We start from the raw sequence: 126,497 nt of genomic DNA, 5'->3' as shown, positions 1-126,497 counted from the left end.
TTTGAAAGTTGTCCTAACGACTCGAAATCAAAGTCATCCTTCTTTCTCTTTTTACTGAGAACGAATTAGGCCCAGAATAGCCAAAGAAAAAAGTAGACCAGGTACCTATAAAGAACTTACCAGAAAATAGAAAAAATAGGAAATTAAAATTTATTTAGGAACAAGTTTATTGTTCAAGTACAATAAAGATTATAGGTTACAATAAAATTTATTTATTATAAAATTTAAAGATTATAGGTTACAATAAAGATTATAGACCCCAATTTTAAAAGATAGTTAAATTGATGACGCATATTCCTAAATCAAGAATCTTACGGACAAAAGGGGGTCAAAGACATGAATTATTATTTAGTGCGAAATATGATAAGCAACTCAGAAAATTTTCAAGATGAAACAAGAGGATCATGTTCAAGAAGTGAACGATTCTAAAGCGACAATAGTCGACATCTATGAGCATTATCAGACTCTTAGTCTCGTGCCTGCCTTTGTTCTTAAGATACCCGGGTTAGATAAGAAAAGTTTTCCAAGTCAAAGACAATAGGTATAAGTTTCTTACTGTGTGGCCGAACTTCGGAAAAAAAGCTTTCAAAGGGTTATAATAGATATAGCATAGACAGCAGATATTCAATTTACTTCTAAGAGAGGGATCTTCACATTTGAGGTAATAGTTTGATCTCTGTTTTCAGGGAGTGACAAAACGGTTTTAAAATGAGATGGTTGTGTAATAGTTACACTAAATACCAATATGCATCTAATAAGAGAAATCTTCGTAATATTTACAGATCTTCAAGATAATGCTAATAAACATCTAACATCGTAGTCGATTAACTATTTTCAAACTACAAAACTCCCTTTCATGCTATATTAATATTATCTCATAGGATTTCCAAATCATTCTGCCATTGTTTGGGGCTTTGTTAACTTTTTCACGCATACGTATCAGTTTCAAGCAATCCTTTGATTACGACAAAAAGTTCAAGTATAAATTGATACTGTTAAACACAAGTGTATTTACCAGTGAAGTTATATCCAAGGAGATTTGTACTACGGAAGGCCCAAAATCGAAAAAAGCAAATTAAATGAAATACTGGAAAATCCCAGTAAATCGTGTGGATTAGAGCCTAGTTTGAAGGCCTCATCCGCTCCCTACTTACATAACTGTTGTTACCAGTTTCCTAAACAAAATCCATGTAATAGTTAGCATTTAGAATAATCCAAGAATAAGTAATTCTCTCAAGATTTATATCCCCCCAGAGAAGTATTTTCATTTCTTATTTTCGCATTTTTTCTAAGGCAACCGATTACTAGCAAGTTGCTCTCTAGCCTTTTGTCTCTCCTTGATAGCCCCATTTCGAGAGAGAAACAAATTTGTGTGGTAAGCTTTGATTCATAATCACTAATTTCTGGAAAAATTCTATTCATTCCATAAAGACTATTAGGACCTGAAATTGAAAATGTCATGTAGGCCCAATAGTCATATCATGAGCCTATTAGCGTTCTGTTCCATGGTCACGAAGAAGCGATTAGTAGTGTGATGTTTTTCTATTTCCCCTAGTTGGTAAACAAGAGCAGAAATCGGTATATGATATTATTATTACGCCTGCTGTGTCCTTTTCTCTAAAAAGATTACTTGTCCCAGTGAGATAAATTAGGACTATCCTCGGCTTCTTCTTAATAGGGAACTAAATACAAAACAGACATTAATTAATCCGCGAAAAATGGATTATATTGCCTTCCTGAAGAAGACGGTCAGTTAGACATTTTGGATCAGACCTAATTTTGTATGTCGTCGATTGCTCGAAGTTTCATTTGGCTAGCTCTATGAAATCTTGTCGTTTTGCTAAGACAGGAGAAAAACTTAAGCTTTTGATCAAGTGACCAGTGGTGAAATTGGGGGGAGGGGAAGGTTTCGGAGATGTTATCCCCGTATATTTTTGATATTTCCATTGAAAAATATCTTTATGGTATTTTCAATCAAAAAAATTCAACTGCAACAAAATTGCCTTAGATTTCGAAAAAAAAACACATTTCTCTCCCTACCTTTCGTGAGTTTTTTCACCATACCGTGGCATGTGTATAAAAATGTGACTTTTTTGGTGATCCATGCATCTAAAATTCGTCGAGTCGAAAATTAGCCCATCAAAGGCTATTAATATTATAAAGACAGAAAGAAATACCTACAAAAATGGGTGAGGGTAATCTTTATGAGCCCTTCGGCAAAAATGCACAATTTTGTGGTTTTCTTGAGAAAGGGGGTTATGAATAGGTGTTTATTAGGTTTTTTTCTTATTTCTTTTTTTTTGTCAAGGTTAACCGTATCAAACCATGATCATATAATATCTAGAACAAGCTTATTTAAGAGTATATTTCAATATTTAGTGTTCTTCTTAAGTAAAAATGAGATCCTTCCGTAGCAAAGTGTCTATTTCTGCTATTTTCTGAGGCAAAACATAAATTTTGAAGGTTAAAATGAAAACAGAAATTCACAAATTCTCGCAAAATCCGGCCCTAGTTAAGTGTTGCAACGATGCTAAGTTTTGGTTTAGAATCTGGCAAGATTGTGATAGGCCCAATTCCGGTCCTGTTAACTGTCCGTTTATGGACTAAACAAAAATTTGACAAGCAACTGAAAGCTCATCGTACTAAATTAAAAGAAGAGTACTCCTCCAGAATCGTAAGTGACCCAAAATTAATCTGGAAAGCCTGGTTGAGCGAACCGGTCGCCGGAAAACCCCATGATTCGATTAGCGAAAAAGATTGGGAATCGTACTTTTCCAACGAATTCAGTGCCCCCGGCCCAAATACGTGTAATCGCTTTGCAAACCGGCTAGAATTGGTATTATCCAGCCACTGTGTCCCTGATTTCGTCGTTACATACGGAAACGTACATGAAGCTATTTTAAAGCTGAAGAAGAAACATTCCCTTGGTGTAGACGAACTGTGCGCGCTAAATCTGCTACACGGTACTACTATGCTTATTGAATATCTGACGCTGCTATTCCAGATTATTTTCACCACTGGTATAGTGCCTGACTCTTTTTGTGTCGGTTTGCTGTCGCTCATCCTTAAAAAAGGGAAACCAACAGACCAATGCTCTTCGTACAAGCCAATCACTGTTGCTCCAGTGCTCTGTAAAGTTCTAGAGATCTTAGTCTCAAAAGAAATTCAATATTCGTGCCGAATGCCTGACCACCAGTTCGGTTTCAGACCGGGTCTGGGTTGTGCTCACGCTCTCTTCAGTCTTGCCGCTATTCTAGCAGATTCTCACGAATCTGGTGATCCTGTAGTGATTGGTGCTTTTGATGTGAGTAGAGCGTTTGATTCGTCGACTCACGCTCAGGCCCTTTTAGCCGCTTACCAGCAAGGTGTAAGCCTCCGTGTCACTAGCGTACTGTACGATATGTATTGCCGTTTAAAAGCGCGTATAAAAATAGGTAACCGCATTACATCAGTGGTTGTTCCAGTAAAGAAAGGTGTCCGCCAGGGTTCATTATTATCCCCAAGTTTGTACAATAACAGTTTTTTAAATGCCCAGGCATGTGTAAATGTTTCATGTATCTCCAAGAATATAAATGTGTCGCTATTTACATACGCGGACGATCTATTAAATCTAAGTCGGTCTATTAGGGGACTGCAATCAAATTTCCCGATCCCGCGTGATGAATACCGAAAAATCGGCCTGGCTTTCAATACTTCTAAATCTGCAGTTCTTTTTTTCAACGATAGTCCTTCTCAGTCTGAGCACCTCCTGCTGGGTAGCGAGTCAATTACCGTTTCATCTCACGTCGTGTATCTCGGTTTACCCATAGGCCGTAACCTTAATGAAACTCGTCTACTGCTCGTCAAACACGTCGAGAAAAAACTTCGGACTGCGTATGGGTCTATCGTCGCCAGCAGGCTCCTCTTATTCCGAAAGTATCTCGCGAATATGTATAACGCTGTCGCACTGCCGCATATTCTATACATCGCGCCATTTTGAAATTTATTAACTGACACCCAAAAACGTAAGCTCCGGTCCCTTTATTTTAGGTTCGCGAAGTTCCTGCTGCAATGCCCCTTGTGGACGAGAAATGCTTATATGATCGATAAACTTAGGATTGCAGGCCCCAGTATCGCGGTAAACCGGTTGATTTCTAATTTCCAGGCAAAATGGAACCACCCCTGGCTTAAACATTTCTACAGTTCTTGATTATGTATTTTCCATGTTGTGTTTTAAATTTCTCTCCGTTTTTCTTCTCTTTTTTTCCTTTATTTATTTTTTTTTCATTGTACTCCGTTTTGTTCCATGTGAAAAATACGGGTAATAAATATTTTACTTACTTACTCACATACATTCGTCCTTAAATACTCACATGATCATTACAAAATGAATTGTTGTTATGTACTGTGGATAGTTCATGCAGTGATACCAACGATCATATTGTTAATGCAGCTGCGCTGCAACTAATAAAAAGAAGGCCATTTGGTCTTTTGGAGGGTAGGTGAGGGCCGATACCTCAATAATGTTGAGGTGCTAGCCACAATCTTCCTTGCACTTGACGGCCCACATTCTCATATTTCGTATGAGAGATTCATGAAATCGACGCGATAGAGGGAATTCATCTTCTACTTTTTCTGCATTGAAATTAAATAAAAAAAATTTGTAACTGAAAGTAAGGATCAATATTAAAAATTGAAACGAACAGAAATAATTACGTATTTGAGGGGGGGGGTTGCTCTCTCCTCAACACCTCGCTCTTAACGCTAAGTTTTTGGCACTTCAAAAAAAGTTAGGAAAAAATTTAAACATTAGCGTAAAGAGCGAGGCGTTAAGGAGGGGGCAACCCCCCTCATATATGTAATAATTTCTCTTCGTTCTAATTTTTAATGTTACTCTTTACTTCCTCTTGAAAAAACTTGCGTTCTTTCTTAATTTAATTTCTGGTCGTTTAAAAAAAAGATATCTGGCTCCACTTCCACGGAAAAATCCTCCTCCCCACAGAAATATAATCTGGACAATTCAGTTCTACCAAAAATATATCATGGATGATTACCCTTAACATCTCCATACGCAAAATCGAATCGCTTAAGAGAAAGTATGACATATAAAGGCATTTCTTACAGGAATTCTGGCGTATTCTCCAACAAAATTTCAAAACAAAAGTTCTCCCCCTTGAAACTTCCCTGTCTAAGGAAAATTCCCCCTGTACAAAATCTCCCCAGTAGAAAGTTCGTCCTCCTCTCCCCACCCTAACTATGTATGCATACTTCCCATTAAGAAATACGTAAATAATGGGCAAATTATATGATTTAAAGACCTTTCCCCAGGGGCTTTGGGGAGTCTCATTGTCGCCGAAGACATATTTACTGGTCTTTCAACTATGTTGAACAAAGTAGCTATCTCAAAATTTTGATAGGACAATTTTGGGAAAAAAGCGGAGTGGAAGGCGGCTTAGCTGCCCTTCAATTTGTCTTTCACTTAGAAAGGACACTAGAACTTTTTATTTTCATTAGAATGAACCACTGGACCGATAAGATCACCCCCGGAAAAAAAAACAACAACAACAAAAAACACGCATCCGTGATCTTTCTTCTGGCAAAAATTACAAAATTCCACTTTTTTGCAGATAGGAGATTGAAACCTCTACAGTAGGGTTCTTTGATACACTGAATCTGATGGTGTGATTTTCATTGAGATTCTATGACTTTTATGCGGATCTTTCTCCCTCTTTTCAAAAATCAAACCAATTTTCTCATGCTCGTAGCTTTTGATGGGTAAGACTAAACTTAATGAACCTTATGTATTTGGAATCAGCATAATGAGTTAATTCTGATGATACGTTTATTGGTAGGAAAAATCCATTTTTTAAAAGTTTCTCGTACTATTGAGCCGGATTACTCCTTACTTACAGTTTCTTCCCACGAGCTGTTTGATGAATGGATTTGTAGCAAGCGTGTAATTTGTGTGCTGAATTGTGACAGGAGCGACTGCTCCTATTTGTGAAGACGATAGATTTTTGGTGAAAACAACAGCTTAGAAAGTATAACAATATAGTGACAAGACAAATGAACTATGGCAGTAAAAAGCCTGAGCTTTAGCATAGCGTAAGCTTTAATGCAACATTTAAGGAGAACAGGTCTAGTGAGACTGCACTTTTCTTGACAAAGGGGAGGATAGGAGGGGCACGAGGAGTGGATGAAAATACACTTAATTTTTATTTTCATTACAAAATTAAAAAAAATTGTCCTCAATATTTCTAAAAATAACGTTTTTGTAAATCTAAAAATTGAAATATTTACTTAAATTGGCACCCCTGCTAACGCCTGTGATAATTTGCGTCTGTTTCATATTTTGATTATATTTATTTGTTTTTTATTTAATTAAGAGATTTCATTTATTTTCATATTTAATTTAGCATTACTGAGGGATATTTTGTGTAATATTTTGTGAGTTTTCTTTTTACCAAGTTATTTGCTTTCCGCTAATTTTACTTTTATCTAAATTATGAACATCTGTCCACATTTTTGACGAAAATTGGGCAGTAGGCAAGCTAAGTCAATCGCTAAGCGGAGAATTCTTGCCCAATCTAATTGTCTTACATCCAGAATGGTCTTACATTTATTTAGTATTTCTTTTGCTTTGCTCGAGTTTACTTCAAAAGATTAGTTTTCTTCTTTTTTGAGCACTGAAGACGGGTTGGTGGAGGTCCTTGCCAAAATACTCCCTTTTGGCATTTTCGCTTCTTTTCTGTCCGCTGGCTAATATCACCCTCGTTTTTCTCGGCTATTTCATTATTCATTTATTATTTTTTCTTGTTTGTCATATATGTTACATTGCAATGAATATCTCGTATCTCATAAACGTATCTGACAGTTACAAGATTAAACCAGTTTTCAATTTTGTCATCTAACGAAGCAGTTGATGAAAGGAAAGCGTTTTCTTTTTGTTTCTGGCTTCAAAAACAAACCACAGAAAATATTTTTAATTATAAATGGGGAAAAAAATCTGTACTTGGCATGTTCACAGTTGTTTGATTTAAATATTCTTTCGGCCGCTGATTTCAGTTTCACAGTACTCGATTCATCACTTCCTTCTTGGAAAACAAAACGAGTTTTATTCTTTTGATTATCCGAACGTGAAATATCAAGGGAACTCAAAAATGAACGCAAGAGCTGTGTTTTTGACACGAGAGTTCATTAAAAGTTTGCACTTAGGGGCACATCAAGGTTTTACTTCTGTATTCTCCGGAAATTCATGTTTCAAGTTTGAGAACAATGTAATTGAATCCTGCCTGTTAGTTTGTTGTCAAGAAATCAATGAAAGGAGACGAAATGAGCCTGTTTAATCGGTATCAGTGAAAATAGCGGAAAATTGGAGGAAGAAAATGAAGAACTACTATTTACCGGCTCTTACTCATTTGGCCTTGCCACCGCTTGCCACCAAAGAAGTGATGACTATATTTTGATTAAGAAGAGAGATAAGGAGAGGTGGGGGAGGGGGATAGTTATAGACTGATCAATTCTTAATTACCAGCGTTTGAAAGGGGGTATGACAATTAAACAACCAAAATAAATTTACAAGTTTACCACTGATACATGATTTTTCTTATCAAGATTGCAAGCTTAAATAATTAGTTTTCCCAATGTAAAACGCGACACTCACCTTTTTTGTCATATCCCTTGATAAGTTTTTCTGGAATTATATTCACAATAAATACTAAAATGCAAAATGGGAGGAACTTTCTCCCCGGAAAATTTGGCCTCGGGAAAAATCTCCCCCCCCCAAGAAAAGTTCTCCATCGGAAAAATCTCCCAGAAACTCTCTCTCCTACCAGAAAATATTTTCGCATTGAAAATGCCCTCCCCACCCCATAAAATCAACCTTCCGTTGAACCCCCCCCACCACCCCAGTAAAATTTCCCCGTCTAGCAATACCTCCGCAGAATATTCTCTTCTGATAATTTCCCCCATGGAAAATTCCCCCATACGCTAAATTGAGCAGCTACAGAGAAAGTACAAAAAAAAAATGCATCAAAATACCGATGAGATGTCCTAAAGCAGAAAAAAAGCAACAGGTATCAAATACGGTTCTAGGTCAGAGGCTGGCTGGTAGAAGTAGGTCAGAGGCAGTCGTAGAAGTAGTAGCAAAAGGGGTATAATATCGGTAGCCCTAGAAGTTTCAGTTTAGAGCCCTAAGATGTTGCTGGGATAATGCCAATACACCCCTTCGATAAATCACATGTACATAATGCGTTTTGATTTGGTTCAACACCGCCCTCACCATTCCTTGAAAGTTTTACCAATACCCTTCGCAAATAGCAACAGTATTAATACAACACTTCGTGGTAACGAACTGTAGAAAGGAGCGACCCGGCTCAATAGTAAGCGAAACTCCAAAAAAAGGAATTTTAATACCAATAGTTACATAAAAAATCGCATTATTATGCTGATTTTAATATATAGTTTCCTTAAGTTTAGTCTTAACCATCAAAAGTTACGAGTCTGAGAAAATTTGTGTTATTTTAGGAAATAGGGGGAAATAGCCCCCAAAAGTTGCAGAATTTTAGCAAAATTCACACTATCAGATTCAGCGTATCAGAAAACAATACTGTAGAAGTTTCAAGCTCCTATCTAAAAAAAATGTGGAATTTTGTATTTTTTGCCAGAAGACAGATCATGGATGCGTTTTCATTTTATGTTTTTTTTCAGGGATGATCGCATCGATCCTATGGTCCTAGAATGTCATGAGAGGGCTCATTCTAATGGAAATTGAAAGTCCTAGTGCCCTTTTTAAGTCATCAAATAAATTGGACGGCAACTAGGCCAACTCCGATGCTCATTTTTCACCCAAAGTCATCAAATCAAAATTCTGAGATAGCCATTTTGTTCAGCATAGCCTAAAAACCCAAAACTGTGTCTTTGGGGACTACTTAATCTCCCACAGTCCCTGAGGGAGGGGTTGCAAGTTACAAACTTTGAGCATTGTTTACATATAGTAATAGTTATTGGGAAGTGTACATATGTTTTCAGGGGGAATTTTTCGCGGTGGGGGGAGGGGGTTCGGGGGAAGGGGGTTACACGGGAGGATCTTTACATGAAGGAATTTATGATAAGGGAAGAGAATTTCCACGAAAGGGCCGCAGGATCTTCTAGCATTATTTAAGCGAAATAAAAGGAGAAAAAAAAAAATTCAACTGCAAGTAAGGAGCAGCATTAAAACTTAAAACGAATAGAGATTATTACGTATATAAGGGTTTCGTCTACTCCTTAATATCTCGCTCTTTACGCTTAAGTATTTTTTAGTAATTTCATCTATTTATTCTACGGCCTCTGTGATTCAGAGGTCATTTTTACAGAGTTGGGACAAAATTCAAGCTTTACTGCAAAGAGCGAGGTATTGACGAGGGTGCGAACCCCCTCATATACGGAATAAAAATATACAAATATAGAAGTTTGTTTCGAAAGTTAATTCGTAAGCTACGTATATTCATTACTAATAAAAACGTTCGTAAAAAAATAAAAAGTTTTAGTTGCTTTTTTATTTAACCAAAAATTGGAGGGCAAATAGGCCTCCTCCTCCACCCCCTTTTTTAATCAAAATCGTCCGATCAAGATTATGAGAGAGCCATTTAGCCAAAAAAAAATTAATATGCAAGTTCCGTTTTAATTATTCATGTACGGTGAGCCAAAATCAAAACATGCATGAATTCAAAAACGTTTAGAAATTAAATAAAAAAAAAAAAACAAGTTTTTTCAACTCAAAGTAAGGAGCGACATTAAAACTTAAAACGTATAGAAATTATTCCGTGTATGAAAGGGGTTGTCCCCTCTTCGACGCCTCGCTCTTTACGCTAAAGTTTTTATTGTTTTATAAAGCAGAGTTGTGAGAAAGAGTCAAACTTTAGCGTAAAGAGCGAAACGTCGAGGAGGGGACAACCCCCTTCATATACGGAATAATTTTTGTACGTTTTAAGTTTTATTTTTTTTTTATTTAATCAGTCATAGGAGCAGAAGTAACAGTAGGAGAATTGAGAGTAGTATTAGTTATTTCATTAGTAGTATTAATAGTAGTAACAGCAATAGTATATTGGTCTACTTCAACATCCCCTTTTCATGCCATTAATAGTTTCAATTTAATATTTTAAGCCGTTTCTGAGATGTGGCTGATACACCCCTTTGTAAACCTGCATGTACATTGTGTCTTGATTTGGCCCAACGTCCCTCTCAACACTTCCTGGAAGTTCCATATTAATATTATTGGTCTTAGTAATAGTAGTACCAAGTTTACCAAGTCATGAACTAATGGAATGAAACGACCAATAAAACTATTTAAATTATTCACGGTTGTATAAACTAAATTTTCAAAAAACTTTCAACAGTAGAACCAATAATCAACTTAATGTAGGCATATTCCCTCGAGGTACCCACTTTAATTTTCAGTCTGCAGGCAAATTACGGACCTTTGAGATCTTCGTCAACAAAGTTAGCTTTTCAAGCTACTGCGATCTGTTTGCACAACTGATAACATTTGATCCACTTTTAGAAAGGATTTTAGCAGCCCGTCTAGGAAGAGAGGAATACAATAGAGATCCTATAATTGCATGCTATGTGTATTGACGAAAGTTCCATGCAACTTGGCAAAAATTGGAAAAGGAAATATTATTAAGGTTATTTTGAATAATCAGACTTTAATTTGGAAAATGAACCTTGCATAAAACTGAAAAAGTTGAGTAGCAACGCTGACTAACTCCAAGAAAAAAAAGATAGTTCCGACACTCGTCGGTGAATATCGACTTTCACCAATTTCGGACATTCACGGTAACAGATACAATGGAAATACAATCTGAGTTGAAGAAACAAAATTTATTTTCATTTTTGTATGGGATTATAATCTGACCTGCTTCCACTACTCCCATTTCTCATCAAACTAATGAAACTTTAGTGTACAAATTGGGGAGCTAGGGGATGGTAGAGTATCCCCCCATAGATGATAATTTATGTTTCATTCAATTGCTAAGGTCACCCTTTAATTTCATTTGAAAACTAGTTTTTAACTAGTCAAGTTTTTTCCCCAAATATTTTCTTCTAAATCTAAATAAAATAACGTAAGGTTTTCTTAAGAAATAGGAAAAACATGATTTTAGAAATTTATAATACATAAAAGAAATTTTGTTGTAAAAAGCATTGGCTGAAGACCAAAATACGAATTATCAACTCGAATATTACTTCTAAGCCCCCTCAAAAAAAAAAAAAAAAAATGTTCAACTAATAGTACGACTCACTCTTTGCTTACCGTTCATTCTCATACAACATTCGCAAGCAATCGGTTTGCTTCCGTGGATTTTTCATTTGCTTATGTTTTTATGGAACTAACACAAAATAAGGTTCCTGGTGCCCCACTTCTGCGTATAATAAGAGGTTAGGTTTGCTTGATTGTTACTAATTCAAAATAGCACGTACACAGAAGAGGGGGAGGGGTGTGTGCTGTACCGCCTTAAATTCAAGCTTAAAAAATATATACAGTGCATTTTATTTAAACTTAATATTCCCAGTAGTTATAGTGCTTTCAGAGCTGTCATTCCTACATTTCACCCACTCTGAAATAAATTCATGCGTTCGAGCCTGAATCCTTGACATTATTAAATAAAAAAAAAAACTAGTTTTTTTTAACTGAAAGTAAGGAGCGACATTAAAACTTAAAACGAACAGAAATTACTCCGTATATGAAATGGGTTGTCCCCTCCGCAATCCCTCGCTGTTTACGCTAAAGTTTTTAATTGTTTTAAAAAGTAGAATTGTGGAAAAGAGTTAAACCTTAGCGTAAAGAGCGAGGGATTTTAAACTTAAGCAATAAGTACTTATAATGTTTTCAGAGTTGTCATCCCTACATTCTGCCCACTCTGAAATAAATTCATGCGTTCGAGCCTGAATCCTCGACACTATAAGGCTCATTCCGGAAATAGATTTGTTATTCTACACATCCATGTCTTACAAATACACTTTACATTCCGGTTGCATTTATTCAAATAAAAAAACACAGCTCTATTTGTAAAGCAGTTCCTTCCCACGTGCCACCCACCCTTTTGAGAAAGGTCGACTTTCATAATGCCACGCGACTAAAACTTGAGAAGCCTCCTTTCAAGATCTTAGCTGAAATTTAAGAACGGAAGTCCTACTTTTAAATAGGAATCGAGCCTGGTGGTATACGCCCTCCAAAGTTAGAATCGGAGGTATGAATAAAGTAGCTTGTCATTGAATTTGTCAATGAATAGAAATCAACAGGCAGTAGTGAATGCAAGGCAGTCAATTCGTTCAATAACTTTGCTTGATGAAAGTATATTAAGAGGGGTACAGCGGAAGTAGGGGGTAAGAAGAGTTAACACCAGCTGCTCGGTCAATTATGCGTGTCTTAACTAGTTCCATTAGAAATTTTAGTAGAAAGAAAAGGAACTTAAAATTTTTGTTTCCTGAAAATTAATCAACAAAGTCCCAGAAATATTTAATGTCAGTTTAGAAGTCCGAAGTGTCTCATTCTCTCTTGAAGAATTTTGTCAGAGTAGCTTTGCCTTTCAAGTAGCTTTTCCAGGAATGGAGCTGAAAATCACATACACAAAAATTGCAAACAAAATCAGTTTTGAATAAATTGAGAATCAAAAACAATATTTAAAAATCTTGAGTCTTGTATCCAAAAAACCAAAGATTTCCACTTCATCAAAAGTATGTTTGGAACTTATTTCTATCACGTATAGATTTTTTGCTGCTTCTTAGAGTCCTACTCCTCTTTATCGTAGTGTCTGATCGTTTTAGTTTGACTTCTTTATTTATTGCAGTTTGTGTTCGTTTTGACTTTCACTTATTTATTGACACGGATTTATGGTCGTTTTACGATTGAAATGTTATTTGAATTTATTTCTGCTCATATTTAATGTGATTTAACTCTTTTGAAAACCTTTCTCTAGGTAAAAAATTTTTAACATTAATTTTTGTTCCTTCTTAAAGGACATGGTCTTTTTCAATGGTTAAACTATTAATATTTTAAATCTTTCCGGTTTTTCTCGACCCAGAGTTTGTCATACTGCTCTTTTGTTTGACTAAATTTGCAATAATTTTTCTCAGTAGCTGTACTTAAATACTTTGGATGGATGGCTACGAGAAATGATATTCAAATAAATGGGTCGAATATCTGCATAACTTTTTGGGTTCTATAGGGCTTACAGAATTTTAATCCCCTTTGCGTGTCGTTGTCACAAGCAGTTGCTGTCACATATAGTCAAAGTCACTGTATCGAGCCGTTGTAGTCAAAGTTCCAAAAGGATCAATGTTCATAGGTCACAAGCAGCAGAGTTGCAATTAATTGCAGTCCCAAGAATTCACTGTCACAAGTAGTCACATACATAAGCAGCAACAAGTAGTAACAGTCGTATGCTGTCGCAGTCGTTAATAGTTTCAGTTGCAGTCAGAAGTAGTTGTATTAGTAGTAGTAGTATTAGCAGTAGTAGTAGTAGCAGTATTAGTAGCAGTGGCAGTAGCAGTAGCAGTATTAGTAGTAGTTGTAGCATAAGTAGCTGCAGTAATAGTAGAAGAAATAGGAATTGTTAGCAGCCCTGAAAGTTTTGATTTAATACCCTCAGTCGTTTCCAAGATACTGCTGACTTACCCTTTTTGACAACGTGTATATATATGTACATATATATATATATATATATATATATATATATATATATATATATATATATATATATTATATATATATATATATATATATATATATATATATATATATATATATATATATATATATATATATATATATATACTTTTTTTCTTCTTTTGTATTAGTGTGAAATAATTCAGACGTCATATGCGGACAAACATGACGTCACCTGATCCACACACAGATCCACACATAGACAACTTATTTTTATATATATAGATATATATATATATATATATATATATATATTTATATATGTAAATATTTCATTTAGTTCACGATACATCCTAACAACCGCTGAATGTTTCACCTTTATGCTCTTAACCCTTCTGGATATATCATAGATGGGCCCCTCTCACAACCGCATTTAGTTAAATCCCCCCCACCCAATAAGCCCTGAAAGTTTCAACTTATTACTCTAAGGCGTTCCTGAGATGTTGCTGATTTACCCTTTTGACAGCCTGTGTGCGCATAGTGTCGTTTGATTTAGTTCAACATCTCTCAAATATCCCCTGAAAGTTTTATTTTAATACACTTAACCTCGCTAGTAGTATTTGTCGCAGTAGTAACAGTCGCAGTAGTATTCGCATACAAATAATGCCTTTTGGTTAGTTCGACATCCCCCTCATCATTCCCTGAAAGTTTGAACATAATGCTCTAGGCCATTCTTAAAATATTGCTGAAATAGATCTTCAATTCAAGATGTCTGAAAACCTTAGAACGAGGATTCATCCCCACTTTCTGCAAATGTGAGGGCTGATAAAAAAAATAGAATAGGGTTCACTCGAACAAAAATGTTCAGTTCTAGTCGGTAAATGCAAGGGTTATTCATTAATTACCTTTCAAAACATTTGAATTTTACTGCTAATAGTAAATAAAACAGCAAAATTAATCGTTAACTCCCGAAGAACTGTCATAAAAAGCTAGGTTTTTCTCTTATGTTAGGGCGTTCATCGTAAGGGACTGAGGTGAAAATAAAATTTCAGTTTAAGTTAGTGCGAAGTGAGAGAAGCCATTCTCTTACTTTGGATAAGCTCTGTCCTTTTAATTTTTTAATTCCTGCTTGTTTTAAATAACAAAACTTAATAAAATTGATAAAAAGGGGTAAAAATCAAAAAGAACACTGAGAAATTCTGGTCTTTAATACGGTTTTTTAGGCTTTAGGTGCCCTTTCCTACCACAAAGCGAACTCCTCTCCTCCTAAGAAGTTGGATAAAACATCAAACTAAACAATAATTCCGACCATCCTGGTCTCTTTCTGATTTCCTGGTCTCTGTCTGATGTCCTTTAATCCCCCCCCCCCTTTATGCATTTAAGCATGTAAATGTTCGCTCAGATATTTCCAGGTAAAAATCATTCAGCAATAGAATAGGACTGTTGCCCTCTCTACACTCTCTTTGGAAGCGGTGAATGAAGTGGTGTTTGGAGATAAATTGTCCCCAAACCCTTCTTTCAGAAGAACTATTTTCACAAAAAACTTACGGCTTATATTCCCTTTGCAATTTTTTGTTTTTTATTTTTCTGCTCTTCAGTGGTTTTGATATATCAAAGAATATATGAATATAATACATTACATATAATAAACATATATAAATAAATATATATTATACGAAAAACAACAGTTTTGCTATTATTCTATGTCTGAGATTCAGTTCTATCCAAATACCAAATTACAATTTTGATATTAAGTGCACACGGTTTTTTAGATTCAGATACACTGAATACTGGTTGAGAATATTTGAAGCAAGGATAATTTTCCTGTTTCTTAAGTAAGTTTAGATCCTCTAAGAAAATTCCAATGGATAGGTCTGAGACAAATGGTTTCGATGAGATCAGTATCTTGTCCTTCTGGTGCATGTTACCGCTGCGGGGAGATAAAAGCACTTCAAAATTTATATTAAAAATGGGGAATGGGCCTAAAAATATTTCATTATCGTCGCAATTGTACTTAAAAATGTTTGATTATCGTTACAATTGAACTTGTTTGCACTTTTAGCCCCTTTGGGACTCAAAATGAATTCAAAGCCAATTAGTGGGACCAATCAAAAGACCCTGGGTGTTGCCAGGATATCAATATGGCATTTAATATCTCGTGAATAGCTTAGGGGATTAAATTGAAAATTTCAGGAAGTATTGAGGGTAAGTGGATCTTTGGTTTTAATTTGGATCGGACCAAGAAGTGGAGAGGAGTCGCTTAACCTTGTTTATCTCTGTTCGGCCTAAACGCTTAGGCACCATAAATGCCTGTGGGAGTAGAATCAAATCCCAATGAAGTAGCGATGTAAACCAAAAGACACTGAGTACACACCGGTAAAAAAAAAAAAAAGAAAAAACACCTCCTCGATGTCCCATGAACAGCTTGAGGATCGAACTAAAACTTTTAGGGGATGTTGAGGGTCCAAGTCAATATCGACTCTTGACTTTGGGGGAAGGGTAGGGTATCTAAACACACGGTGCGTATCCAGGTCGTCAATATGGCATACCTGCAATATCCTGGGAACACTTTTGAGATGGCCTTGAAATTGCCAGGCACTTCTTTCTTTTGGGAAGGGGAGGGGATCCTAACATCCCTGATAATTCCTGAAATCCTCATAAAACTTAGATTCTTCAATGCTATAATGATAAAAGAGAAACTGTTTAACTTTTTCCAGTAAAGTTCAAATGGTGCTCTGCTATTTAAATGTTTAGGGATATGGCAGTTCCACCTTATTTTGTGGTAATCTCTGTTTTTCTTAAGCTTCAATTATTCATTCATAGTAGTGAATGCTATTTTTAATTTAGATATTGTTATTCATTATAATCTATGTTCGTTTTAGGCTTTATATATTTGTTCATAAAAATTTCTTTTGTTATCAGTTTATATGAGCTTATTCCTACTTGTTTCAAGTTTTAAATATGGATCTCTAATTTTTTTCGAAAGTATTTTTAAGAAAGTATTCTGAAGTAATTCCTTAAAAGGAAACTAAGCCAAACTTATATGCAGGGTATGTTTTAAGTGAACTTAATTAGCTTGATCGCAAATTAACGTGTTAAAAATGGAGTACAGAAACGTGCGGAACGTCTAACAAATTTTTGCCACCGTACGAGCTTAATTGATTAAATTACCAAAACTCTCTTTCGCAAGTAAAATAACTACATTATTTCTTTTTGAAAAACTTAAGCAGGGTTAAGAAGATACGTGTAAAGGAAATTATGACACTGTAAAACAAAAGTAAAAAAAAAAAAAAAAAAATACATTTCAACCATAATAACAAATTACCATTGTCAAGTTTAGTTTTTTTTTATGGCACTTGGTATTAACCAAGTGACATATAGCAATCGCAAATTCTGTCGGTGTGTCTGTCGGTCTGTCGGTCCCGGTTTTGCTACTTTAGGCACTTCCAGGTAAGCTAGGACGAAGAAATTTGGCAGGTGTATCAGGGACCGGACCAGATTAAATTAAAAATAGTCTTTTTACCAATTTGACCATCTGGGGGGGGAGTGGGGGCCGGTTAGTTCGGAAAAAATAGAAAAAATGAATTATTTTTAACTTACGAATGGTTGATCAGATCTTAATTTGATGTTTGGAAGGATATCGTGTCTCAGAGCTCTTATTTTAAATCCCAACCCGATCTGGTGACATTGGGGGGGAGTTGGGAGGGGGAAACCTAAAATCTTGGAAAACACTTAGAGTGGAAGGATCGGGATGAAACTTGGTAAGAAAAATAAGCACAAATCCTAGATACATGATTGACATAACCGGAACGGATCCACTCTCTTTGGGGTAGTTGGGGGGGGGGGGAGCTAATTCTGAAAAATTAGAAAAAATGAGGTATTTTGACTTAAGAACAGGTGACCGGATCTTAATGAAATTTGATATTTAGAAGGAATTCATGTCTCAGAGCTCTTTTTCAAATCTCGACCAGATCTGTTGACATTGGGGGGAGTTGGAGGGAACATCGGAAATCTTGGAAAACGCTGAAAGTGGAGGAATCGGGATGAAGCTTGGTGGATAGAATAAGCAAATGTCATAGACACGTGATTGACGTAACCGTACTAAATTCGCTCTCTTTGGGGGAGTTGGGGGGAGGGGTTCAGTGCTTTGGCGAGTTTGGTGCTTCTGGACGTGCTAGGACGATGAAAATGGTAGGCGCGTCAAGGAGCTGCACAAATTGACTAAATAAAGTCGTTTTCCCAGATTCGACCCCGTGGGGGGCTAAAGGGAAAGAAAAAATGAGAAAAAAATGAGGTATTTATAACTTACGAGTGGGTGATCGGATGTTAATGAATTTTGAAATTTAGAAGGACATCGTGACTCAGAGCTCTTGTTTTAAATCCCGACCGGCTTTAATCCTCTGATTTTCCTTTTAAATCATTCTATTGATTCTTGAATTTTGTTAGAGCTCATAGCATATGAGCTCTTGGCTCTTAGCTCTTCTGGCCTCGTCACAAGTGCCATATGAACTCTTAGCTCTTGCTTTAAAAAAAATTTGTCTTCGTAGAAATTACTGGTGCAAAAAAAGCTGAAGACAATTTATTGTCTACAAATCAGCCTTTGCCAACATCAAGTGCCCTATTAGTCATACAATTGTTGGAAGTATCTTCGTTATTTTTACAATAACAATATTTAACCGTTATAAGCCTCAAATCGAAACAGTACGTATAACAGAACTTTTCTTCCGAATTATCACTGAAACTTTCATTGAAAAAACAGCGTCAGAGAAATGAGATAAAACATTATTTCGAAAACCTCTCTAATAAACAGTTTGTACTAACCAACTTCAAGTAAGGAGTGGCTCGACCTAATAGTAACCGAAACTCTAAAATAAAATTTTGATAACAATTAAGGCATTAAATGAATTGGCTTTTAGTGCTGCTTCAAAATACATAAAATTCATTAAACTTAATGTTACCCATCAAAAGCTACAAACCTGTGGAAATATGTCAGATTTTGAAGAAAGGGGGAAACCTATTGAAAAAGTTAAGCGACTGTAATGAAAATCACCCCATTAAATCAAGTGTAACAGAGAACTCTACTGTAGAGATTGAAAGCTCATATCTACAAAAATGTGGAATTTTGTATTTTTGCCCACAGAAAGGTCACAGATGCGTGTTTGTTTATTTATTTCCTTTTTTCAGGGGTGCCCATGTCTAACCAAGGGTTCTAGAAAATTTTAATATGTATAATTCAAATGGAAATTAATAGCTCTCCTGCGGTATTTGAGGGACTAAAAGGTTGGATATCAGCTCCCCCCATAACATCCCATTTTCCTCAAAGGCACACGATAATAATTTTGAGATAGCCATTTGGCTCAGCATAGTTGATAGGCCCAATAGCTATGACTTAGTTGATGACATCACCCCCACTGCCCCTAGGGAAAGAGCTGAATGCTATGCAATTCGTCCATTTCTTACACGCAGTATTTGTTATTGAAAATACAGTGCAAATATTTTTTAGAGGGAATTTGCCGTAGGGGGGGGGGATTTTCCACGGGGTGAATCTTCTGTAAGGAGGAAATTTTCCACAGAGGGAAGAGGGGAATTTCCTGGTATGATTAGAAAAACGATTAGAAATTTAAAAAAAAGTTTTTTTTTTCAAATGAAAGTAAGGAACAACGTTAAAATTTAAAACGAAGAGAAATTGTTCCTTCTATGAGGGGGATTGAGAAATTGAGATATTGAGGAGAGGATGTCCTTTCTCAATCCCATAAAACTTACGCTTAAGTTTGATTTTTTGTCATAATTCTTTAAGAAATACTGCTCAAACACAAGGGTTGTTGAATTTGAGTGAGAAGTATTTTAAAGAGCTTTAATACTTCATCGTAAAGAACAAGGGAATGAGGAGGTGGTCTTTTGCATAGGAAAGGGGTCCTTACAGTCCCTCTCATGTACGGAATAATTCCGGTTCGTTTTAGGCTTTATTAATATTCCTTATTTTTATTTTATTTGTTTTTTGCTTAATAATAACAAAATTGAATGCCGCTTCAATGGGTATTGTAGACAGCTTGTTAAGAATTTTGTTACTAAAGGTAAGGTACTATTCAAAATACGTCTTCTGCGCTAAGTAGTCCCGAAATTAACAAATAGAAATCTAAATTGATGACTTTATTTATTTTAACTTCAAGTTTAGTATACACTGTTTTATTTAAGAATAACTATAATAACACCAAATAAAATTCCGAAACAAATAATGCAAACATCACTGGTATGACAAACGGTTATGAAAAGGAAGACCAGCTCAAAATCCTGAAGGCAAGAAAGGGTTTGGAAAAAATTTCCCTAATGGAGCACGGAGAAACGGTGTTTGTCCTAAAAATAATGGGTATGGTGGCAGCTGAAAATGACTAAGGTCAAATAAAGGACTAGCGTTTGGAAGAGATGAAGTTGGGGGTGACTTCTCTTTAGTTGGAGTAATTTGTGGTGCTTCAGTCTCTTCAATCTCCTTTTTTGGAAGCGTTTTTGTATTTACATATGCATCATGAAGCTTTCTCATATGCTTTTTCAAATCGAAGTTCCTGCAAAATCCTTTTCCACAAATAGAACAAGTAAATGGTTTCTTCTCATTGTGAGTATGCATATGGAATGTCAAGTTGTAAACTTGATGGAACGCTTTGTTGCAAACAGAACATTTGTATTGTTTTTCACCACTATGTGTCAGCTTATGATTTTTGTAATTTCCTTTTTGGTGGAACCCTTTGCCACAGAACTCACATACGAAGGGCTTATGGTTGGCATGGATACGAATATGAGTGTTCAAAGTGGAACTTCTGTTAAAAGCTTTGCCGCAAACATTACATCGATGAGGCTTGTCTGAAGTATGGATAATTTTATGACGGCATAATGTAGACGCCTGTCTAAATCCTTTCCCGCAAACCTGAAAAGAGATTTGTTAAAAGCTTAGTAGTAGTATTCATATGAAGTCCGCTAGGATCTTGCTTGCTCGCTTCTTTGTGTTCACTGAAAAACGAGCTAAATTAATCAAGGTAAGAAGCGCGAAAATTTATACAATTTTTTTTTGAACGAAAAAAGTAGTCAAAGTCTTTGGAAAACTATAAATATTAACTAAAAAAAAAACAAATTAAAACAATTCAAAACTAGAAATGTGACATCATGATAACAACCTTTCAAAGGGTGGACGGTCCTAGCTTGAAGGAGGAGGTAACAAAAAGCTTGCGAATCTGTCTTTTATGAGCTGATCAAAATCCTTCTTCGTAAACGGGAAAACAAATGGGTTAAAGATGGCTTACTTTTGATAGTACAAATACAAAATCGTGTGTTGTTGCGTTTTTCCACTTTTTCTTTGCGCTGTAAAATGAGCCAGACTAGTCAGGCTAGAAACGCAGCAGTCTATACATAATAATTTTGGAGCCATGAGAATGGATATGGTATATCAGGCCCGAAAGATAGTATGTAAAACAACAAATAAACCCAAAAGTGGACATAGTTGGTAAAGCTAATATGCTTGCAAGGAATATATATATATATATATATATATATATATATATATATATATATATATATATATATATTATATATATATATATATATATATATATATATATATATATATATATATATAAAAATATAAAAATATTCTTCCTTTACTTTACAATTATCCCGTAGATGAACAAAAATAAATATTTTAGAATCATCTCTACAAGTTAATTACTGGAACGTTGCTAACAAGCACTAATAATTCTGTTTTCCGCTTAAACCCTCAATGAAGTTCTGATTAACCGTAACATACTCCCCCATTTCCCAGTTTTATATTTTGCTTTATTACGAGGGAGTTTTATTTGAGGGAAACCACTATGGCTAAGAAGAGGGATAGACGCATCAAAGGATTAACAGAATGCACTCGTTACAAGCTAAGCCGCGTGAAATAGTGCTGTGTGTAAAAGAGATTTTCATCGCTTGGCTGAGCTTGCATTGCTCATTGCAATAAGCGGCTGTACATGGAGTGGGAGATGGACTACAATAGTTTCGTAAGACTGCGATGGCATAATACTTTCGATGTCTAATCGGCTAAGGAAAGGAAAATGAAGATGAATTCAAGCCTTTCCTTTGTGCCATATTTCAAAACGTGTTTTTAAATTTTTGCTTATTGTAGGCTGTAATTTGCTTTTTATTAGTTGCATCTACTGCTGCAATGGTGCTTCAAAATTTTTTTTTGAATAAGATTCTTCTTTCTAACATTTCTAATTTCTATATTTTCACTCAAGTTGCTGTGTAACTTTTCTATTAAGCTTAGCGAATTTCAGTTATTTGAAATATTTGCTTGTATTACATTTTTAGTACTCTGTTTCTTATTCTTAGAACTTCTATTTATTTCAAGGGTTTAAAAAAAAATTAACAACTCTGCCTAGTAAGTTTTTTTTTCTTTTGCAGGCATGTTTATCTTTAGTTTTTCACGAACGATGACTGTTAAAAAATTAAAGAAAATCTCGAAAATAAGAATTCAGAGTATATTCAGTTCATATGTACATAGTAATGTGTTTAGTCACTGTGAATTTAAGTAGCGAGCCTATTAGGCTTATGTCACTTGCAGGCACCTACGCGGGAATTCTTTTCGGGGGGGGGGGGGAGGGCCCAAAACCTTCGAAACGGCAGATATAAAGTAGCACTTTTTTTTATTTAGTAACTAAATAAATGCAAAAAGCACGTATATTGGAAAATACAGATTAACTTTGATCTGTAGTATTGTAGCGGATGAGAGGAAGAAAACTGAAGCCTTCTTAGGCTTCAGTCTTAACCTAAGTGATTAGTCTTACCCATAGCGATTTAGAACCAGTGATTAATCTATTATATCCCACTGAAAGGGAAATTTTAGGGTTAACAGTGCAATATGGGTGCTGGGGGGGTAGTTCTTCCATTGCGAAAACATCGATTTTAATAAAAAATGATTGTTTCCAAAATTGATCCATTAAAAGCTATACTTTATCCTGAAAAGGGGGGATAAACGCCTTAAAATCAAGGATGATTATATTTTGTTGTGGAAAGCAAACTCTCTTTACGAAAAAAAAAAACAAACAAAAAAACAGTACAATCGCTAATTACTTCAAAGAGGGTAAAAAGTTAGACAGAAAATGGGTTAATAATTGGGCAGTGACTTGACTGGATAATTGCATGCTGTATAATCCCAAAAAAGGCTTCACACGTGTATCTATATTCCTAATAAATGTCCCACTTTTGCCAGAAATCCCCAGAAACCATGGGGAAATTAAACATTTCATAACATTTCGGGGGGGGGGGGCGTGCCGGAAGGCCCCCCCTGTGTACGTGCCAGGTCACTTGTTCGCCTATGAATCTTTGAAAACCTTTTATTTGGGGTCTCCAATTTCTTTTAAATGGCACATAGCAATTCATAGACTATTTTAATTACCCTTATTCCATGACTATCTACCTTAGTTATGTCCTAGGATAGATGGATGATAGACTATTTATCAACAAGTGAATTGACATCATTTGTTATGCAATTCTGAAAAAAAGGCTTATGGCAGCTTTGCCCCTGAATCAGACTATCTGTATTGGCCTTTTGTCTACTTAACCGTGGCTCGATGGCAACTTGATTTGAATTCAAAGTCACGACTTTATAATAATATAGTAATGAAAAATTTATCAACAAGTGAAATGACATCATTTGTTATACAAGTCTGAAAAAGGCTTATGGCAGCTTTGCCTCTGAATCAGACTATCTGTATTGGCTTTTTCTCTAATTAGCCATGGCTTGATGGTAACTTGATTTGAATTCAAGGTCACGACAATATATTTATATAGTAATGAAAAATTTTGAGAAGCCTAATGTTAATAAATATGAAATGATCAGATGGCCGATGAAGATGGATTTTTACGGAATAAAGATCTTGATCAATGTTTGTATTGCGTCTTAAAAAATTATGTATCAATTATAATTGGGACTACTTAAAAATTGGGACTACATTTTGTAATGACAAAGGATTCCACAGCCAGTTTTTGGTAGTATTGGGTCTGAAATTCAAAAAAAAGAAACGGCATGAAAAATCAACAAAATTAAACTAAAAAAAAATGCTGCACCAACCACCTTAAAAATTATATAGTAATATATATTCAAATTCTTAAAACAAATTTGTAAGCTTTTCAGGCCTTTAAATCATTTTTAAATACAATTTTCTCGAAACCAGAAAACAACTTACCATCCTTACATGAACATCTTCAATAAATATGGCACGCAATATGTAAAATTAGGGAGCAGTAGGTGAAAGTGTCCTTCTGTAATTAAAGTAAATTTTGTTTTCTTCGTTGGGCTGATTTTTTACTTTATCTGTGCTACTGAAGGAGAATGAATAGAAAATGAAAGGATAGTTTCAATCTAACAATCCTCCCCTCAAATGTATTCACGATTCTTTACTTACATTGTCTATTTTATTCCCTATTAAACTCATTTCCCAGAAAGACTTGGACAGGATGGGTTCTTGCTGAAACCATCTTGAAATCTCCGGATTGTGAAGGTTGTCCCTCATTGTCCATTTAAATGTTCTTCAACTGCTTTATTGGTATTTCTAAGAATTGTCCTATCGCTGAAAAAAAATTTCAACACTGATAGCCTAAGGGTCTATGAATAAGAAGAACTTGAAATTTTGGGGAAAACTTCGGTCAGGAAGACGCCAGTTCAAAAAATTAAAATTACTAAATAAAATTAAATTAACAAAGTTTATAAGTTAGCAACAAGAAGTTATGATTGTCCAAAACAGCACTACTGAAGTCTCGCAGCATGAAATTCTTGGAGACAATAGTAAGCTTTAAACAAAAGTGAACTTATTTATCTACCTTGCAAATAAAAGGTCGTGCTCCCGTGTGAACTGGCATGTGTCGTGTAAGGTTATAGTGAGCGTTAAAAGTCTTTCCGCAATCTGGGCATGTGAAAACTTTTGCTTTCCCAGCATCATCTTTCGATGTCGGTGTCTTTTCATGATTGCTGCCATCGTTCAATGATTTCGCTGATTTTAAATTTTCCGTCTTTTGCTTCAGAAGAGATGATCCGCTACTCGTGGGAGAAAAAATGGATTGTCTCGAGTCTGCAAGGAATTACAACAAATTAAGCAGATATAGTGAACATCTAACAGAAAACCGGAAGTTTACCATTCCTCCTCTTTATTTACAATATTAAAAGCACCGTGAAGTTCTCTTAATACTGAATAAGAGCAAAATTACCTGTTCTGAAACGACCAGAGCTTTGTGTAGCATGGGAAACTTAAAATCTAGCAAGCAAATTAGACTAAGACAAGGATTTGTGGGCCAAGCTATAGAGCAGAGGAATTTTATATTATAAAGGAAATGCATACGAATCTATAGTTAAAAACGTTTTTTCTTGGTATCATCATTCAGTAATTGAAGTCAATTTAAATATTTAGAATACCAAGTATCGTTTTGAGGAAACTTAAAGGGGGGGGCTATGCTGAGCTTTGACTTGAAATTCGATATTTTTACTCATCAGACGACATATTGCTAAAGATTTTCAAACTATATTTTGGAAACCAGGGGGTGAACTAGCGCTACAACCATTGATACATCCGACATTGCCATTGATATGACCATGTTGTACAAAAAGAAAAAATATTTATTTTATTAGTTGTTTCATTTACATACAAACCTATGGGAAATACAATAAAACGTAGAAAAAATTAAAGTATATGGAAGTTAATGCTGTTTAAAATCAGTACTGATTTAATTTTAATTTTAATGCAAAATTTTAATATGCTGAAATTTTTTTCTAGAAATTTGATAGCCTTAATTTCGGGAGTCAAATCTTTAAAATTCCACACACAAGCCGCAATTTCAACATACACTGTTTATATAAAATAGCTCTGCTAGAGTCACGCATGGATGCTTGAAAGCAGGGGTGTAATTTGTTACGGAGCAGGGGGGCAACTCTCCCTCCCAGACCTCAGTTAGTCTCTAGATCCCAGTTTGCCAACCTAGCTGAAATTTAGTCTCCAAAAATCTTGTCGAAACTAAGATGGGCCTGCATAATTCAACCATCCACAGAAATGGGGCAGTTTCTTTTAGAATATCTTTACCACTATATATGGTAACTATATGGTAACTATATGCCACTATATGGTCCATTTTTCAGCTTTCACTATCATTTTCACTTGATTTGGAATAATTGGCTCCAACTTTGCCCCCCTCCCCAGGAGCTTGACGAAATCACGCCACGGTTGAAAATACGAAAATGTCAAAGTATATGAAACAAATTTGAAAAAGAGAACTGACTACTTCAAAGAGCTCAAGAACAAACACAAGAGCCAAAAATCCGTTAAACGCAATTTGTAGCAGAAACAGAATGAAGAAAGAAACTAACAATCAGTCAATGATGCGAACTTATTAGACTAGACAAATTTGTACAACGGAATTGTGCTGTTATTATGATACCTTCCGTCTTCTAAACTGATTGACACCTTCAAACCTAAGTTTTGACACATGCATACTTTTCCATTCACCCATGAGATTTGGATACTAATATGTGGTTATGATACCAGAAACTAATAAGCTTTTGTCTGTGGAAGTTCAAGAAGGAAAATGTTTAACCTCATTGGGTTGTCAAACATTCGATGCCGTATTCAGGGGAGGGATTAGGGGGTTTGAACTCCCCCCCCAAATATTTGGTTGACTCGTGAAAACACAATAAAAATATATAAAACCACAATTTTGATGCGTTATTTAACGTTTTTTACCCCCCCCCCCGAACAGAAATCATGGACATGGCCCTGCATATATTTAATAAGCTTTAAATAAATTTAACAAATGCCAAAAAATTATCCTCAATGAATCGTACAATTTGTTTTTGTGTTTGCTCTAAATTGTACTTCTGTTCTGCACCTGAAACAACTTTGGTTTTCAAATATCACCTTTCCCGTAATCTCGTGTCTTCGAACAAAAATCAGGCAAGAGAGTGCTCCCTAAATTGGAGTCTGCACACCTAGGGAAAATACTACTCCAAGGTTAGCGTTTGGATTTTAATTATAGGCAAATAGACTGCCAAACTTTTTCTAGAAAGGAGAGAAAAGATATTATTTACGACTTTTCTATAAAACATCTATACTTTTGTCAGGTTTCAACTTTTTTCTCTTTTGAGGAGCAGCTGTCATCAAACAGTTCGTGGTAACGAACTGTAGTAAGGAGCGACCCGGCTCAATCATAAACGGAATTTTGATGCCAATAGTTACAACAAAAGAATCGCATTTGAATGCTGATTTTAAATATATAAGTTTCATCAAGTTTAATCTTACCCATCAAAAGTCATGAGCCTGAGAAAATTTGCCTTATTTTAGAAAATATGGGGAAACACCCCTTAAAAGTCATAGATCACATTTTTTGTCAAAAGACATATCACGGATGCGTGTTTATTTGTTTTTTTTTTTTTTTTTCCCAGGGATGATCATATCGACCCAGTGGTCCTAGAATGTCGTGAGAGAGCTCATTCTAACGGAAATTAGAAGTTCTAGTGCCCTCTTTAAGTGACAAAATAAATTGGAGGGCACCTAGGCCCCCTCTCACGCTCAGTTGTTTTCCAAAGCCACCGGATTAATATTCTGAGATAACCATTTTATTCAGCATAGTCAAAATACCGATAAAATATGTCTTTGGGGACGACTTACTCCCCCATAGTCCCCGTGGGAGGGGCTGCAACAAACTTTAACCAGTGTTTACACATAGTAATGGTTATTGGTAAGTGTATAGACACTTTCAGGGCGATTTTTTTTGGTTGGAGGGGGAGGGGTTGAGGAGAGGCAGTTACGCGGGGGGACCTTTACATGGAGGAATTTGTCATGAGGGAAGAAAATTTCCATGAGAAGGAGGATTTTTTAGCATTTTTTGAAAGAACAATGAAAAAATAAATATGAAAAAGTTTCTTCAGCTGAAAGTAAGGAGCAGCATTAAAATAACAGAAATTATCACGCATGTGAGGGGTTCACCTCCTCCAAATACCTTGCTCTTTAAGCTAAAGTAATTTTATTAATTTCAACTATTTATTCTACGGCCTTTGTGATTCAGGGTTTATTCTTAAAGAATTGGGACAAAATCTAAGCTTTAGTGTAAAGAGCGAGGTATTGACGAGGGGGTGAACCCCCTCATATACATAATAAAAACATACGAATTTAGAAGTTTGTTACGTAAGTTACTTATATTTTTACTAATAAAAACGTTTGTAAGACTAAAAGTTCTAGTTGCCTTTTTAAGTAACCAAAAAATCGGAGGGTAACTAGGCCTTCTCCCCCACTCTTTTTTCTCAGAATCGTCAGATCAAAACTAGGAGAAAGCCATTTTGCCAAAAAAAATAAATAATATGCAAATTTCGTTTTAATTATTGATGTACGGAGAGCCAAAATCAAAACGTCCATTAATTAAAAAACGTTCAGAAATTAAATAAAAAACAACAAGTTTTTCTAACTGAAAGTAAGGAGCGACATTAAAACTTAAAACGAACAGAAATTACTTCGTATATGAAAGGAGCTGTTCCCTCCTCAAAGCAACGCTCTTTATGCTAATTTTTTTTTTACTGTTTTAAGAAGTAGAGTCGAGAAAAAGAGTCAAACTTTAGCGTAAAGAGTGGGGTGTTGAGGAGGGATCAGCTCCTTTCATATATGGATTAATTTCTGTTCGTTTTATGTTTTAATGTCGCTCTTACCTCCTTACTTTAAGTAAAAAAAACTTGTTTTTTACTTAATTTCTGAATATTTTTGAATTAATACAGGTTTTGATTTTGGCTCAATGTAGCCAACATGAATAATTAAAACGAAATTTGCATTTAATTTTTTTTTGCTAAATGGTTTTCTCAAAGTTTTGATCGGACGGTTTTGAGAAAAAAAGGGGCGAGGGGCCTAGTTGCCCTCCAATTTTTTGAGTCACTTAAAAAGGCCACTAAAACTTTTCATTTTATTTACGAACGTTTTTATTAGTAATAAATATAAGTGACTTTCAAAATAAACTTACATAACGAACTTCTATATTCGTATATTTTTATTACGTATTTGAAGGGGTTCGCCCTCTCGTAAATACCTCGCTCTCTACACTAAAGATTTTTTTTGTTCCAGTTCTTTAAGAGTGACCCATGAATCACAAAGGCTGTTTAATCAGAATAAATAGCTCTTTTGAAATTGTTAAAAATACTTTAGCGTAAAGAGCGAGGTATTGAGGAGGGGACGAAATCTTTACGTAAAATATCTATTCGGTCTAAGTTTTAATGTTGCTCCTTACTTTCAGTTGAAAAAAAAACTTGTTTTTTCTTTTCAATTTCTGAATGTTTTTAAATTAATGCAGGTTTTGATTTTGGCTCACCGTACATGAATGATTAAAACGAAATTTACATATTAATTTTACTGTTTTTTGGCTAAATGGCTTTCAAAGTTTTGATCGGACGATTTTGAGAAAGAAGGGGCGGGGAAGGGGACCTAGTAGCCCTCCAATTTTTTTGGTTGATTAAAAAGTCCACTAGAACTTTTAATTTTATTTTCAGAACATTTTTTATTAGTAATAAATATCCATAACTTTCAAATTAACTTAAGTAATATACTTCTATATTTTTATATTTTCATTACCCTCATGAGGGGTTTCACCCCCTCGTCAATACCTCGCTCTTTACACTAAAGTTTGAATTGTGTTCCAAATCTGTAAGAAAATCCCTGAACCACAATGGCCGTTTAATTAGAATATATGGCTCTTTTGAAAATACTAAAAATACTTTATCGTAAAGAGCGAGGTATTGAGGAGGAGACGAACCTCCCACATATAGGATAAATTCTCTTCGGTTTAAGTTTTAATGTTACTCCTTACTTTCAGTTGAACAAATTTGTTTTTCCTGTTTAATTTCTCATTGTTTTTTTAAATAATGCTGGAGAATCCAGCACCCCCTTCATGGAAATTCTCTTCCTCCATGGAAAGATCCTCTCATGTAACCCCCTCCCCACCACCAGAAAAACCCTGAAAACGTCTGTATGCTTCCTAATAACCAATACTATATGTAAACAATGGCAAAGTTCATAACTTGCAGCCCTTCCCCCGGAGATTGTGGAGATTAAGTCGTCCTCAAAGACATAGTTATTAGAGTTTTTGACCGTGCTGAACAAAATAGCTATCTTGAAATTTTGATTCAATGACTTTGGGAAAAAATGACCGTAAGACAGGGCCTAGTTGCCCTCCAATTTCTTGGTCCCTTAAAAAGGGCACAGGAACTTTTAATTTCCTTTCGATTGAACCCTCTCACGACATTCCAGAACCACTGCATCGAATAGATCACTCCTGGGGAAAAAACAACAGCAACAAAAAACAAAACAAAAAACAAACATGCATCGGTGATCTTTCTTTTGGAAAAAAAATACAAAATTTCAGATTTTTGCCGATAGGAGCTTGAAACTTCTACAGCGGGGTTATCTGATAAGCTGAATCTGATGGTGTAATTTCTATTAAGATTCTACGACTTTTAGAGGGTGTTTCCTCCTTTTTTGAAATCAAGCCACATTTTCTCAGGCAAGTAACTTTTGTAACTTGGGTAAGACTAAATTTGATGAAACTTATATATTAAAAATCAGTGTAAAATCTAATTTATAGCCTATGTTGGTATCAAAATTCCATTTTTAAAGTTTTGGTTACTATTGAGCCGGCTCACTCCTTACTACAATTTCGTTACCACGGACTGTTTGAAAAATAAAATAAAGAAGGAAACAAATAATTCCAAGAGATTGACTTAAACTTTGAGTATATGTCAGTCTATTAGCTATAGCCCACTTTTTCCGAATATTCTGTCTGCAAATTTTTTATACTAGGGGAGTGAGCAAAGTCCGGTCTCCGGGTATATAAAAGTATTATTGTAACTCTTCTGCCACAATGTTTAGCATTTCATTTGAAGCAATTAAGAATCCTAGATTCGCTTCATTGCTATAAAGGGGGGTAAATATTCCGTTGTTCCTATTATTGACCTACAGATAAATTGAACATACCAGTATATGCCATTTTTTATGTTCTTTCTGAATATAATAAACGTTTTTCTTGCAAATTCAATTTTAAGCCCTTTTACGACTACTACTACTACTAATAACTCACTGCAGCACCAAGCCGCCTGAGGCTAACACAGCTACGCACGCTCCTCCTCCAACCTAATCTATTTAAAGCCTCCCTCTTTACACCCTCCCAGGAAGTTCCCATTTCCTTTAAATCTTTATTTATGACATCCTCCCAACCCAGACAAGGACGACCTGCTTTCCGTGTAGCCCCAGACGGTTGGCCAAAAAGGACAATCTTTGGTAACCTGTCATCCTTCATCCGTAGAACGTGGCCTAGCCATCTCAACCTTTCTTTCATTATAGCCCCAGAAAGCGGGATTGAACCACACTTTTCGTACAACCTACTGTTTGAAATACGGTGAGTCAGCCGGGTACCCAGAACAATCCGTAGGCAATTTCTCTGGAAAACATCTAGTAAATTTTCATCTGCTTTTCGGAGTGCCCATGCTTCAGAGCATGCACTCGTACGGGATTCTGATTAAGCCCTTTTAGGACCCTTGAAAATAATAATGTCATTCAATATATTCTTTTATTTGAAAATGGTTTATAACATTTGTTTCAAACTTACTATTTCATTATAAATCTATTTTGTAAATGTTGTATAATCCATAAGCATTGATTTGTCAAGATTAAGTTGATTAAAAAAAATCAAAATAAATCTGCTATGTTTTCTTCTTGTTCTGTTAGGCCGTTTAAAAACTGTCGTTTCACCCATTTATCACAAAATATCAAAGCTGACAAAAGAAACATGGCGGATAGAAAAATAGAGGAATTGTTTTGAATTTTTTATTTAACTTAATCATGATAAATTAGTATAATCTTAGAAATTGGATTAATAATAAAATAGTAAGTTTGAGATCCATGGCTTAAGCCTTTTTATACCCAAAAACTAGAAATTTTTTTGTCATTTTCAAGGGTTCAAAAAGGGCTTAAATTTGAATTTGTGAGAGAAGCGATTATTATATTCGTAAAAAGCATAAAAAAGGCATCAAGTGGTATATTTGCTTTATTCATAACTCAACAATATGAACATCAGAATGTTTATCTTAAAGGGTAATGTCAACATTCAGGGTCTCTGATTTCAGTCAGCAGACGATTTATGAATAATGTTGATGGAACTAGGAGGGGAAACAAATTCTCCCGAAGTCGGAGACAATCTAAATCATTTTTTCGACACCTTAAAATGGTAGTATGCCAATAAAAAAAAAAATTTATGCGATTTTCAAGTCAAATTTACATATATATAATTAATGTTCGTAAAATAAGAATATGAATCGAACTCATTTTGGATGTGTTTTCTCACTTTTTCGAAATTATGCAACTTTTATCATATTAATAAACTTTGGATCTGTGAACGTCACATATTTGGAAATGACAATTGGCAGCAAATTACTTCATATTTACCTTCCGTTTATATAAGTTTCTGTTTCTGTTGAGAAAGGTCATTTTTTAAAGAATATTTATTGCCATGAATGATATGATGAGAAATTCTACTAGATGGCCCTTTTCTGAAGGGTTTTTGTGAGAAAGCTGTAGGCCTACCACATGATCAAAATTTTAATGGCCGCCATTGATAAGCCAAGTAAACTAAACGAAGGAAAAGTTTACCCTGAGGAGTCTTCAGCTATCAGAAATAAAATTTACATGGGAAATATTCTAAGTAAACCCAGAAAGATGAATGCATGCTATATAAAATTAGCTTACTCTTATTAAATTGAAAAAATAAAATCTTTATGGAAAAAAGTGTTGATTCATAAAAAAATAGTTTTTCGAAGGAAAATTTTACAAATTAGGCGAGAAGAAGGTCAGTTTATTCCCAAAATCCTATCCACAACACAAAACTAGTGTTTACCTGCAATTACAGATCCAGAAATATCACAGTCTATGGCAGGATCTGCAGGAGAAGAATTTCCTTTCTCCAATTCCTTATTAGGGATAGGGACGTTCGGAAAGCAAGACCTCAGATAAAAGTGTTGGTATTGTTCTATGATTTGCACAAAATTTGCGGGAAATCCTCCCAGTGTCTCTGCTATCCCATTAGGATTGACTGGAGTGTCACTAATCCTTAGGGGTTTCGGTCGATGAATAAGCTGCTCATTTTTTTCCATAAGACGAGCAATCGAAAATGAAAGGGATTTCTTTTTGTCTGGTTTGACTTCTTCTGTAGTTCTATGTTCAGATTCCAATTTTGAACTACTAGATTGGTTGAGATCCATCATCTTATGTGACAGACTATAACATAAGAAAATTATAGTGAAAGTTCATAGAAATTTGTTAGAAAACTTATAGGGATTTGTTAAACTTTGTAGAAATTTATAAAAAAATTATACGTAAGGAACATAATATAAAAAATATAAGAAGTTTGTAGAAAACTTTCTGTAAATATATAAAAATCTATATATAGGGAGGTTTACCCTTTTTCTAATCTTTCTTACTGAATAATTGGGCGTAAGTAGCTACTCTGGTCAAAAGGAATTGAAGTTCTAAGATATGGAACTTTGGTAGTAGTATACGTATAAAAGTGTTTTTTTTTTCATTCTAGTTCCAAGTTTACATCAATCATTAATCTCAAATGTACGCAGCAGAAGTTATTAGGCTACCATAAGAAAAATTTGTATAATTTTATAAGAGGGGGTTCATACCATCAAAAAGCAAGTAATTTTTATGATATCATGGAATTAAAATTCTTCCGCATTTTTTTTTAATTTTTATATTTATTTCTTTTTTTTACACTGGGGGTATCGTATCAAACCAGTGGTCATAAAATATAGAACAGTCTTCTTCGAATGCAAATTTTATTCTAGTACCAATTTTCAAGTCATAAAAGAGAACATTCAGGAAAGTGCTATTCTTACCTTTGGTTAACAACAATTTTGGGTAAAAAAGGCTAAAATGCTGTTGAGCGATAATTAAGTGGCCCATCCACTGATAAATATCTTTCCCATTACGGGGCTATACTGAAATGAAGCATAAGAGAAATGTGTGACACACGTGGCGCTCCAAGCATGGACACTAGATGGCGGAAAGTGGGCAGCTCATCGTAAGAAACACTAACAGTTTGCATAGTTCTGCTTCTGTACCAGCTATTATGGGTACCTCACTGGAAAATTTTTGTGTACAGGGGTGAAAGAGGGATATTTAAAGTCTAAAAAGTCCATTCTTACCCAAAATGTAAAAAAATTCCACGAGACATCCTTCAGATATCTATGGAAGAAGCTTAAATCCCTTACATTTTCTTTTTGCGGATTATATCTAGGCCAGGCACGTAATATTATTTTTTATACAGTTCTGGGAATGAGCTTATCTATTTCAATTTCCTCTAAACAGTAAAACTTTCAGGTCAAACGTTTAAAGAAGCAATCTGTAAATACAACACTTGCAGTTACTAACTGACTATAATTGTTGAACTCCAAAAACACTTTCAGGAAAGGGATGTTCAGACTTTTAATATAAAATGTAGGGGATCTAAGGACAGTATCCCCCAATTTTACAGGCTAATCTATATTCAATTTAACGTTTGAGTTTGCTCTATACTTACATTACAAAGAAAATCTGTTTTTATTTTATATATCAAAAGAAGTTTTGATGACTAAGTTCTTTTAATGTACCTTAAAAACAAGGTTTAAACTTTATACAAACTGCAATAAACTACTTTTTGAGGCTGCAAGCCCTCTTGCGGTAATTGCAACAATATATTTTGTCATTTCCACTGTCTACAGAATGTGAAGCTTAAATCCAGAACATATGCTGACATATGTTATCTATATTTTCAGCTTTAAAACCGTTCGTGGTAACGAACTGTAAGGAGCGATGCGGCTCAATAGTAACCGAAACTCTAAGAAGCAGAGTCTTGATATCAGTAGATACACATAAAGAATTGAATTTTGATGCTTATTCAAAATATTTAAAATTCATCCAATTTAATGGTATCCATCCAAAGTTACAAGTCTAAGAAGATTTGCCCAAATTTTGAAAAAGATGAAACATCCCCAAAGCATCAAAAGATCTTAACGAGAACCATTCCATCAGATTCAACATACCAGAATGCCTTACTATAAAGGTTTCAAGCTCCTATGCATAAAAATGTGGAAATTTACATTTTTTTTTTGCCAGAAGATATCGGAGGAGATTTCTTTTTTAAGGGTTTGTCTTATCGAACCAGTGTACGTAGAAGATTGGAGGTGGGCTCATTTGATTAGAAATTAAAAGTTCTAGTGGCCTTTTGAGTGACCAAAAACATTGGAGGGCATCTAGCCCCCCCGCTCATTTTCCCCAAAGTCACCGGATCAAAATTTTACGATATAAATTTTGTTCAGTATAGTCTAAAAATTTAATAGCTATGTCTTTGAGGATGACTTAACCCCCCCCACAGTCCCTGAGGGAAGGGCTGCAAGTTTTGAACTTTGCCCATGGCTTACATAAAGTATTGGATACTGGTAAGCATACAGACGTTTTCAGGGGGATTTTGCTGGTAGAGGAGGGTCAGAGGGGATATTTTAAAAATTCTACGGAGGATTTTGTCAGGGGGAAGGGAATTTTCCATGGAGGGGGAGTCAGATTTCCCAGCATTATTTTAAAAATAATCAGAAATTAAAATATTAAACAAGTTTTTTAACTGAAAGTAAGGAGCAACATTAAAACTTAAAACGAACAGAAATTATTATGTACCTGCTCCCCCCTCGTCAATACCACGCCGTTTACGCTAAAGTATTTTTTTTAGTACTTTTAAAAGAGCTATTTATTCTAATTGAACGCTCTTTGTGATTCAGGGATCATTCTTAAAGAATTGGGACAAAATTCAAACTTTAGCGTAAAGAGCGAGATATTGACGAGGTGATGACCCCTCATCCCCTGTTCAACGGATAGAATAATTTCTGTTCGTTTCAAGTTTCAATGTTGCTCCTTACTTTCAGTTAGAAATTTTGTTGTTTTTTTAAAATTCATTTGAGGGCAAATTATGGTGCATTTAAAGTAAAGGTTTGGGGGTTGTACTTATCCTTTATGCGAAAAAGTGAAACTATTCAATTAGATTTTGAACCTTGCATCTTATGGTTTCGGAAACAGTTCTCTTTCAAGCCAATCTAAGTTTCTAAACTTTGCTACAGCAATCAAGCTCATAAACAGACACTTATTGCGAGGAGAGGACAAATTTAGGGGGAAGAGTAGACTAATTCCTCATAAAGTCTGATCAAAGAGATCGTGGTAATGAACTGTAGTAAGGAGCGACCCGGCTCAATAGTAAACGAAACTCTAAAAAACGGAATTTCGATGCTAAAAGATATATCAAAAGAATCGGATTTTTATGCTGATTTTAAATATATAAAATTTAGTCTTTGTCATCAAAAGTTACGAGCCTGAGAAAATTTGCCTTATTTTGGAAAATAGGGGGAAACACCCCCTAAAAGTAATAGGATCTTAACGAAAATCACACCATCGTATTCAGCGTATCAGAGAATCCTTTAGAAAAAATTTCAATGTCCAATCTACAAAAATGGGGGATTTCGTATTTTTTGCCAGAAGACAAATCACGGGTGCGTGTTTATTTGTTTGTTTTTTGTTGTTGTTTTTTCCCAGGGGTCATCGTATCGACCAAATGGTCCTAGAGTGTTGCAAGAGGGCTCATTCTAATGGAAATGAAAAGTTCTAGTGCCCTTTTTAAGTGACCAGAAAAATTGGAGGGCATCTAGGCCCCCTCCCACGCTCATTTTTTCCCCAAAGTCAATAGATCAAAATTTTGAGATAGCCATTTTGTTCCGCATAGTCGAAAACCATGATAACTATGTCTTTGGGGATGATTTACCCCCCCCCCCATAGTCCCTGGGGGAGGGGCTGCAAGTTACACACTTTGAGCAATGTTTTACAATGTTTAAATGGTTATTGGGAAGTGTACCGACGCTTTCAGGGGGATTTTTTTGGTTTGGGTGTGGGGTTCAGGGGAGGGGGCTATATGGGAGGATCTTTTCTTGGAGGAATATTTCTTGGGGGAAGAGAAATTCAATGAAAAGGGCGCAGGATTTTCTAGCATTACTATTAAAAAAAAACAATGAAAATATAAACATGACAAAGTTTTTTCAATTGAAAGTAAGGAGAAGCATTAAAACTTAAAACGAACAGAGATTATTACGCATATGAGGGGTTCTAAAAATACTTTAGCATAAAGAGCGAGGTATTTAGGAGGAGATAAATACTTCGCTCTTTATACTAAATTATTTTTAGTAATTTCAACTATTTATTCTACGGCCTTTCTGATTCAGGGGTTATTCTTAAAGAATTGGGACAAAACTTAAGATTTAGTTTGAAGAGCGAGGTATTAACGAGGTGACAAACCCCCTCATATATATAATCAAAAATATAAAGATATAAAAGTTTGTTACCTAAGTTAATTCTTAAGTTACGTATATTTTTTACTTATAAAAACGTTCGTTAAAAATTCAAAGTTCTAGTTGCCTTTTTAAGTAACCGAAAAATTGAAGGGCAACTAGGCCTCCTTCCCCACGCCTTATTTCTCAAAATCGTATGATCAAAACTAAGAGAAAGCCGTTTAGCCAAAAAAAAAGAATTAATATGCAAATTTATTTTTAATAATAGATAGATAGATAGATAGATAGATAGATAGATAGATAGATAGGTGTATTTCAAAAACCCGTGGGCCATATACACACAAAAATATAAATAAATAACAAACAAGCAAGGAAATTAACAACAGTACGAACACGCACAAAAAAACAGAATTCAACGCAAAAAGTACCTAATCTAACTACAAAAGAAATTAATCATATAAAACTTTTTCTTCTTATTAAAGATTTATCTATATATACTCCCACTCGAAATATTGTAGTTGGGTTACTATTTTGTAGAATACCCGGAAGCATCAAATTAATCCCATGCAAATAAATTTCCCGTAAATCCAAGAGCATCGGGCATTTCCGGAGAAAATTATCCAAGTCTTCATCATCATCTTTACAAAGGGGACAAACATACCGCCTATCAGGACCAACTATCATTTTATTTTTGTCGAACGTTTTTTGCCTGTTCTGGATTGGAAGACAATTTGCCCTAAGCTGAATCCAACGACGTAGAATCATAGCCGGTAAATTAAATTTAAAATAAACTTCCTCCCCAAAACTAGGTTTTGCCTGATTATAATGTTGTAGGGTTGTAGAATCAAAAACCAGCCCTTACCAATGCTGAATTTCCTGACTCTCTAATATAAATCGTACCTGGCTTTCTAAATTTGTTGGTACATCACGAGAGCAAAGACCATTATTCCATAAATAAGGTATTCCTACTTTTTCTAGTAATGATTTAATTTGGGATGGCCACGAGGTTTTTAAACCACATTTCAAAATCTCTTCATATGCCACTCTTACTAGTCTATCTTCATTACTCTTAGTTAACTTCAACCAGAATCTAAGCATTAAAATATACCTACGTAGCTTTAAAGAAAACAGGCCCATATCACCTTTCAGAATCTGTGAATGAGTTGTCTGATGTAGACCAAACACTCTTTTATAATACTGGAGCTGAAGGGACTCCAGTTGCTGCACCGTTTCTTCACCCCATATCTCTGCTCCATATTCTATCACGGGTAAAATTTTTGTGTTAAATATTCTTTTATGCATTTTTAGGTTTTTGATCCCCATTATCGTCGGGTTTCTAAATATAGCTGACATGGCCACCCTACCTCTCTTAATTATTTCATCAACATGACTCCTTAGACTTCCATTTTCCGATAAGATAAAGCCTAAATATTTTATTCTTTTACTTATAAATAGTTCCTTATTATTAAATTTAAATGTATATTTTTCATCGTCCCCAACCTTCCTTTTTTAAAAAATAATAACTTCGCTCTTTTCATTTTTCAGCCTTAACTTTTTTATATGTAAATATTCTTCTATGAGATTCAAAAGTCTGTAGATCTTGCGGTTTATTAGCCACCAAATCAATATCATCTGCAAATAATAAGAGAGATAGTTTTTGAGTCCCTAGGCCAACTTTCGGAGCCCATCTATTCTCATGAAAATTAACAACATCGTTAATAAAAATATTAAACAACTTAGGTGAAAGGGTGCTGCCCTGTTTTACTCCCCGCTTAATATCAAAAAGGTTCGAAAACCTATTACCAACTTGAATGATTCCACTCACACAAGTATACATGCTCACTATCAATCTAACAAATGAATGGGGAAGGCCAATATTTAGCATGGCATCCTTCAATAAATCTCTGTCGACACTATCAAAAGCCTTATGGAGATCCAGAAATCCCACATAAAGACAAGTTTTACCCTTTCCATATTTATCTATTATCTAATATTTATATTTATATTTATCTATTTATCTAATATATGTACGGAGAGCCAAAATCAAACATGGATTAATTCAAAAACTTTCAGAAATTAAATAAAAAAAACAAGTTTTTTGAAATGAAAGTAAGGAGCGACATTATAACTTAAAACGAACAGAAATTACTCCGTATATGAAAGGGGCTTTTCCTCCTCGACACCCCGCTCCTTGTACTAAAGTTTGATTCTTTCTCGCAACTCTACTTTTTAAAACAATAAAAAACTTTAGCGTAAAGGGCGGGGTGTCGAGGAGGAAAAGCCCCTTTCATATACGGAGTAAATTCTGTTCGTTTTAAGTCTTAATGTCGCTCCTTACTTTCATTTCAAAAAACTTTTTCATTTTGATTTATTTCTTTCTTTTTTTTTTTTTTTTTTATTTTTTTTTTTATTATTTTGAAAAAAGACTCTGATCTGATTGAAGGAATTGATTTTCAACAATTTTTAGGTGTTTGAAAGAAATTCCAGTTTTAGGTCGTTGTTACCCCACGCGAGGGTACAGCGAATACATACCAAAATAGCGTATACGTATAAAATAGCATAAAGCATACACATAAAATAGTCACAATACTATTTGCCAAAGGCCAAATAGTTAAGGGTGATGTTGTTTTGGGACAGACGTTAATTGTTGGAAAAATATGTTCAAAGTACGGGTACAAAAAATATTGTAGAAAACCAGCTCAGTTTTAGAACCGTCTCGGGCTAAACAGAAAGCCGGCCGTCCAAGGTTGGGGTGGGAGGATGTCATAAAGAAAGGTTTAAGGGAAATGGGAACTTCTTGGGGGGTGTAAAGGAGAAAGCTTTAAATAGATTAGAATGGAGGAGGAGCGTGCGTAGCTGTGTTGGCCTTAGGCAGCTAGGTGATACGGCGTGAGTTTTTAGTGGTAGTAGTATTCTACCTTTACCGATTTTCTATATATGTTTATTGACCAGATGTTCAGCTTTGATTTGATAGATATATTGTATTCCCAAAGGCTCACATATGCTATTTTTTTTAGAAATAGCAGGCAGGAGTTGAGTACCGATGTTGGAATGGCTTATCTTGAATTTCAAAGTAATTCCAAATCAAGGACTAAGTGAAATTTACAAACATCTTTTTTTCATATTATTTGAGACAAATACTTCTCCATTAGACATGTTGAATCGAGTCAAATAAAGAAGAATGACCTTGATGTCTAAGGAAATAGCTATGCGGGTGCAGAAGATCGCGCTTCCTTAGCAATTATCTAAAGTGTGTTTGCTCTTCTTTTTCTATAATAACAAGAAAATGTCTGTCTATCATTTACATTACAACAATGATTTGCCTCTTTCTCAACTTGTGCCTTTTCCTAGTTTTATTTTGTTTAGCAACTTGAAAATGCTCTCTAAGGGTTAATCTCAAAGGAAGTCGGAAAATTTTCCTTTTCCGGATTCTTTGTAGCCAAGAATCTCAAGGCGCATATTTTGCCCTTATAAGTAAAATCAAAATAAATCAAGGCATGTGCAAAAGATTCAATTTTTAGTTGTAATTGAGTTTAGCTTATGAAATGATGTTAAGTTAAATCACTTCGCAAACTATCTTGCACTGTTTTTTGTTTTGATTATTTTTCAGGAAAACTCCCATAGCCATTTAAAGGTCTTTTTAATTCAACTTCACAAATCCGTAGTTTAAATACATGATCTTCATTTGAAGTTGACATACCCCAACACCGACAGCTAGTTCAGATTTCCCTCCTAAAATTACCTGTGCTAGGGAGTGGAAAGTACTTTCGAAAAACTAAAACATGTGGGTCTCTTAGCTCCTTTAAAAAGAGAGTTGAAAAGTTTCTAAAGGATTAGATTTCTTATATCTGTTTATTCTATTATTATGCTTAGAATATAATTAATATTATTGTTATTTATTATATTTTGTTTGATACTTCAAGGGGTACGAGTGGAGGACGGGTCATATTAAACTTATTGTTAATTGACGGCATTCTAGGATAAAAATTTGAGAAGAGGGGAGACCACGTTCAGTGTATGTATTGTTTAAGACCCAAACGTGTATCAATGCACAAAGAATTGTGTTAAGTGTATGTTTATATTTTTGTTTTTGAAATTAATTGTATAACCCTGAGCAGACTTTACAACGTTTATTTTTGCAACGAATGTCTTCTTCTTGGTCCCTCTTTGGAGTTTTTTCATAATAACTGAGCGGAAGAAAATTAGATCTTTATTCTTCCGTTTTTGCAAATATCTTCTGCAATTGCCGCTTAGGATTCGTAACCGGTATATTTTGAAAGATATGGTGTTTTCGATATTTCCTTCCACTTAATTGTTTAGCTTACTTGTGTTGCTTAAGTAGCTGAGATGTTGCTTGTTTCTTGTACATTTTTTCTTGTTTATTGTTTCCATTTTTTTTTTTATTTTTGTATTCCTCTAAGTGCATTTTATATATGTAAAGAGGATTTAAATAAATTATTATTATTATTGAACTTTAACTTAAAAAATCCAATGTTCGAGCTTATCTAACAGATTTTCCAGCCGCTAAATGTTTTTCCTGTATGGTAACAATTTAACATTATAAATTAAATGTTAGAACTTTCAAGATAAACAAAATTGCAATGCTTAAAGCAAAAGTAGAAAGAATTTTGGGTACTTGTGTATTTATCGACCCCGTTCAAGAAATGAAGTCAGGTTAATCCTAATGAACTATACCAAAGTATGATGAAAATATAATGTTTTAGAAACAGAATTAGGGAAACTACGACAAAGAATTATAAAAAGCAGGCCACCCAGAACGCATTGCATATAAATACCTAGCCTAACATAAATAACGTAGCCTAACCAAAATACCAACTCTGTATATTAAAAATTTAATTGAAATATACCCGTAACGTAGTTTTTCTACTGAGCCTAAGCTAATTGTCTCTGAATACAGACAGCTAAACCGGTTTTTCTGAGATCCGAAAGATCTAGTCAGATCAAGAACATGAGTGGGGTCGCTATAATACATACCTGCCGAATTTTAAATTGATACAACTCCTATGAGATAAAATACGAACAGAAACTTTAAGAAAAACTATACTATGGAAATAAAGAGCGATTGGAATTAAACTTAAAAGCCATAATAGTGTAAAACATACCGTAAGTAAAAAAAATTCAACTGTAACTAACAAAACCCACCTGATAATTTTATAGGCAAAACGACCCAGATTATTTTATAAACTTCTAGTTTAAATTAAAAATAATTTACGATGTTTAATAGGAGGATGCGAGCTCATGTTAATCAAACAAAGACAAAATATTAAAAGATGATTCGAAAAGGAAATATTTCTAAAAAATATGGTAAAACATATGTTACATGCAGTTTTACATCCCCTATATTAACTAGTTTTGTCTGAAAACAAGCCCCTTAAGAAAATCTAAATGATGTGTCTGGTCTCATACCATTCTAGAGAAGTTGGAATTCTATGGAAATACTGCTCTGATGAGGTTTTGGTTGTATTAGCTTTGCCTAATTATAAGCTTTTTCTAATTATTAGCTTTTATAATTATTACCAAAACCAGCAGTTAATATCGCCTTTAATTTTATCTCTTTTAAAATTCGTTCGCCATTCGAGTTTTCCCGAAGGTATGACTCGTATTAGAAGCTATTCAATATAGTTACGGGGCAACAGTCCTCATTATAGCTTGAATATTCATCTTATCTTGAAGTTGAAGCCGCACTGTCAAAAAAGTTGCTTATAAAAAATAGAAAGCATGCATGTACCTGGCCTCTAGTTGTTCCTTTTCCAGTTTCCGGGATCCTGTTTGACACTGATTATGATTTAACTTTGAATTCGAAACTGATAAAAGACATTTATCATGTCATGTTTATGCTTCCGCTTACATCCACCGAAAAAAAGAGACAGTCGCTGAAATTAACCAATGGCAGACCGTTTCTTGACATCTGCTGCAAAGGAGCACCAATGAGGTTTTGTGCTCTTTTTGATTGCCTGACTGCTGGCAAATATTACGTTGCGCTAGAAGGCTTTCCATTTTCCAGTGAGCTAAAATGAAAAGGCAATATATACAATAGGGTTTCCTGGTGCTTAGAGTACTTCAAAGAAAAGCGGTTTTTAGTGATGCTTTTTTATTGAAGTATAGACCCTTTCTGTAGAATTGGTGTGCTTTATCTCGATAAAAAGAAGTTTTAAAAGAACATTTTAAAACAATTCGTTATTGTTTTTCATTTCTATACTGGTTCTTTCCTAGAGTTTTGAAGCGTTCATTGAAAGGATAAAATGTGCACTTTTCCCCATAGTAGTTTTAAAAGTGGAACACAATGCTGTCACGGATTAAAATCGATTAAAAAAATTTACGCAACCTGAAATATTTTTTTCTTTAACTGAATTATTGTAAATCGTTATACAGAGTGACCAAATTATTCAAAAACTTGGCTTTCAAAAAATGCATACTCAAAGCAAGGGTCTCAAAAACAATCTTTTAAAAGTTTCAAAATAACATTTTGAATTAGAATAATTCAATTTTGCAGATCTGAAATGGGTATAATTTGATTTTTTCTTACAACCTATCACTGAACTTAGATGGTGCTAATGCTGATATTATTACCAAAAACCAAGGGCGTATCCAGGATTTCTTCGGTGAAGGGGGGGGGGTGTAAAAAAGTGGAAGACCGACCCAGAATTTGTTTGTATGTATTTTTGTTAAATTATTACGAGGCGGCCGAAAATTTTGCGTTGGAGGGTATTCAAACCCGGTACCCTTCTCCTCGCTAGATAGGCTTTCCCAACAAATCATTGCAGCTCAATGCTGCTTAAGACTAAGACAGCTGCAGAAACTCACTACCTCCCACATTATTCAATTCAAAGAATCAGTTTAGAGCAGTGGTTCCCAACCGACTTGGGGCCATGGCCCACCTAGGCATTTCTAAAATCCTGATGCCCCCTCGTAATATACAAATTTTGTTATTTGCATATATTCACCGGAAAGAAGTTTTAAAGGCCAGAAGTAACCAGAGACATCAGCATTTCGTGCTATTTTTAGAAATTTCCAAACATTGTTTTTGCGATTAACTTTGGTGTTAAAATATTCCAAAATCAATTTTGATGTTTCTTTTTTTATTTGGAAGATTTTTGTCAGGCCTTATTTTTAAGTTTTCACTTATTAAGGAGGCTTGAAAGGGGACTTTTAAGCCTCCAGTTGAGGATTTTGAACCATGGAGATAATAATAGTACTCATCTTATGCTTCCCAGACTTTTATCTCTAGAAATGGCACTAAAAATGCCATTTTGGTTCCATATAGCACTTTACTATGAAATTGTCAGCACAAATCTATAAGAAGCATTTTCATACGATCAAGAGCATTGAATTGATTCGTTAACCATTTCTCTATGATGTTGCAGTAGCCGGCTTGTTTTCCTAGTCAGAAGACAATCTATGAAACTTATTAAGGATTCTAGGGGGATTATACAAGAGGGGTGTATGTGTGTAAACCTCAGTTTTTAGCTTTTCAACCATTTCCATACTTCCACTCCATAAATGAGACCAAAAGGGTCATTTCCATCGCCATTTTGCACTTTATGATGGCACTATTAAGCCAAATTTATTAAAGGCACGTACATATAAAAATCCGCTTAAAATAACACCTTAAATAGCTCCCTGTAATGTACTGATGCCCCCCTAGTGGCGAAGAAACAAAAAAAACATTAAAAATGTAATGCAAGTTTGTTTTGTTTAAAACAAAACAATTTTTAATTTTTATAACACTTAAAAAGAATTTTGCTTGTTGTTTAATGTGGCGGACTGTAATGGCGCCAGGAATTGCTCTTTACTAGGTTACAGCTATCACTGCCACCATGGTGTAGTACCATCTTAGAAATTTAACTCGCTGACAGTTACAAAGGAGGATAAGTGTATGCCATCAAGCGTAACTTTGCAAAAAATGAAGTCGATAGTCATTACAACAGATAGGATTGACAACAAAACAACATTGTTTACCCATGCATTGAGAAAAACAAACTATTGAAGATCAGGGAAAAAAGTAATTCGGTAATTCTAAGAGCATTTTATGGAAATTCTTAGGCGAATACTTTTTTTTTCTTGGAGACAGTCTAAGGGAGGGAGAGGGGAGTAAAATAGATCGAGGGTTAGATCCGATATGCTACAACAGTCGATTTTAAATACAGTTTTCTATATTTTGTTGGTGTGCACCCTTCCCCAGGCTTTATCCTCGAAAAGCATCAGTTAAATTTATCGTTTGTTCTGAAAAATAAGAGGACAAATCCAGCCCAAATAACCTGCGTTACCTCCGGTTTTAAAACTATATTGAACTAGCTGTTGGGGCGGCACTTCGCGCCACCCCAACACCTGGTTGGTGGGGGTGCTTCGCGCCCCCCCAAGCCCCCCCGCGCGCGTAAGTCGTTACGCGCCATATTAGTTACGCGCCATTGTAGTTGTGTCCCTGTGTCCCACCTGTGAATATAGATAAAAGAGAAAAGATTTCTCTTTTCGTTATAGATATATATATGTTTTTAACTACGTAAAACTTGTGAATATACAACATTCTTCGATGTCCCATTGTCTGTGCATATAAATAGATTGTCAGGTTTACCGACTCTTGAACATGCAACAGAAAATTGTCCATGGGAAAAACAATCCGTATTCAGATCTATACCTCATTATTCTAATGATTGCCCTTGAGCTTTGTGGATGGTGATTGCTAATCGAACATTCCCTGTGTCCCGGTCGTCATTTATATTCCCAGTATCTCGGTCGTCATTTGTGTCCCAGTGTCCCAGTCTGTAATTTCTCTTTGAGCGTCCCGTTCGTCATTTATATTCCCTGTGTCCCGGTCGTGATTTGTGTCCCGGTGTCCCAGTCTGTAATTTCTCTTTGAGTGTCCGGGTCGTCATTTATATTCCCTGTGTCCCGGCTTTTAGTTTTCTTTTTCTCCTTTATTTTTCAGTTTTTTTCCCTTTTTTAGTTTTTTTTCTTTTTCAGTTTTTAGTTTTTTTTAGTTTTTTTATTAGTTTTTGCTTTTTTTTTCTTTTTAGTTTTTTTGTAGTTTTTACCTTTTTCTTAGTTTTTTTTAGTTTTTTTCTTTTTTAGTTTTTAGTTTTTTACCTTTTTTTTAGTTTTTTAGCTTTTTTAGTTTTTTTAGTATTTTCTTTTTAGTTTTTTTTTGTAGTTTTTACCTTTTTTAGTTTTTTTTCTTCTTTTGTATTAATGCTAAAGCCAAGGTTCAAACCTGGAGCCTCTCGGACCTAGAACCTGAAACATAACGCTTTACCAACTCAGCTACTTTGGCTTGAATACATTCGTTTTGAGCAGCTTCCTCGGGTGTTGCCATTGTAGGTTCTTCAGTCATTTTACAATTAGAAATTTCTCTTTCAACGATCTTCTTACAATTAAAAATTTGTCTTTGAAAGATATTCTTAAATACCTGTGTCCTGGTCGTCATTTATATTCCCTGTGTCCCGGTCGTCATTTGTGTCCCGGTATCCCAGTCTGTAATTTCTCTTTGAGTGTCCCGGTCGTCATTTATATTCCCTCTTGTCCCGGTCGTCATTTGTGTCCCGGTCTGTAATTTCTCTTTGAGTGTTTTTTCTTTTTAGTTTTTTTTAGTTTTTTACCTTTTTTCTTTTTTCAGTTTTCCTTTTCTTCTTTATTTTTCAGCGTCACTATGAAATACATATCGCCAAACCTTTGTTTTTTAACTAAAATCTGGTAGGCATTGATGACCTTATCCAAGTCAAAATCCCAAACCCAATCATCATCGCTATCATTTTCAGTTTTGATATGTTTTGACTCTCGCTGTCCAGGTGGATTTTCATCTAACTGCGCAGTTTTGCGTTCTTTAGCCGCAAGCCTGTTTTCTTGCTGTTCTTGTGATCCCTCGGCACGCTTTCTTTTCTTACTTTCTCTATCTGCCGCAAGTTTTTTGGCATAGACTCTTTGAGCAAATTCCTCGGCTGTTGCCATTGTAGGTTCTTCAGTCATTTTACAATTAAACATTTTTCCGTCCACGATCTTCTTACATTTAAAAATTTGTCTTTGAACGATCTTCTTAAATACTTTTAATGACGTCATCGTCATAACAAACATGACGATAACTAACTTCATGACGACATGATGCCATGACGTCACTCGACAGACCCACAGACAAACAACTTATTTTTATATGTATAGATATAAAAAAAAGTTTGTTTTCAGCTGAAAGTAAGAAGCAACATTAATACTTGAATCGAACAGAAATTATTCCGTATATGAAGACATTTATTGGGAGTGGTGAGAATAATTTTTTTATTATTATTGTTAGCCTTTTTTTATGTATATTCTGGTATTAAGGGGTAATTGAGTGAGAGTGTTTTTGTCCTTCTTTAATTTTTGTTTTTTTAATTAATTAGGTTGAGAATGAGAGGATTGCAGTCGTCCAACATCAGGCTGTTTGAGCCTTCCCCGGGCGGTTGTGTGTATTTATAGTTTTTGTAATTTAGTAGTTAATAAAGAGTTCATCCATTAAAAAAACATTTTCCTCAACCCTCGCTCCTTACGCTGAAGTCTTAAAGTTCTTTAAAAATACTTCTCATTCAAAGTCAACTGCTCTTGTGCTTGAGCTTTAGAGCAGTTGAACTTTGGGAGCAGGAAACTTTGGGACGTCTTTGGGGGAAAAGGGGTGTGTGGGGAGGGGGACTAGTGGACATTTGATATTTATGGTAACATGAATAGGACAGTAGAATGCTTAATTTACGTTCAAATGAGCCCTATTTTGATCTTTTAGGACTATTGGCTCGATACGAATACACCTGAGGAAAAAACGAAAAACCAAAAAATAAATAAATAAGCCCGCATCTGTGATCTTTCTTCCAAGAAAAACTACAAAATTCCAGATTTTTGTATATAGGAGCTTGAAACCTTTACAGCAGGGTTGTCTGATATGCTGAATCTGATGGTGTCATTTTTATTAAGATACCTTGACTTTTGGGGATGTTTTCCTTTTTTTCAAAATCAGGCAAATTCAGGCTCATAACTTTTGATGGAAAACATTAAACTTAATGACTTTTATATTTTGGAATCAGCGTAAAAAGACAATTTATATATATATATATATATATATATATATATATATATATATATATATATATATATATATATATATATATATATATATATATATATATATATATATATATATATATATATATATATATATATATATATATATATATATATATATATATATGTATATATATATATATATATATATAATTGTTATAAAAATTTCGTTTCTTAGAGTTTTAGTTACTATCAGCCCGAGTTGTTCAATTACAGTTCGTTAACAGGAACTGTTTAACATATAAATGTGCCTGAATTTGATGCCAAAAAGTAAAAAGGAAAAAAAATATTAATATGAAGCTGTGCCTGAATGTGATGTCAAAAAGTAAAAAGAAAAAAAACGTTAATGAGTAAAGCACAGAGGTTGACACTACAGAAAAAGGGCCACCTTTTCGGTGGAATTGGACTCTTCGGCTCTGTTTGACCTTTTATCACCTCTTGAAAAGCCTGAATCACGTCATTTGGTATCCTCACTCGCACACTTCTTATCCTTTCTAGTTCTTTTTTGCCACTTCAGTAATTGTGAATGTGGTAAACGGCTTTAAAATACAACCAAATCTGAATACTCCATTTTGAGAAAGAACAATAGTCGGATTTCCAACCGAAGCTGGCTTTTCAGCTTCGCTATGACTCCCATAGCGGCCTTATACCATTGGAACCAACAGGAGGGCGTTCCTAGATCTTTGAGCCTTTTTGATTCTACTGCAAAGTAATCATTAGGTCGCTCTAACGGGGACAATTGACAAATTTCAATTCAGCTCGTTTGGCGTTTGATAAACCTATTGATCTTCATGAGAGGAGTTTGATCAAGTCGAAAATTACTGGAGTCAACAATCAGGATAGAATCATAAGAGTGGATCTAAATATCATGGGAAAGAGGCGGTTATGTGAATGAAGTATGGGGAACAATGAGGAACAGTTAAATGCCGTATGGAGCAATTCGTTAAGAGCCCATTAAAATTTTTAGAAGATAGGTACTACTACTGGAGCAAAGGAACAGGAGTTGTGTTTGGTACTTGTATGATATAGCCCCTACCTAATTTCTTCTAATAGGGTTCTCTGACACTCAATAATAACGAAATATACCTAAGTATAACAAAAATATAATACTTTAGAAACAAATTTGGGCTATAGGCCTATATCTGCACATTAAGGGGGTGGGGTTAAAGTATAGCGCGTCTGCATGTGTAATGTGTTAGAAACAACTATTCTACACAGTATGAAGTAAGAATTGTTTTTTAACTTCGCATTGTTCAAATACTTTACCTCCCACACCTTAATGTGCAAATATATAGCCCAAATTATATATTTTCCAATTACTCTGTTACTTCTCTTTGTCTTGTCTCATTCAAAGCTGAATAAAATTAACAAAAAATGATCAAACAGTTCTATAATGCCTCAATGAATGAACAACTTGAGTGGTAGGGGCTATATCAGATGAGTACCGAATGTTTTACTAGAGCAGTTCATGCGTTATTTGGAAAAATAATTAGAAGTGCGTAGCAGAGAAAAACTAATTTTGCTGTTTTTGTGTGTAGTGCTCTTTGTTTCTCATTTAATCAACTTTTTTTGTGCATTTGTGAAAAAATAGCAACTATATTATTGTTGTGAATAATCAGCAAGCCCATTAACAGTAACTCCATTGAAATGGAATTATTATATACTATTTAGGAGCTTAGAACTGTCGCCACAGAACACCAGGCAGGAGATCAGGCGGGAATTGTGGCCGTTGATACCGTGCCCTTCTCAAAATATAAAGACTCTTTCAGTTTTCCTGTGATTTCTAAAATTTGCTATACGGATCACTAATTTTTTGCAGTCTTTTAAATTTGTTTTCTTATTTCAAGATGTCACTCCCAAACAACTGCTGGTTATTCAGAAATATCTGAGAGCCATATTTTAGTTTGTACCCCTAATCTGCCCCACGTTAGAATTTCTGTAATGGTTGTGATTTAACCAAATGGCAAATTTTATTCAAGCTTGCTTAGCTTAGGATTAAGGGTGATAGCAACCCCGCTCTGGTACATATTAAATAAAAAACAAGTTTTTTTCAACTGAAAGTAAGGAGCAACATTAAAACTTAAAATAAAAATAAATTATTACTTATATGAGGGATTTTCCCCTCCTCAACACCTTGCTCTTCGTGCTAACGGTTTTCGGCACTTTTAGAACGGCCCTTGTATTTCAGGAGTCGTTTTTAAAGAATTGGGACAAACTTTAAACTTTAGCGTAAAGAGCGAGATGTTGACGAGGGGGTGACCCCTAATATATGTAATAATTTCTGTCCGCTTTAAGTGTTAATGTTGCTCCTTACTTTCAGTTGAAAAAATTCTTTTTTTAATTTAATTTTTGATCATTTTTAAATAATGCCATGATATCTGGCTCTACCTTCACGGAAAAATCCCCTCTTCACCGAAATTTCCCCTAGACAATGTTCAATCTTGGTGAAGTTTACCCCGGACAATTACTCTTAACACCTCCTTGCGCAAAATTGAGTTGGTAAAGAGAAAACAAGACATGAGAAGAATTCCGTACAGGAATTCTGGCTAAGCCCCCAGCATATAATTTCCCCTGAAAAGTTCACCCCCTGGAAATTACATTCTCTACGGAAAATTCTCCCCGTACAAAATTCCTCCAGCATAAAATTCGTCCTTCCCTCCTCACCCGAAAAATGCCCGCATACTTCCCAATAGTATACGTGAACAATGGGCAAATTTTAAAGACCTTTCCCCAGGGGCTCTGGGAGTTCATGTTATCTCCAAAAACATAGTTATTAGGCATTTCAACTATGCTGAACAGAAAAGCCATCTCATAACTTTGATCGGACGGTTTTGGGGAAAAAGTGGTATGGAAGGGGGCCTAGTCACCCTCCACTTTTTGATCAACTAAAAAGGGCACTAGAAGTTTTAATTCCCGTTAGAATGGGTCCTCTCCCGATTTTCTTCGCCAACCGGGTTGATACGATCACCTCTGAAAAAAAAAACCAAATAAACAGGCATCTGTGATCTTTCTTCTGGCAGAAAAAACAAAATTCCACATCTTCAGAGATAGGAGCTTGAAACCCCTACAGGACATTTCAGTTGTTTTTTGTTTTAATTCTTCGTTAGTTACATATAAAAGCTTCATTTCTTTAAAAGTTTTATAATATAAAACAATTTACATTGTGGATGACTGGTTCAAACTTTTATCTTAACTTTTCTGAGAAAGCAGAAGCAATATTTTTCCATCGATTTAAAATAATCAGAAACTGAATTACGAAACAACAGACAACTTTGAAATGCAAGAAGAAGAATAAACTATTGGCTGTTGGAATCTGGAATCAAACTATTGGAATCTGGATAATAATATAAACAATTCTGGAAGAACTTAAACCGATCAATCCTACTATGGTTCTACATGATACATTAATTTTGAAGCCCATATACATTGTGATTTGACCTCTAATAATAATTTTCTTCGAGTACTAATACCTTAAACAGATCAACCCTTGTTGGATTGAATTATGAATTCGCATTAAAAAAAAACAGAAGTTTATTGTCTTGAGCAAAACTAATTATTCTATACATTTATCTAAAAGGAACATGAATATTGATAGTTTCAGTTTGTCACTTACTTCATGAGAGTGTAGGATTTATTCCATCCTCATTGAAAGCTCCTCCCCCCCCCCGTAAAATTTCTTGTAAACAATTCAGCGTGAAAAATTATCTTTAGAATACTTTCATTTGAAAAAAACTTGAATTTCGAATCGTTCACTCGTTCGCTCCGGAAATTCCCCCTTCCGAGTAAATTTTTTCCCAGAAATCCAAACACGCTGAAAATAGCCCCTGGATAATTTCCTGGGACATCTCTATATGTAAAATTAAGTTGGCAAAGAGAAAATAAGATAATTTAAAAAAATCATATATGAATTCTGTCAAATCCCCCCCCGAGTAAAATTTACCCCTGGAAATTTTCCTCCCCAAGGAAAATTCTTTCTATGGAAATCCACCCGAAGTATAAAATCCCCCACCCAAAAAATGTCTGTCTTTATACTTCCCAATAACAAATATTATACGTAAACAAAATACAAATATCATGGGCAACTTACAGACCTCGCCCCGCGGATTGTGTGTGGTCATTACACCCCTAAAAACATAGTTATTGGATCTTTCAACTACACTGAACAAAATGGTTATCTTAAAATTTTGATCAGATAACTTAGGGAAGAAAAGAGCGTGGGAGGGCTGCTAGTTGCCCTTCGTTTTTTTTTTGGTCACTTAAAAAGGGTACTAGAACTTTGTACAATGCACTCTCTTTCGATCTTATAGGGCCATTATTTCGATACAATAACCCTTAGGGGAAAAAAATGAACATCCGCCCGTAATCTTTTTTTTGGCGAAAAATGCAAAATTCTACATTTTCAAACAGTTCATGGTAACGAAATGTAGTAAGGAGCAACCCGGCTCAATAGTAACCGAAACTCTAAAAAATGGAATTTCGATATCAATAGTTAAATCAAAAGAATCGCATTTTAATGCTGATTTTAAATATATAAGTTTCATAAATATCAGTTATACCCATCAAAAGTTAAGAGCCTGAGAAAATTTCCCTCATTTTAGAAAATAGGGAGAAACACCCCTTAAAATTCATGCAATCTTAACGAAAGTCACACCATCAGATTCAGCGTATCAGAACAACCATATTTAAGAAGTTTCAAGCTCCTACCTACAAAAATGTGGAATTTCGCATTTTTTGCCATAAGACAGATCACGGATGCGTGTTTATTTATTTGTTTTTTTGTTTGTTTTTGTTTTTTTCCCAGGAGTGATCGTATCGACTGAGTGGTCCTAGAATGTCACGAGAGGGCTCATTCTAATGGAAACTAAAAGTTCTAGTGCCCTTTTTAAGTGACCAAAAAATTGGAGGGCACCTAGGCCCCCTCCCACGCTCATTTTCTCCCAAAAGTCACGGGATCAAAATTCTGAGATAGCCATTTTATTCACCATAGTCGAAAACCTTATAACTATGTCCTTAGGGACGACTTACTCCCCCGCAGTCCCCGTGGGAGGGGCTGCAAGTTACAAACTTTAACCTGTGTTTACATATAGTAGTGGTTACTGGGAAGTGTACGAATGTTTTCAGGAGAATTTTTTTAGTTTAGGGGAGAGTTGAGGGGGGGTTACTTGGGAGGATATTTCCATGGAGAGAATTCTCATGGGGGAAGAGAATTTCAATGAAGGAGGCGCAGGATTTTCTAGCATTATTTGAAAAAACAATGAAGAAATAAATATGAAAAGTTTTTTCTACTGAAAGTAAGGAGCAGCATTAAAACTTAAAACGAACAAAAATTATTACGCATATGAGGGGTTTACTTCATCGTTATACCTCACTCTATACGTTAAAGTATTTTTAGTAATTTCAACTATTTATTCTACGGCCTTTGTGATTCAGAGGTCATTCTTAAGGAATTGGGACAAAATCCAAGCTTCAATGTAAAGAGCGAGGTATCGACGAGGGTTAAACCCCCTCATATACGCAATAAAAACATACGAATATAGAAGTTCGTTACGTAAGTTAATTCGTAAGCTACGTATACTTTTTACAAGTGAAAACGTTTGTAAGCAATTAAAAGTTCTAGTTGCTTTTTTAAGTAACCAAAAATTGGTAGGGCAACTAGGCTTCCTCCCTCGCTCCTTTTTTCTCAAAATCTTCCGATTAATTAATATGCAAATTTCGTCTTAATTATTTATGTGCGGAGAGCCAAGATCAAAACATGCATTAATTCAAAAACGACCAGAAATTAAATAAAAAAAAAGTTTTTTTAAATGAAAGTAAGGAGCAACATTAAAACTTAAAAACGAACAGAACTTACTCTGTATATGAAAGGGGCTTTTCCTCCTCAACGCCCCACTCTTTACGCTAACTAGTTTCTTACTGTTTCAAAAATAGAGTTAAGAGAAAGACTCAAACTTTAGCGTAAAGAGCAGGGCGTTGAGGAGGAAAAGCCCCTTTCATATACAGAGTAAGTTCTGTTCGTTTTAAGTTTTAATGTTGCTCCTTACTTTCATTAAAAAAAAACTAGTTTTTTTTATTTAATTGTACCAAGGAGCTTGAAACTTCTACAGTAGGGCTCTCTGATATGTTGAATCTAATGGTGTGATTTTTGTTATGATTCCTTGACTTTTATGGGGTGTTTCCTCCCCTATCTGAAAAATAAGGCAATTTCTCAGGCTCGTAAATTTAATGGGTAGTACTAAACTGATGAATCTTATATATTTGGAATCAGCATAATAATTTGATATTTTGATGTAGCTATCGATATAAAAATTCCGTTTTTTAGAGTTTCAATTACTATAAAGCCGAGTCATTCCTTAATCGCAGTTCGTTACCACTAACTGTTTGATTGTTTGTTTGTTTTTCCAGGCATGATCGCATCGGACCAGTTACCACGAATGCTTCAGAGGGAGATTGTTTGATTGGAAATAGGAAGAGTCAAAAGGGAGTAGAGGGTAACCAGTTGCCCTCGTACACCAACATTTACACCTACAATCACCATTTTACCTACAATCAACTACAATACAATACCTACAATCAACTTTTTGAAACGGCGATTTTTTTAAATGGTTGAAAGGTTTAATAGCTTTACCTCTGGGGATAATATGCCCCCCAGAGTAGTTGAGTTGAAGAGAGTAAGCTACGCAAGTTACCCATTGCTTACATATAGGTTTTGTTATTCGCACTTTACTGAAAAAAACACATTTTAAATGTTTTCGCGTTTTTAATTTCATCAAATCAAGAAATACTATGACTTTAAGGAATAAATATCAGCATATGTATCTTTATACTAACAATTACACCTCAATTTATATTTATTTCGCTAACAAATTGTGAAATATTTTCTGGTCTGGGGAAGGCATAGGGGTTGTCAGCCCCCACTCATGCTAGTTTTGCTTGCTTTGAATTTGACTTGGTCATTTATTGTAATTAATTTAAAAACTTCTTCCACAAGACAAGTTTTTCAAAAGAAATTAAAGAGCTCCATTAAGCCAAGAGTGGGCAAAAATAAAGTCAAATAATCTTCCATGCATAAAACTACCAAAAATCTACCGAATGAACTGTTCTTGAATTTCTTTGACAACAAATTCGTTGTCAAATACGAAATGGAAAAATACGAGATGTGGGGGGATATCCACCCTCTGATCACTTCGAATCTTAAAAAGGGGACTAGAACTTCTGATTGTCAATCCAATGAGCCCCCTCCGAAGTTTGCACGATTAATCTTTCTACATATACCTTATATGCCCCCAGGGAATAACTTACAACCCTAGCCCTGAGGGCTCAGGGGGGGGGGGGTTATCATCATCAAAGACATAATTTCAGGACCTTTCAATACGTTGAACGAAATTGCTATCTCAAAATTTTGATTGATGTATTTGGTAAAATGGTGGGTGTGGGAGGGGGATTAGTTGCCCTCCAATCACTTTTGAAAATTAAAAAGAGCACTAGCCCTTTCAATTTCCAATCGAATGAGTTCTTTTTTCGAAGTTTCTGAGACAACAACTGGCCATCTTAAAATTTCTATCAGATGCATTTCAGGAAGATATGAGATAGAGGGCGGGTTATCCATCCTCCAATCACTCTGAATCTTAAAAATGCACCAGGACTTCTGGTTGCCAATCCAATGAGACCCCTCCGAATTTTATAAAATCAACCTTTCTATATATACCTTATATTTCCGAAGGGCATAACTTACAACCCCCTGGCCTGAGGGTTCTAGGCGGTTTGTCATTCTCAAAGCTATAATTTCCGGACTTTTCAATTACATTGAACAAAATAGCTATCTCAAATTTTGATCGGATGTGTTTTTGGGAATGGGGGGGGGCGTAAGAGCAAGGTTGGTTGCCCTCCAATCACTTTTGACTTTTAAAAAGGACGCTAGCCCTTTCAATTTCCAATCGAATGAGACCGTTTAGAAGTTTCTACGGCAACACCTTCGATATGAAGTTCCCTGATCTCAAAAATAGTAATAATAATAATAATAATAATACATTATGGCCACATCGCTCTTTACTTAAACAGCAATAATGCGCTGCCCATGATCTCTGTCCGTTTTGGTTTTCATTTTTTTATTGATGGTGAGTTGTAGTAGTTTTATGCTTGGTAAAAATACTTTGGAAAACATATTTTGCGGAATTTTTTTTTTAAATTAATATCCAGGCAAAACTGTTCTGGAAAACATGTTTAGAAACCAATATTTTCTCGATAAACAAAATGCTACGCTTAACATTTTCATAGTTTACTCTTTAAGGACGTGTGTGAAACTTTCAGACCAGTTTTGATTTTTAGATGTTGTACCTGTTTCTACCCTGTTTTGTAAAATTTAGTAATAAACTACCGTCTAAATTTTGTTGTGTATTTTCCCCAATTACAATGGGTATATCTTATTCTACTCTTTTCTCCATTTAGAGTTTTATTTTTTCTGAAAGAAATATCCACTGAATTCGAAGTGCAATGAATTCAATCCGATTTCAATCGGATTAAAAAAGCGTTCTCAAATTTTAAATGTTCTAATCTGATCATTAAAAATTATTTTTTGTAGTCTTGGAATGTTGAAATTTCAAAAATTACAACACATTTTAGATTTCTGTACAAAAAGAAATAAATTAGAAAATAAGTTGTAATCAGTAAATCTTTCAAAAAAAATTCAGATGTCTCACGTTACCCCGGGGGAAATTTACATAAAAGGAATTTGAAGGGGTTCAATGTTTTCTCGCGCTAACAATAGTGGCTTCTTGTCAAGGGCGCTCTTGAAGAGCTGAGTTTTTCTGTCTGTAACTAGAAAGCTGTCATCCACTTGAACTGGAACTTACACTGCTCCTTTGATATAACACAGGATAATTGGTACTATTTGATAAACGTGACGAAATGGTCTACTTCCTAAGCAATGCTAGGAATAAAAGAATAAATTGCTTTTGGAAATTAAAAAATGTATTTCTTTGTTTAGTTTTCATAAAGAACAATGGATTAAAGTGTCTTAGATGGTTTCCAAAGTTGAAGCACGTTCTCTTTTGGGCTAATTTAAGGTCCTGTTCGTGAATTTTTTTTGATTGTTTTTAAAGATTTCTAGATTTATTTAAAAGTCTATTAGGTTTTGTGAAATAAATTTAATCTTTTTTTAGCTTGATTTTATTGGCTCTTTGTATTGTAAGTAGAGCTTTTCCAAGGTTCTAGGCATTTACTCCCCCCATGGCAATTATCCCCCGGAAAATATCCCTCACCCCGTGGACCCCCCGGGAAATACCCCCAGCGGAAAGTGCCCCTCGCAGAAAATACCCCCCCAGGAAAATACCCCCTCCCCGTGTTAAATACCTCCCCCTTCCACCGGAAAATACCCCCCAAAGAAAATACCCCCTTTTGGAGAATGAAGCTCTCTAAATTTGAGAATTTTAATTGAGTCTTTTGTTTCTGTAGGGGAAGGAATTTCGGTACTTGTGTATTATGCGCAACTCACTCAAGTTTACGCTTTACAGAACTCTAGAACAAACCGGTTTGCTCATTAGTTTCTTTCAGCTTAGCGCGAGACAAGACAAAGACAAGGGACAGAATATATGGGAAATATATGATTTGGGCTATATATTTGTACACATGGGGGGGGGGGGAGGAGTACAGTACTTGGACAGTTTGAAGGCAGAAAACAATTTTTACTTGATAATATGGAGAATAATTGTACCTAACACAATTTGCATGCAGACCCGCTATACTTTACCCCCCCCCCCCTAAAGTGCACAGCTATAGCCGAAATTGTTTCTAAAGTAAGGAAGAAACTAACGAAAAAAAAACTTTCTGTTCTCGAGTTTTAGACATCGTAAGCTTGAATGAGTGGCGTATAATACACAGTACTGGAATTTTTCATGGAGAGAGAGCCGGATTTCCCAGTATTATTTAAAAACAATAAGAAATTATAAACAGCTCTCTATGATAAAATTAAATAAAAAAACAAGTTTTTTTTAACTGAAAAAATTGCTCCGTATATGAAAGGGGCTGTTCCCTCCTCAACGCCCCGGTCTTTACGCTAAAGTTTGACTCTTTCTATCAACTCTACTTTTTAAAACAGTAAAAAACTTTAGCGTAAAAAGCGGGGCATTTAGGAGGGAACAGCTCCTTTCATATACGGAGTAACTTCTGTTCGTCTTAAGTTTTAATTTCGCTCCTCACTTTCAGTTTAAAAAAACTTGTTTTTTATATTTAATTTTTCAACGTTTTTGAATTAATGCATGTTTTGATTTTGGCTCACTGCACATGAATAATTAAAATGAAAGTTGCATATTAATTTACTTTTTTGGCTAAATGGCTTTCTGATAGTTTTGATCGAACGATTTTGAGAAGAGAAGGAGCGGGGGAGTAGGCCTAGTTACCCTCCAAATTTTCGGTTATTTAAAATGGCAATTAAAACTTTTAATTTTTTTAAGGAACGTTTTTATTAGTAAAAATATACGTAACTTACGAATTAACTTACGTAACGAACTTCTATATTCGCATGTATTTATACGTATATGAGGGGGTTTACCTCCTCCTCAATACCTCACTCTTTACACTAAAGCTTAAATTTTGTTCCAATTCCTTAAGAATTACCCCTGGATCACAAAGGCCGTAGAATAAATAGTTGAAATTATTAAAATTACTTTAGCGTAAAGAGCAAGTTATTAGGAGGAGGTGAATCTCTCATATGCGTAATAATTTCTGTACGGTTCAAGTTTTAATGCTGCTCCTTACTTTCAGTTGAAAAAATTTTTTCATATTTATTTTTTCATTGTTTAAAAAAAAACTTAAAAAATCCTGCGCCCCCTTCATGAAAATTTTCTTGCATGACAAATTCCTCCATGGAAACTTCCTTCCGCATAAAACCCTCTCCTCCACCCCTCCCCCTCCCCAACCAAAAAAATCCCCTGAAAGCGTCAGTACACTTTCCAATAACCATTACAATGTGTAAACACTGGTCAAAGTTTGTAACTTGCAGCCCCTCCCACGGGGACTGTGGGGGAGTAAGTCGTCGAGCCGAGATTGAGCCGAGTCACTCCTTACTACAGTTTGTTACCACGAACTGTGTAATTCCAGTACCACACTAGCTGCGGAGAAAAATCGGAAAGAAAGAAAGATGCCGTCGATGCAGAATATTGTGCTTGGAGCCACTTTTCACGTTTTTCAATCCAACGGATTTTCTTGGTTATTCAAGCCAAGGAGCTGTGAGATTTCGGACAAGGCGGTTCGAATAGTGTACTGCTTGTTTTGACAAGACTTTTTTTTTATTTAGAAGTTATGGGTCAATGCAATTTTTACTATGGGACGTGATTGCCTTATACTAGGTTGGTAGCTACCGCTTTAACCCTGATTGCAGCTACGGCTACATCCATAATAAAGTATAAACGAGAAAAAAGTTGCATAAAATAATAATTGTTCTCATGACTAAATCAAAAGCTGAATTCTACTTTATAACTGTCAAAAATTGCAAAGGTAGATAATAGGCTATGGCCCCGAAAGTTTTCATCTATATTGTAATAGGTTGAGTGCTTTAACGAAAACGCAGATTACATATATAACCCTCATTCAGAACCCGAGCATGGGTACTGCCTTGCTTAAACTTAGAAACTGCCTTCGAATATTCTTAGACTGTCATCTTGGAAAAATATACCGATGAGTATTCCATTTACCCGATTTTACCATAGACTTGGTTTCAAATGTTGATTTGCTTTAAATAAAAAAAAGTTAATTTACTTGATTGGCATGCTCTTTCTGATATTTTTCTTTTGAAACATGAAAAAAGTCGGCTTTGTTGACATAATGACAGGTATTTCCTGAACAGCGCTCAGTCCAATATAGCCTGCAAGAAAACTACTAGGGAATTTTCGCCCCATGTCCTTTCCGCTGGCATTAAATTTGATTCACGCTTTATTTCAGTCAAGGAAACAAAATAACTTTTTTCAAGTCATTGAATATCAGTTACAGGAAAAGGTGAACAATTGGTTGGACTAGGGCTTACAAGGCAAAAACTTTGGACAACCACTTACAACGGTCTTTTCATTCTGAGTTCAAATTTCCCAAGGGAGTATGATTTCGGCTCCTTGGTATTCCATTGAAAATGAATGAAGTTCCAAGAGGTTTCTATTCAATCTGAAAAAAAAAAGAAATTGGACGCTGTTTTCTATTTTCATTTTAACTAATAGAAAAATTATGACTTATCTATTCAAAACTTAGATGTCATTTTGTCTCTTAATCTAAAAGAATTAGAGCCCACGAGGGAGTTATTACTTAACTCTGAATTTTTTTTTTAAATTTAGATCTCTCAGACGAGCAATAAACTCGTTTATTACTTAATTCGATAAGCTTCTCTGTTTTTTATTCTAAGGATTTACATTTTAAAAGGATGTATTTTTTATTGCACTTTTTCTTTAAATTGTATACTTATTTTCCATGTATTTAATACCAGTGAGACTCAGCTAAGACTGATGTCGAGCGTTGAGGTATGTAAACCTAACGTACGACTTATTGTTTAAGGCTTAGTGCAAAAATGGTCGTTTAAGGCCTTGTGATTGTATGCGTAAATAAAAAGAAACCTTCCAAACAAGGGTAAAAGCAAACTATAACTAATCGAATTTATACTTTAGCCTGTCAAAATTTTACGGAAAACACTGATTTTGCAAGGACCCAATCTCAAATTAAGCAATATTTTTCAACAGAAAATTCAGAAGATATAAATTTTTTTCTGGCGATAAAATTGTATGTCAATCGTGATGAGATCAAAAATATCTAAACAATATTCTTTAAAAATTTTATTTTCTCAAAGAATCAAAAAAGACATTGAGTTTGGAATATTGGTTCTCCTCGATGCCGAGCTTGGGCAAAAACCTAAGATGTTATTCTATTCAGTAGTTCAGACTACCGACACATAAAATTTATGTTCGGGCATAGGGATCCGCAGTTCTAAAATTATTTAAAGTTACTTAAAACTTCAAGAGTTGGGGAGAAAAAGTAAAGGGGATTAGTTGCTGTAAAACTGAAGAGTATAGTTCTCAAAGAGTATGGAAAACGAAAAAGTGAAAAAAAATCTTTGGTTACGCCATGGAGTGAATAGGAATTACAAATAAAAACTACTAGCGAGATTGACCGTGCATCACTACTTAGGCAGAAAGGTCGTATCAAGAATTTTGTTCGCGGGTGTGTGTTTTTGTTAGGGGCAAATTTGAAAAAAAAAATCTTATCTGAAACGCATCAAATTTTTTTTTATACATTTTTGTTGCTTTTAAGACGGACGAAAATTTCGGAGCGGGGGATTAAACCGCGTACCCCCCCCCCCTTCTGGATACGATCCTGCTAGCCAATACCAGAAGAGTTTAAACAAACATCAACTGAGCCTAATTTCAATTTATCAAAGCTGAAGATCACTTAAAGACTTACATTTTTTGGTCAAGGGTAATATGTGAAGCATGGGCTGGTTAAAATACATGAATAACAGACATAACGAGTCGGCAAAAGTGGTTATTTTAACTTCAACCAAGTAAAAACCAAAGGAAACATGATATCTGGATTTAAATATATATTTTTTAGATTTTATTGTTAACTTAACATTTTGATGGATATCGGTAGATGGTGGTGGTAGACAGACAGTAGATGACTACTTAATTTTCAAAGATAAGTTTGACTGGACTCTCCTATCAGCCTCTTGCTTTCTTTGTTTGACTGTTAGGCATAATAACGAAAACGTTTTGTAAGGTTCTTTCAAGTCTTGTGGTCTGTGTTGGCCGATCACAGTGACATAAAAGAGAGAAGGCAGGGTTTATACCCTCCCCCCTCCAATTGAATTTGTTGGTATTTTCTTGAAAAAAGCATTTTCTTGACATTTTCATTGAAAATTTGAAAAAGTAACAGCATTGTTCCATCGTAGGTTTTTAAAAGTAGATTTTGCTTACACTAACTTTGCGGATTGACGCCTCTGGCTCATCCTGGAAAAGACGGCAAGACTTGCGGCTCCTAGGTTTAGGTACGATTCATAATGTTTATATCAGTGCGCTAGCCGATTTTTTCTTTATATTCTAAATAAATCTCTCTGCTTTGGTTGGTATCCAACGCCTACAGGAATTAGCTTATAACAAATCCATTTGAAATCACTAAATAGCCTCAGTTTAATATTTTATAATAAAGGGTTCACACTTCCAAGTGTATAAACAAGGGAACATTGCCATAGACATCTCAAGTGTCAGTCAAATAAAAAATCTCTGAAAAAAAAAATCACAGTTTACTTTTTTTATTAAAATACCCTCCCCCCCCGAAAAAAAATTATGGGTATATCGTTGAATCCACGAGTAGATAAATAGCTAATAGGAGTTGCGGCAATGAATGGTAATAGAGAAGCGAACCTATGTTTTTGGTCTTATTTAGAACAGGAATAGACGTAGAACAGTTTTTTGGAGTCCCGAAAATTAGAACATGGACAAAATGGATCACCAAATTTTCTTCTTTTTTTCACGGACCGAACATTTCTCTTCCCCATCAGTTTAAGGCCTGGCCCAAATATAAAACTCATTCTGAAATTCATATAAATATTTACGTTTCTTTGATACCATTTTATTTTTATCTATGGTCTAATCGAAAGCCAATGTAAAAAAAGTAGATAAAACGAACTGCAACAACTCTTCATCAATATTTCCATCAGCTGTTAAGGTTTAGGTGCGATTTATAACGCTTATATCAGTGCGCTAGGTGATTTTTTTCTTTATATTATAAATAAATCTCTCTGCTTTGGTCGGCATCCAACGCCTACTGGCATTAGCTTATAATAAATTCATTTGAAATCACTAAATAGCATCAGTTCACTTCATTGACACACAGGAACTGTGGTAACACAATCGTAATCTTCATGTAATACCACTAATCCAATGTAACGCTCGGACTCGTTTCAATGAAATTCGAAGTACCCGACTGCGCCATGCTCAATTGATAATTCAGGTTTTTCTTCATCTTTTTATATAGCACAATAAATCAAAGCTAAAGTGAGGATAAAAAGCGCATTCCATAGATTAAGGACTGGATATGGACAAGCCATTTATGCTTTAACCATTTCTCCCGTTCCTGTAATCCTTAATGGAAATAAAGGGGGGAGGGTAAAGTTTAGAATTGTCTTTGTTTTACGAAGCAATAACTATATACAAAAGAGAATAAATACTGATGATTACAAGATTTGGAAAAACAAAATTAAATTCATTATTAAACTGATTTATTAAAAAATCAAATTTGTGTCTTAAAAACATACTTATTAGTTCAATAAGATTTAATTATCCTTATGAAACTATTTATGCCAATTTGAACTAACCAGATTTATCATAGAATTTTCTAATTGGCTGAAAAATTCCGGTGGATTCAAATTAGCGCTGGTTAGATCCCGGTATTGGTAAAGTTTCATTTTGAAAAGGCCTTTAGGCCTTTAGGTTGAGATTCAAAAAGCGTTTCCAACATTTGTTTCACAAGTCAATATTAATATTTTGTCATAAATATTAAGCGGAAAAAGTAGAAACCACCCAATTTGCTATTATTAAATTTATTCTATTAATTTCAAAAATAGAATAGACTTTGTGTAAATGATAGTAGTTTCAACTTAAAATACTATAGTAGGCTAGAATGATTATTCTAAAAGAGTCACGATCCAAAAAATTTTGCTAGGACTCACAAAAGTAAAAAAAAAAGGCCAAAAAATGAAACTATATCACAAAAAGTGCCCTTCTCAAGCATTGAATGAAAATGAAATGAAGATTTGAATGAAAATGATTAGAGGTTGGGTGAAAGGCTGGAGAAAGAAAAGTGGAAGGGGAGAAGAAGATAATGAAGGCCATTTCTTTAATTAAGGCTGCTACCAAGATATATTTGAAGAAGAGACAAATCCTTACATAGTGCTTTAAGATGAAAGCTTAGAAATACCGGTGGTGGTCAGACCTTCACTTGGAGGCAGGCAAATTCACGATATTTGACTCTACAAGCCGCATAGCAAATGCTGTTTTTGGATTTCGAGTTCTGGAAACATAAACCTAGGTCTTCGGCCTTATTTTAGGCTCCTATCCTCAGTTTACTTGGTTTGAAAAAAAGATCAGTTGAATAGCTTAAAATTTTGTCGGGAAATATCTTTACTGCTTAAAAACCCTAATACTCTCAAAATGATGTTCTAGAGTAATATGTTCTACAATAAAATGTGAAATTACAAGGCGCTGATTAATATCGAAATAGGGAGGAAATTGTGAGACATTCTTTGTTGAAAGGTGTCGTCCAGTCTCAGATGCAGTTGGCACCTTATTATCTGGATACAAAAGTCGTTTCGCATTTAGAGTAATATTTCGATTGTTGTCGCCAATAATTGTCGCTGTGTTGCCGAGAAGCGGAGAAGAATGTTTTCACACTTGGGATATCTATTGTTAAATACAATACCACATATGAAAGAGATGTTTCTAGGGAGAGTTAATGAAGTTGATATCTAAGAGCGTGAAAAAAGAAGAAAGTGATTCTTTTACTTGATCATCACACGATTAATGGGAAAGGGAAATAACGGGCTGTAACAAAATATGGACTTTTGGTAAGGGTGACAGCCAGAAAGGATATGATGTACCCCTCCCCCCCCAAAAAAAAGCACAAAGTGTGACATATTGTGTAAAACGATCTAGATTCTAAAGCTTTGTTTCATGATTTCTATTCTGATTTTCAAAAAAAAAAAATTTAAGAGAGCATGCTTGTGCGCTTCAGTCTGACTTCCCTCATTTTGCGCTAGCTCTGATTTGACTCGTCCTGCTATAATATTTCCTTGATCCTTGAAAAGATATTGATTAATCCACTTACAGTATTCTTCTCTCTAAGCTTTTCCATCTTGGCATGAGAGGAAGACATTTCTATGGTTTAAGTCTTACAGTGTCCAGGTGAATCGTGCAGAATGCCCTTATTGATCCACTTTTTGTTCACGTCAAATGATTTAGGTACTCCTGTATTATTCAGAACACACTCGAGAAGTGAAGTTAGCTTAATCCTAATGAAATATCAAATAAAAAAGATTTTTAACTGAAAATAAGGAGCGATACTAAAACTTAAAACGAACAGAAATTACCTCCTCAATGCCCCGCTCTTTACGCTAAAGTTTGACTCTTTCTCTCAACTCTACTTTTTAAAACAGTAAAAATTTTAGCGTAAAGAGTGGGGCGTTGAGGAGGGCACAACCCCTTCCATATACGGAGTAATTTCTGTTCGTTTTAAGTTTTGATGTCGCTCCTTACTTTCGGTTAAAAAACCTGTTTTTATATTTAATTCTGAACGTTTTTGAATTAATGCATGTTTTGATTTTGGCTCTCCTCACATGAATAATTAAAACGAAATTTGTATATCAACTTATTTTTATGGCTAAATGGCTTTCTCATAGTTTTGATCGGACGACGATATTGAGAAAAAGGAGCGGGGGAGTAGGCCTAGTTACCCTCCATTTTTTGGTTATTTAAAAGGGCAACTAGAACTTTTAATTTTTTACGAATGTTTTTATTAGTAAAAATATACGTAACTTACGAATTAACTTACGTAACGAACTTGCTATATTCGTATGTTTTTATTACGTATATGACGGGGTTCATCCCCTCGTCAATACCTCGTTCTTTACGCTAAAGCTTAAATCCTCAAGAATGACCCCTGAATCACAAAGGCCATAGAATAAATAGTTGAAATTAATAAAATTACTTTAGCGTAAAGAGCAAGTCATTAGGATGAGGTGAATCCCTCATATGCTTAATAATTTATGTTCGTTTTAATTTTTAATGCTGCTCCCTACTTTCAGTTGAAAAAACTTTTTCATATTTATTCTTTCATTGTCCTTTAAAAAAAATGCTTAAAAAATCCTGCGCCGCCCCCTTCATGGAAATTTTCTTCATCCATGACAAATTCTTCGATGAAAAATTTTCCCCGAATAACCCCCTTCCCTCAACCCCTCTCCCCCCAACCAAAAAAATCTCCCTGAAAGCATCTGTATATTTCCCAATAACCATTACTAAATGTAAACAATGGTCAAAGTTTGTAACTTGTAGCCCCTCCCACGGGGACTGTGGGGGTATAAGTCGTCTGCAAAGACATAGTTATTAGGTTTTTCGACTATGCTGAATAAAATGGTTCTCTCAGAATTTTGATCCGGTGACTTTGGGAAAAAAAAATGAGCATGGGGGCTTAAGTGCCATCCAATTTTTTTGGTCACTCAAAAGGGGCGATAAAACTTTTAATTTTCGTTAGAATGAGTCCTCTCACGACAATTTAGGACCCATGGGTCGATACGATCACCCCTGGGAAAAAAAAACAACAAACAAACAAACACGCATCCGTGATCTGTCTTGTTCCAAAAAATGCAAAATTCTACATTTTTGTAGGTAGGAGTTTGAAACTTCTACTGTAGTGTTCTCTGATGCGCTGAATCTGATGGTTTGATTTACGTTAAGATTCTATGACTTTTGAGGGGTGTTCCTCCCTATTTTCGAAGATGAGGCAAATTTTCTTAGGCTCGTAACTTTTGATGGGTGAGTCTAAACTTATTGAAACTTATATATTTAAAATCAACATTAAAATGCAATTCTTTTGATGTAACTATTGTTATAAAAATTCAGTTTTTTAGAGTTTCGGTTACTATTGAGCCGGATCGCTCCTTACTACAGTTTGTTACCACAAACTGTTTGAAAACTAATTTGCTCTTTTCAAAATGTGACAAAAATTTGAAGTTGAAAGTGATTGGATGATATTACATCACATATATGATTGTGCAACAGAATGTAAATTGCTTCTCTTGGGTATGGTGCCATATTTGACTGATTTCGTTGCCTGAAATCCTTTAGTTAATTTTTTACTATTAAAAAACTATAAAGCAAAATAAAGCAAAGCTTTTGAGAAAAACTCAATTTTCTATAACGATTTGATTTTGCTGGCTAAAACTCATGCAGTCTTTTACTACATGATAAAGCACCATTTTCAATTGAAGTTTGTCCTCACGATTTACATGCAAATTAGAGAGGTTCCGAAATTGTTTCACGAGATTCATGCAATTGCTTACATTTTCGGGAGACACAAAATCTTCCGCCATTTTGATGCAACTATTCAAATTGCGCACTTGATGAGGAGCGCCAGCAGGTATGAAAATGGCGTCTCCTAAGCACTGGACCACAGTGTAGCCCTTGACATTGTATTCATTTCTTAGACGTTCTCTTAGATTGTAATCCAAAAAATTACTTTGGTCGTGAATGGGATCATGATTTTCACCAATCATTTTGTTATTTTCAATGGCAACTTTCTTTAAAAGATCTCGAATTTTGTCAGCGTCATTGGCATGATAAATATGCCAAATTGCCCCCGGAATTGATTTGTTACTCCTAATTCGATGAATCATTTTCGAATCCACATGCTCATGGTCTAGGCAGCTGAAAGACTGTGCTAATAGATTTTCGTTTCGGGTGTCTTTTGGCACCGATAGATGAACCATGACGTTAACGGCATCCGAAATATCTATGTGAAGATTAGTTGTCCCGACTTCATGTAAAGCTGGGTGGCCATAGGCAATGTACATTTTGGGCCCCAAGTCCGGCGTGTTGAAAAAACCAGGCATTCTTCCTATTAAGTTAAATCTACCAGCTCTATGAGTATAATCCCCAAACGGCAAAGCTTTCATGAAGTCTTTGAAACGTATGGGTGAAAACTCTGCAAAATCGTGTTCATCAGGCCAGTCCTTCAACTTCAGAAAGATAGGTAGATTATTACTATCCCTTAGTCTTTTGGAATACTTATTAAAGCCTTCCCAGAATTGAGACATACGTTCCATTTGAATTGCATCTCCAGTTTTGCAATTGATGAGAGTGCACTTATTAGAGCCGAATTCTCTCGAAAACGATTGAGGTGTCCATAAATTTCTATTTAAATTCCTATGGACATTAGCAACAACAACTGGATTCCCTTTTGTCCACTTCTCTCGAAATAATTCTTGACTCTCTGAATGACGATAGAGTTCTATTCGGAGAAGCTCACCTTCACATTCCATTGAATGAGGAACTGGAAATTTGAGTAGCCTACCACTTCGAAGTCTTAAGGCGTTTTGATCAATTAGAGAAATATCATTGTTTTCAATTGACGATACACGGTTTTCTTCTTCTGGACTGCAACATAACTGAGGAATTCGCAATTGGTCTCTCATACTGTGCAGGTATTCTAAAACTTTATCTAACGCATTTCCAGGGATAACCTGAGTTGGCATAAGACTCTTTTTTAAATGGGGCTTATGACTAGAACAGAAGAACCAGCCTCCAGAGTCTCGATCGGTTAAGGATTTTCTATCTTCTTTAACTGTCTGTTGATTTTTGTCTCTATAGCAATCAGTACAGACGATAAATCCACATTTGGTACATGTCCAGTGGAAATTGAATATGGAAGTTTCACATACATCACAGTTTTCCCTTATTCCATTTGACACGGGTTTCCAAGCAATTTGTTGACCATTTTGATTTTGCTGCCGGACAGCTTCTTTTTCGACTTGCGTGAATTTACAAAATTCATCTCCTATTTTCTTTAAAATAAATTGAAAAGAGTCTGTGTTGAGATCTAATATTGAAGCATTTGGACTCGGTAACCACAGGGTAAGATCATCTGGCTTGGGGTCTTTTCTAATATCTGGGAAGCGTGTAATATACGTTCGTCTTGATTTAACACATTTTATCATTCTAAACCCAGTGAATCTGCAAACGAAGCCATTCGGTTGTTTTATTTGACAATCTCTGCACATTTCCAAAATATTCAAAGGGGATTTCAGATCACAGCAATCCTGATCTTGAAAAAAGCTTCCACTGTGCTTTCTAGTACTAATCCTGGATGTTTGTCTTGTACGCTTGTAGGAATGTTTGTCATTACTACTAGATTGTCTTTTAATAGACTTAATTTCTTTCAAACTCATAAATTGTCCAGTATAAATTATTAGATATCAGCAAAATTTTAATCAAACCAAGTAGCTTACACGGACATAAGAAAGTCTTATTGTCTGCAAAATCAAATGAACTAGTAATCTCTTCAAAAATATAATCCTGTTAAAATAACAAGGATAAAATATTTTCCTACTTTTTCGTTTTTGACTACGATGTGTAGGAAAAAATAGTTAAAACTCTCCGGTTTTCCAGTTTAGATGAACGTTATCACATTGATATCTCAAGTCGTTTTATTTGCTTCAATTTTGCAGACACATTTGGCATTATCTAAGAAGCAATAATTTTTGCTTTTTAGTTTCATAAGAAAAACTATTTTAAAAATGTTTAGTTCAATCTAAGCCAGTCTATATGCTGTTTTTGTAGAAAATTGATATTATTTGTATAATTATTGTTTTTTTAAATACGAATGTTTTCAATAAATCAATTTTCTTTCAAATGAGCCATTAAAAAGCTCTCTATAATGCTCCATTGCCCTGGTAGCTGAGGAGAAAAACGGAAGAAAAAGATACTGTCGAAGCGGAATATCGTAGTTCAAGCCACTTATCTTTTTTTTTCGGGCCAATAGATTTTCCTTACTATTCAAGCCAAGGAGCTGTAAGTTTCCTACATAGGGGGGTCTTCGACAAGACGATTCTAATAGTATAGTTTGTTATTATTATTATTTAACTAGCTGTTGGGGTGGCGCTTCGCGCCACCCAACACCTAGTTGGTGGGGGCGCTTCGCGCCCCCCCCCCCCCCCAAGCCCCCCCGCGCGCGTAAGTCGTTACGCGCCATACGCGCCATTGTAGTTGTGTCCCTATGTCCCACCTGTGAATATAGATATATATATCTATCTATCTATATAAAAATAAGTTGTCTGTCTGTGGATGTGTGGATCAGGTGACGTCACCTGAAAAAACTGGATCAGGTGACGTCAAAACTGAAAAAACTAAAAAAAGGCAAAAACTACAAAAAAAACTAAAAACTAATAAAAAAAAATAAAAAAGCTAAAAAACTAAAAAAACTAAAAAAAGGCAAAAACTACAAAAAAACTAAAAACTAATAAAAAAGCTAAAAAACTAAAAAAACTAAAAAAAGGCAAAAACTACAAAAAAAACTAAAAACTAATAAAAAAAATAAAAAAGCTAAAAAACTAAAAAAACTAAAAAAACTAAAAAAAGGTAAAAAACTAAAAAAACTAAAAACTAAAAAAAACTAAAAAAAAGGAAAAAACTGAAAAATAAGCTAAAATAAAGGTAAAAACCAATAAAAAACTAAAAAAAAACTGAAAAAACTAAAAAAGGCAAAAACTACAAAAAAAAACTAAAAACTAATAAAAAAAGTAAAAAACTAAAAAACTAAAAAAACTAAAAAAACTAAAAAAAGGTGTAAAACTAAAAAAAATAAAAAATAAAAAAAACTAAAAAAAAGGAAAAAACTGAAAAATAAGCTAAAATAAAGGTAAAAACCAATAAAAAACTAAAAAGAAAAAAAGGAAAAAACTAAAAAAAATTTTCATCTAAAAAACTAAAAAAAACTAAAAAAGGTAAAAACTAAAAGAACTAAAAAAGAAAAAAATAAATGACGAAACTCAAAGAGAAAGCGACCAGGACAAAAGGAATGTTCGATTAGCAATCAACAAAGCACCGGGACACAGGGAGTATAAATGACGACCAGGACATAAGTAAAAAAAAAACTATCTATATATATAAAAATAAGTTGTCTGTGGATCTGTGGATCGTGGATCAGGTGACGTCGCCTGAAAAAACTGGATCAGGTGACGTCAAAACTGAAAAAACTAAAAAAAGGCAAAAACTACAAAAAAAAACTAAAAACTAATAAAAAAAATAAAAAAGCTAAAAAACTAAGTAAAAAAGCTAAAAAACTAAAAAAACTAAAAAAACTAAAAAAACTAAAAAAAGGTAAAAAACTAAAAAAAAATAAAAAATAAAAAAACTAAAAAAAAAGGAAAAAACTGAAAAATAAGCTAACATAAAGGTAAAAACCAATAAAAAACTAAAAAGAAAAAAAGGAAAAAACTAAAAAAAATTTTCATCTAAAAAACTAAAAAAAAACTAAAAAAGGTAAAAACTAAAAGAACTAAAAAATAAAAAAATAAATGACGACACTCAAAGAGAAAGCGACCAGGACAAAAGGAATGTTCGATTAGCAATCAACAAAGCACCGGGACACAGGGAGTATAAATGACGACCAGGACATAAGTAAAAAAAAAAATTAACAAAACTAAAAAGAAGGTAAAAACTACAAAAAAACTAAAAAGAAAAAAAAACTAAAAACTAATAAAAAACTAAAAAATCTAAAAATCTAAATAAACTAAAAAAGAAAAAAAAGGAAAAAAATAAAGGAGAAAAACAAAACTAAAAAACGAATGTATATACAGACCGGTACACCGGGATACAAATGACGACCGGGACACAGGGAATATAAATGACGACCGGGACACAGGGACACAACTACAACGGGGACACCGGGGGAAACAGGGGGATATAAATGACGACCGGGACAAAAAAACTAAAAAGAAAAAAAACTAAAAACTAATAAAAAAACTAAAAAATCTAAAAATCTAAATAAGCTAAAAAAGAAAAAAAAAGGAAAAAAATAAAGGAGAAAAACAAAACTAAAAAACGAATGTATATACAGACCGGGACACCGGGATACAAATGACGACCGGGACACAGGGAATATAAATGACGACCGGGACACAGGGACACAACTACAACGGGGACACCGGGGGAAACAGGGGGATGTAAATGACGACCGGGACACCGGGACAGGGAATGGTCGATTAGCAATCACCATCAACAAAGCTCAAGGGCAATCATTAGAATCATGAGGTATAGATCTGAATACAGATTGTTTTCCCATGGACCATTATATGTTGCATGTTCAAGAGTCGGTAAACCTGACAATCTATTTATATGCAAAGACAATGGGACAGCAAAGAATGTTGTATATTCGCAAGTTTTACGTAGTTAAAACCATATATATATATATATATATATATATATATATATATATATATATATATATATATATATATATATATATATATCTATATTCACAGGTGGGACATAGGGACACAACTACAATGGCGCGTAACTATTATGGCGCGTAACGACTTACGCGCGCGGGGGGGCTTGGGGGGGGCGCGAAGCGCCCCCACCAACTAGGTGTTGGGGTGGCGCGAAGCGCCACCCCAACAGCTAGTATATATATATATATATATATATATATATATATATATATATATATATATATATATATATATATATATATATATATATATATATATATATATATATATATATATATATATATATATATATGTTTTTAACTACGTAAAACTTGCGAATATACAACATTCTTTGCTGTCCCATTGTCTGTGCATATAAATAGATTGTCAGGTTTACCGACTCTTGAACATGCAACATATAATGGTCCATGGGAAAACAATCCGTATTCAGATCTATACCTCATGATTCTAATGATTGCCCTTGAGCTTTGTTGATGGTGATTGCTAATCGACCATTCCCTGAGTCGCCATCGTCATTTATATATCCCCCTGTGCACCCCGGCGTCCCCTTTGTAGTTATGTCCCTGTGTCCCGGTCGTCATTTATATTCCCTGTGTCCCGGTCGTCATTTGTGTCCCGGTGTTCCAGTCTGTGATTTCTCTTTGAGTGTCCCGGGCGTCATTTATATTCCTTGTGTCCCGGTGTCCCGGTCGTCATTTATATCCCCCTGTGCCCCCCGGCGTCCCCATTGTAGTTGTGTCCCTGTGTCCCGGTCGTCATTTATATTCCCTGTGTCCCGGTCGTCATTTGTATCCCGGTGTCCCGGTCTGTATATACATTCGTTTTTTAGTTTTGTTTTTCTCCTTTATTTTTTTCCTTTTTTCTTTTTTTTTTTTTTAGTTTATTTAGATTTTTAGATTTTTTAGTTTTTTCATTAGTTTTTAGTTTTTTTGTAGTTTTTACCATTTTTTTAGTTTTTTTAGTTTTTTTTACTTATGTCCTGGTCGTCATTTATACTCCCTGTGTCCCGGTCGTCATTTGTGTCTCGGTGCTTTGTTGATTGCTAATTTATATTATATTTATATTTATATTTTTTATATTTATTAATATTTTTTTAGTTTTCTTTTTCTCTTATTTTTCAGTTTTTTCCTTTTTTTTAGTTTTTTCTTTTTTAGTTTTTAGTTTTTTTTTGTTTTTTACCTTTTTTTAGTTTTTTTAGTTTTTTTAGTTTTTTAGCTTTTTTAGTTTTTTTATTAGTTTTTAGTTTTTTTTTAGTTTTTGCCTTTTTTTAGTTTTTTCAGTTTTTTTAGTTTTTAGTTTTTTACCTTTTTTTAGTTTTTTTAGTTTTTTAGCTTTTTTAGTTTTTTTTCTGTTTAGTTTTTTTTTTGTAGTTTTTACCTTTTTTAGTTTTTTTTCTTCTTTTGTATTAGTGTGAAATAATTCAGACGTCATATGCGGACAAACACGACGTCACTCGACAGACAGACAGACAGACATAACCCACAAACAACTTAAATTTATATATATTTATTCATATTTTTTTAGTTTTCTTTTTCTCTTTTATTTTTCAGTTTTTTCCTTTTTTTTAGTTTTTTTCTTTTTTAGTTTTTAGTTTTTTTTAGTTTTTTACCTTTTTTTAGTTTTTTTTTAGTTTTTTTAGTTTTTTAGCTTTTTTAGTTTTTTATTAGTTTTTATTTTTTTTGTAGTTTTTGCCTTTTTTATTTTTTTCAGTTTTTTTTTAGTTATTAGATTTTTACCTTTTTTTAGTTTTTTAGCTTTTTTAGTTTTTTTTTCTTTTTAGTTTTTTTTGTAGTGTTTACCTTTTTTAGTTTTTTTCTTCTTTTGTATTAGTGTGAAATATTTTTTTAGTTTTCTTTTTCTCTTATTTTTCAGTTTTTTCCTTTTTTTTAGTTTTTTCTTTTTTAGTTTTTAGTTTTTTTTTTGTTTTTTACCTTTTTTTAGTTTTTTTAGTTTTTTTAGTTTTTTAGCTTTTTTAGTTTTTTTATTAGTTTTTAGTTTTTTTTTAGTTTTTGCCTTTTTTTAGTTTTTTCAGTTTTTTTTAGTTTTTAGTTTTTTACCTCTTTTTAGTTTTTTTAGTTTTTTAGCTTTTTTAGTTTTTTTTCTGTTTAGTTTTTTTGTAGTTTTTACCTTTTTTAGTTTTTTTTCTTCTTTTGTATTAGTGTGAAATAATTCAGACGTCATATGCGGACAAACACGACGTCACTCGACAGACAGACAGACAGACATAACCCACAAACAACTTAAATTTATATATATTTATTCATATTTTTTTAGTTTTCTTTTTCTCTTTTATTTTTCAGTTTTTTCCTTTTTTTTAGTTTTTTTCTTTTTTAGTTTTTAGTTTTTTTTAGTTTTTTACCTTTTTTTAGTTTTTTTTAGTTTTTTTAGTTTTTTAGCTTTTTTAGTTTTTTTATTAGTTTTTATTTTTTTTGTAGTTTTTGCCTTTTTTTATTTTTTTCAGTTTTCTCTTATTTTTATCAGTTTTCTCTTATTTTTTTCAGTTTTGTCATATGCGAACAAACATGACGTCACCTGATCCATCCACAGATCCACACACAGACAACTTATTTTTATACATATAGATTAAGAATTAACGACGCTTCTTGACTACTAAGGTTCCTGCGTCGGCCCTGCAGTGCATTCCTGCAGCGTGATTCGATCTCTGGGTCCCGTATTACCAAGCTAAGGTCAAACCCACTGCGCCACCACAGGACTTAGTATAGTTGTTTTTTTTATCGAATATAGGTGAAACCTAGTCTGGGGTGCAGTGGTAGCTAGGAACCTAGTAAGAGACGATCACGTCTAATGCAAAGAAATATAAAAGCCTATAACTCCTAAAAATAGAGTAAAAAAATAAGAAATACACTATTAGAATCGCCTTGTCTGAAACCCCTCATTAGGAAATTTAATGTCCCTAGGCTTGAACAAAAAGGGAATATATTGGGTGGAAAATCAGAAAAGTGGCTGCAACTACAATATTCTGCATATAAGGGATCTTTTTTCAAATCAGATAGCTTGTCTAGTAAAAGACTGAAAAATGCAATCATTTTTTTTTATAATAAGGATCCTGCTTGCAGCGGTAGCTTGCAATCCGGGTCAGAGCAGTAGCTAGCAACCTACTAAGAGATGATCACGTCCACTACTAAGAAACAGAAAAGGGCCAAAAGTTCGAAAAATAGAGCTCGATCAAAACACAAACTATACTATTAGAATCGCCTTGTCCAAGACCCCAGATGTAGGAAACTTAATTAGTTTCTTAATAAGGAAAATCTATTGGCCCAAAAAAAAAATGAAATTCAGTGGCTTGAACCACGATATTCTGCTTCGACGGTATCTTTTTCTTCCGTTTTTTCTCCTCAGCTACCAGGGCAAGGGAACATTATAGAGAACTTCTTAATGGCTCATTTGAAAGAAAATTGGTTTATTTAAAAACATTTGTATTTAAAAAAAACACAATAATTATACAAATAAAATCAATTTTCTACAAAAAAGAGCCTGTTTCTGTAGCACAGTAGTAGCAGTAAGTAGCTACCAACCAAGTAAGTCATATTAAACAACGAACTATAGCCAATAGTTATTAAAGTATTTAAATAAATAATTATATACATGATGATACAACACACGCTTATCTTTTGACAAGATAATCCTGGTTACAGCAGTAGCCAGCAACCTAGTAAAAGACGATCACGTCCAATAATAAAAATAAAATAGTCCATACTCCTGAAAATAATGTCATATCAAAATGATCCTGGTTGCAGCGGTAGCTAGCAACCTAGAAACAAACGATTATGTCCCTCAGTGAAACTGCAATAATCCATAACTCCTAAAATAGAGTTGCATCAAAATAACAAGTAAACTATTCAAGTTCAAGTTCAAGTTCATTTATTTATTAATCGCACATACATATATATATAAATGACATAGGCCTATGGGGAGACAAGCTCGAAAAACTAGGCCTAGACAAAGATAAAAAATTAACACACTACAATACAAAGATAAACATGACGGCAAAGATACAATAACACAACAATAATATGAAAGTAGCAGCTAGCCCAGGATCATTCAATACTATTGAAGAAATTAAAAATGTCCATATTATTAAATATAAATTAATACTGGAAGATAGCTGAGAGGCCCATAATCACCCAGAGCAACGAATCATACAAAAACTTTGCCTTACTAAAAAGATACTTAATTAAAAATAATCCTGAACTAAATGATATTTAAGTTTCCTTTTTATTAAATGGATAGAGGAAAAATTATCAATAAGAGTCTTGTGAGCATCCCAGCACCAATCTATTGACACAAACGGAGCGAATTTAGATCTCTCAGTATTATACTTGTCAATGTAGATATCCTTTTTTTGTCGAGTGTTATAATTATGTAAATTTTGTGATTGGGAGAACAAACTTTGATGGAGGTAATATGGCGGTAATTTCTTAATGTCATAATTGATTTTGAAAAGAATTGCTCCAAAAGCAAATTGTTGAGAGACTGGAAGTATATCTAGATAAGTATATAAAGATGCAGTAGAAGACTTATTTGGAAGTTCAATAGGTGATGGAATAAACAGTTTAAGGATTCTTAGGGCTTTATTTTGTAAAATCTGTATTGGTTTAATATGGGTTTCAAATGTAGATAAATATACTAGAGAACAATAATTAATATTAGTCTGAATCAGAGCAAAATAAATACTTCGTAAAGCAGAGTAGGGCAAACAAAGCTTCAACCTTCGCATTAAACCAACATACCTTGAAATCTTTAATCGTAGATTTTGAATGTGTGTTTTAAAAGATAAGCTTTCGTCAATCACAAGTGCAAGGTACTTTATCATTTTCACACGAGATATTGATAATAAATACTTTGAAGAAGTAACTCGGGTAATACGAGGGCAGATATTTGACTTTCTGCCGTAAATTATGAAATTAGTTTTTGATACATTCAAAGCAATAAAATTTGAAGAACACCAATCAAGAACATTAGAAAATGCAGTATTCAGTTTTGCCTCCAGCTCCTCGTCATTCTTTTCAGAAATTGAAACTGCCGTATCATCAGAAAAATGTGTGTTGAGACACGGGGATGTAAAAGCGCGATGAAAATCATTTATGTAAATTAAAAAAAGGAGAGGACCTAGGACAGAGCCCTGAGGTACCCCAACCTTCGAAGACTGAGGTACAGGTGAAGAGAGGAAATTGCCTCCATCTAATCGTTGCTTTCTCTTATCAAGATAAGATTTAACTAGATCCAACGCCGGTCCACGCACACCACAATTATCCAATTTACTAAAAAGAATACAATGGGATATTGTATCGAATGCTTTTTTAAAATCTAAATATATTGTTGCTGGAATTTCACCTCTATCTAAGCATTCATGAATATATTGGATGAGAGCAACGATAGCATGTTCAGTGTTGTGTCCAGACCGGAAACCAAACTGGGAATTTGTGAAGAAATTAGACGATTTAAGAAAGTAATAAAACCTCTTATAAATTGCCTTCTCAAGTATTTTAGAAAATGCTGACAGAATAGAAATAGGGCGGTAATTTGATGGATTTTCAGGAGAGTCACCTTTATGAAGCGGAACTATCCGCGCTTCTTTAAAAGCAGATGGGAAAACTCCAGTTTTAAATGAAAGATTAATTATATGCTGTAATGGTAATATTATTGCAGACAGTATTTCTTTAACAATTTTAGAACTAGACCCGTCAATTCCCGCTGAATTACCTGGATTTATATCACATACTATTTTTGTTATTTCAGAATGAGAAATAGGCCCGAGAAAAATTGAATTACTTTGAGGAGATGGAAGGTATGAAGAAAAATGTTTATTACTATGTGAATCAAACTGGTTCATTACTGATGAAACAATTTTCTCTCCTATTTTAGCAAAATAAGTATTCAAAATATCAGCCACTTTCTCCGATTTATTAGTAGTCGAACCATCTTCTAAACTAATAACTTCAGGAAAATCGACTTACTTTCTTTTTTTATAAAATAATAAATTATAGACCACGTTTTGCGAGGAGAATTTTGAGCTTCTTCGAAGGACTTTTTATAATACAATTGTTTCGACAAACGTATCATTGTGGTTAATTTATTTTTGAAAATTCTAAAATTTTTAATATTATAATCAGTTGGATTCTTTAACTGCTTTTTAAATAACTGATTTTTTTTCTTAACTGATATCAAAATTCCAGACGTTATCCATGGCCTTATAGGAAATTTTTCTCTGCAAATTTTAATCGTAACAAATGGGCAACTAGAACCAAGGCAGCAATTGAAATTTCTTAGAAAATTATCAGTTGCCATATCTGAATCCTCCGTGGATATTACCTCCTGCCAATCCAATAGTCCAAGGCTTTCATTCAGGTGCTTTAATGTTATTTTATTTATTAACCGTCCTTGACGTTCCTTACTTACCTGTGGTATTTTATATGTAAGAGCTAAATCTGAAACCAGCAGGAAATGATCCGATATATCACTTAAAACAGCAAAATTTGCTTGAATAGGTAAAGATGTAAAAATATTATCAATGAGAGAAGCAGAACTAGATGAAATTCTTGTAGGTATCAGGCAAGTAGGAAGCAGACACGCAGAAAAGCAAGAAGACAATAACTCAACAGAGGATTCATTTGAAGCTTCTAGAAGGTCAATATTGAAATCTCCGGAAAGGATTACATCTTTATTTTGAAAATGGGGTTGATGCAAAAAATCATGGAGTTTAGAGAGGAAAGATTTGACTGGAGAAGAAGGCGGTCGGTATACTACGCAAAAAAAACATCTTTTTTTCCAAGACTAATTTCATGTCACCATTACTTCAAAAAGCATTTCCTCATGAGAACCTTCCAGATTTGCAATGCGTCGAAAAGAGATACCTTCTTTAACTAGTACTGCTAAACCACCCTGGCGCCTAGTCAACCGGTTTTTAAAAATAAATTGATATCCAGGAAAAACAACCTGAGGAGTCAGGTCTGTAAGAAAAGTCTCACAGAATCCAACGACATGACAAGATAGTTTGTGAACTACATCGGCAAGATCATCCTGTGAACTAAAAAAACCCCTACAATTTGAAAATCCTGTTCTCACAACACCGGTACTGGGAAGATCAGAAACTTCGGAAGGTAATTTATATTTACAATTTGGAAAGTTAATTAGCCCACCGTCATTTATCTTATTTCCTGAAAATTTATCATGGCTCTGGAATATGGAAAAATCAAAAGGGTTAGACTCAAGGTATCTCAGTCTATCCCCAATACAATTATCATCCAATGTACAAAATCAGAATTATGATCCGAACTATCAGAAACTTTCGCAAAATGCATACCGTCTGAGTCTTAAAGTAGCAAAAACAACTGAACCAGTGAAAACTCGAAAATAATGAAAGAAAAAGAAACTGCTTGAAAATAAATAGAAACAGAAGAGAGAAATGGAACATATTCATTGTAAGATGAAATGCGGACACTGAAAAATTATTGCACTCAATTACTTCATATAAATAGAAACACACACAAAAAAAGAAAGAAAAAGACATAAAATAAACACATAATAAGCTACAGAGGGACAAAAAATAGAATATTTTTTCCCTACAGAGGAAAAAAAAATGCTATCGTATGAACAGAGAAACATTACATATTGTAAAATAATAAAAGTAATCTCATCAAATGAAATGTCATTATTAATCGCCGTAACTAGTCAATCGTAATCCACTGTGAAGACGGAGACTTTTTACATTCTAGCGATAATTTGCTCCCTTTTTGTTTAATACGCGTAAGATGAACCGAACCTGAATCACGCATCTCCTTTCCCTTAGACAATAGCTCATTCCGTGGAAAATTTAGCTTTGGTGGGAGATCACTGCAAATGCGAATTCCACTACCCTTCAACTTATTTACCTCACTGAGAATCGGCTGAATGCTACGATCCGTGTCTAGCGATATAAAAACAGGGGCCGGTCGAACACTAGTTTTCCTACTAGTAATGTTTGAACTGCTATTTCTCTTAAGGCGATAACACTTTGTAAGAGAAATGTCCTCGGTAACTTGCAATTTGTCAGAAAGAAGAGACATTACGTTGCTAGTCACTGATTGATTATGCTTTTCAGGAGGCAGACCATGAACAATCAAATTTAATCTCCTTTCTCTCATTTCGATTTCCAAAAGCCTACTCTCCAAATCGTTATTCCGCAATTTTTCTTGCTCTAGATCATTTCGAAGCTTTTTTGCTTCATCTTGTAGATTAGCATTTTCTGCTGATATTTTCCTGACTTCGTCTTGAAGAGCAACTATTGAGACCGAAAAACTTTTCTGTTCCGCTAATATTTTATCCAGTGACGCCTGAAGCCGTTTCATTCCTTCATCAAACTTTGCTTGAGTGACCACCATAATAATTGCTATAATCCGCACGTAGAAGTCTATTATTGCATCAAATTACGCAATAAAAAGTCCAAAACAATATCAAATTTAATCCTTTTAACTTGAAAAAAGTAATCCGATTATAGGAGTTCACTCTTCAATAGCTAGTGAATGACTGTGAACCACCTTGTCCGAACCCCCTGTATAGGAAACTTACCGTCTTTTGGCTTAAACAACAAAGAAAATATGTTGGCTTGAAAATCAAGAAAAGTGGCTGAAATCACGATATTCTATATACGGCATCTTTTTTTTAGGTTTTCTCTTTCTTCTCAGATAGCTTGGTACTGACGCATCCTAGAGATCTGTTTATTGGCTCAATTTAAATGAAATTGATGTTGTTAAAAAAAAAATTTGGAATAAAAAAAAAAAAGCTTTAAATCTAATCAATTTCTTTCGAAAAATCTTAATGAGGAAAAAACTCTATCCTATACTAACTTAAATGTTTAATACAAAGTGCAAGTTTAGAGATTGATGAATCCGGGTTGTTTACACAAAGGACGATGTATTTTATTATGAATGGTGACTATTTAAGTTTATCGGATATAATTGAAACCTAGTCAGGGTTGCAGCAGTACCTAGCAATCTAGTAATAGACGATCACGTTCCACAGTAAAAATAACATACTAAAGGACGACACGACCAATAGCTAAACAAAAAAATTTCCTGTGACCGCCAAAAAGTGTGTTGAATTTAATACCCAAAAAGTACACAATCGGAAGTGCCTTTGCCGAAAACCCCACCCAGGACACTTACCGGCCTTTGGCTTCAACAATTAAAACAAGGAATACAAGTTGAACAGGAGTCGTATTTCAAATTGAGGGAAGGTTTTCTTCCGTCAATATTATTTTAGCGTGTAGGCATATAAATCCTTAACTGATCGAGACTCTGGAGGTTAGTTCTTCTGTTCTAGTCATAAGCCCCATTTAAAAAAGAGTCTTATGCTAACTCAGGTTATCTCTGGAAATGCGTTAAATAAAGTTTTAGAATACCTGCACAGTATGAGGACCAATTACGAATTCCTCAGTTATGCTGCAGTCCAGAAGAAGCAAACTGTGTATCATCAACTGAAAACAATGATATTGTCTAATTGATTAAATGAAAAACAAGTTTGTTTAACTGAAAGTAAGGAGCGACATTAAAACTTAAAACGAACAGAAATTACTCTGTATATGGAAGGGGATTTTCCTCCTCAACGCCCTACTCTTTACGCTAAAGTTTAAATCTTTCTCTTAACTCTACTTTCTAAAAAAGTAAAAAAACTTACTAAGTAGTAAAAAAATACTAAGTATCCATAACTTAAGCTACCTGGAGTATTGGTAACTTACAGAGTATGACTAGATGTTACTCATACTCTTTGCTCAAGTCATTAAAGGGCTTAAGGGAGCTTTTACATAAAGTCGTTTCTGTTCATGCTAACCTTTACATGATAATTCATATATGGACAAAAGTGCTTTCCGATAATTTTGAAACTTTCGAGAAACATTGTAAGGGTTAACAGGCATTAAAATTATTTTGGGACGAAGAGGGTGCTAAAAGGACAGAAAATTGAACAAAAAATCTTTTGTCCCTCATCAGTTTGAAGCTTACATTCGTAAGTTCCTGGGCAAAGTGGAGCTGAGCATTAAAAAAAAATTTGGGTCAAAAATTCCCCCAAAACGAAATCCAAAAAAAGCGCAAAAAAAGCAACTAGACAATAAAAAAGTTCCAAACGGCAGGAAATTTACAGTCTCAAGTTCTTGGACAAAATAAACCCTCTTACACTAAAACGATTTAGTTTTGCGGCACGAGACCCCTGGAAACTACGATTCTTGAAAAGGTAAAAAAAACGAACATTTTTTTTACCAATTGACTGGAAAATTTGAAGGACCGTACCCTTGGCTAAACAGACTGCGCGTATTCACTTGACAGAGAAGGGTGTTAAAAGCTAAAAAAAATGCACCAAACCCTTATTGTCCTTGATCAGTTCGCAACTCGATTTGAAGCTCTTGTTGCAGTATTTTCAAACAAGCTCTTTGAGCAAACTGCATTAACAATGAATTGCAATCACAGAAAACCAACAAAAACAGGATGTCCATCGAAAAGAGATCACGATGCTCTTCAGCAAAGTTATTATGACGAGGAATTAACAATTTCTGCGGCTCCAAATGTATTGGACATCCAAATATTGCGTTTGTGAAATTTCTGTGCCCATCGACTTGGGGCTGGAAGTATTCTCCTTCTCACTGATGCCAGGATCAAATATTAGTCCATGAGCCCTGCACCCTTGCCTATAATTTAGCTATGGCTACTAAAGAACTTGCATCACAATTTAAGAAATAATGCTAAAATTATTATTCCTTGCTTAAATTATGCCTTAAGAATACTCTTGCAATAGTTGTCCTCCCCCCACCCCCTGATAAAGAGTCTGAACCCCTTCCAAAGAACTATCCTAGCTTAATCATATGCTGAAATTAGTCTGGTATACAAACGTTTTTCAAAAACTTTCAAAATTACAATTATTAAAATTAGCCTTGGGCAGGAACTAGAAGATGAAATTACAATTTCTATATAAAGGCATCCCGGTCAGCTCTTGGATTCAGCAGGTCTTTTACGTGTTGACCAAAACGTCAAAAGTGTTTGGTCCTTCAGATAGATCGCGTGGACAGGGTTAATTTAAGATGATTGAAGCTAGTATTAATGCTGATCAACAAAATATCGCGTTGAACTTAAATGATATTCTTAAGAACTCGAATGAAATATTCGTATTTTTGAACCATGTCTTGTTGATATTTAAAATTTATTTATTTGAGATTTGTTGAAAATTAACAGCAAATCAAAAGACAGCAAAGGAAAAAAAAACTGAGGTTTCAGCAATTACTGCGTTTTTGATGAGACTAAGGATATAACAAGTTTAAGCATAAGTGGACAAATCATTTCTTCTTCAATAGTAGCTGTACTTACTTGTACTTGGGTCACGTTCGAGCCTTGTCCAGGCCCATCGTGGTATCCAGAATTTGTCGACATGCATCTCTCCATTGCTCTCTTTCAAGTGTGATTGGCTCGATCAACTGGATCCATTGTCTATTCCATCGGTGCCCGTGCTTCTTGAAACCTCCCATTGGCTCGAGATCAGCTCTAACTGTTGATAACCATGTCTTTCTTTGTCCTTCAGGCTTCTTCTTCCAGTGCGCAAGGGGTTGGCATTTCAAGCACTGTTTGCTGAACGAGTCATCCGGTCGGCGCAGTGTATGCCCGAACCATCGTACACGTCTCGCTTTGACAACATCAGAGACAAGTGGTATATCACCACATCTTCTTCTGATGACATCGTTACGGACGCGGTCAGAGAGATGCAGGCCAAGAATACAGCGAAGACACTTGTGGTGGAAGACATTCAGGTTATTAGCCTCCCCAGCTCTGAGGGGCCACGTTTCGCAACCATAAAGAAGCACAGAGAGAACCAAAGCGTTATATATCCGGAGCTTTGTTCGAAGGGAGATTTCATTTCGTAACCAGAGGCACTTCCGAAGCTGGATGAATGCTGCCCAGGCTGCGGAGATGCGGCTTTGTATTTCGCTTAGAGCTTCGCCCTTGGAAATTATTAGGGAGCCTAGATATTTGAAATTCTGGACGTCCTCGATTGGGATGCCATTCAATGTGATTGGAGTTTCATCTAGCCCAGAGGTGCGCATCGATTTTGTTTTCGATTGGCTGATCTTTAGTCCAGTAGCAAGGGATCTAACAGCAATGTCGTCTATCATGAGCTGTGCTTCTATTATCGACTCAGCCAAGATATCCACATCATCGGCGTAATCAAGGTCTGTTATTGATAGTGCTGGACTGATTGTCACACCTTTGTATTTGTCAAGAGTCTTCATGATCTGGTCAATGACAAAGTTAAATAAAATAGGCGATAAGGCACAACCCTGTCGCACTCCTTTGTCAATTGATATTTCTTTTGAGATTTCTCCGTCAGCTCTTATATATGCCCTCGTTCCCACGTAATAAGCCTTAATTAAACGGACTAACTTTTCGGGCACTCCATCATCCCTCATTGCATCCCAGATGGCAATTCTCTTTACCGAGTCAAAAGCCGTTACAAAGTCGATAAAGACTTGTATTGTTTCCTGCTGGTGTATAAGGCGGTGTTCCAGGATCTGTCTCAGGCTAAAAATATGATCGCAGCATCCCATACCAGGTCTGAATCCTGCTTGATTTGGCCTCGTCCGATCATTTCTTATATTTCTGAACCTATTTAATACTATTATTGTGAAAACTTTTGCAGAAATGGGTATCAGGGAAATTCCTCTATAATTTTTACAATCGGCTCGATCCCTTTTCATAAATACAGGAATTATTATAGAGGTACTCCACTCTTCAGGAATGTATTCGTTGACCCAGACATCCGTGAGTAAGTTGTGAAGCTCGTCGATAGCCGCTTCTGGAAGGGCCTTGAGAAGTTCAGCTGGTAATTCGTCAATGCCAGGGCTTTTATTATTTTTTAATAGTTTTACGGCATGAATAATTTCTTCTCTGCTTGGAGGGGCGATATTGCAATCCTCATACACAGATGGTGACTCAGAACTGCTGTGGGATGGAATGGGTTGGCTGTGGACATTTTCTGATGGGTGAAGAAGCTCCTGGAAGTGAGCACGCCATCGTTCGATGCGATCTTCTTTGCTCGTGAGAAGCTTGTTGTCCTTACTAAGTAGCGTGGGGGTAGATCTTTGCTTCTTTTTCCCGGCTGATTCTCCTAGGAGCTGGTAGAGTTTCCGTGAATCATTGCGTGCAGCAGCTTTTTCCATTTCACAGGCTACATTTGACCAATATGCTTGTTTGTCTGCCTTAGCAGATTTGTGACATTCTTGGCGGAGTGCTTTAAAAGAAGCAGAGTGTTTATCAGTCATTTATTTCTTCCTTAAAGAGAGGTCTATTGTCTTCTGAGAAATCCATCTTTTGGGTTTTTTGTCCCTTACTCCGAGAATTTCTGTAGCTGCCTCTTTCACTTGATTTCGGAACTTGATCCAGCGCTTTTCTATATTTAGTGATGGGTTATAATTTTCTTGCTCGGTCATGGCACTTGTATCGGTCTCAGAAATTGCTTGATTGGTCTTAAATTCTCGGTCATTATCTTGCAACGCCGTGAAACGGTTTGTAAGTTCGAGCATAAAGGTCTCTTTGATTTCAGGGAGTTTGAGTTTCGCTGTGTCTAGGATGCGTCTAGGTGCAGATACTTTTTTGGAGCTGAGTCTGAATCTAACTTTTGATTTTAGTAATAAATGGTCAGATCCATTTTTTGATCCCTCTGTATACTCTCGAGTCTTTAATCATTGACTTCCAGCGACGAGAAACGAGTAAATAGTCAATTTGGGCGTGGGTTCGACCATCTCGGGGTCTCCAAGTGTAAGTGTGGCAAGGTTTGTGTTTAAACCATGTATTAGCCACACTGTGATTATTCAGCATAGCAAACATGAGAAGTCTAGCTCCGTTAATGCACCGGTCGCCTAAACCGTGGTTGCCAATGGCCCATTCAGAATCGTATAGTCTCGTGCCAATCCTGGCATTGAAGTCACCACCGATCACGAGGATGTCCTTACGAGGAATTTTATTCATAGTCAGTTGGAGGTCAGGATAGAATTTGTCTTTCAAGTGGTCAGGGGCGTCACGAATAGGGGCATATACAGATAGTATTGTCAGGTTATTACTCTGACCTTTTAAACGGGCCATCACAATTCTGTCAGACACTGCTTCATAGTCAAGGAGTCCCGATGCGATCTTGGGTGTCATGATTATTCCCACTCCTGCGAGGCCGGATCCATCCATTGGGTCAGAATTGAATAGTATGACCTTTTTACCCGAAGGGGCTATTAGGTCAAGTATCGTTTGTCCATTTAATCTTGTCTCTGAAACACAGAGTATGTCCAGGTTATATAAATAAAATTCTTCAGCTACGAAGGCTTGCGTTAGTGAACATTTGATGGAACAGAGGTTCCAGCAGCCGATATTCAGGCCATGTCTCCTTGATAGTATGGTAGCTAGCTCACTTTCCGACGAGGTCGCCAGCCTCGGCGCATCGCTTAATGCCGGGAATGCCGTAGCCAAATTCGCTCTCATATTAGACATATTCAACATAATTCTGGATGTTTCTTGGGTATGATTAACCGCAGGGGCCCCAGTCCTACGGGTCACCCGGAGCACGTTGGCCGTCACTTCGCTTGGCGTGAAGCAAGGTGACGTTTACACCCTCTCACCGCTATGAGGTGTGCTGGTGGTTTTGTTCTACTGCCTAGGGACGGAAGGGGGGAGCATCCTTACTTGCAACGCCGTGACATTTTGCTGTTACATATTTTTATCATGCTTCCACAAAACAAATACAACTACGGATTACATAGGTTAATTTATATTTAATTTTACTTTTAAAAATTTAAGCGCCGCAACCAGGTGCCATTTTGTGCCATTAAACACAGTTTTGGCCTAGCGACAAAAAGCTGCCTGGTGACAAAATTGCCATCTGACACTAAATCAGGAATGGTTACTATTGTTTCGATTAATTTTAAAAGTAAAAGTTTATTAGGAATACAAATTTATGGGGATTTCGAAAAAGAGCCTGAAACCCCATGAAAATGGCGTCAAATCGAAATAAGAAGTTTACCATTGGAATCAGCATGATCGAAAACCTTAGGTAAGATAATTACAGATCCCCATCTTGAACACCAAGGAAAATCAATTTTTGCATAGGTAGTACTGACGTCTGTTTTTAAGATTGGACCCCTCCCGAAAGACCCCCTCCCCAAAGCTATCCAATCAAAATTCTGATTGTCATTTTGTTCAACATAATTCAAAGGTCCAATGAAATGATATGATGGTTTTGGTGATGGTATGACCCTCCATTGTCCCTCTTGAAAGGGTTTTACGTTGCAACGGTAACGGACGCATCGATATCAGGCATATCTGTATGAGTGTATTATTAGTGGGTGTATTAGCATTACAGGCATCATAGACAGATTTTAATAGCGCATAGAAAAGATATGATTAATATATACGTCCTCCCTATAAATTCAACCATCAGCAAGTTCCAAACGGTACTAAAAACGGCACTCCTAGTGCCATGTCTCAATTGGAAAAGCTGGGGAAAGTGGGCTACCAGAATCTTTTATATTTATGATTAATGCCTTATTTGAAAGCTATTGCTCATACCTATGTGATTTTTATCAATTCTATCACACGTAAATGTAATATAGCACTAAAAACGACACTTTGGGTCTCACTTCTTAAGTAGATTAAATAAAAAAAAGTTATATCAACTAAAAGTGAGAAGCAACATTAAAACTTTAAACAAACTGAAATTATTACGTATTTGAAGGGGTTGCCTCTTCCTCAACACCTCCCTTTTTACGCAAAAGTTCTTCGCACTTTTGAAGAAGCTTCTTATTGTTCTAATTATACCAACATAGTGTTTCAGAAGTCATTCTTAAAGAATTAGGACGAAATTGAAACTTTAGCGCAAAGATCGAGGTGCTGAGGAGGGGAAGACCCCCTTCATTTACGTAAAAAATTCTGTTCGTTTTAAGTTTTAATGTTGCTCCTTGTATTCAGTTGGAAAAAAACGTGTTTTCTATTTAATTTGTGATCGTATTTTTAGATAATCCCAGGATATCCGGCCCCACCTCCACGGAGAAATACCCATCTCACGAATATATCTTCTAGACATTTCAGTTCCGGTGAAAATTTACCAATGAGAATTACCCTTAATAACTCAACGCGCAATTTGAGACGGTAAAGAGAAAGCAAAAAATATGAAAATAATATACATAGAAATTCTGAAAAAATCCCCTAGTGTATAATTTCCTTTGACAAGTTCACCCCCTGAAAACTTCCCTCCCCATAGAAAGTTCCCCAGTGAAAAAAAAACAGCAGAAAAATCGTCTTCCCACCGATAATGTGTGCATGCTTCGCGATGACAAATACTATATGTAAACAATGGGCAATTGTTAAGTAGCATTGGCTCTCTGCTACTACTACCACTACTACTACAACTCACTGCAACACCAAGCCACCTGACTCCAACACACCTACGCACACTTTTCCTCCACGAATATAGAAGTTCGTTACGTAAGTTAATTCGTAAGTTACGTATAATTTTTACCAATGAAAACGTTTATAAAAAATTAAAAGTTCTACTTGCCGTTTTAAGTAATCAAAAAATTGGAGGGGAACCTGGCCTCCTCCTTCACTCCTTTTTTCTCATAGTCTTCCGATAATTGCAATTAATTAAAATGCAAATTTCATTTTAATTATTTATGTGCGGAGAGCCAAGATCAAAACATGCATTTATTCAAAACGTCCAGAAATTAAATAGAAAAAAACAAGTTTTTAAAATGAAAGTGAGCAATATTAAAACTTAAAACGAACAGAAATGACTCCGTATATGAAAGGGGCTTTTCCTCCTCATCGCCCTGCTCTTTATGCTAAAGTTTCTTACTGTTTTAAAAAGTAGAGTTAAGAGAAAGAGTCAAACCTTAGCGTAAAGAGCGGGGCTTTGAGGAGAAAAAGCCCCTTTCTTATACGGAGTAATTTCTGTTCGTTTTAAGTTTTAATGCTGCTCCTTACTTTCATTAAAAAAAAACTTGTTTTTTTCTATTTAATTAGCATTAAGATCAGCTTAGATCGTTTTACATTAACCCCGTCTTCATTATATATCTGAAGGACCGAGAACTTTTGATGATTTGGTTAACGCGTAACAGACCTACTGATTCCGAGAGCTGGTCCATATATCTCTATACAGAAATTGAAACTTCATCTTTTTACCAAAGACTAATTTTAGCAATTGCAATTTCGATTGTTTTTGAAAAACATGTGTCTACCAAACTAATTTCAGCATATGATTCAGCTCAAATAGCGCTTTAGAAGGGTTCAGACCCGTTATCAGGGGGGGAGCGACCATAGCAAGAGTATTCTTAAGCCATAATTTAAGCAAGGAATAACAACTTTGTCATATATCTTAAATTTTGATGCAAGTTCCTTAGTAGCAATAGCTAAATTATAGGCAAGGACAAATCCAGGATTTTGGTTAGAGGGGAGGGGTGTTTCAATAAAAGAATTTTAAAAACACATTAAAACTTGTTTTTCTGAATTTTTGGCACATTTTTATGAGTTGGTGAAAAATTTTGGGAGATCGAGTTCAAACCCCGCAACCCCCCTGGATACGCCCTTGACTATAGATCAATCGCATAAAAACTAATATTATACCTAAACAAGTAGATCAATTTGGAAATAAACTAAATTTCCTTTCTACTACAGACGATCTAAAAACAAATTCTCTTGAAAGCGTCTAAGATTCACTTCCCCAGAAAGTCTATAAATTTAGAATTTCTTAAAAGCTGATTTTTATACTGCTCCAAACGTATTGAACCAAATATTGCGTTTGTGAAATTTCTGTGCCCATCGACTTGGGGCTGGAAGTATTCTCCTTCTCACTGATGCCAGGATCAAATATTAGTCCATGAGCCCTGCACTCTTGCCTATAATTTAGCTATGGCTACTAAAGAACTTGCATCACAATTTAAGAAATAATGCTAAAGTTATTATTCTTTACTTAAATTATGCCTTAAGAATACTCTTGCAATAGTTGTCCTCCCCCCCACCCCCTGATAAAGAGTCTGAACCCCTTCCAAAGAACTATCCTAGCTTAATCATATGCTGAAATTAGTCTGGTATACAAACGTTTTTCAAAAACTTTCAAAATTACAATTACTAAAATTAGCCTTTGGCAAGAACTAGAAGATGAAATTGCAATTTCTATATAGAGGCATCCCGGTCAGCTTTTGGATTCAGCAGGTCTGTTACTTGTTGACCAAAACGTCGACCAAAACGTCAAAAGTGCTTGGTCCTTCAGACAGATCGTGTGGACAGGGTTAATTTGAGATGATTGAAGCTGGTATTAATGCTGATCAAGAAAATATTGCGTTGAACTTAAATGAAATTCTTAAGAACTCGAATGAAATATTCGTATTTTTGAACCATGTCTTGTTGATATTTAAAATTTATTTATTTGAGATTCGTTGAAAATTAACAGCAAATCAAAAGACAGCAAAGGAAAAAAACTGAGGTTTCAGCAATTACTGCGTTTTTGATGAGACTAAGGATATAACACGTTTAAGCATAAGTGGACAAAACAAATCATTTCTTCTTCAATAGTAGCTGACATTTTGCTGTTACATATTTTTATCATGCTTCCACAAAACAGATAGAACCAAGGATTACATAGGTTAATTTATATTTAATTTTAATTTAAAAATTTAAGCGCGGCAACCAAGTGCCATTTTGTGCAATTAAACACAGTTTTAGCCTAGCGACAAAAAGATGCGTGGTGACAAAATTGCCATCTGACACTAAATCAGGAATGGTTACTATTGTTTCGGTTAATTTTAAAAGTAAAAGTTTATTAGTAATACAAATTTATGGGGATTTTGAAAAAGAGCCTGAAACCCCGTGAAAATGGCGTCAAATCGAAATAAGAAGTCTACCATTGGAATCAGCATGATCGAAAACCTTAGGTAGGATAATTACAGATTCCCATCTTGAACACCAAGGAAAATCAATTTTTGCATAGGTAGCACTGACGTCTGTTTTTCTTTCCACCAGGACTAGCGAAAGACCAGATAATCATAGTGAGAAGTTTAATGGCTCATTAGAATGTGAATTAAATTTTATGGTGTCCTTTTTAAGTGACCAAAAAGATTGGAGGGCAGCTAGTCCCCCTCCCAAAAATACCACCTCCCCCCAAAGTCGTGCTATAAAAATTTTGAGATAGCCATTTTGTTTAACATAGTTTAAAGGTCCAATAAATATGGTTTTGATAATGATATGGTCCTCCATAGTCCCTGGGAAAGAGCTATACGGTGTATCAGGCTTATCGGCATCGTGCATATCGGTATTGGGCGTTTTGGTATCGCTTATATTGTATCGGCCATATCGGTGTATCGGTAATGATATCCGGTGTTGTTTCATTTCAGTCATTTTGTAGGCTCATTTTTTTAAAGCTTGTCCCGGTAAGATATCATGATTGCAGCGGTAGCTGCAACCTAGTAAAGAGCGAATCACAGCCCATAGTAACCAAAAGTTAAAAAGCGTGTTTAGAAAAAAACTACCTAGTCAATAAAATTGCCATCCAACACTGATTCAAGAATGGTTAACTATTATCTCAGTTTGTCTTAAAATCAAAAGTTTATTACGAAACGAAATTGATGGTGATTTCGAAGGAAAGCCTGAAACCCCTCAAAAATGGCATCAGATCAAAATGACGAGTGTACCATTAGAATCAGAATGGTCAAAAAAGCCTTGGGTTGGGAAATTACTCTCCCCCCCTTGAAAAACAAGGAAAATCACTTTTTTTTGCATGGGTAGCACTGATCTGTCTCTCGTTTTTTTCTCTATTTTTTTTTCTAGCAGGGTTAGGGGGTGACCAGAACATCATAGACAGATGTGTTATAGCTCATTCGAACGGAAATTAAATTTACTAATGCTTTTTTTAAGTGACCTAAAAGATTGGGCCCCTCCCAAAAGACCCCATGAAGGGGTTGCCTCTTCCTCAACACCTCCCTTTTTACGCAAAAGTTCTTTGCACTTTTGAAGAAGCTTCTTATTGTTTTAATTAAACCAACATAGTGTTTCAGAAGTCGTTCTTAAAGAATTAGGACGAAATTGAAACTTTACCGCAAAGATCGAGGTGCTGGGGAGGAGGCGACCCCCTTCATTTACGTAAAAAATTCTGTTCGTTTTAAGTTTTAATGTTGCTCCTTGTATTCAGTTGGAAAAAAACGTGTTTTTTATTTAATTTGTGATCGTATTTTTAGATAATCCCAGGATATCTGGCCCTACCTCCACGGAGAAATACCCATCTCACGAATATATCTTCTAGACATTTCAGTTCCGGTGAAATTTTACCAATGAGAATTACCCTTAATAACTCAACGCGCAATTTGAGACGGTAAAGAGAAAGCAAGAAATATGAAAATAATATACATAGAAATTCTGAAAAAATCCCCTATCAGGATCAATACAAGATACTAGGGTGTATAGGAGTGCCGTTATTGATGTTAAAAGTAAAGATCACCATCTAGTAGTGTCTAAGGTTAATTTAAAGCTGAAATTTCGGAAGAGTAACTCCCTCCCGGAAAGTTATGATGTTGGTAGACTTCAGGATGAAAATTTGAAAAAAAAAATTCCAGGAACAGTTGAGTACTAAACTTGAGGGTTTAAAATTTGACAATGTGGAAGATGGATGGAATAATTTCAGAAAAACAATTTGTGAAGTTGCTGATGGTGTCCTAGGGAAGAGTGCTAAGACAGCAACTAGGAATATTAGTGAAAAAGCTTTAGGTTTAATAGAGAGTAGAAGGGGTTTGTATAAGAATTATCTGAGCGATAGGTCGTATGAAAACAAAAGGAATGTAAAGAAAGTGGAGAAAGCATTAAAATATGAACTAAGGAGATGTGAAATGGAGGCGATGGATAAAATTGCTGAGGATCTGGAAGATGCGGCTAGACGGCATAATAGTAAAATATTATACTGGCATGTTAATAAATTGAAAGGGAGTAGCCGATCCGGACTAGTCCCAGTTAAAGATAGAAATGGGGTCACAATTAGTGATAAGGAAAAAGTTAAAGAAAGATGGGTGGAACATTTTGAGAATGTGCTAAACCGAGATACAGTTGCAGGAAAAGATATAGATGAAAATGAAAAAGTTTGTGATACCTTGGATGTGAAGGAAGATTTGTTTAGTGAGGAAGAATTAGCGACAGTACTAGAAGGATTAAAAAATAATAAGGCCCCAGGTGCTGATAGTATGATTAATGAGTTCCTTAAATATGGTGGCTCTGAGGTTAGGAATAAGCTACTGAAGATTATGAACATGATTTTTGAAAAAGGGGAAGTACCCAATGATTTTAGGAAAACCTTAATTAAACCACTGTATAAGAAAGGTGACAAGAGTGAATGTCGGAATTATCGAGGCATTAGTCTGGTCTCTGTAGGTAGCAAATTACTGAGTAATATGATACTTTTTAGACTGAGACATGCTGTAGACAAAGTTTTAAGGGAAGAACAATGCGGTTTTAGAAAAGGTAGAGGATGTGTCGACCATGTTTTCACTCTTAGGTTAATAATTGAGAAGTCCCTTCGTTGTCAAACACCTTTGGTCCTTAGTTTTATCGATTATGAGCAAGCTTTCGATTCTGTTGATAGAACAGCGTTAACAAAGGTCTTATCGTTATATGGTATACCAGAAAAATACATTAAAGTGATTTGCGCTATGTACGAGAATAATACTGCTGCGGTTAAGGTAGGAAATGAGGTTAGCAACTGGTTTTGTATTAAATCAGGAGTTAAGCAGGGTTGTGTTCTATCCCCCTTTATATGGATCATTTTGATGGACTTCGTCTTAAGGAGCACAGGAAAGGCAATTGGAGACCATGGAATCAAATGGGGAGGAAGAACGCTCCTGGACTTAGATTATGCTGATGATTTAAGCATATTAGATGAAAGTGTGAGCAAAATGAATGAATTTTTAGAGGTTTTACGAGTTCAGGGTGCTAAAATAGGCTTGAAAATTAATGTTAAGAAGACTAAGTCACTAAGGTTAGGAATAAGTGAAGATGAACAGGTGACCTTAGGTAACGAAAAGATTGATCAGGTTGGGAGCTTCAGTTACCTTGGTAGTATTATTAGTAAAGATGGTGGGAGCAGTGAAGATGTTAAAAGTAGAATAGCTAAAGCTCAGGGTGTTTTTTCACAGTTAAAAAAATTTTGGAAGAATAGAAAGATAAGCCTACAAACCAAGATTAGAATATTGGAAGCTACAGTGATGACAGTGGTCAAATATGGCTCTGAAGCATGGACACTCCGAAAAGCAGATGAAAATTTACTAGATGTTTTCCAGAGAAATTGCCTACGGATTGTTCTGGGTACCCGGCTGACTGACCGTATTTCAAACAGTAGGTTGTACGAAAAGTGTGGTTCAATCCCGCTTTCTGGGGCTATAATGAAAGAAAGGTTGAGATGGCTAGGCCACGTTCTACGGATGAAGGATGACAGATTACCGAAGATTGTCCTTTTTGGCCAACCGTCTGGGGCTACACGGAAAGCAGGTCGTCCTTGTCTGGGTTGGGAGGATGTCATAAATAAGGATTTAAAGGAAATGGGAACTTCCTGGGAGGGTGTAAAGAGGGAGGCTTTAAATAGATTAGGTTGGAGGAGGAGCGTGCGTAGCTGTGTTGGCCTCAGGCGGCTTGGTGCTGCAGTGAGTTATTAGTAGTAGTAGTAGTAGTAGTGTATAATTTCCTTTGACAAGTTCACCCCCTGAAAACTTCCCTACACTACTACTACTACAACTCACTGCAGCACCAAGCCACCTGACTCCAACACACCTACGCACACTTTTCCTCCATCCCAATCTACTCAAAGCCTCCCTCTTTACATTGTCCCAGAATTTTCTCATTTCCTTTAAATGTTTCTTTATGACATCCTCCCACCACAGATGAGGGCGAACTGCATTCCGTTTAGCCCTAGACAGTTGGTCGAAAAGGAGAATCTTCGGCAATCTGTAATCCTTCATCCGCAGAACGTGCCCTAGCCCTATCAACAGTTCTTACATTATAGCCCTAGACAGCGGGATTAAACCACACTTTTTGTACAGCTTACTGTTTGAAATACAGTCTCAGAGCCACCATATATAAGAAGCTCATTTACCACACTACCAGCACCTGGAGCCTCATTATTTCTTAATCCTTTTAGTACTGTCACTAATTCTTCCTTGCAAAAAAATCTCCCTTCACATCCAAGGTATGATAAACTTTTACAAAATTTTCTTTTATATCTTTTCTAGCAACTGTATCTCGGTTTAGCGCATTCTCAAAATGTTCCACCCTTCTCCCTTTAACTCTTTCCTTATCACTAATTGTGGCCCCATCCTATCTTTAACTAGGACAAGTCCAGATTGACTACTCCCTCTCATTTTATTAGTGTGCCAGTACAATATTTTACTATTGTGCCATCTAGCTGCATCTTCAAGATCCTCGGCAATTTTATCCGTGGCCTCCACTTCACACCTCCTTAATTCATATTTCAAGGCTTTCTCCACTTTCTTTACATTCCTTTTGTTTTCATATGACCTATCGCTCAGATAAGTCTTGTACAAAGCCCTTCTTCTTTCTATTAAACCTTAAGTTTTTCCATTAATATTCCTAGCTGTAGTCTTAACTTTCTTCCCTAAGACACAATCAGAAACTTCAAAAATTGTTTTTCTGAACTAATTCCAGCTATCTTCCACATTGTAAAATTATAAACTATCAAGTTTAGTATTCCACTGTTCCTGGAAATTTTCTCTCAAATTCTCATCCTGAAGCCTACCAACATAATAACGTCCCGAGAGGTAGTTACCTTTCCGAAATTTCCGCTTTAAATTAACCCTAAACACTATTAGATGTTGATCTTTACTTTTAACATCATTAATAGCACTCCTATATACCCTAATATCTTGTGTTGATCCTGTCAGTCTTCGGTTTACTGTAACATAATCAATAAGGTTTGCTGCCTTACCAAAAATGTGAATACCATCATTAGTTTAACCGAAAAAGGACAAAATTTACATAACCGGTTTACTTAGCAACTACATCGAGTGAATGACCTACATATTTCTGTCAGGACTTGTTTAACATATATTCGACCTTCACTGAATAAGAGGAATGGACAATTATTATAATAATTAAAATTCAGTAATCCCATGACAATTATATGAATAGATTTTTTATTTGGGTGGAATGAAACTGGTCTTACAGCATAAGCTTGGTTGAAGTAAACTAGCGAACACATGTTCTGCAACGAATCATTTGCTATGACAATTTTCTTAAAGAAGAAACTTATGGTCCTCCAAGTGCCCTCCAAGGGGATCCTAATACACCTCTCCTAACTTTCTGCCCCCTTTTTTGAACTTAGAATATTTTTTTGGACTTGGAATTTTTTTTATTTTGTTTTACTTAGAATTTTTAAACTTCTTTTTTTTGGGGGAGGGGAATTAGAAATTTTTTCAACTTTTTTTTTTACATTTTTAAAATGACATTAAATTTAACTATTTAACTTAGAATTTTTTTCAATTTTTTCATATCCTAAAATGTCATTATAAGATATGATATACTGGATATGGTATACAAAAGTCTGAAGAAGGTGAATTAGGTTTTTACTGAAGTCTGAGAGAGTTGAATAGGATTTTTCCTAAAGTTACATTTATACAAAGTGGTAGTTAATTAAGATTTAGTAGGACAAAGACACTACTGTCAACTCACAAGTGGTATAATAGAGACTGAAATAGGTTTCTTAGGTTTTTACCAAATTCTGAGAGAGATCAATTGGTTTCCTTTTAGAATTAGATAGATGAAGCGAAAATTTAGCAAGATTGAGTCGGGTCCAGACACTACTACGAGCTCACAACTGGTATACTAAACTCTGAAATAGTTGAATTAGATGTTTACCAAAGTCAAAGAGAGTAGAATTGGATTTTTTTTTAGAGTAATAGACATATGAAGTTAGAATTAATCAAGATTCAGTCGGACATGGACACTACTACCAGCTCACAAATGGTATGCCATGGTCAGAAATAGGTGAATTAGGTATTTAACAGACTCTGAGAGACATGAATAGATTTTTTTTTTAAGTTAGAGACATTTGAAGCGGGGATTTATCAAGATTTAGTCAGACAAAGACACTGCTACCATCTCGCAAGTGGTATACCAAGTGGCTTACCAAAGTGTAAGAGATATGAATCAGTTTCAGAGTCCAAGATAAACGAATTAAGTTTTTACCAAAGTCTGAGAGGGATAAATCGTATCATTTTGTGAGTTAAAGGCATATGAAGTGAGAATTTATCAGGATTCAGTCAGATACAAACACTTATAACAGTTCACAAGTGGTATCCTAGAGTCTGAAATATATGAATTAGGTTTTAAACAAAGTCTGAGAGAGATGAATCAGATTCTTTTTAAAGTTAGTTACACATTAAGTGGGATTTCATCAAGTCAGACACATACACTACTGCCAGCTTAAAAGTGGTATACTACAGTATGAAGAAGGTAAACTGGGTTTTTGCTGAAATCTGTGAGACATGAAACGGATTTTTATTTTGAGTTAGATACATACGAAGCGAGAGCATATGAAGTGGGAGTTTATTAAGATTTAATAAGACAGATAGTCTAAAATAGGTCTGAAATTTAGTCTGAAATAGGTGACTTAGGTTTTTACGAAATACTGAGAGAGATAAATCGGATCGTTTCTAGAGTTAGATAAATGACGTGAGAATTTAAGATGGAGTCAGACCAAGAAACTACCAGCTTACAAGTGATTTTTACCGAAGTCATAGAGATATGAATCAGATTCTTTTAAGATTTAGAGACATATGAAATGGGAATTTACCAAGATTTAGTCAGACACAGACACTACTACAAACTCGCAAGTGGCATATTTTAGTCTAAAATAGAGGAATTAGGTTTTTACCGAAGTCTGAGAGAGATGACTTGGATTCCCTTTAGAGTTAGAGACATATCAAGTAGGAACTAATCAAGATTTGGTTAGACACATACATTATTACTAGCTCAAACGATGTATACTAGAGTCTGAAATAGATGAATTAGGTTTCTACCAAATTCTGAGAGCGATGAATTGGGTTCTTTTTAGAGTTAGAGACAAACGAAGTGGAAATTTATCAAGGTTTGGGCAGACACAGATACTGCTACCAGCTCACTGGAGGTAGACAATCGTCTGATATAGGTGAAATAGATTTTTAACAATTTCCAAAAGCGATGACTTGGATTCTTTTTAGAGTTAGATACATGAAGTGGAGATTTATCGCGATTCAGTCAGACAAAGACACTACTAACAGCTTACGAGTAGTAAACTAGAGTCTGAAATAGGTGAAATAGGTTTTTACCTATGTGTAAGAGAGATGAACTGGTTTGTTTCTAGAGTTAGAGACATATTAAGTGGTGATTTCTCAAGATTCAGTCCTACACACACACTACTACCGACTCACAAGTGGTATCCTAGAGTCTGAAATATGTGAATTGGGTTTTTACCAAAGTCTGGGAGAGATGAATTGATTTCTTTTTAGAGCTAGAGACATATAAAGTGGAAATGTTCAAGATTCAGTCAGATATAGTCACTACTACCAGCTCACAAGTGGTATAATAGAGTCTAAAATAGGTGAATTAGGCTTTTACCAGACTCTGAGAGAGATGAATCTGATTATTTTTAGAGTTCGAGACACATTTAAATTGGGAATTTCTAACAAATTTTAAATAAATTTAAAAGTTGGATTTTATCAAGATTTAGTCAGACACACACTACTACCAGCTCACAAGTTAATTGAAATCTCAGAGTCTGAAATAATTAAATTAGGTTTTTACCAAAGTCTGAGTGAGATAAAACGTATTCTTTTTAGAGTTTAAGGCATCTAAAGTGAAAATTCATGACAATTTAGTCAGACACAGACACTACTACCGGTTCAAAAGTGGTATTCCACAGTCTTATAAATTTGCATTAGGTTTTTACCAAAGGCTGAGAGAGATGAACCGGTTTCTTTTTAGAGTTAAAGACATGTAAAATAGGAATTTTTCAAGATTCAGTCAAACACATACACTATTACAAGCTAACAAGTGGTATACTAGAGTCTGAAATATGTGAGTTAGGTTTCTTTTACATAAGTCTGAGAGAAATGAATCAGATTCTTTTTAGAGTTATAGACATATGAAGTTGGATTTTATTCATTCAGACAGAGACACAATTACCAGATCACCAGTAGACCACTAGAGTCAGAAATAGGTGAATTATCTTTTTACCAAAGTCTGAGAGATATGAATCGGATTCCTTTTAGAGTTATAGACTTATGAAGTAGGAATTTTTCAAGATTTGGTCAAACACAGGCACTACTCAGAGAGAGAGCGAGAGTCTGGAGTCTGAAGTCCGAGAGAGATGAATCGGATTTCTTTTAGAGTTTGAGATACATGAAGTGTGAGTTTATCAAGATTTGGTCAGACACAGCCACTGATAAAGCACACAAAAGGTATACTACAGGCTGAAATAGATGAATTAGGTTTCTACCAAAGTCTGAGAGACGAATTGGATTCTTTTTAGAGTTAGAGACATATGAAGTGGGAATTATCAAGGTTTGGTCAGACACAGACACTACTACCAGCTCACTAAAGGAATACTATCGTCAAAAATAGGTGAGTTTGGTTTTTACCAAATTCTGAGAGCGATGACTTAGATTCTTTTTAGAGATAGATACATGAAGAGGGAATTTATCGAGATTCAGCCAAAGACACTACTACCAGCTCTCAAGTGGTATACTATAGTCTGAAATAGGTAAATTAGGTTTTTACCAATGTGTAACGGAGATGAATTAGTTTGTTCTTAGAGTTAGAGACATATGAAGTGGTAATTTATCAAGATCCAGTCAGACACACACACTAAAACCAGTTCAAAATTTTTATCCTAGAGTGTGAGATATGTGAATTAGGTTATTACCAAAGTCTGGGAGAGATAAATCGGCTTCTTTTTCCAGCTAGAGACATATGAAGTGGAAATTTTCAAGATTCTGTCAGACATAGATATAACTACCAGCTCACAAGTGGTATACTAGAGTTTAAAATAGGTGAATAATGTTTTTTACCAGACTCTGAGAGAGATGAATCGGATTACTTTTATAGTTAAAAACATGGAGCATGAATTTATCAAGATTCAGTCAGACACAGACAGTACTACTAGCTCACAAGTGTATACCAGAGTCTGAAAGAGGTGAATTAGAATTTATTTTACCTAAATCTGAGAGATATGAAACGGATTATTTTTAGAGTTAGAGACATAAATGAAGTGGGAATTTATCAAAATTCTTAAAGTGATGACACTACCACTAGCTCACAAGTTGTACACTAGAGTCTCAAATAGGCTAATTAGGTTTTTACCAAATTTTGAGAGAGATAGATTGGAATTTTCTTAAGAGTTAGAGGCAGGAAGTAGAAACTTATCAAGTTTCAGTTAGATACAGATACTACCAGTCCACAAGTGGTATACTAGAGTCTGAAATTTTCGAATTAGGTTTTTACCAAAATCTGATAAAGATGTACAGGATTCTTTTTAGATTTAAAGATATATTAATTATGAAATTTATCAAGATTTAGTTACATACAGACACTACTACCAGCTCACAAGTGGTATACTAGTCTGAAATAAATTAACTAGGTTTTTACCAATGCCTGAGAAAGATTAATCGGATTCTTTTCAGAGTTAAAGAAATATAAAGTGGGAATTGAGAAATAGGATTAAACGATATTTTGGAAGCCCATGAATCCATATTTTTGAAAGTATTCTAAATAAATGCAAGTTTATAGGTTATGTAGGTTCTATGAAAATGTTGGGCAAACGTATGGGAAAGTGTTAGCAACTATGAGCTTACCATTACCGCTTTGGCAAAATGAATAATATCCAAACTTTAATAGACCCATATTAAACACTTAAAACTGGTTTATTTTCAATCCCAGGAAGAACAATACAAATTAAAAGATAATGAGAGTGACAATTTCAAGCAGTTGAACCAATGGCTCCGAATTTGATATTACTAAACCTCACTGTTGCGTCTGGATTGGCGTTTTCGACATCTTGTGGAACTCCAGAATCTGTTGGGCAAGGTCCACGTGAAACGCCTGGATTGCTTGGATTGGCATCAACGGGATAGTTTGAATCGAGCCATAGCATATTAGCCTCATGGTCTGTCCACAAACTGAGTACTAGAACGACGCCACGGCGCAGAGCTTCCCCCATTTCTTTCAGTCCCCCAAGTTGACCATGGTGATCAAAGTCGCCAAAAACACGTTTGGATTCAACGCAGAAGTCCTCTGTAATTGAATCGTATGATGAAAGTCCTGGTAGGTTTGTCTGCAAAACATAAAGTCAATAAACAAATATCCTAATATCAAGTGTCCATGTTCAAATTTAGGGCGGGTAAGCTAATTTAAAATTATGGTTAGGAAGTTGACTTTCGGAAACTCGAGGAAATGGTGTAATCCCATTATCATAACCCTTTTTTATATAGAAATCAAATGTATTCACATCAAATTTCCTTATTTGCCTATAAACAAAGCTATTTTTAGTTCGTATCGAGCAGAAATGAAAAAAATGACGTCATTAGAAAGTTCCTGGAAATGACACTTAAATTTTACATATATCTCACAAAATATGATACAAGTCCTAATTTAAAAAGTGATTTTAAGCTTTTGCGTGCTTATTTGTATTTTAGTTTATCTATATACATACAATTAATTTGTTTATGTACTGACGTCATGTTCGTCCACTGTCGACTGACGTTATGTTTATCGAATGACGTCATTATAAGGATTGAGCATTATGCCTTCATGAAGTTGTTTGTTGACCGACATCATGTTTTTCTACTGTATATGACGTCATTATAAGTATATAAGAAGGCCTTTCAAAGAGAAATTTTTAATATAGATCTTAAAATGACAGAAGTAACAGCAAAGGAAGCTGCTCAAAGAGTTAATTGTAAGAGAAATTTTAGTATAAATCCTACAATGGCAGAAGAAACAGCCGAGGAAGCTGCTCAAAGAGTTAATGCCAAAAGGCTTGCGGCTAATGGAGAAAGTAAGAAAAGAAAGCGTGCCGAGGAATCACAACAACAGCGTAAAAACAGGCTTGCGTCTCAAAGATAAATTCCAAAAAGAAAGCATGCCGAGGAATCACAAGAGCAACCTGAAAATTATCGTCTGGCATTCAGGTACAGCCCAGTCAATGATTATAGCTTGAGTAGATGTGTTAAAATCGGGACTATGTCTAAAGTTTTTCCTTATTGCGAGGCCTTGAATTTTAATGGTGAAACAATTGGAATGTGTTGCGCCTCAGGAAAAGTTGAACTTCCTCAACTAGCTGCACCACCAGAGCTATTGAAGACTTTGCTTACTGGAACTACGTCAAAATCTAAGTATTTCTTGTTAAACATCAGAAAATATAACTCATGTTTCCAAATGACGTTCTTTGGTGCCCAAATCGAAAATCAAGATCAATTTATGCTTACTTTCAAAGTAAAAGGGCAAATTTATCATAGAGCAAGGTCCCTTCTACCATTCTCTGGCAAGAATCATAAAGTTTTACGACTGTACTTCATCAGTGATAGAAATTCTGAATTGAATGCACGTTGCAAAACATAAAATTGTTATTTCCGCTGACGAAACGCCTACTGGCCGACCTGTGCGTAGATACAATTCTCAAACTATCGACGAAGTGGCAATCGTTATGGTCGGTGATCAGTTTTTACCTCGAGATATTATTCTTCATAAGCGAAACGCTCAGTTGTTAAGAATTGCTGAAATTCATCGATGCTACGATGCCCTACAATATCCTATCATTTTTTGGGATGGAGCCGACGGCTATCACTTTAATATTAAATTGATGAATCCAGCCACTAACAAAGAAATGAATAAGAAATGCAGTGCAATGCAGTATTATTCCTATAGACTAATGATTCGGCAGGATGAAGAAAATTATATTTTAAAATGCCGTGAATTGTTTCACCAATTTGTCGTTGATATGTATGCTAAAATTGAATCAGAACGTTTGCTATATATCCGCCTGAATCAGACCAAGCTCCGCTCTGAACAATACATTCATTTGCGTGATGCAGTTATAAATGACGGTAATACCAGAAACGTTGGAAGATTAACAATTTTACCTTCGTCATATGCTGGCAGTCCCCGTCATATGCATGAATATGCTCAAGATGCCATTGCGTATGTTCGTCTCTATGGTCGTCCAGATTTATTTATAAAATTTACATGTAATCAATCTTGGGACGAGATACTGCAGCTTTTACTTCAAGGCCAATCGGCGGTTCATAGGCATGACATTACGGCCCGTGTCTTCCGGGCAAAGTTGAAATCACTAATAAACTACATAGTAAAACTTGAAGTGTTTGGGTCAGTGCGATGCTGGATGTACTCAGTGGAATGGCAAAAACAAGGTTTGCCACACGCACATATACTAATCTGGCTACATAAGAAAATTACTTCGAACGAAATTGATGATGTGATTTCCGCTGAAATACCTGATAAAAATGTCGATAAGGGGTTACATGATATTATTGTAAAAAATATGATACATGGACCTTGCGGTGCACTGAACGAAAATTCACCATGCATGGCCAAAGGAAGGTGCACAAAGCAATATCCTCGACTTTTAGTATCAAAGACAATTACTGGCAATGATGGTTACCCACAATATAGAAGAAGATCTACTGAAGATGGCGGTAAAACAGCAATAATAAAGAAGCGTAACGGTACCACCATCGAAGTAGATAACCAGTGGGTTGTTCCATATTCCCCATTATTATCAAAAACATTTAATGCACACATAAACGTTGAATACTGTAACTCCGTAAAGGCAATCAAATACATATGTAAATACGTCAACAAAGGCAGTGACATGGCAGTTTTTGGCTTAAAGCCCGAAATCAAAGATTTCGACGAAATCGTACAATATCAGGCTGGAATATACATAAGCAGTAATGAAGCTGTTTGGCGAATTCTTTCATTTCCAATACATGAACGTAGTCCAGCTGTTGTTCACTTAGCGCTACATTTACAGAATGGTCAACGTGTTTATTTCACGGAAACCAACGTGCAACAAAGAGCCCTGAATCCACCGGATACAACATTAACAGCTTTTTTTTTGCTTTGCAAAAATGATTCTTTTGCAAAAAAACTGCTGTATACTGAAGTGCCTTCGTATTACACGTGGAATACTAAAAATAAAGTATTTGAACGTCGAAAACAGGGTAAGTCAGTCGACGGCCAACCTACCATCTTCAAAGATACCACGAAAGGAAGACTCTACACCGTTCACCCCAATCAACATGAATGCTTCTTTCTACGCCTGCTTTTGGTGAATGTACCCGGTCCGACATCCTTTGAGTATTTGAGAACTGTAAACGGTACTATACATGACACTTACCGTAGTGCATGCCAAGCTCTGAATTTATTGGAGAATGACCAACACTGGGATAACTGCATCAATGACGCGTGCGAAACGTCAACCCAGAGTCAAATTCGTGGATTGTTTGGCATCATTTTAACAACTTGCTCTCCATCAGCTCCTACAGAGTTATGGGAAAAATATAAGTAAAAAATGTCCGAAGATATACTTCATCGAAAACAGTTAGAGACGTCAGATATGAATTTTGATTTTACATCAGAAATTTATAACTACACATTAGTTATTATAGAAGATTTGTGCGTACGTATGGCAAACAAACCTCTTCAGGATTTGGGAATGCCTTCACCTAACCGTATCGCTGCTGTTTCGACATGTGCAGAATTGGATCGTGAACAAAGTTACAGTACGAGTGATCTATTGTCGTATGTACAAAATAACATTTCCAAGTTAACGTCGGAACAAAAAGACATTTATAGTACGATAATGCATTGTGTCGATAACAACGTTGGAGAAATTTTCTTTTTGGATGCGCCAGGAGGTACTGGTAAAACGTTTGTGATAAAACTGATTCTGGCATCAATTCGATCAAAAGATGATATAGCGTTGGCAATTGCGTCGTCCGGAATAGCCGCAACATTGCTGCCTGGTGGAAGAACTGCTCATTCCGCTTTGAAATTGCCTCTGAATTTGCATTCTACAGAAACTCCCACGTGCAATATTTCCAAATCATCTGGGATGGGTAAAGTATTGCAGCAATGCAAACTTATTATTTGGGATGAGTGCACAATGGCACACAAAAAATCGCTCGAGGCTCTGGATCAATGCTTGAAAGATTTGCGTGGGAAAATGTGGTATAGATCTTAATACTGATTGTTTTTCCCATGGGCAATTGTACGTTGCATGTTCGAGGGTCGGTAAACCGGACAATCTATTTATATGTAGCGACAATTTGACAGCGAAGAATGTTGTATATTCGCAAGTTTTACGCAGTTAATTTGTATTGTATCTATCTATCTATCTATCTATATAAAAACGAGTTGTGTGTATGCATGTTTGTTTGTTTGTAAAAAGAGCGTTTGCATATGACGTCATTATTAGTACATAAGGCTTTGTATATGCACAGACAATGGGAAAGCCGAGAATGTTGTATATTCGCAAGTTTTACGTAGTTTGAAACACATATATAAATCTATCTATATTCACAGGTGGGACACAGGGAGACAACTACAATGGCACGTAACTAATAATGCGCGTAACGACTTGCGCGCGCGGGGGGGCTTGGGGGGGTGCGAAGCGCCCCACCAACTTGGTGTTGGGGTGGCGCGAAGCGCCACCCCAACAGCCAGTAATTATATCTTCTATATATATAAAAATAAGTTGTCTGTCTGTGGATGTGTGGATCAGGTGACGTCATGTTTGTTCGCATATGACGTCTGAATTATTTCACACTAATACAAAAGAAGAAAAAAACTAAAAAAGGTAAAAACTACAAAAAAAAACTAAAAAGAAAAAAAAACTAAAAAAGCTAAAAAACTAAAAAAAAACTAAAAAAAGGTAAAAATCTAATAACTAAAAAAAACTGAAAAAAATAAAAAAAGGCAAAAACTACAAAAAAATAAAAACTAATAAAAAAACTAAAAAAGCTAAAAAACTAAAAAAAAACTAAAAAAAAACTAAAAAAAGGTAAAAAACTAAAAAAAACTAAAAACTAAAAAAGAAAAAAACTAAAAAAAAGGAAAAAACTGAAAAATAAAAGAGAAAAAGAAAACTAAAAAAATATGAATAAATATATATAAAAATAAGTTGTTTGTGGGTTATGTCTGTCTGTCTGTCTGTCGAGTGACGTCGTGTTTGTCCGCATATGACGTCTGAATTATTTCACACTAATACAAAAGAAGAAAAAAAACTAAAAAAGGTAAAAACTACAAAAAAAACTAAAAAGAAAAAAAACTAAAAAAGCTAAAAAACTAAAAAAAAACTAAAAAAAGGTAAAAAACTAAAAACTAAAAAAAACTGAAAAAACTAAAAAAAGGCAAAAACTAAAAAAAAACTAAAAACCAATAAAAAAACTAAAAAAGCTAAAAAACTAAAAAAACTAAAAAAAGGTAAAAAACAAAAAAAAACTAAAAACTAAAAAAGAAAAAACTAAAAAAAAGGAAAAAACTGAAAAATAAGAGAAAAAGAAAACTAAAAAAATATTAAAAACTACAAAAAAAACTAAAAAGAAAAAAAACTAAAAAAGCTAAAAAACTAAAAAAAACTAAAAAAAGGTAAAAAACTAAAAACTAAAAAAAACTGAAAAAACTAAAAAAAGGCAAAAACTAAAAAAAAACTAAAAACCAATAAAAAAACTAAAAAAGCTAAAAAACTAAAAAAACTAAAAAAAGGTAAAAAACAAAAAAAAACTAAAAACTAAAAAAGAAAAAACTAAAAAAAAGGAAAAAACTGAAAAATAAGAGAAAAAGAAAACTAAAAAAATATTAATAAATATAAAAAATATAAATATAAATATAATATAAATTAGCAATCAACAAAGCACCGAGACACAAATGACGACCGGGACACAGGGAGTATAAATGACGACCAGGACATAAGTAAAAAAAAAAACTAAAAAAACTAAAAAAATGGTAAAAACTACAAAAAAACTAAAAACTAATAAAAAAACTAAAAAATCTAAAAATCTAAATAAACTAAAAAAGAAAAAAAAAAAAAAAGGAAAAAAATAAAGGAGAAAAACAAAATTAAAAAACGAATGTATATACAGACCGGGACACCGGGATGCAAATGACGACCAGGACACAGGGAATATAAATGACGACCGGGACACAGGGACACAACTACAATGGGGACGCCGGGGGGCACAGGGGGATATAAATGACGACCGGGACACCGGGACACAAGGAATATAAATGACGCCCGGGACACTCAAAGAGAAATCACAGACTGGAACACCGGGACACAAATGACGACCGGGACACAGGGAATATAAATGACGACCGGGACACAGGGACATAACTACAAAGGGGACGCCGGGGTGCACAGGGGGATATATAAATGACGATGGCGACTCAGGGAATGGTCGATTAGCAATCACCATCAACAAAGCTCAAGGGCAATCATTAGAATCATGAGGTATAGATCTGAATACGGATTGTTTTCCCATGGACCATTATATGTTGCATGTTCAAGAGTCGGTAAACCTGACAATCTATTTATATGCACAGACAATGGGACAGCAAAGAATGTTGTATATTCGCAAGTTTTACGTAGTTAAAAACATATATATATATATATATATATATATATATATATATATATATATATATATATATATATATATATCTATCTATCTATATTCACAGGTGGGACATAGGGACACAACTACAATGGCGCGTAACGACTTACGCGCGCGGGGGGGCTTGGGGGGGCGCGAAGCGCCCCCACCAACTAGGTGTTGGGGTGGCGCGAAGCGCCACCCCCACAGCTAGTATATATATATAAGTTGTATGTATGCATGTTTGTTTGTTTGTAGGTTTGCATATGACGTCATTATAAGTGTATAAGGCTTTGTATATGACGTCATTGTCATTTTAAGATGACACTACAGACCGGGACACCGGGACACTACTGACGACCGGGACAAAGGGAATTTAAATGACGACCGGGACACTCAAAGAAAAATTACAGACCGGGACACCGGGAATTTAAATGACGACCGGGACACTCAAAGAGAAATTACAGATTGGGACACCGGGACACAAATGACGACTGGGACGCAGGGAATACAAATGACGACCGGGACACAGGGACACAACTACAACGGGGACGCCGGGGGTACAAGGATATATAAATGAGGCCAGGACCCAGGGAATGTTCGATTAGCAATCACCATCAACAAAGCACAAGGGCAATCATTAGAAAAATGTGGTATAGATCTGAATACGGATTTTCCTTCCCATGGACAATTCTATGTTGCATGTTCAAGAGTCGGTAAACCTGACAATCTATTTATATGCACAGACAATGGGAAAGCGAAGAATATTGTATATTCGCAAGTTTTACGTAGTTAAAAACTTCTTGTGTCTTACAATTAATGCCACAGATCATCCTTAATCAGATATTTCGAGCCAAAATGTATGAATCAATGCCTTTCAAATAGTACTTAAGTTTCCAACAATCGTTTGACTTTGATACTTATATTGTATTTAGCACAGGAGAAAAAATTATATTTGATTTCTCCGCCCTCTGCGCAACTTATAAAATTAACAACCTGTAAATAGCATATTATTAGTACAGTATTACTAAGTTGTTACAGCGAGAAATCTAAATTTTCTAGGTTAACAACCCGGCAAATAAACCGTTCTGCTTTGGGTCTCTGCTCTGTTTCTAGCTGTTGTTGAGCTCGGGTTTTTTTTTATTTTTATTTTATACATTCAGTGGAGCATTCATGCAGTATTGGCTTCCCAAATACTCCATCATGAGTGTACTTACTAAGATTTTGAGTAGGCGGTGATTTTTTTTTACTTCAACTGGTTTCTGAGTTAGTAAAACCTATGCAATAAACTTGGCCTTAACACAAGTAAAATAACTTATCTTAATTCTCTAATATATTTAGTAACACATGGGTTGAAATCATAATTACTGTTATCCCATTGGACGTGGTATTTCTAGATAGGGCTCCGCCAATCTATTTTTTCTTTTTTGTCGAAGAGCTTTTCTTGGTAGTGTCAAGGTGCACATCATTTTTCCCCATCCCGAGAACCCCACATGTCAGCTTCATTTCAACTTGGGCAGGCATCTTTCGAAAGGGAATATAGAGTCATCCATAACTTGCCGGCCATTAATGGCAAGTGGCACTTAGTCCTCAGTACTAGTACTAGCAAGAGAACTTCTTTCTCCCACATAAGATTACTCCTGAAGGGATCTTTACTTGCGACACAATCTGCCCTAATATGTTTGGGAAGAATTGACACCTTGGGGATGAAATTGGTAAGCATTTCAGGCTTCGGTGTTGACAGAATGGTCCACTAAATACCCTGTCTCAGGGTCAAACACTGGGAAGAATGGTCAGGGACTGGACCGTGACTTACAGTAGCAGCAGCAGGCCCTTCATTCCTTATCAAATTATTACGTTTTACTTGGATCCTTGTTTAAATTAAAGAAAAAAAAAAGTTGTTTTTAACTGTAAATAAGGAGCGACATTAAAACTTAAAAGGAACAGAAATTACTCCGTATACGAAATGGGTTGTCCCCTCCTCAACGCCTAGCTCTTTACGCTAATGTTTGACTCCTTGCCACAATTCTACTTTTTAAAACAATTAGAAGCTTTAGCGTAAAGAGCAAGGCGTTGAGGAGGGGACAACCCATTTCGTATACGGAGTAATTTCTGTTCGTTTTAAGTTTTAATGTCGCTCCTTACTTACAGTTAAAAAACTAGTTTTTTTTAATTTAATTTCTGAACGTTTTTGAATAAATGCATGTTTGATTTTGGCTCTCCACACATAAATTATTAAAATGAAATTTGTATATTAATTCCTTTTTTGGCTAATTGGCTTTCTATTAGTTTTGATCAGACGATTTTGAGAAATAAGGGGTGGGAAAGGAGGCCTAGTTGCCCTCCAATTTTTAGGTTACATAAAAAGGCAACTATAGCTTATAATTTTTAACGAACGTTTCTATTAGTAAAAAAATATACGTAACTTAAGAATTAACTTACGTAACAAACTTTTATATTCTTATATTTTTATTATGTATATAAGCGGGTTTGTACCTTCGTTAATGCCTCGCTCTTTACACTAAATCGTAATTTTTGTCTCAATTCTTTAAGAAAGACCCCTGAATCAGAAAGGCCGTAGAGTAAATAGTTGAAATTACTAAAAATACTTTAGCATAAAAAGCGAGGTATTTGTCTCCTCCTAAATACCTCGCTCTTTATGGTAAAGTATTTTTAGAATCCCTCATATGCGTAATAATGTCTATTCGTTTTAAGTTTCAATGCTACTCCTTACTTTCAATTGAAAAAACTTTTCCGTGTTTATTTTTTCATTGTTTTTTTTATAGAAGTCTTAGAAAATCCTGCGCCCTTTTCATTGAATTTCTCTTCCCCCATGACATATATCTCCAAGGAAAGATCCTTCCACATAGCCCCCTCCCCTCAGCCCCACCACCGAAACGAAAGAAATCCCCCTGAAAACGTCTGTACACTTCCCAATAACCATTATTATATGTAAACACTGGTCAAAGTTTGTAACTTGCAGCCCCTCCCCCAGGGACTGTGGGGGACTAAGTCATTCCCAAAGACATAGTTATTATGGTTTTTGACTATGCGGAACAAAATGGCTATCTCAAAATTTTGATCCGTTGACTTTGGAGAAAAATGACTGTGGGAGGGGGCCTAGGTGTCCTCCAATTTTTTTGGTCACTTAAAAAGGGCACTAGAACTTTTCATTTCAGTTAAAATGTGCTCTCTTGCGACATTCTAGGACCACTTGCTCAATACGATGACCCCTAGGAAAAAAACACAACAAAAACAAACAAACAAATTAACACGTACCCGTGATTTGTCTTCGGGCAAAAAATATGGAAATTCCACATTTTTGTAGATAGGAGCTTGAAATTTTTGCTATAGGGTTCTCTGATAAGCCGAATTCGCTAGTTTGATTTTCGTTAAGATTCTTTAAATTTTACGGGGTGTTTCCCCCTATTTCCCCAAATAAGGCAAATTTTCTCAGGCTCGTAACTTTTGATGAAAAAGACTAAATTTGATGAAACTTATATATTTAAAATCTGCATGAAAATCCAATTCTTTTGATGTATATTTTAGCATCAAAATTCCGTTTTTTAGAGTTTCGTGTACTATTGAGCCGTGTCGCTCCTTACTACAGTTCGTTACCACGAACTGTTGGAAACAACCATCTTTCCGAAACTATCAAAATGGTAAGCATGAAAAACTTTTCCTTCATTATCAGTACTTGACTCGGCTATTTTACGAAACAGATAGTTATTTTTTTTCCTTATTGATTTTTTAAAATAGAATCAATTACAACATGTCTATATTTGCATTTGACATGTATTGATAAACCTTATCACGAATAGCTATTTATTTGGAAGGCGCTTGCTTTAATTTGCATGTATCTTTTCGTTGAATGATGGATTAAAGTTATAAAAGTAAAATTAGCGTAAGTAATCCCTAGTTCTATTTGTTTTGTGGAAGCAAGATATAAATATGTAACAGCAAAAGCAATATTTCAGCTACTATTGGAGAAGAAATGATTGGTCCACTTATGTTTAAACTTGTGATATCCTTGGTCTCATCAAAAACGTAGTAAATGCTGAAAAATTACTTTTTTTTCTTGGCTTTATTTTGATTTGCTATTAAATTTCAACAAATCTCAAATCAACAAATTTTAAATCTCAACAAGGCATGGTTAAAAAATACTAATATTTCATCTGAGGTCTTACAAATTTGATTTTAAGTGCAATGCAATATTTTCTTGATCAAACAGTTCGTGATAACGAACTGTAGTAAGGAGCGACCCGGCTCAATAGTAACCGAAACTCTAAAAAGTGGAATTTTGATACCAATAGTTAAATCAAAAGAATCCCATTTTAATTCTGATTTTAAATATATAAGTAACATCAAGATCAGTTATACCCATCGAAAGTTACGAGCCTGAGAAAATTTGCCTCATTTTAGAAATAGGGGGAAACACCCTTAAAAGTCATACAGTCTTAACGAAAATCACACCATCAGATTCAGCGTATCAGAGAACCTTATTGTAGAAGTTTCAAGCGCCTATCTACAAAAATGTGTAATTTCGTATTTTTTGCCAGAAGACAGATCACGGATGCGTGTTTATTTGTTTTTTTTGTTGTTCTTTTTCCCAGGGGTGATCGTATCGACTGAGTGGTCCTAAAATGTCGCAAGAGGGCTCATTCTAACGGAAATATAAAGTTCTAGTGCCCCTTTTAAGTGACCAAAAAAATTGGAGGGCACCTAGGTCCCCTCCCACGCTCATTTTTCCCCAAATGTCACCGAATTAAAATTCTGAGATATCTATTTTATTCACCATAGTCGAAAAACCTAATAACTATGTCTTTAGGGGCGACTTACTCCCCCACAGTCCCCGTGGGAGGGGCTGCAAGTTACAAACTTTGACCTGTGTTTACATATAGTAATGGTTACTGGGAAGTGTACAGACGTTTTCAGGGGGATTTTTTTTGGTTTAGGGGGGAGAGCTGAGTGGTGGGGGGTTACGTGGGAAGATATTTCCATGGATGAACTTTTCATGGGGGAAGAGAATTTCAATGAAGGGGATTTTCTAGCGTTATTTGAAAAAACAATGAAAAAATAAATATGAAAAGTTTTTTCTACTGAAAGTAAGGAGCAGCATTAAAAATTAAAACGAAAAAAATTATTACGTGTATGAGGGGTTTACCTCCTCGTTATACCTCACTCTTTACGCTAAAGTATTTTTAGTAATTTCAACTATTTATTCTACGGACTTTGTGATTCAGAGTGTAATTTAAGTTCTAAAGCTTAAAGCTCAAAGTCACTAAAGCTTAAATGGGACATTTAAACTTTAGTGTAAAGAGCGATGTATTGACAAGGGTTCAATCCCCTCATATACGCAATAAAAACATACGAATATAGAAGTTCGTTACGTAAGTTAATTCGTAAGTTACGTATAATTTTTACCAATGAAAACATTTATAAAAAATTAAAAGTTCTATTTGCCTTTTTAAGTAATAAGAAAATTGGAGGGGAACTTGGCCTCCTCCTTCACTCCTTTTTCTCAAAGTCTTCCGATAATTGCAATTAATTAAAATGCAAGTTTCATTTTAATTATTTATGTGCGGAGAGCCAAGATCAAAACATGCATAAATTCAAAAACGTCCAGAAATTAAATAGAAAAAAACAAGTTTTTTAAAATGAAAGTGAGCAACATTAAAACTTAAAACGAATAGAAATTACTCCATATGTGAAAGGGGCTTTTCCTCCTCATCGCCCTGCTCTTTACGCTAAAATTTCTTACTGTTTTAAAAAGTAGAGTTAAGAGAAAGAATCAAACCTTAGCGTAAAAAGCGGGGCGTTGAGGAGGAAAAGCCCCTTTCATATACGGAGTAATTTCTGTTCGTTTTAAGTTTTAATGTTGCTCCTTACCCTTTCATTTAAAAAAACTTGTTTTTTTCTATTTAATTAGCATTAAGATCAGCTTAGATCGTTTTACATTAACCCCGTCCTAATGATATGTCTGAAGGACCGAGAATTTTCGATGTTTTGGTTAACGCGTAACAGACCTACTGATTCCAAGAGCTGGTCCATATATCTCTATATAGAAATTGAAACTTCATCTTTTTGCCAAAGACTAATTTTTGCAATTGCACTTTCGATAGTTTTTGAAAAAAAATTGTCTACCAAACTAATTTCAGCATATGATTAAGCTCGGATAGTGATTTAGAAGGGTTCAGACCCGTTATCAGGGGGGGGGGAGAGACCATAGCAAGAGTATTCTTAAGCCATAATTTAAGCAAGGAATAACAACTTTGTCATATATCTTAGATTTTGATGCAAGTTCTTTAGTAGCCATAGCTAAATTATAGGCAAGTAAAAATCCAGGATTTTGGTTAGAGGGGAGGGGCGTTTTCAATAAAAGAATTTTAAAAACGCATTAAAACTTGTTTTTATGAATTTTTGGCACATTTTTACGAGTTGGCGAAAATTTCTGGGAGATCGAGTTCAAACCCCTTAACCCCCCTGGATACGGCCTTGATTATAGATCAATCGCATAAAAACTAATATTATACCTAAACAAGTAGATCAATTTGGAAATAAACTAAATTTCCTTTCTACTACAGACGATCTAAAAACAAATTCTCTTGAAAGCGTCTAAGATTCACTTCCCCAGAAAGTCTATAAATTTAGAATTTCTTAAAAGCTGATTTTTATACTGCTAAAATTTTCAAAAACCATTAGGAATGGTGTTAATAATACTCTTTGACTCTTAGTATGACTGACATGTCAATCTTAGATACAAATATGGTTGAAAAAACTTGTCTTGTTGCAGAGTGCAGAGCCATCTGTCTATTGCAGTAGCAAAGACCCTTATCTAATACCTTTTGAATTGAATCCATCAAAAAAGAGCTCTTTGAATAAAAATCGAAGAAGATAAAGTACCATTCTCCCTTCTTAAGAAAAAAAAAACAAACGCTAAGCTAAGAAATGCTTGAATACAGTTCTGTTATGCCTCCATTTTTCAAAGTAATGTTATATCTAACCCCAACATGAAAACAAAAATTCTCTCCAAAAGAAACTCCTCACCCATATTCAGGTAACCCCAGATTGCATCTCAGCCTCTACCTATCTTTTTCCTAATTCGCTGCCTTCACTCCAAATGTGAAAAACTGTTGTCCCCTATATTACAGAAAAAATTAAACCGATTCCTTCTTTTTCCTCACTTTTTTATTGACTTTTTCTAAACATTCTTATAAGCTTCATTAGTTTTTATGGTTTTTAGTATTTTTCAACATATTATAACTTTCTATCTTCTGCTTTTTGATTAATTTTATGACACCAAGTTTTTACTTAATTTTTTCAACGAATGATTCGTTCGCTCTTATTATGTTTTAATATAAGCTTCAGTCAGTTTTCTTTTGATATTTTTGTTCCAAAAACTAATGTTTTGATATATAATTGTTTAACCTTCTTTTAATTTTTTGACCTTCTCTGCCATTGCTATTTCTTTTTCTATTCCTTATTCAATTTTTTTTTTACACTCTGGACTGAGAAAAGGAAATTCTGGCTTATGATAGACTTTTTATCGAACCAAATATCTTATCTTATTGCATATATTGACAACGAGCAAAATTACGAATCACTTTCGTTCGATAAAATCATCCTACGGTGAAAAAGGAAGAAAATGAAATATCAACTTTGTGCTGCTGGAATAGAAAAATTTAATGGGAAAATTTGAATAACATTTTCTATAGATGTAACCCCTTTAATTGGGCTCATTATCGAAAAACACCTATTTTTTTGGAATAATTTCTTCGTTTGCACTGCAAGCATATTGTGCAGATGTTAATTCGACAGATATTGAGCAATGAAAAGAATATTATAGAATAAACTATCGAGATCTTTATTTTGTCACTGGTTAAAACCAGTTGGTAATAATGCGTGTCAATTTTTGCATGTATTTCTGCTACTATTTGAATTTTTCAGCGTACGACAGCCTCAATGATAAGGAAATTATTAATTTTTACTTACGAAAGAGTTTTCTATTCTCTGGCCATCTTGAACATAAAAGCGTCGAATTTCCTGCAAGTCACCATTATCAGTGCCATCAGATGTTATGAATTGAGTTACTACTGTGACTTTTCGTGAAGTATCCACTTTGAAATTAGAGCCAGTACCATAATAAGATCTGTCGCCGAGTCGGTAAGAAGCGAAGTCACACCCGTCCTTGTCACAAACACCATTATAGCTAGAATTATGGCCTTTTCAGAATAAAACACCTCATATATTCTTTTTATTATCAAATCGATCTTTAAATGTGGCGTTTATTTTCAGACCCGAAAATATTCCATGAAATATCAGCCTCTTCTTTTACAGTAAGATGCTATACGAAACAACTATAATGTCAAACAACAACTGAAACACAATTTTAGTTCATCTTTGGGGAATGGGTCCAAAAATTTTCTGAGAGCCCAACTACGGAAAAATTTCCTTCATAAAGTTTATCAGAATTTACCCGCTTTTGCGTGACTAATTCGAAATAGAGAAGTATGTTTTTCATAATACATATTGAAGTTAGCCCTTACTCAGTGTTTTACAGTCAAAAAAGAAACCGTCCAGAACAAAGTGCTTCGACAGTAACAAAATGAGGCAGGGGGGGTGGGGATACTCAGCAAGGTTCCAACAAGGTGAAGTTTGAGACTACTATCCTAAGAAAATCATCATAAGGAATTTGTGCAAGGCTAGCTAAGCAAGTGTTTTTATTTCTAAGTTATTTAAAACTTTACATCATATTAATACCACATACGTTCTAATTTAATCCACCTGACTTATGTTTTTTTTTACAATAAATAAAACTAATTAGAATATTGCTTTAACGCTGTGTAGTTTTAGCCTTCAAAATTATAAGAGAACCATAACAACGCTGTTTGTGGCCAAGCTTTTACTTAAGTTTTTATTTTTTTTCTCTTTTGCAGAATGAATTTATTCTTACTCGTAATTGTGCTAAGAATATTTTCAAGTTTACTACTATTACTACTGCTGCTAATAACTCACCACAGCACCAAGCCGCCTGAGGCCAATGCAGCTACGCACGCTCCTCCTCCATCCCCATCTATTCAAAGACCTCTTCTTTACACCCTCCAAGAAAATTATCATTTCCTTTAAATCTTTCTTTATGACATCCTCCCACACCAGACGAGGACGACCTATTTTCTGTTTAGCCCTAGACGGTTGGCCGAAAAGGACAATCTTCGGCAATCTGTCGTCCTTCATCCACAGAACGTGCCCTAGCCACCTTAACCTTTTTTTATTATAGCCCTAGAAAGGGGGATTGAACCATATTTTTGTACTGTCTACTGTTTTAAACACGGTCAGTCAACCGGATACCCAGAACAATCCGTAGGCAATTTCTCTGGAAAGCATCTAGTAAATCTTCATCCTTTTTCGGAGCGCCCATGCCTCAGAGCCATGTTTTACCACTATCAGCCCTCTACCTTCAATATTCTAATCTTGGTTTGCAGACTTATCTTTCTATTCTTCAAAAAAAACACCTTGAGCCTGGGCTATTCTACTTTTAGCTTCTTCACTGCTCCAACCGTCTTTACTAATAATACTACCAAGGTTAGTTAAGCTGTCCACCTGATCAATCCTTTTGTTACTCAGTGTCATGTTTTCATCTTCATTTGTTCCTAGCATTAGTGACTTAGTCTTCTTAATATTAATTTTTAAACCTATTCTATCACCCTGAACTCGCAAAATCTCTATAAAATCATTCATTTTCCTCGCAATTTCATCTAGGATGCTTAAATCATCAGCATAATCTAAGTCCAGGAGATTTGTTCCTCCCGATTGGATTCCGTGGTCTCCCATTGCCTTTTTTGTGCTACTTAAGACAAAGTCTATCACAATGATCCATATTAAGGGGGATAGAACACAAGCCTGATTAACTGCTAATTTAATATAGAACTAGCTGCTAGCCTCATTTCCTACCTTAACCGAAGCAGTGTTACTCTTGTACACAGGCTTTATCACTTTAATGTATTTGTCTGATATACCATAAAAGGATAAGATCTTTGCTAAAGCTCTTCTATCAACAAATCGAGCACCTGCTCATAATCTATAAAACTAAGGACCAAAGGTTTTTGACAACTAAGGCACTTTTCAATTATTAACCTAAGAATGAAAATTTGGTCGGTTCATCTTCTACCTTTTCTAAAACCGCATTGTTCTTCTCTTAAAACTTTGTGTAGAGCATCTCTCAGTCTAAAAAGTTATCATATTACTAAGTAATTTGCTACCTATAGAGACAAGACTAATGCCTCAATAATTATCACACTCACTCTTATCACCTTTCTTATACGGTTGTTTAATTAAGGTTTTTCCAAAATCGTTATGTACTTCCCTTTTTCAAAAATCGTATTAATAATCTTCAGTAACTTTTTTCCAACCTCAGAGCCACCATATTTAAGAAACTCGTTTACCACACTATCAAAACATGGAGCCTTATTATTTTTTAATTCTTTTAGTACTGTAACTAATTGTTCTTCACAAAACAAATCAACCTTCACATGCAAGGTATCACAAACTTACTCATTTTCCTCTATATCTTTTCCTGCAACTGTATCTCGATTTAGCACATTCTCAAAATGTTCTGCCTGTATCTCTTTAATTCTTTCCTTATCACTAATTGTGCCCCTGTTCCTATCTTTAACCGTGTCAAGTCTCCACTGACTACTCCCTCTTGATTTATTAACGTCCCAGTATAATATCTTACTATTATGCAGTCTAGCTGCATCTTCCATATCCTTGGCAATTTTATCCATGTCCTCCACTTCACACCTCCTTAGTTCATACTTTAATGCTTTCTCCACTTTCTTTACATTCATTTTGTTTTCATATTATCTATCACTCAGATAATTCTTGTACAAAACCTTTCTTCATTCTATTAAATATAAAGCTTTTTCACCCAGCTGCAGTCTTAACTTTCTTCCCTGAGACACCATCAGGAACTTCACAAATTGTTTTTCTAAAATTATTCCAGCCATCTTCCATATTATCTAATTTTAAACTATTAAGTTTAGTATAAATATTGGTAAATTTTAATGAAATTATTGGCCATTTTTTTCAAACATGTGTATGCTAGGTGATAGATGTACCAAAAATACAGCAAAACTATTTCTGTTCACCCTTAGGGACTGACAAGCATTTCAAAAGTTACAAGTATTTGAAAATTTTCTAATCGTATCTTTGTATGCTGATGTTGTTTTGCCACCCCTGTTTTTTCCAAAGTAGAAAACTAAATTCAAAACTTAGAAGTTTTCTCTTCAGTTCTAAATTTTCTGTCGATCAGTGTATTCATTTTTCACAAAAAAAAATTATGCAAATAAAACTTGAAGTCATTAAAATTGTACATAAAGTATAATTTTCGAAGGTTCATAACGCTCACAGCATTGATCAGCCTCAAAATGATTGTAGCATGTATTAGTTTTATTTTTCATTCTCTCCGTTTGGTATATACATTTTCGACAATAAAATAACTTTTAAGTTGTTAAATAGCCGTTGAAGTTTCAGCCTAAGCAACATTTTGCCAAAATAAAAGTCAATATTAATAAGAAACTGTTGATGAATAATACTTATGAAAAATCTCAAATATCACACTCACCGATCTCCTGAGGCATTATCTCCACATTCAATGCCCTCACACTGAGTTTGTTCTGTAACACTGCATGGATGGGTCGTGTATGCTTGGCTTTCCCTATTTGCTTCCCAAATGTCCATCTCTGCACAGCAAGTTCCATAGTAGCCTTTACCAGAGTTAGGATCTGTTGGTGAAGGCTCCCAACTTCCACTGTTGGCCTTTCCATTTATATACTTGACATCATGAGGGCATTGTGCATCACAGTATCCAGTACCATATTTTGCACCACCTTTGTTTGTTGGAAATCTGCTAGCACCCCCATCAGCTTCCATCTCAACGAAATAAAGTGCACCATTCATGCCACAGGCTAATTGAGATACATCAACGTCAAAGGTGAACTCACGGTTAAGGAGGCTGAACATGTAGTATCTAAAATACAAAATGTTGCTGATAGTTCTCTGTTTTTTCCATAAAGTGTTACGTTTTGTTATATTATTCCTTATTTTAGTTTTTTGTAGCTTATTTTGAAAATGCAGTTTATATGCGATAGAGGGTAAAAAATATATTTCTATAATCTATTGATGCACTTCCATTACCATTGCTATAAGTTTTAACAATTATACTAAAGGTAATTTAAAGATACTCACTTACAATCATTAGTCTTAGCCATTTTCAAAGAATATTCAGAAGATTAAAAACTGACAAAAAAAGAGGCGTGAGATCACAAAACGTTTAAAAATGTGGAATCCAGACATTTAAGCGTAGAAATAAGAAGCAAAGACGCGTCAAGCAGCCATTTAAACTTAACGTTTGAGAATAAGTTTGCATTTAGAGCCTACGCTCGTAAAGCACAAATCACACCAGAAATATTTTCAGTTTTGTCGCAAGACACACTTTTGGTGCCAGACCCGTCACATAGATGGGTCGAAATAAACGTTTTGAGTGAGGCTTTATTTTGGTACATTAGACGCATAATGCCAACTAAGTCAGATTTAAGGCAGGGATGGTAAAAAGGAAAGAAAAATTAGGACAACAACTGTTATGAAGTGAGTATCAGTTACATGATTGTTTTCGGTTTACTGATACGCTCTGAGCACTATACATCATGTGTCTGTCAAAAGTGTCAGAATTGAAATTACGGGAGTTTCTAGAACAGTTTTGGTTTTTATTTTGTTCAGTTAGTAATGCAGTACAAATTGGATTATGATTCAGTTCATGATACTATGTTTGAAACAATTAAGATTGTTTAATTAGAACAGTAATTATTTCATACTAAAAACTAAGAGTCACACCATTATAAACACTAATAAAAATGGGATATATTTAATATATCCCTAGTGACCCAAAAGTTCCTAGTTACCCCAAATGGAGCTTAAATAATGTTTTGTGGATTGGGATCCATTTGCATAACGCTTCCATGCAACATATAATATAGGAAGCTTACTTTTGCATGCTAGAATCAAGCAAATAAGTTCTGGCACCGACATTCTTTGAATATTGACCCTGGGTCACCAGTTTGATAGATAGCTCGTTCCCAGTGCTACCGATACCATAGGTTCCACCCCATTCACTCTGAGCAACTCCTTCAATAGCACAGTTGGCGGTACAAGAGTCAGGATCAGGACAGAGGCCGCTATCCCAGATATTACCTGTGTAACAGTTGACGTAATCATCTATCTGGAATATAATAGAAAGTTAAACCTTATATAAATGCTGAAAATAATGTTGAGTGGGAGTAAGTTTTTTTTTGTTAATTTTTTGTAGCCATGGTCCATAGCCGATGAGCACTAAATATCTAAAACATCTATATCTAATAAAATATAATAAGTCTAATAAAATACGAATATAATATAAATATAATATATCTAATAAAATATAGCATTAAATATCTAAACATATATGTGTACTTTTATGTTTGTTTTGTTTTTGTAATGATCATATTATCTATTTGTTACTGCTATGTACTATGTGTTTTTATCATAGTGTGTGCTGTTATCATGTACTATTATTTTGTGTGCTGGTATTTGTTTTTTCTTTTTTTGCCATGGCCCAAAAAGGCTTTCGTTTTGCAATAAAATATCTATCTGTCTACCTATCTCTCCAGAAAAAATATTTTAAATGTCTAATAACCAGGGACACTTATTGGAGGACACGGGCATTTGAGAAGTATTTTTGTTTGTATTTTCCTTTAAAACTAAATTATTCTTTTATTAAATAAAACAAACCTTTTGTGGTATCTTCATTCAAATGTTGTATCTTCAAGAAAAAATCTGGTATCCTCCCTGATATTTTTGAGAATAGGTGCCACAGCTAATAGCTTAATTAAATTTGATTCAAAGGCAAAGAACAACTAAGGTTTAGCTAACTGCAATATTAATATAATTTCTTTTATGTTTGTTAGCTCCTTTTTGTTTGACGAAGCTTTCAATTATTTCAAAAATGTTTTCTTTTCTCGAAAAAGTAAGGATATAAATCATTAATTATGCCAGAAAGTAAGAAAACCGTTTAAATACATATAATATGCTGTCTTGAGACCTCCTAAATCTGCATTTTCCTACAAGCAAGGAAATTTAATTTACAAGTAAATAGAGAAAGCAAAAAATTGAAGATGCAAAGCCCATTGCTTGCAGAAAGCTATAAAAGGAGCAATTTTTTTTTCAAATGCATAACAAAACAGTCAAGTTGCTTACTTTATGAGTCCATCTCCAGTTAGCATCTAGAACTATGCCACCTGCTTCATTCTGACAGCTTCCCGGGGCCGAACATATCTGCATGTTCATTGGAAGAGGAGTCTCTACATTGAGCGTCCCCGTATTCTGAGACGCACATAGCGTGACACATAAGCCAATAACGTATAATGAAAGCATTGTTCTTTTCCGTCACTGACCATCTTCATATTTTTATTAAGATTTATATGCATATATCTTATCAAATATAAACAAACTTTTTATCTACTCAAACATAACATACAACTATTTTTTTTTCCACCAATGAGGTTTCAGGCTAGAGTTTGACGTGAAAGAGATTCTATTTCTGTATTCTTCAATATGTAATGATGATTAATTAATCCATCAAAAGAAGTAACAGAAATAGACAATTTCTGCGAATTTTGAAAATTGTGGAATTCCCTGCAAATTCTAAGACCATTTTCCTGTTTCATGTATCTTTGGATTGCAACTACAAAAAATTGAGAATATTATAAATTTATTAGTCCTAAGAGCGAAGTAATTTTAAATTTTCACGAGTAATTTCAATAAGTTTAAAATAATTACTAGGTACTAGGTACTAATAATTACTATTAAATACTAGGTACACCAACTCGCAAAAGTTACAAACCCCTCATCGCTGAGGATGATTGTAGCCTAACATCCGATTATTACTTACAAGTCCCCTGCAGGTCTTACCACTGGAACCAATTTGGTCTTACCATCAAATACACCGGAAACAAACAATAGGTACACCAACTAGCAAAAGTTGCGAACCTCTCATTGCCGAAGATAATTATGAGCTAACAGCCGACTGTTGCTTAAAACTCCCGTATATGTCTCGCAATTGGTATCGGCCTATTTTTGCTTTCAGTGTGTACTACTGAAGTTGTCAACCCCTTTAAACTTTCAAACTAGTATACCTCACGAAGGAGTTTTTCTACTAAAAAATGGAAGACATATACTTCGATCAGGTCATCAAGAGCTATCGATTGCCGTCGAAAAAAAATCTATCTGTTTTAGTTCAAAAGTTGACTTTTTGCCATAGGCCAAGTTTCTAACGTCATCACTTAGAAATGAGCAAAGGATAAACTCTAATTTCTTGAGCAATGAGAGAACTTTTAGAGTTTAAGAGGCACATCTGACACCATTTCTCTACCGTAATCCCAAGTGCAAAAAACCGAATGATAAGCTCAGCTGAAATCACGAATAGAAATGAGTAGAAACAATAGATTTTTTGCCCCAGGCAAGAGTTCTTCGAGCTTTCCAAAATGTGAAGTCATATTCATCAATCCGGCCTAAGGTCCACACTTTCCGTAAAAACCGCAGAGGTTAGACCCTTACCACTTTCTAGGAATAAGCTGAAATCGGGGTGCTAGGAACAAAAAAAAAAATAAAAATAAAAAATCCAAAGTGTTACTCTCGCAACAAAATTATTGTAAACATGGGAATCATGTCAAAGACTAAAAAGCTTGAGGGGCTTGCTTGTGTATTACACAATTGCAAACTGCTAGCGAAACTTTACAATGCTTCTGCACTCCCGAATTTCCTATACCTTGAACCTTTTTGGCGTACTTTTACGATAACCGAGAGAAGAAGCTTCGGCGAATCTATTTCCGGTATGCCAAATACCTGCTTGTCTTTCCACCATGGTCAAGCAACTCCTGGGTCATTAAAAGATACGGCATCATGGACACGAATGCTTCTATCAGAAAAAGCATAGAAGCTTATAATAGAAGAATCGGTCGGCACCCATGGAGCGCTATTTTGATTCAATGAATGTTTTGCTTTTGCTTTTGTATGTTTTAATTGTTTTTAAGTAAGGTGAAGTGTTGTTTAGTTTTTTAGGTCATTTTCTTTTTCCTCTTTTCTTTTATTCACATTATACTCCGTTTTTCATGTGTATTATAACGGGTTATAAATAAATTCAATTGAATTCAATTTTTGCCAAAAAGGATGTTGTTTTCAAGTAGGGAAAAAATCTTTATGATCTATTAAATGTCGCTGATTGATAAAAGGTCAATCTTGTACGCAGCAAAAAAACAGAAGGGGATTACCTATATCTGATAATTGTACACACGGAAGCAAGAAAGATAAAAACAGTTAAAATATGTGTATACATGAGATGTCATATTTAGTTCTTTAATATTTGAATCTTATTTGCTACATTTCACTAGGTCCAAGTAAAACAGCTATGTATCGAGAAGTATTTCTACACAGGCAAAACGTAGGTGTAGGGCCAGATCCTGGAGAGGCAACAGTTTTGGAACAACATATTATCTAAGAAAAATATCAATGGATGATTTTGCTTTCTTAACTGTAAATGTTAAAGTTCCATGTCATCAGTTAAATGGGTTGCAACAATTGTTGTAATCCAGAAAAGGGCGAACTACAACCCATGGCAACTGAAAGCACTAAACTTGATTTGTAAAGGACTACCTAACGAGAAAAATTACTAGTTTCAAATAGATTCAGGAATGATAAATGTTTTTTGTATTTTTATATCAACAGTAAAATTTATATCATAGACCACACTTGGAATATAGACGTAAAACTCATTTATTTTGCAATGTATAGCGATACCAGAAAACTTAGGTTAGGTTAGTGCATCCGCATTTATACTATACAGGAAAGAAACAGATCTAGTCGAAGAAGAACTCAGTGTCTGGCTAGGGCCCATTTGGTATGAAATTTTACTAATACCGAAATTTAGCTTTAAATGATAAATATACATTGCAAAATAAATGAGTTTTATGGCTATATTCCAAGTGACCCTGTCCAAGTGTGGTCGATATAATGTGGAAGCACCAAAGTTAATTCCGAAAAAAACATTTTAGGGATTTTGAAAAAAAACTTAAAACCCTGAAATTTTCTCATCTTTTCTTCAGCGCCAGCGGAGCACTGGGACATCGTAGAAGTTTGAAATGGGTAGCCAAACACAGTTCTTGCTACTAGGGTTTTACTTCCTAGTCCCGTGAAGCCAAGCGTAAATTAATGATTAGTTTTGAAGCCTCTCCCAGGTGTGTTATTTAGGGGCAGGGTTGGGGCACTGGCTCCCCCGATTTTGTAAAATTTTCTTACATTAACCTTGAATTTTCACAATATTATGATGTTAATAATCAGTTCTCCTAATATGACAACGAAAAGATGCGCTAGAGAATTTCGGTAAGAGTTTAAAACCCTTAAACATATCGTAACGTCGAATCTCCCACTTAAAAACAAAGCCGATAAACGATGGCAGCACCTAGGAAAATAGACTTCCGAGATTTATGATATAAGTTTTCAATTCATTATATGTCTGATTAGCCAAGCAGTAACGGTTTTAGGCATCATAGACTGGGGATGAGGTAATGTATACAAAATAATTGTTCAGTCAATTGAGTTCCTGGTACTTCAGTCTTGTAGCCACCGAAATCAAGTTCATGGTCGGAGTAGAACTGGTTTCTTTCTGTATTTCAGTATGTACTCGGTGATAATCAGCCTAGGATGAGAGAGATAAAGTATAATGTAGGTATATTTTAATTAAATATTATATGGAGTTGGTATTTTGGTTAGGCTAGGTTAGAAATCATTTAAATATCAATTAATATAATGCGTTCTGGGTGGCCTAATTTCCATAGTTCTGTGTTGTAGTTTCCATAATTTTTTCACTAAAGTATTGTATTTTCATAATATTTAGGTATAATTTCATTAGGATTTTAAACCTAACTTCACTTTTTGAGTGTGATGGATAAAAGACATAAATTCTTGTGCCTTAATAGGAGTAAAAAGATACACAATAAAACGAATTTTATGTAAGATGTCAGAAAAGGGATGGGCACCGTTTAACCGTTTAACCGTTAAGCCAAGACCGTTTAACCGTTAATTGTATCAATAGTATCTATTATGAGCTTCTTTCTAATATATTTTCGGGTCATATATCTTTTACTATTAACATTTATGTACGAAAATGATTCATCTAGTGACTTTAAACATCCCTTATCCGGCTTATTTGTTTGACACTGATTTCCCCAGATGTAATCCATGAAGATAACAAATAGTCACTTTTACTGACACGCTATGCACAACTTTAGGCGAATAGCCATTAATCCCGTGTATCCTACTGTAAACACAGTTTGTTTACAAATGACGTCAATTGTCCTCACTTATCCTGCATTTTCAAAGGTTAACAGGTGTAAAATATCCAACAACTAATACACACCGTTTTGAGTATTAATCAGACAGTTCGTGGTAACAAACTGTAGTAAGGAGCCACCCGGCTCAATAGTAGCCAAAACTCTAAAAAATGGAACTTTGATACCAATAACAACACCAAAAGAATCGCATT

The 126,497-nt window shown here is 34.9% G+C and overlaps 3 protein-coding genes across 3 annotated transcripts; all 3 read right to left on the bottom strand.

Annotated features, from left to right (window-relative positions):
* Window positions 1-19,762: 19,762 nt before the first annotated feature.
* Window positions 19,763-81,631, bottom strand: LOC136028024 (fez family zinc finger protein 2-like). Its single transcript, XM_065705599.1, has 6 exons — window positions 81,557-81,631; window positions 60,173-60,275; window positions 42,781-43,060; window positions 32,564-32,943; window positions 24,479-24,726; window positions 19,763-20,546 (listed from the first exon to the last, which is right to left on the bottom strand). The coding sequence occupies exons 4-6, from the start codon at window positions 32,928-32,930 to the stop codon at window positions 19,911-19,913; spliced, it is 1,251 nt and encodes a 416-aa protein (XP_065561671.1). The 5' UTR covers window positions 32,931-32,943; window positions 42,781-43,060; window positions 60,173-60,275; window positions 81,557-81,631; the 3' UTR covers window positions 19,763-19,910.
* A 4,198-nt stretch (window positions 81,632-85,829) lies between these two features.
* Window positions 85,830-86,660, bottom strand: LOC136027620 (craniofacial development protein 2-like). Its single transcript, XM_065705070.1, has one exon. The coding sequence runs from the start codon at window positions 86,658-86,660 to the stop codon at window positions 85,830-85,832; it is 831 nt and encodes a 276-aa protein (XP_065561142.1).
* Window positions 86,661-101,097: 14,437 nt separating this feature from the next.
* On the bottom strand, window positions 101,098-122,375 carry LOC136028002 (uncharacterized). The gene is made up of 5 exons (XM_065705539.1): window positions 122,156-122,375; window positions 120,910-121,142; window positions 119,490-119,894; window positions 115,859-116,075; window positions 101,098-101,526 (listed from the first exon to the last, which is right to left on the bottom strand). The coding sequence occupies exons 1-5, from the start codon at window positions 122,330-122,332 to the stop codon at window positions 101,173-101,175; spliced, it is 1,386 nt and encodes a 461-aa protein (XP_065561611.1). The 5' UTR covers window positions 122,333-122,375; the 3' UTR covers window positions 101,098-101,172.
* Between the last annotated feature and the right edge of the window lie 4,122 nt (window positions 122,376-126,497).

Source organism: Artemia franciscana, chromosome 1, assembly GCF_032884065.1.
Source record: "Artemia franciscana chromosome 1, ASM3288406v1, whole genome shotgun sequence".
NCBI lineage: Eukaryota > Metazoa > Arthropoda > Branchiopoda > Anostraca > Artemiidae > Artemia > Artemia franciscana.
Note: the sequence above shows the minus strand (reverse complement) of the source record. Positions and strands in the feature narration are given on the sequence as shown.

What these genes read in the sequence shown, in the direction of transcription:
- LOC136028024 (XM_065705599.1), bottom strand. Translation starts at nt 32,930, where the DNA reads ATGATGGATCTCAACCAATCTAGTAGTTCAAAATTGGAATCTGAACAT. An exon ending in TTCTGGATCTGTAATTGCAG is followed by an intron (nt 24,727 to 32,563) that starts GTAAACACTAGT and finishes AATTCCTTGCAG; the next exon opens with ACTCGAGACAATCCATTTTT. An exon ending in CACGACCTTTTATTTGCAAG is followed by an intron (nt 20,547 to 24,478) that starts GTAGATAAATAA and finishes ATCTCTTTTCAG; the next exon opens with GTTTGCGGGAAAGGATTTAG.
- LOC136027620 (XM_065705070.1), bottom strand. Translation starts at nt 86,660, where the DNA reads ATGAGAGCGAATTTGGCTACGGCATTCCCGGCATTAAGCGATGCGCCG.
- LOC136028002 (XM_065705539.1), bottom strand. Translation starts at nt 122,332, where the DNA reads ATGCTTTCATTATACGTTATTGGCTTATGTGTCACGCTATGTGCGTCT. An exon ending in ACTGGAGATGGACTCATAAA is followed by an intron (nt 121,143 to 122,155) that starts GTAAGCAACTTG and finishes ATTATATTCCAG; the next exon opens with ATAGATGATTACGTCAACTG. An exon ending in CTTGATTCTAGCATGCAAAA is followed by an intron (nt 119,895 to 120,909) that starts GTAAGCTTCCTA and finishes TTTGTATTTTAG; the next exon opens with ATACTACATGTTCAGCCTCC.